The 144179-nt window shown below is 50.4% G+C and overlaps 2 protein-coding genes across 2 annotated transcripts; both read right to left on the bottom strand.

The window, feature by feature from the left end:
• Positions 1 to 968: 968 nt before the first annotated feature.
• Positions 969 to 2750, bottom strand: LOC149325409 (endothelin-converting enzyme 2-like). Its single transcript, XM_089564269.1, has one exon. It carries the CDS (start codon positions 2748 to 2750, stop codon positions 969 to 971), a length of 1782 nt encoding a protein of 593 aa, XP_089420395.1.
• Positions 2751 to 19249: 16499 nt separating this feature from the next.
• Positions 19250 to 91536, bottom strand: LOC149325410 (solute carrier family 41 member 3-like). The gene is made up of 10 exons (XM_089564270.1): positions 91532 to 91536; positions 83611 to 83869; positions 76355 to 76462; positions 74491 to 74562; positions 72651 to 72795; positions 70233 to 70379; positions 68161 to 68296; positions 52440 to 52513; positions 36574 to 36854; positions 19250 to 19999 (listed from the first exon to the last, which is right to left on the bottom strand). Exons 1-10 carry the CDS (start codon positions 91534 to 91536, stop codon positions 19688 to 19690), a joined length of 1539 nt encoding a protein of 512 aa, XP_089420396.1. The 3' UTR covers positions 19250 to 19687.
• Positions 91537 to 144179: the final 52643 nt, after the last annotated feature.

Genomic DNA, 144179 nt, shown 5'->3' on the forward strand with positions numbered 1-144179 from the left:
GAATGGTTAGCGTCCGCAAATTAAGAGTTAACCGAAAATAAAACAATGCGTTAAAAGAGAAAGCTTTTATATTTGAACCACAACGCTACCAGCTCTGACTTAAATATTTTATTTTGTTCAAGACAAAAGTAAAACTTAGAGGTCAAAATAACATAGCGTGGCGAAATAACCGACAGTGGCATCAGTGGAATCAACACTTGGATACACTGCAAATGCAAATGGATGACTTAACAGTGGCTAAGCAAATAACGTAATTTAAAAATGAAGCACCGCTTGTCCACTTAAATACACAAGAAAAAGCACAAAAGTCGCCAGGTTAAGCTAACAGGTCTACCATCGACGAAGTGTCATGGTGTGCAAACAGCGACTTGCAAAGGAGATCAGATATCACTTTGAACGTCTGCGCCCACGTTAACACAAGGGGCCATCAGTTTGTAACGACAGTGAAATCTCAGCGTAGGATTAAGGTCTTTTGCAAACTGGAAGTAGAATTTTAGTAAGAGTACGTCACTTATTGGCCTTGGCCACTATGACTTCAATAGTAAAATACAGAAGAACGTCTGCAAAACCTGCCACAGATCCATGACCAAATATAGCTAGGTACGAAGCTTGGCACCCACCTCGGTTTCCTTGCTTAAGAAGGATATTTCAATATTATGAGCCCAGCTTTCATTAGGGCAGTTCGAAAATTATCTCTGCCGCCATTTGATGCCCGAGAGCAAGGCTATCGTAAAAATGTGAAAACGCCTATGAGACAACGTCACATAAGGTGAATCAAAATACAAACAAAACAGATGAAAATCACTGCAGTTTTCCAAAGTTCTCACCACTTCCTTATAAATTGCACAAGATATTGCTTATAGATTACGCAACATTACACATGGTAGTCAATGCTAGTTGGTGTGCACAGAAACTCACAGTACCGTCGTAAAGCTTAAAAAATTCAAGCATCGCAAAAAATTTTCGTATCAGTCGAAAAAGGTGCACTTATTACTCGGGTTCATCCGTGATCCTTCCGGGCAGCGGAATGCCTTTGCGAAAGCCGCTGAGTGGCGCACAAGTTTGTTGCAGTCAATCGAGAAGGGGTTCTTCACGTCCTGCCGGGTGCATGTCATGTGGCAGATGGTCATAAAAAATACCTTCTCTTCGTTAAGCTCGCTGCTTATCTGCGTTGTGTTCCCGGCTTCGCTGGCTGCGTCGAGGAAGGCAGAGTGGGCTATCTGCAGCGCCGGTATTTCTGGAAACACACTCCTGCTGCCGGCCAGCTCGCTGTTGTTAAAGCACCTATTTTTGGCTTCGAAAACAGCCTGCGAGCTTGCGCTGAGGAACGAGTCGACCAGCCGTCCATCTGGGTGCCATTGGAGTCCCTCCTGGTCGAGAGCCTTGACCAATTCTAAGGCGAGCGAAAAGCCAAATCCGCCATAGAACATTGCCAGAGTGCCTTTGCTGTAAAATAGCGGGCTAGCCACCGCACCGATCGCGACACCTACGGTGTTTTCCACGTAATCGTACTCGAAATACGGCAGGCCATAGTTCTCCGGCATCTCAAGCACTGTGTCAAACTCCGGCGTTCTCTTGATTGTTCGAATGCTCCGGCGCGAGTTGATGAAGTATTCGCCAAACGACTCTTGTTTTTCAGGAAACCCTCGAAATAGCTCCTCCAGCTTTGAGTCGTTGAGAAATTTGGCCGGAGGCCACAGCCGCAAACTGGCAGCGCGCAGTTTGTCAGTGGCCAAGGATCTACTCTCTGAGTCCAACCAAATCGAATTGTTGAGCAAGTGCACTGCCGTCGATACAAGGCGGTCGAAGCCGGCGTCAACCAGTTCCTTGTCGTTGTGCGTTAGCCGCGACGCAAAGCGCAGGGATAGAAGGAGAACCCTATAGGGCACCTCGATGTGGAATCCGCAGAAGGCGGGTCGCAAGCTTCTGGCTGTCCTGTAGTCGCCGTAACGCGAAACCAGAAGGCTGCTGTCTGACACAGGGGCATAGTGCTGGGCAAATTGCCACCCTAGGAAATCCACGATCTCATCGTTGGTGTATCTCTTGAACAGGTTGCTCACGGTCTGCAGAAAAAGTACATTGGTCGTAACAACAATGTCCTGATAGGTGAGTTCAGGGTTCAAGGCGGTACCGCCCTGAATTTGTTGCAACCATCGGTGGGAACTTATGTGGTTTGTGTACAGTTCGAGATCTCCTATGAGGAACACGGCCGAATGTTTTGGCGATGCTTGTAGCGCCTCATTGATGGCCTCAATAATGTCGCCCTCCATTTCGGCTGTCTGAAGCGCCCGTTTCTTGTGAGCTGATTTGGCGTCACCAAAGAGGGCCACGTAGAAGTCCATCCAGTACTTGACGTAGGCGTCTTTTCCGTCTCTTATGACAGCGCGGTGCTGCTGGCGGTAGAGGGTAATCAGAGGAGACGGCGTCAAAATAATGCTGCGCCTGCCTTTCAATACACCTTTATACATCAAAGACACCCTCACCTTGAACCAGAACGGAGCCTGCCAATTGTAGGCCAGATTTACAAGCACGCCAAGCGCGTCGGTATCTTGTTTTGGTGGATTCGGCCAAGGCAGGCTGAGATCGTTCAAAAATTGGCGGAAATTCTTCAGGTTTGTTCCATACGTGGAGGAGTTGCTCATGCAAGACTGTAGCATAGCCAGTGCCTTGTTGGCCACGGGAAATGCCTTGGATCCTTCCTGCAGAGTGATGCTCAGGTCCAGGAGCCATGAGTAGACCATGTCTACCATAGCGGACGTGTCAAAATCTCTGATTTCTTCTCGTTGTCTGGGCGGTGACCAGTTTGAGCAGACGTGGGCACTGAAGTCGTGGCAGGGGTCAAACTTTGTGCTTCGAGTCTCTTCGAGAAGGCTTGCGTGTGAAAGGCAGTCGTCTGTAACGCAGAAGCCGCTTTTTAATCTCGGCGTCGTCGTGGGGATTAGGAAGAAGAGGGTGCCTAAGAAAAATAGCATGGTCGCTATAGCAACGAGGCTGATGAGAATCTCCCTTTTCAGGAGCACTCCTACGCTGCTGCCCAAGGTCTCGCGAGGACTTTTCACCTGAAGACGAAGAGGAGCTTTGTATTACTCGACCCGGAATTGCAGAGTTATGTCATTAAATATGAGAGTCTGTTAATGGGCCCTTTCTAGCATTCCAGTGTCCTGATAGTAAAGAAAATCTTGGAAAGGGTGAAACACAAATTCAAGACAGTGTTTTTGCAGGGCTAAAAATAATTTAGGTAGCTTCGGCCTAAGATATCAGTGGTATTTTGACTTTCACGGTGTTACAAATGAACGTATTACTTTTAAGTCTGAAATTTTCGGTGAAGGCAGACAGATTTGATGCCAAAATGAATGAAAGATGTAATAGTAAAGCGTTGCACAAGTGATAATAGTTATAAATGCGAAAGAGTTTAGTAAGCCCTCTCAGAAGAACATGCGTACTTTGAAACAAATTCTCTCATTGGTGGGAAGAGGTCACGTGATCTTGAGCTGTGGGCAGACCACGCACCGTTGCAACACTCGATGCAATTCCAACGAGCCCATCGTGGCGCTGCGCATGAGCCCTACGGGCGCTCCGAATGAGCAAACTGGGTCGCACAAGCCCAACCGGTGGCCGCGTTTGATGTAGCCACCATCCTCGACAGTGGCGCTTAACCGCTGCGCCACTGCGCCAAGACTCGTACGAGGCCTCCCCGCGATCATGAATGCCATTGAAAAGGTCGTGACGCCATGAACACATCGTGACCACCAATACATCTATGGTAGAGCACCGCCAAAGTTGAAGATGTGAGGACCCCAAAATTTTAGTCTCCCACCCTCAAGAATTCCTAAGGACACTAAAAACTTTGGCAGGGCCACTCCCATATTTAATTAAGGGGATTAGTGGGTGAAATCAACTCGATTAGCAAGTTGAGTTAGTCACACTTCACGTGATAATAAAATAGAAGGTACTCTATCATATTTGAAGGCTATAATTCTTGCATACCAAATACAGCCAATGCAGCAGTTTCCAAGCCAAGTTTGGGCCCGAAAATTGCAAGAACATTAGGCACTCCTTATAGAAACCATAGCTGGCAATCTAAACGATATAATATTTTTTTAACAATATGGCTGAGAAGGGCCCTAAGTTTCTCTGCTTGCGTTTCATTTCCTTTCCCGCCCTGAACCAAACGCTACATGGCGCATTGTCTCCTGCTGGAAGTAGCGCTCTCCTCCAAACGTTTATCCTAAAGCGCCCTGCTCAGAAGTGAAACAAAGTTATTGTTGGCGTCAGTGTGCGACACCATCTACTTGTCGTCCGTTGCATCAGAGCGCTGACCTTGTAAAATCAGATGCAGCTCAATTCTTACCATCCCCCGATATTAGAAGACACGGCCGCCTGAAGTGTTCAAATCGGCAACTTACCCTGTCGACCAAACTAAAGTTCTTCAGGTCCAGCCAATTGGGACTCAAAATGGTGCTCTTCCTTGGAATCGCCTTAGAACCCTTGGTGCGAGGGGCCGCGTCCTCGGCAGGTGCAATATCCGGCACTAGGCCGGCGGGAGCCGGGTCGCCTGGTGGGACATCTGCGCTCTCCGGGTAAGCCAGGCAAGTCTCGGCCGCGTCTTTTTTGGTAGACATCGTGGGATGAGCGCCAGGAGGTTGGGTGGAGGTCAGCGTGACGATTACGTCCCCCTGCTTTGTTTCACCACCCGAGGGACCCTCTTGCACGCCGAAGGCCACTTGGCTGGTTTTTTGCCGCGAGTGCTTGAGATATGAAGCTTTGTCCCGAGCTTGCTGCGATGGCTGATTCTCTGCGACACGTTCAGGATGCGGCGCTTTACGCCTCTCAGCATCGCTTGGCTTTGCAGGCTTCGAAGCGGGGTTATCTGAGGTTGGCTTTGCTGTTTCCACTTTGATGGTTGCACCCTTAAGGCGGCTGGTGGAGCTGCCAGTTAATACGCGTCGACTGCGGTTGTCATCAGTACTAGTTGACGGCCTGCGAGGCCTCTTAATGGAAGATCCCTTTTTGACTGCCTCCTCGGTACCTTGCGGAGGGTGAGATTGGTTCTTTTGCTCTGCGGCGGCTGTCGCGCTGGGCCTGCGTCTCTTACGAGTGGACATCTTAGACATCTCTCCGTCTGGCTTCGAAAGGCCACGTTCCTTGTCGAGAGCACCTGGTCCAGAAGACATAACGTCTCGGCGGCAGAGTATGGCACAGCCAGAGCCTACAACGAACACAATGGTGCGGAACTGTATGAGCCAGCCACATACCGTTTGTGTTTCCTAATAAAGACGGACAGAGATCTGTTACACAGCTCTGGAAAAAAAGTTAGAAAGTGGTTTACTTTATCCTTTCAGAATCAGCTATCAACAGCGCCCATCGCTACTTCAGTGGAAATGCATAATAGCCTGCAGAAAAGTACATCATACTGCACTCCATACTACTTCACGGCGACACGTTAGAAGCACGAAACATGGGATGCCAGAAATAAAGTACAGTAGAGCCAACGCCTGAAACCTTCTCTTTCTGAGGTTATATGCTTGGCGCTGCTTTTTCTTTTCCACGCTTGTCATATCCTGTTCCACTGAGCAGAACTAGACTGGCAGAGCGTTGAGTACGGAGCACCTGTAATGAAGTATTTACAAGCGCAGTCGTGGCCACTCCGCGTGTGCTCGCAGTTACTGATGCATAGATGGCTGCCTCTAGAGCTAAGGTGCGAGAGAATAGGTGCGTCGCTACAAATTAATATGTTGTTGTTGTGAGTATGCGGGGTCAGGACACCCAGGGTGTGCATCAAGATGTTTTCGCAGTTCTTTTCTGCTAAAAGAATGTTTTTTTTGGGAAAAGTATGGTTTATCAAAAAGTCCTTGAGTAAGAACATTTTCGGGGGGTAGTTGGTTAAGAATTCTGTATCGATCAGCGGCAACGCCAACCGGCACAAGTGACGAGGAATACAGGCGTGTGTTCGTATGTTTCCTCGTCTCTTGTGCCTGATTGTATTGATGGTGTTCGATACAGGGTCCTTAGGCAGCTCCCATTATGTTTACTCCGGAAGCAGGCACTGTTCTCGCCAGAGCAGCTGGTTTGGTTATCCAGAGGCACGCAGCGCGCATTGTAAATTCCTTTGGAGGACCTACTGAGTGAGAGTGGAAAACTTTATTAAGGTCTAGGTTTGCTTTTCGTCTGCGCCTTTCAGATGGCTTCGGCCATCTACGTGTACAAAGGTCGGTTGTCCCTAGTCCAGGGCTCCGCTGGTAGCTGGTGCCAGTTTTGCTAGAAGAAGAAGACCTTCTTTGTCGACTCGGCGAACGCTGCACAGCACTCCCTCCCATTGCTCCGCCCTCGGGTTTGTTATAACGGGTACCACACTGATCCTCTGGCATGCGCACATTACGTGGTACAGCGTGGGTGGTTTCTTGCATCAAGGGCACTTGTAAGTGTATTGTGTGGGATACAGTTTGTTGAGTACGTGCAGGCTCGGGTACGAGCCTACAGCTAAGGGAGTTGTGTGGTGGTGGATACCGCTTTCTGCAGCCCTTGTATTAGTATAGTATCGACGAATAATCTTGGGGCTTGAGGTCGCCTACTTTGGATGCTCGGTAATAAGTAAGTGTACCCTCGAGCTATCCTGTCCGCCTGTTGGTTCCCTGTTACTCCCGCGTGTCCCGGCGTCCTTATTATCGTATGCCTGATTGGTTCTTCGTTTGGTTGTCGTTGTGTTATGTGGCCCCAGAGCGGAGTATGCTGAGCACTCTGTGCCCTATTCTGCCGCGTAGGCAGTTGCGGCATGCTGTTTGTGAGTCTGTAAGGATGGTTAGAGATCGCTTAGATCGGTAGCCCTCCGCTGCCGCTAGATCGACAGCCGCTTCCTCAGCCTCGACTATCGTACAGTCTTGTAGTGATGCGCTGGTCATTTAGCGTAGGTTCGAGTCAATCACCGTTGTTACCGCATTGCTGTTGTGTTGCCCCGCTGTTCTGGTCTATGTGGCTGCGTCCACGTATACCGTCGTTGCTTGGGGTGCTAATGACTGATGTAGGTATTCAGCACTTGCCTCACTGCGTGCTTTGTGCAGGTTAGGATCCATGTTCTTGGGTATGGGCGTTCGTTTTAGTGTTTTGCGATATTCGACCTACTGACATATTTCAGCATACTCGGCCTCTGAATAAATTAAACGACGCTTGTGCTTTTACGTCGTTCCAGCGTATATTGACAAACTAAGACCTGTTCAGCCTGGCGCCATGTGTCAGTGATGGCTACCAAACCCTGCAAAATGAAGAGCGTACTACAAGGCCCATGCGCTTCATTCCTGTCGTGTAGGCGGCCCTTGGCCTCAACACAAAGGACCCATTATAGAAGGCACTCGTTGGCATAGGAAGATGCATCTGATCACCATTACCGGGAATGTTGCATTACCATACGCTACCGATTCACGGGTCAGAGTAAGTAAGTGCAAGAAAAAGGCTTATTGGTCAGTCGTGACCCATTGCAAGCATTGGCGCGTTGTTGTTTACCAGCTACGACTATAAAAATGAAAGAAAGTTGGCTTGATTAAGATGCGCGCTCACCAGTTAACGGCAAGTCTCAGAGAACACGGTAAAGTTTTTGGAGCGGCTATGAGAACACTTTAGTTGAAAGCTCGAGAGGGCAGACTAAGATTTAGAACTTCTTTGTGTCTCCGTCTTGTGGAGCATGGGTATAAGCGTCTGCGGCGAAGCCATTGCCGACCGAAGGGGTAGCACAGCGGGTTAAGCAAATTCATCGTATGGGTAATGCGCGGGGTTTCACTCCAGGTAGCCGTGGGTGCTCGCCAATTTTTTCGCGTGTGCAACCTTTACCCTGCCCTCGGACTCTAACCTGGCGTTGTGGCCGCGCGAACTGCTTAGAAACACGGATCTCTGACGCCGGCCTGCCTAGACTAAACGCAAGGCTAACGTGACGCGCATTCACCAAGCTGCCATTGGTGCAATGAAATGGCGATCATCATTAAGCGCCAGACGGCGGGACAGCACGAAATGGCGTAGCAAACAGCACTGATCGAAGTTGTCTTGTAAAGGCTGTTTGCTGGACGTTAGGGTTCATCGTAATTTACTGCTCCTGTATGATCGTTACCAAGGAGACCAGTAGGGGTCGCCGTTACGTTAGGTAACGTTTAAGCATGCTAGCCCGCACTTTTTTACACAGATGCGATAATGTTTCGCGCGCATAGAGAGACTTTCTTTCGTGTCAATGAACCACACGAAGCCGGTGACGTGGCACAGAAACAGCTGCTGGTCGACGTGACGCACGGCAAAGAGACGCACGATCCTGTAGGAGTGATCGCTACTGTTGCGCCATTTTCGGTCGAATGAGTAAGGAGCCGTATAGGCAGCAGAGTACCGGATTAGTCAGCTAGAACCAGAGATCTGTACCCATCGTTGATATGCGGTTGCATACACCTCAGTGCCTTTATTATTTCAGGGATAAAAGCTTCGAAAAAAGGAAATAATTTTCTGCAAAACAGTGCTCTGCAAGCCTCAAGTATATTAATAAAACACGTTGCGGGCCTAGCTGGTGATGCATTTTCTTTTCTTAAAATTTAGATAGCACTACATTTAAGACGAATACACAGAAAGACATGACTGGCGCTGACTCCAACAATGTTTACTGACACGTATTTTTGTTCCGTATGCAAGACAGCAGTTAGCAAAAGCCCATCTATAACTGGCCACAGAACAAACGGCCAGGAAAACTGGAAAGGAGGAAGAGGGGGGAGAGGAAAGTGAGGTCGCACTTTTTTTCTTTGTCTATTCTAATCAATATGAGAGCAAATACATCAAAGTATATTAAGTACATGATACTGCATTTCTTCCCCCATTCCTAAGCACTGTGAATTCGCTGGTACGCAGGCAGACAGAGGTGGTGCTGACACACATGGCCTCTTGCATTGATAAACAAAGGCTTCCGATATTTGCCGAGCTAATCTATCTTTCCTCCTCGTCAGCATTTTGATCTTATCAAGCTGTGGCTTATAGTTCTGATCGTTTTGACCCTTTCAAGAACGGCAGTGGGCGGGTCGATTCGTGCTTGAGTCTAATGCGTTTTCAAACGTTCTTTCATGTTTCCTGTCACGTTCATTAACAGAACGCTCAGTATGGCCAACGTACACTTTGCCACAAGAAAGGGGCATCTCAGAGACCACACCCCTGGCACACCGAACAAAAAAGGGCTTGGCGTGCTTCTTCTCTAGAGCCAGATGTTGTGGGGCCACTACTGCTGACCTTGGGGCACATCTGGGCCAAGTTACACGACACCGAGAGAAACCATCGGAAAGCCGTACTTGTTGTCTATCCTTTTTACCTTTTTAGGTTGTGGGACACCTTGTGGATGTATGGAATAGCAACTTCTTTGGCGTTCCCGAGTCTTCCTGCTCTCCGTGTTTTCTTTTCCCTTCCCTTGAATTTCTGCATGAGTTGTGGTTAATGTTTAAAAATATATTACTCGAGCTCACAGATATGTTTGTACCAAACACCAAATCATCAAGGCTTAAGAAAAGAAGGAAACAATGGGTGACAGGACAAATCATGTCGCTTATTAGGAGGAGAAAGCGTGCACTTCGCGCATACAAAAAAAACTAAATCAGTTCTTCACTTTACAAAACTTTCTAAACTAACCAGTGAATACAGAGTGAGTACAAAACAGGCAAAAGACGATTACTTTTCCAGACTCAGCGAAAACATGAAAGAAAACCCCAAATTATTTTGGAAGTATATTAGGGAATGCGGGTCTGAATCACTAGGAATCAGTGAATTAGTTTATAATGGTCAGGTCCTCTCCGACGATGAAGACAAGGCAACGTGTCTTAATGACTACTTTCAATCTGTATATTTACCGATACACGACTTAAACACTGTACCGCCTGTGAGCAATGTCCCTCCAATGCAGTCAGTAGAAATTAGTGTATGTGGTATTCAGAGGCTGTTAGAAAATGTGGACGAAAGTAAAGCTATTGGGCCTGATGGTATTTCACCACTTATTCTTAAAAGGTGCTCGGTATCGATTTCACGTTATCTCTATTTGATTTACAACAAATCGTTGGGAACAGGCAATTTACCGGATGACTGGAAAATTGCTCATGTGGTTCCTGTTCACAAGGGTGGTCCCAAAAAAGAAGTTGGTAATTATAGACCCATATCACTAACATCAATAGCATGTAAGATTCTTGAACATATCCTATATACAGAGGTAATGAGACACATAGCTCAAAACAAATTGTTAATTGAAGAACAGCATGGGTTTCGCAAGGGGTTTTCTTGCACGACCCAGTTGGTCGAGTTTTATCACGACTTAGCATCAGGTGCTGACGCGGGGGGACAAATTGACTGTGCTTTTTTAGATTTTCACAAGGCTTTTGATACAGTGTCACACTCACTCCTTGTTAACAAGCTTCATTTATTAAATATTCACTCTTCTGTACTTAAATGGATTCAAGATTATTTGTTTCAGCGGCGACAATGTGTTGTTTTAAATGGTAAACGTTCAGGCTACGTAAATGTTACATCGGGCGTTCCGCAAGGCTCGGTTTTGGGACCACTCTTGTTCTTGGTTTATGTAAACGACATTTCTGATGGAATTCCATCTTCTGTGCGGTTATTTGCTGATGACTGCGTTGTGTACAGAAAAATTGTTACTGACAACGATGTTTCATGCTTACAAACAGACTTAACAAGAATTGAATCATGGTGTTCCACTTGGAAAATGAATTTAAATGTCAAAAAGTGCATTCATGTTTGTTTTACTAGAAAGAAAAAACCAACTGATTCTCGATACATGATTAACAACGAACTAATACGTAAAGAGGCAGTGAATAAGTATTTAGGCATAACGCTGGCATCTGATTGTTCCTGGAACGCGCACATTGATGACTTGGTGCGCAGGGCAAGTAGAGCACTGAATTTTATACAACGCAATTTGCGATGTTCGCATGTCAATTTAAAAAACACAACTTATCTGAGCTGCGTCAGACCTATTTTGGAGTATGGCTGTGTGGTTTGGGACCCTTCGAACAAGACGCTCACTGAGCACATTGAACGAATCCAAAACCGTGCAGCCAGGTTTGTCTTAGGACGATTCCGAAGGCGGGATAGCGTAAGTGCCATGAAGAATGAGCTCAACTGGGAACTACTTGCCTCTCGCCGAAGGAAACTAAGACTTAAACTCTTATACACAATATTTCATAATAAAACCGGTATCAATAGAGAAACCTATCTGAAAGAGCCTCACTATGTTTCCAGGCGCACAGACCATAGTCTCAAAATCCGTGAGTATCACTCAAGGACTGGCACTTACGCAACCTCCTTTTTGTTTTAAAACAATTGGCGAATGGAATCGACTCAGTGAAATGCAGGTGTGCTGTACCCACGAGGATGTATTTTTTTCAATGCTGTAACCCCCCTGCTGTAACGCCTATGGGCGCTGCGGGGTAACCTCTGAATAAAGAATAAAGAATAAAGAGTGCCTCGGTCACACCTGTCAACACATAGGCAGGGAACCCTGCATTGCGCAGTCTGGCTACCTCGCCCCGAAAGCTCTCTTGCATCATGTGAGTGCATCACTTCACGAATGCGGATTCTAGAGAAGGGGCCGCAATAGGCTTCTTAACAGTTTGCCATTGGGCCGAAGCAAAAGGATAACATCTTTTTTGGCTCTAGCGCGGTAGCACCAGCGTACACACGTTTCTCTGAGCATGAGGTTGAGGTCTAGAAACTAGAGCCCCAAGTCACAGCCTATTTGCACTTTAAAGCACAAAGTAAGTTTTTATCCAGGTAAAAAACAGCGTGCAAAGAGTCCCAATGGCTGCAAATCGCCACAGCAAAACACCATAGTTAGACGAGTACGTGAGAGATAAGGGGTTCACATTTTTTTTAAGATGGTCTTCACGCTAGAAATTGCAGAAAAAAAATTAATTGACAGTGGTTTAGCTCTGGTTAAGCCTAGCAGATTGCGAAAGCAACGAAGAAAGAGGGGGGGGGGGGGGGGATTGAGTGCGCGCGGCAGCGGCGGCGGCCCCGACACGCTAGCTATGCGCCGCTACTGTGCATGCGCAACTGCCGAGCGCGTCGGAGGCACCTCTGAGTCACCCGCGCAGCGACGGCGGCGGCGCGCCAGCTGTGTGCCGTGTGACGTCACTGCTCCTCGCGCACGCGCAGTATCGCCTTTCCTCAGTTCCGCGAAATGGCTTGGCGACTTCTGTAGTGTTGCTTTCGCAACAAAAATGATTTTATCGGTGACAAAATCTCTCTAGAGTCCAAAGACGTGCTGCTCAGCTTAGTGTTCTGAGAAATATTCACTACAGTGGCTATCTCAATCGAAAAGGCACCCCAGTTGCAATAACATGTCTACGGAATTCGCTTTCAACAAAGGAATTGGTGCTAGCTGGAGCACACTCCAAGAAGCTGCGCATTTGTTGCATATTGCGGACAACGCTTCAAAAGGATAATCTATAGGCTAGAGCAGTTAATCTTGTGACGGACGACACTGAATTACCCCGCCAAAATCTGCCACTTAGACGCTTTGAACTCTTTTGGTAAGCACTGCAGTTATTTTCCTTACTCTTCTTTTACGGACTGGTGTGATTTGCTGGAAGCTTCCGATGTCCTTGAATGACCGGTGGTGTTTCGTTGAAACCCTCGCGGACGCACGGGATGGTGCTGCAGAGAATGGTGATGACCATTAAGAGTGATCGACTGCTTTGGTGCGATCAGGAGGAATGTGCTAATGCTTTAGTTTGGCTTATGGTTTAGTTCATGGGGATTAACATCCCAAAGAGACTCAGTCTATGAGAGACGCCTTAGTGAAGGGCTCCGGAAATTTCGGCCACCTGGGGTTCTTTAACGCGCACTGACATCGCACAGAACACGGGCCTCTAAAATTTCGCCTCCATAGAAATTAAACTGCCGCCGCCGGGATCGAACCTGAGTCTTTCGGGTCACCAGCCGAGCACCATAACCACTAAACCTCCGTGGAGGCTTGCTAACGCTTTGGTGACCAACCAGTGTCATCTTTTTTTTTATTTCGCTTGTTCTGAACAAAGAACAAGCTATTAAAAGATAAAAAGTGTGTTATAAAAATGTACCCGCTCACGCACTCAAAATGTTTATTAACCTGCCGCGACTCCGAAAAAGCAAACACGCCAAACAAACCTACAAAATTTAACCTCAAACCAAAAACTCGTCTCCGCTTCCTGGAACCAAACCCTCATGTCAAGATCTTGCTATTTCACTTCGTTAGGTCCTCTGGTAGCTCTTGTTCTGTCAACTTAATATAGTTTCACATGGGTTGATACTAAATGGATCATAAATAAAATTCGTTAATAAGGACCGGAAAATGAAACAAACCTATCCCACATATAGTTAGGTTCACAAAAGTGATGTCGCGGGCTAGGTTGTAATGCATATCTGTAGGAACAGCGCAGTAACAGCGCTATGTGTGTATGTGTCCCTCTTCGTTGTGTCCTGTTAACTACGCTGTTCGTACAGATATCTTGAAAAATAAGGCATGCTCAACTTTGCTCCATTTAGTCCCAGGCGCATTCTCATATCTCCATTTTAGACCTTCCCTTTCCCACAGTGAATGACTTCTACGAAGCAGGTACTGCTGTTTCTGTCGTATAAATCGATTACGCATTGTGCCTTCCTTTTTCTAGTCGTTCTTCACCAGCCTCTGCAGATACTAAACTTTAATGTTTCCATCTTAAACCCACTCGAAAGTTTGCGCTGCATTAGTCCACCCTCTGCCTCGTCGTAGCTGTTTGCATTGCCTAGTTAACACGGGTAACTGCTAGACCGCAATTTAGCCGTTGCGGAAAGGAATTATTGTCGCGCCTAAAGCGATTTAAGAGACGGTCCAGAAAGGCGTCTGCTAGCACCTGCTCTATCCGTATCGTGTGAGATCTCTGGCCATATCGAGGAGGGATAAGTCCGGCAACACTGAAAGCTAATGGTGCGCGAAGTATCTTGCAAAAACCTTGCATGACCGGCCAATCAGACACACCTAGGGGATGTGGCCGCTAGAAGACATATGAGAGCTGACGCTGGCACATTTGACAGCTTGCTGCTCCTAGAAATCCACGAAGAACGTTTTCGTTGACCGGTTGACGAAACCGAGAGTTATTGGTTACAACATGCCTGACTGGCGCGCACACAACAACTCTTATCGGACAAATTACTGTGCATTTACTATCAGAGTTGAACATGGCTGAACGCTAGCGGTAGGGTTATGGAGCATATAGATTGTCCTACGGACAAAACGTATGGGTTGACCGGACGTTGTTCGCAATACAAACGCCTCGCTCACAGTTCTGATCGCGAATGCTTACCTTTCAACACTTGGGAATCCGATGCCTGTAAGCAGCTCAGCAGGCCGCCGCGGTTCGAAGTTCTGGGAGATCGGACACCGAGGTTATCCAATATGTCGCCCGGAAGCAGGTGTGGTTCTCGCACTGATGATGATTTTTATCAAGAACAGTGCGCGCTCATGAATTGGTACGCATAGTGCCAAATTCAGGTAGATTCTTGAATTATAAACTGCATGACGAAGAACGCAAATTGAGAGGTCCAAGTATACCTAAAAAAGCGGAGTGATCTAAATATTTTCGAGACCCACTCTTTTATTACGCAAATGAGGCAATCAGGAGGTGGCGAGGTCAGTGGATGCATGCGATCCACGCTGCATGCGTAGACGAATACGAAGAGAAAGAGGCCTGCATTTTCAGCCTTTGGCGTAACCTCCATTAAGCCTGAGGGCATCATCATCATCATCAACCTCCTCCCTGTTCTTGGCCGATCCCCCGCCGTTGTTGGTATGTGCCATATTTTGAAATGCTTACAACGACAACTTCCGTTGGAGCATTCGTTTATGCAGTTAACGACAATGCCAGGTGTCCGTGACCGTTTTGCGCTGCGCAATAACAGGTTTAAATCTTGACGTGCGCAGATAATAGTTCTCTATGTCGAACCTTTGCGAGTCATGTGGTGAAGCTGAATCACTTGATAAATTTCTTCTCTTCCCTCTCACCCGCTTAAGGCTTCCTCTTTCTATTCCGGTTATCTGCTCACTTAAGGGAAGCGCCAAAGGATATGACCCAAACCAGTGTGCGATTCTTTTCGTGATTACATTATTTGGTCCGAGAAATTCCTTCGTTAATTGTAATTGTATTAACTGTTAACTCAAAATTTCACCACTGAATGTCGAACTTAAGTCTTATGCGTTCCTCCTGTGTGACTTTTCAACGCAACATATCGCGCGCTCTTGGTATGTGCACCTCTACCAGAGGATACCATGGACGACCGCCGGACGGGTAGATGAGAGAGACGTTCCTGGGCGTCACAACTGTTGTTACTGACAAGACAGGGATACGTGCTCACAGAAACTCGGCGGCCCTATCGGCGAACCGCAGGGGAAACAGGCGTCGGCAAAATAGAGGGAAAGTTCATATCATGTGATCTTTTCGGAACCTAAATACTCCGGGGGGGGGGGGGGGGGGTCGATCAGGAAGAAATGGGCAAATGAAAAAAAAAATATTCGACACCCCTCTCACAATTTGTAGGAAATAATAATAAAACATGGTGGCAGGTGAACAGCTGGTCGGTATTTAGCGGAATGTACTGCAGCTTAGAGGGTATGGCCTTTGTGTTGATTACTGAGAAACTTTAACAAGTCGCCTTTGTGTAGCTGTCGGGCGATATTCTTGTGCCCAGAAAAATGTTATAAGGTATTTCGGACAGCTGCTAGCGAGCACTGGAAAGCTTTCAGCCTACGCCACTTCGTTGCCAGAAGTGCCGTCTTTTGTATAAAAATCATACAGATAACGAACAGTTTTTTTTCTTCAGCATTTAGGCTCCAAGTAATCAGCCGCTTTGGTAGGGCACGCAATGAGAACTCAAGATAATCGCAACTGTGTTTCCAAGAGAAGGCGCGCGTAGCAGGGGCGGAAGAAAGTTAGGTGGGTGGATAGAATTAAGAACTCTGCCGAGATACGGCGGCCACACCTGGCGAAGGACAGGGTTAATTGAAGAGACGTAGGAGAGGCCGTTGCCCTGCAGTGGGCGTAGTCCGGCTACGACGATGATGATCATAAATCCGCCGCACTCTTGAAAACCAGGGTTGCTTATATACCTCGTCTAACGGTTCTTCTAATACCGTTCAAATTTTAAAGAATGAGTTAGCCAGAGAGAGCAGAACGGTGGGACTATCAAAGTTTTAAAGTTTAAGTTTGAAGTTTAAGTATCAAAGTTTAACAACTGAATAGTCATAATGGCGTCACCGTAATGATCGAAGCTTCCAATTTCTCACCCATTCCAAATTTAAACATACTACTTTGGTGATAACTACAAAGAAAACAGCTTCCGTTCGAAATTATTGGTTTAAGGATTCTTTAGGGTGAAAAACTTGGGGAAATTTTCCTTGCACCCACCTCAGGTTGACAAAAAGCACATCAATATTGGCGTTTTTTGGCTACGCTGCCTTTGCACCATTAGAATCCACTGCCTTGCCGTTTGTGCACGTCTGGCTTGAACGTTTGGATGACTCAATGCATGAAGTTTTCTAAAGCATGAAATGTTTTTGCTGCATTTCCTGGCAAGCTGAATCGAACGTCGTCCGGATACCATGGCCACCCTGAGGTCGAATTTTGAAGCTGTAGATTTAAGAAAAAAACTTTCTGAAACTTTCTCCTCCAAGAGTATGCGGCTTGGCGCACACAAAATGAACCAGTGTGCCATGAATGGAAGAACCAGCGCTCGTGTGTAAACTTTTCCTGAGTGTCATTTTTGGTGTATGTTGAGCTAGCCCGCATGCTTACCTTAGCGAATGGATGCGTGGGGTGCGCGCCTTCGAAGCCTCTAGGGCAACTAAAATGATCACATTGCCGGCGGCCTCGAGCACCACTGCGTGTGTTATGCTCATTTGCTCTCCGTATACCTCAAAAAAAACTCGGTGCCGAGACTAGTGCAAGTGGCTCAAATGTACAAAGTTTTGCATGTTCGCACTGGAGCTTAGCACTACTAAACGAACAGAGGTGGTGCGTCTGTAAATAAAAGGGTTCTTAGCGTCGCTAAACAGTACACATCATAGATTCATAGGCGTGCCTGTAAAACAAATATCTTTCCGACTACGCCTGCTGCAGGGCAAAAACCTCTCTAATGTCTCTCTAATTAACCCTTTCCTTTGCTAGCTGCAGCCACCGTACACCCGCAAGCTTCTTTATCTCATCCTCCCAGGTAACACTCTGCTGCTCCCTGCTAATCTTAAATTCTCTTGGAATCCACTCCGTTACCCTTAAGCAGCGGTTATCTTACCTTCGCAATAAATGACCTGCCAGAGGCCATTGTTTGGTCGTGCTTTCGATTAGGATGTCAATGACCAGGTCTTTTCACTCATCCACTCCGCCCGCTTTCAGTCTTTTAACGGTACACCTATAATATTTCTTTCCATATCTTTCTGCCTTGTCCTTAACTGTCCATCTCGTGAGTGACTTGGGAAGGAAATGTCGTCAGTGAATCGCAGATTACTTCGGTATTCTCCATTGATTACGGTGAATCCGCTCTCGTTTGACTCATCGAACAAATGAACGCATGTCATTCAAGAAGCCAACGTCTTGAAAATCTATTGGCTTTCGTAAAATGCATTTCATGCTCGCGCCTACTGCCGGAGGCGACGATAAACTTAATCCTGGGCACTTTATAGCTGGCTGCTGCTGGCGTCAGAGAATATTAGAAAACGAATAGGACGGCGATCAATAATGTTACTATGCGTTTTGGAAAGTACAGTCATGAAATTTATGAGCGTGAACACGGCAGCGCGTGGCAGATAGCCTCGAACCCTACTCGTGGCGATACGCGGCGCCTGCTTTCCGCAACGTGGTGGAAAGGGGTATGCCGCTTTGCCTGCTTCCGGCAAGCCGAAGGACAGACCTCCCTTTCCACTTTGTTTACGAAAGCGGCCGCCGCGTATCGCCATGAGTAGGGTTCGAGGCTATCTGCCACGCGCTGCCGTGTTCACGCTCATAAATTTCATGACTGTACATAGCGCTCTCCACCCAACGCTATGTCATGTGAACCACCCAAAACTGTTTAGTAAAATGTTTCGGTTTTAATCAACTTGATTCTGTTAAAAAAAGTCCCAATGAAATGGTCAGAAAAACTGCTCGTTGATGGCTGGAATCGCGCAAATTGACACTGAACGGCATAGGCTACACGTAGTCAGTTGGCATCCAAACCCCATTCCACACACTTAAGTAAACGTAAATCTTAAGCCAGTATGCTTGGAAAAAATTGGTCGTGTATTAAAGACGAAAGAACGGCAGATTTCGGTCACCACCCAATTAAGAAAAACCTTGAGGGCCGAAACGTTACGCTGCAATACTGGCCGCCGTCTGTCAAGTGAATGTTCGTCTTGAAATGAGATTCACTCATACTCTCAAATATATTGGGACAGTTGTGCGAGACGTTCGACCTTCTAAAGAGCTATTTATTGCGTTTATGCGTTTATAGTCTGGCATCTCGTGCCAAGGCTTCCTAGGTATATGATAATCAAGAAATTGCACTGCAAAAGGTGTGTTCCACCTTGTCAACATGATCGCCGACAACGAGGCTCGCCAGCATAGTTTTTTCTGAGGTAATTTAAGCAGTCAAGACCTTTGCAGTACCTTATTTTGGGGGTCGTCGGTAGACCCCATGCCCGATCTTACCAGAACAGCGCTGTTCAGTAGGAAAAAAGTGACTAACCTCTACTATAGCTTTTAGAGGACGAGGAGACATTTTTGGCAACGACGAGTCCGAAGCTAGTAATAGTATTAACAGGGTCGATGAATATAAGCGCTCCAAGACGACACAAAACTATAAAGACGGCAAGAGAAAGAGAGCAATCTGCTCTTTGTGTCACCTTTTGTCGCACTGAGCCGAACCACAGGGCTTGCTCTTGTTTGAGCTGCTTGGGCCGCAATACACAGGCGTGGAACGCAACTCGTGGAACGCAATACATATGCGACCCCAAAGGCACTGACTGAGTCACGTACTTGCACACACACGCAAAATTACGCAACACAATGCAAACAGATTGGCGTGCTCAAAGTAAGCAAGAACGTTAAAGACTGCAGAATAACGAAAACAAAAACGATAAATTAAGAACAAGAAGTAGGTTATAAAACTTATTTTTGTGTATTGTCATCTTCTTGAACAGTGAACGCAGATACTGGAACTAATCAACGAGATGTCACGAAGTTTCGATTTGCGGATTCTTGTAACATCCTTTCCATATAAAGGGTGATTAAAACCACCACTGTCCCTACTTAGCTGCGTGTATTTATAAGCGTTTGTCAAATTGTTCTGTTTAAACATTATAATACCGACAGCAAGCGTTGCCACTATCCATGAATTCACTTTGAAAAAAAAAAAAAAGCGGAATGCAACTGACGACTCCATGTGCACTGCTAATGTGTCCAACCAGTGTGCCTGCGAGGATGGCCAATAGCGACATCGTTACATTTTTGGCTCGTGAAGTTTTAGATCTGCCCTTAGGACTACGTCCATTGCGAAGACGCAGCTGAGGGCACCTTGAATCGGAAAATATCTTTGTGCGAATAAAAACATCGTCCACCATTCTTCTTCCTCCGCCAAAGCTGCCGCATTTCCGGGAGCCTTGCCGAAAGGCGTCTTTCGGCATTTGCTAAGGCGCAGCAGTAGTGGCATTGTCGAGGCGGAGAGCACCGTAGGAGACCAGGACGGGCCAAGGCACGTGCGGAGGAGAAGACGCTGTGGCTGGCGTGACGAAGTGCGCACTGTACCACTTGAGTTCTTCCTCCTCGATGGCCGAATTGTCGCCTGTGCGGGCGAGCACGAGATAGGCGAGAGTAAGGAATCCCGTGCCGAGGAAGTCGCCGCAGCCCGTGAGGCAGGGGATGGCGGCGTTGTCCGGATCGATGCTCCACTTCCACAGCATGTACACGATCAGCCGAGCCATGTACAGCAACACCACCACCTGCACCGGCACAAGGCCGTCAAGAAAGGAGAGTCTGCTTAACTGTGCTGCGAAGGCAGCAATTGTCATATGCAATAGGCAGCTTTCCATTCCTAAGGCATAATTTTTTTTACGTGGTAAAGAAGCAGTCCTGACGTAGTTATTTGGAACCCTGGAATGTCACCAAATGCCGGACAAACTACGGGAAACAAGTGTTGAAATACTCATTGTCGACGGCTTTAAATTATCTTTTTACTGAAACAAATAATGACGTTTCCGCGATTTCCTCACAGAAATTGCGTACCTTGTTTGTATAAGCTGTTTTTTCTTCCCTTCGTTTGATGCTGATGTGTACCGCCTTCGCGGCACGCTGCTGCGTTGCTGTGTATGCTAGGAGGTCAGGACTCCTCAAGATGTTTTTTTTTCAGCTTTTTACCTGCCCTCCTGGCAACATTCCTCTTGGTTACGGAATAAATTTCAATTGCAAGGATTACGTATTAATTTCGAACAGCTGGGGCGCTGTAATGAGTACCGGGGTTCTGTGCACGGACGCGTTTCCACGTGAAAGCGTTAAGGCTTGCGTTCTGCAGAAAATCCGCCGACGATGTTGTGAGGGGAATATCTCGAGAGAAGCATCCAAGATGGGTCACCTAGGTTACGCCATCTTATGGTGTCCTCCCAACCTGCCTGCCGGATTGTGGTCGAACTGACTACTGTGGGAGGTCGCAGTCAATGGCAGCACCTGGCATCGCAGGGCATTGACGAATTGCTTAAACCCTGCACCAATGCGCCAGGAGTGGCTGACGACTCCCAAGGATCAATGAACATAAACTCAAGCATGACCAATTCCGCACATATGGGCATTAATTTTAACGGGATAGCGGTAAAGGATCTGTTCCCCAGAAAACCTGGTGCCAGAGTTGTGAGCAAAAAATTACGGGTATGGAGCCAGGTGGTCCCAAGACAGCAACTAGCAAATGCCTTCACGGCATTTCATCGCAAACCGGAGTCCAGTGCGTCTCCCCTGCGCGCCTCAGCAGGTGTTACCGATGCCCTGCATCTTTATTAAATATAGGTTGTGGTAGAACCGTCTGAGGATGCCATAATTTCTCAATGCTAGCTTTCATGTCATCGCCTCATAACGTATGTAATTCTTGCTACGCACGGCTACCTAGCTCATCAATTCCTGACAAAATGCGTCCTTTAGCTCCCCATGCGGCCAGAGGAGGAGCGGCGCCGGCAATACATTTACGACTAAGCATTCAGAGGCAAACCACAGGCAAGTACAAGCGCGATAGTGGCACTGTACATCATCGTTTACATATTGCCACGTATCATTGTAATGTCCGTTCGTTCGCGCAAGGCCGCACGAAAGGGTGTTATCATTTCTGTTTGTGACGCGAGAAGCGGCCGGACTACTCTCGATTCATCACAGCCACGAAGAGCGGCAGCTACGTGTTTCCAGATTACTCTAGATGATCTTGACCTGTTATCTCGAAGTTTTCTTGCCTGCTTTAAATTGAACGATGCCGCGAGCAGCGGGCATTCGTAGTTCGACGATTGACGAGCACGCTTGTTGCTTATGCCGCCACCGAGTGATTCAGTTCTTTTGCGGGCGCAAGTCAGCCCAAATAAAGAGCTTCGTTTGCAAGTCTTTCTGGTGTCTTCCTGACCGCTGGACTGCCGTCACTACAACGTGACATCTGGTGGAGGTGCTGGGTAGCCTTTTATGTACCGGACACCCCCAGCAAGTCGTGACGCCAGCCCTCTTAGTCATTCACCGGAGGATCTGACTGCAGTCCACCGCGCAAGCCGACGTCTGCTAGGGGACGCACCTGAGTTCGGGACTCTGCCGGACCCTACCCGGAAGCGTAAACCAGCCGCAACGTCCACCATGAGCTTGCCCCAGACGACGACTCCAGTCATTCTGCAGCAGCCCCGGGTGCCACCAACCTTCGACGCTTCGGCTGGCGCCGACCCCGAAGAATGGCTGGAGCAGGTCGACCGTGTGGCTGTCTTTAACAACTGGGACGATGCCATGAAATTTAGGTACGTCTTCTTTGTCCTGGAGGGACCAGCAAGAGTCTGGTTTGAGAATGAGGAAGCCAGCCTCGCGAATTGGAAAACCTTCAAAGAGCAGCTTGTCAAGACCTTCACGAACGTCGTTAGAAAGGAAAGAGCCCAGCAGCTGCTACAGTCTCGCATACCACACCCAAACGAGACCGTCGTAGTGTACACTGCGGAGATGAAGCGTCTCTTCCGGCGTGCCGACTCGAGCATGAAGGAAAATGAAAAGGTCAAGCTACTTTTGCGAGGAGTTAAAGATCAATTCTTTGCGGGCCTCGTACGGAACCCACCCAAAACAGTCGCGGAATTCGTTGAAGAGGCATCCACCATGGAAAAAACTCTTGATGCCCGAGCACGCCAGTATGACCGCCAGCAGCGCATTTTCTCAGAAAACTGCCTGGGCACCGCTAACAACGATAATCTGCGGGATGTTATCCGTCAAGTTGTGCGAGGGGGGCTCCGCCGATTGCTGCCAACGGGAACGCAGTCGCAGCTTTCATCGCTTACAGACGCCATCCGGGATGAAGTTCAACAGGCCTTGGGTGTGACGCCGACACCCACGCAGCCTCTGCAGCCCCCAGCCATGACTTACGCCGCAGCAGTGCGCCGTCCTGCACCTCGACGACAAGACCCAAACCCCTATCGCCCTCAGCCAGCTGCGTTGGACCGCCGCCCCCTCGCCCCAACCCGCCCGTCCTACGAGCGTCGCACACAGCCGAGGAAATGCGACGAGTGGAGAACTCCCGACCAGCGCCGCCCACTATGCTTCCACTGCGGCGAAGCCGCTCACATACTCCGGCACTGCCCATACAGAGGACTGGGCATCCGAGGGTTCTCATACGACGCTCCACGACCCGGACCCGGCCAGCGACCAGCCGAAATCGAGGAATTTTTGTGTTGGGAAGGATGCTCATCGCCGAGCCGCCTATCACGTTCCCTGTCGCCATCTTCACCGCGCTTTGTATCTCCTAGCCGAGGTTACACGATGCGTGGACGCTCCCCCAGCCCCCGAAGGTTAAACTGAATAAAGCAGCCTCTGGAGGTGAGGTTGCTTCTAAGCGCAATGACAATGATCCTCCATAGACGAGTACTCAAGACCATGCCTCAACCACGACGACAACACAGACGACGACAACGACGACGGCGGCGCGGACAGACTTGAAACTTTTAACGCTGCCCAGTGAAGTAACGTCGGAGTATGCCCACAGCAGCCTCACTACTCGACGGAGCCGAGATCGGACACCGAAGACAACGTACAATACGAGAACGCGAACAAGTGATCTTGAAGTTACGGTCGACGGTCACGCGGTTACTGCCTTGGTCGACACGGGAGCTGACTACTCAGTCATGAGCGGGCCACTCGCTGCCCGACTAAGGAAAGTGACAACAATTTGGGATGGCCCGCTGATCCGCACCGCAGGTGGTAACCTTATTACGCCGTCAGGACGCTGCACCGCGAGAGTTACAGTAAATGGGCGAACCTATGCTACAACCTTCCTGGTCCTACAGAAATGCTCGCGAGACGTGATTTTAGGATTGGTCTTCCTGAATGATAATCGAGCGATAATCGGGCGATAATCGACCTTAGATCCAAGTCGATCGAGTTTTCCACGGACAAAGCCATATCTGCCGTGACGACCGCGACTCATCACATTGCCTTAAACGTCCTCGACGAAGCATTCGGCGTGCCGCTCCGATCAAGTGTCGTCGCCTGCATAGGTACTGGAGACATCGAAACTGCCGAAGGCGTCGTCGAGGGCAACATCCAGTTACTCTTTGATCGTGGACTGGGCGTCGCAAGGGGAGTCGCCCAAAACCGGAATGGCCAAGCCCAGGTGCTGCTAACTAACCTCACCTAAGAATACCGGCATCTAAACAAAGGTACGACGATTGCCTTTCTCGACGAGCTGCCAGACATCTGATATATTAGTCCTCCCCGACCAACCCGCAGAACCATCTGACCAAGACCACCAACCCACGTTCGGCATCAACCCCGCATTCCCCCGGAGAAGTCAAGACCAAATACGCAGTCTTCTTCAAAGGTACAGCGATTGCTTCTCATCAGCATCGAATGTGCGACGAACCCGGCTTGCCAAGCACCGCATTGTCACCGACGAACACGCCCGACCACTGTGGCAGAGCCCCTACCGCGTATCGCCGATAGAACGCCAAGCTATCCGCAAGCAAGTTCCCCTCAAGCTATCCGCAAGCGCCAAGACGGCAAGGACGTCTGCTACGGCGTCATCACCGTCCGTAACTCTGAAACTACGGACTCGCTCCGTACTAGGCTCCAATGGCGCTACGGCACCATCGTGGAAGTGCGTAAGTTTGGGACGCCCAACAAAGCGAGACTGACTTTCGCCGGAACAGAAAAGCCACGTTTCGTGCACTACGAGTCGGAGCTTGTACAAGTTAGGCCTTACCAGCGAACCATTCCAGCCTGCCGACATTACGGTGTGGTCGGCCACCGCGTGGACGCCTGCCCCGGCCAGAGGCTGTACCGGTGTGGCCTGTGCGGGCAGCAGGCTCTACTCGTTGAAGGGGTGCGGGCCCCTCACCAGTGCAACCCAAAGTGTTCAGTGTGCGGCGGGGCCCATGCCACGGGGGGCCCTGCGTGTACGGCTAAATATCGCGCTATCCAGCCCCCGCATGCCGAGCGCGGGCGCAAATCGAAGCGGAACCGACGCAGGCGTGGCAAGCGTCGCCCGGACAAGCTGAAGGCCAAGGCTGCCGACCAAGCCACGGACCAGCCTGTGAATTCTTCTACCGGGAGCCAGAGAAAACCTCAAGCTGCGCCACCGCCGCCTCAAGCCGGTGCAGCGAAGCCCCTCGGACCTCCTCAGAACGGCGGCTCCAAGACGTGGGCAAACGTTGTCAAGCAACACTCGCAGGTGATCGGCGCGGGCAGGGCAGCTTCTCCCTTCCCTCCCCCTTCCCAATCTTCCCAACCACGGGCAATCTCTGCCGAACAAAAAGAAATATCTGCTCTCCGCGAGCAGGTTGCAAATTTTCAAAAGCGCCTTGCAATAGCTGAGGCCCGCCAAAATTCCCCCAACTACACCTCTGCCCCACCCGCCGCAGAGGCAATGGAAAGCGACGCAACCCCTTCAGGACAGGCTGCGCATGCCCTCACGGCACTCGAGGCGAGAGTGAGAGCGCTCTAAACTCAAGTTAACAACAGAATATCCGCATTGGAGACGCCAATCAATGCCACACTTACGGCGGCACTCAACAAAATTAGCCACCTTGCGCATCTATCCCAAACCTCATAACCGCTCAGTTCGCTCAACTTACCCGCGCTCCAAAGCGCGCTGGCCCGCTCAAAACCTTCGCAGGCCGGCAGCTCAAAGCGTCTAGGCGTCGGATCGCCGGAGAAGAAGAAGAGGTCCCCTGTGCCATCCCCAGTATAGAGAACGCTCCTCTCTTTGGAGCCACTGGCTCTTAAGCCTCCTCTCTCCAAACTCACAACTCTACCCTTCATCATGGCGGGCGACCCTAGAAATAGGAAGCATCCGCGAAGCAATTCAATCCCTATTCAAATTGAACAGTGGAACTGCCGCGGATTCAAGGCACGCACAAAGCGAGCCGATCTACGCCTTTTCCTTACAACTTTCCCAGAATTACCTGCTGTGGTGGCCCTTCAGGAGCCAGGAAATGGCGCCACCCTTGCCAAATACACGGTGTACCAGCAGGATGCGCAGAGCTGCCTCTGCGTACATAAAAATTACACGGCCTCCCAGGTTGACCTGGATCTTAGCGCTAATTTCTCCTATGTAATGGTGACCATCCTTCCGCTACGCAAACAGGACCCCCCATTGCACATACTCAACATTTACTGTCCCCCAAAGCTACCAAATGTTACATTCGCAGATATCTTCAGCCGGGCTTTGACGGTCGCGAATCGGGATCCCCTCATAATCGTTGGGGACTTTAATGGTCCCAGCCCCTTATGGGGGTACACACGTGAAGAGAAACGCGGACGCAAGTTGGCGGAGCTTGTTTCCACACTAGGCCTTACTCTTCACACGGATCCCGCGCAACCCACTCGTATAGGTAACTCCGTTACACGCGATACGTGTCCGGACCTCACCTTTACGAAAAATATTCGCTATGCAGATTGGAGGAACACCGAGGAATCCCTCGGTAGCGACCACTGCATAATTACCACTACAATCCATACCAAGCCACTCACAAGACCACAGGCCAATGCAAAACTACCCGACTGGACCAAATTTAGGAGCAGCTACACCAATCCTCAATCGATAATGGACCAAGGATACTCAACGTGGTCCCAACACCTAGTATCCCACTTGAAATCAGTCGAGCAAAATGTTCAACTCTCAGAGCCGAGCCCGGCGGTGGATAACCACCTCCTCCACCTCTGGGAGGCACGACACAGCCTAGTCCGCCGCTGGCGTCGTCAAAAACACAATCGGAAACTCAAAATTCGCATCGCGGATATCACCCAACAGGCGGCACAATACGGGGCCCAACTCGCCGACTCCAATTGGGTGCACCGATGCAACACTGCAGCTCGGCAAATGTCGAGTCGGAGTACGTGGCGCCTCTTCCGCGCCCTTATTGATCCGGCACAAACACGTACTGAGCCACAATAACAGCTTCAAAGGGCTATACATAACTTCACTGGAGACACGGCCAAACTGGCCGATGCGCTCCCAGACAAATATTTGAGCATACACCAGGATCCCCGTGGTCAGGCGTACTCGTATGCAGGTTCCGAGAGCGCGGATTTGGATCAACCGTTCCAGCTCCATGACCTAAAAGCGGCCCTGGCTAAAATGAAGCGAGGTACAGCACCGGGCCGGGACAAGGTGACGGTAAAGCTTATTGCCAACCTCCCAGATCCCGCCTACGAAACTCTCCTCGATTACTTCAACACTATCTGGGTTGGAGGCACACCACTCCCCGTAGATTGGAAAACGGCACTAGTAACTTTCATTCCCAAGCCAGGTAAAGCCATTAACACCGACAACCTCCGGCCCATCTCGCTCACTTCGTGTGTGGGGAAGCTGATGGAGACTATGGTCCGCGACAGATTGTCGGCTTTCCTGGAACAGCAAAACATTTTCGCTGACACCATGTACGGTTTCCGCCCACACCGGTCCGCACAAGATGTCCTGTTGCAACTTCACAAGGAGATTCTCGACAGCGTAGAGCACCCCAGCAATGATAAAGTAGTCGTCGCACTTGACCTGCGCGGGGCTTTCGACCATGTGACCCACGTGATCACCCTATCCCACTTGTCGCAAACAGACTGTGGGCGGAATACTTTCAATTATATCAAACAATTCCTTGCAGATCGCCAATCCTATATCCGGCTGCAAGACACAGAATATGGCCCATATCAACTTGGCACACGAGGGACCCCACAGGAAGCTGTCCTCTCGCCATTACTACTTAATCTGGCCATGATGAAGCTCCCTACCCAGTTTGCAGAGGTCGCCGGTGTGCAGCACGCTCTGTATGCGGACGACATCATCCTCTGGGCAACACAACAATCGGTTGGAGACATCGAGATCAACCTGCAACAAGCGGCAGCTATTGTGGACGCATACGCTCGTCGCTGTGGTCTTGAATGCTCCCCGAGCAAATCGGAATTTGTGCACATACGCCCCAACTCAAAGTGCACAACCAAAATTGCCCTTTCCCTACTTAGCGGACCGATACCCGAACACGAGGAGATCCGGGTACTGGGGCTTTTCATTCTTAGGCGCAAGATAGACACTACCTTAAACAAGCTACGTAAGGTGGGGTACCAGGTGGGTCGGATGCTCCGCCGGGTATCCAATAAAAGGGGGGGACTACGATGCAAAGATGCCCTGCGGCTGGCCAATGCATTCGTAACCAGCCGGATTTTATATTCGGCTCCCTACCTCCACCTACGCAAATGCGATGAGAATGCCTTAGAAGTAGTTCTCCGCAATATTTATAAGAGAGCGCTCGACCTCCCAATAACGACGTCCAAAAAGCGTCTCCTCGGTCTGGGGATGACCAACACCTTTGGGGAGTTACGAGAAGCTCATCTTAACAATCATTACTTGCGCGTAAGCAAAACACCTGCGGGGAGCCGCCTTCTGACCCGCTTACACATATCCTACGCAACACATACAGAAGAACGGGCCCGCATCGCTGAAGCCTGGCGCTTTGCACGCCAGGCGCGATCCCTTCCGAAGAAGATGACTGCAGACACCCATGATGGTCGCCGTCTCGCGCGGGCGGAGGCTATTTCTCAACAATATGGCCATAAGCCAGGTTTCTTCTATGTGGATGCGGCCGGCCCACACCATGAGGGTTGGTACACGGCGGCCGTCATCCACCAAAACACTACAGTTCAGGACCTTACTTGCGGTGCCCCAAACATTACATTTGCGGAAGAGATCGCCATTGCACTGGCCGCCGCAGATCCAGAGTCCCGAGTCATTATTACGGACTCCAGGGGCGCCTGCCGCAATATTGAGCAAGGGTATATTCCAGACCGTGCTTTCAAAATTCTCCACGCATGCGAATACACAGGGTTTCCGACCCATCGTACCATCGTGTGGCCTCCGGCTCATGCGGGTCTTGAGGGGAACGAGGCAGCCGACGCTGCCGCCCGCGCGCTTACTCACCGGGCGTCGCCTCATCCGCAGCCTGATCCGGAATTTAATTTCAATCCGGCCATCACCTTTAAAAAGATCACCTCTCTTTATCAAAACTTTCATGGTCTCTATCCCCCTCCCTGTAAAGGCCTCACCAGGGTGGAGGAGCGCTGGCTTCTCCGCCTCTATACCAATACTGTACTGTGCCCGGCAGTACTTAAGCACTTCAATTCTTCTTTCTCGGGCGCGTGCCCACACTGTGAGGTGGAGTTTTCGGACACCTACCACATGGTGTGGGCATGCCCTTCCAATCCTGTCCACCCACCCCACCTCCACCCCACTCGAGAGGACTGGGAGGCTGCCCTGCGCGGCTGCTCCGAACTCCATGCCCAACAGGCATTGGTAGCTAGAGCCCGGGCCGCTGCGGAAGCTACAGGGATCCCAGACTAGGGATCCCTCCTAGTGTTTGTAAGGGGCGGGCCCTGGCTCGTCCCATCGACCTCTCACTATAAATAGGAATAAAAGTTTTCCTCCTCCTCCTCCCCAGTGACGTTCCAGCGAGTAATGGATACGGTGCTCGCAGGCTTGAAGTGGCAGATTTGCCTAGTCTACTTAGATGACGTTGTTGTCTTCTCCTCAAGCTTTGAAGACCACCTTAGAAGGCTTCAGATAGTGCTGGAAACGATCAAGTCTTCAGGCCTGACACTGAAACCAGAGAAGTGCCACTCTGCCTACAAGGAGCTGCTGTTCCTTGGTCTCGTCGTAAGGAAGGATGGAATACGCCCAGACCCCCAGAAGACGGCCGCGATCGCAGAATTTTCACAGCCTAATGACAAGAAAGCTATACGCAGGTTTCTTGGATTGTGCGCTCATTACCGGCGATTCGTCAAGAACTTTTCGCGCATCGCTGAACCTTTGACCCAACTTACCAAGGTGGACATGCCTTTTAAATGGGAAATGCCGCAAGAGGAAGCTTTCAAAGAGCTAAAGCGCCGCTTACAGTCCCCTCCTGTGCTCGGGCACTTTGATGAAAACGCCAAAACCGAAATCCATACCGATGCAAGCAGTGTGGGCTTAGGATCGGTGCTCGTCCAGAAAAAAATGGTGGAGAGGAAAAAGTTATCGCGTACGCTAGCCGTTCACTGTCGAAAGCCGAAGCCAACTATTCGACGACCGAGAAAAAAATGTCTCGCCATTATTTGGGCCACGTCGAAATTTCGCCCCTACCTGTACGGATGTCACAAAATTCGGCGCATTTTTGAAACAAACAAAGAAAAACGCCGCCGCGCGCACGGCGCCTAGCCGGCGCGGGCGGAACGGGGGAGAAGGAAAACCGCTGAGCGCGTGGCTCCCTCTCCCCTTCACCACCGCTCACCGTCACGGCGTGCGCCGAGGGAATGAGCCATCCATGTCGAAGATTTCTCTGGAGCATCCGAGTTGCTTCTACAGCTGACGGGGGGAAAAGGGCGTAGCCTTGCGTGCACTAAGACACGTCCCCCTCGCCCGTCGGCGACGGCGCCACGCCAGAACACGCTCGAATCTTCGAGATGCGACCCCCGACCTCTGACCAAGCGCGGCCGGTGAGAAGAGGGAAGGGAGACAGCACTGCCGATGCTGAGTGTATGTGCGCGCCTACTCTGGCGCGTAGAACAAACAGACGTCGAAGCAAGCCTATAAAAGAAGGCGTCGACCGCTGTCAAGTCAGTCCGGACCGCCGTTTAAGCTTCATCGAAGCGCGCCCGTTCGACTCCCGGGAAAACACCACTCGGCCAGCATCGCACCAACGAGGCAACGGTCGCCAGTCTGCGGGACGGCATCGTCGTGGAACTCTGGTCGTCGGACTGCCGCAGTGACCGGTGAACAAATTGTGTCTTGTTAATTTACCTCTCTCTCGTGTGTTAATGCACTTTAGGTGCAATATTGCCTCTGTATTGCATTTTATCTCTAATTTAACATTGCACGAGTTGAATTGGTTTATTAATCACTTTGTATGTGTACTAGTGATTGTGTAATCCTCTGTATCGTTTCTTGGCTTTATAAACTTTGTTTTGTTTGTGAACCTTTGGCTCCGACCCATTCTCTGGCTTGCGACCGGCGAAAGCTGGGCACCAAACGACCAAAAACCTCTTGTCACTTGGTAGCTGGTCTCCGCTGAGCTTGCCACGCTGAGTCGAGGGCATCTCCTTAGAGTCCGAGACCGCTACCCCCACACGCTCTAAGGGTGTCTGGGAGCTTCACGCTAAATGTGCGTTGAAGTTGGATGACAACGGACGACCATTCAAGGTTGTGAGCGATCACCATGCTCTGTGCTGGCTGGCCAATTTGAAGGATCCCTCCGGCCGCCTTGCTCGTCGGAGCCTGCGTCTTCAAGAATTCGACATAACTGCAGTCTACAAATCTGGCCGCAAGCATTCCGATGCAGACTGCTTATCGCGAGCCCCCGTAGACGCAGCACCGGAAGAGGAAGACGACGACGCTTTCTTAGGACCGGTAGGCGGCAGCAGTTTCGCGCAGCAGCAGCGCTCGGATCCTGAGTTGCAAAGCCTAGTTGATTATTTGAAAGGCAAGACCGCACCGCCTCCCCGAGGGTTCCAGCGCCAACTGTCGTCCTTCGTCCTTCACAATAATGTCCTCCTGAAGAAGAACTTCGCGCCCAACAGGACAGTGCATCTTCTTGTCGTGACCAAAAATCTCAGGCAAGACATTATGCAGGCATGTCATGATGAGCCGACTGCGGGGCATCTCAGGATTGCTCGCACGTTGCACCGCTTCCAGGAGAAGTACTATTGGCCGCGGCTAGCTACCGACGTTTCCCATTACGTGAAAACGTGCCGTGAGTGTCAGCGAGGCAAAAAGCCTCCGACTAGACCAGCCGGACTCCTGAACCCCATACCACCGCCAACTAAGCCCTTTCAGCAAATGGGGGTGGACCTCCTCGGCCCCTTTCCGACTTCATCATCAGGTGACAAGTGGATCAACGTGGCCACCGACTACATGACCCGCTACGCCGAATCAAAAGCGTTGCCTTGTGGTACCGCAACAGAAGTTGCAAAATTTTTGTCCAAAAAATTCTCCTGCGACACGGCGCCCCCGAAGTGCTCATCACAGACAGAGGAACGGCATTTACAGCGGAGCTGACGCAAGCCATTTTAATCTACAGCCAGAGAAGCCATCGGAGGACAACTGCCTATCATCCACAAACCAACGGACTCACAGAGCGTCTGAACAAGACCATCGCAGACATGCTCTCCATGTGCATCTACGCCGAACACAAGACGTGGGACTCCATTCTGCCCTACGTTATCTTCGCCTATAACACTGCCGTCCTGGAGACACCAGGTCTACCCCATTCGAGCTTGTATACGGCAGGAAGCCGACGACAATACTCGACGCAATGCTCCCGCATGTTTCAGACGAAGACAACCTCGACGTCGCCGCCTACCTTCATCGCGCCGAGGAAGCCCGAAGACTTGTACGGCTTCGCATCAAATACCAGCAGCACACCTACGCCCGACGCTACAATATGCGCCGACGAGAAAAGCAGTACAAGCCAGGTGATCGTGTTTGGATATGGGCACCATTTCGCCGCCGTGGATTGAGCGAAAAGTTGCCGCGACGCTACTTTGGCCCATATAGGGTTCTCCGCCGCAGCGGTAACCTGGACTATGAAGTCATCCCCGACGGAACGACAGCATCTCAGCGACGACGCACACGCCCAGAAGTCGCACATGTCCTACGTCTTAAACCGTATTAAGGCGAAAGCCTTTAATGTCTCATCGTTGTAAGCAGCAGTTGTCGACAGAAATGTTACGCTTTTCAGTTGGTCGAAACGGTCGTGCCGTCACAGTGCGCAAATTTCAAACGGGGCCAATTGTACTTTGGCTAGTAACCATGCAACCAATTGAAGGGATCATATAGTGATGCTCCAAGTAAGTGGGACTGAGCTTAGTTAATTGCTTAATTGCCCAGTTAGCCTAATGAAATTCTCTAGTCAAGCCATGTAAATGAATAAAACCGAGTAAGAAATTGGTCGAGCTCGGGAATCGAACCCCGGTCTTCGGAGTGCGAGACGAGCACGCTATCCACTCCGCCATGCCAGCTCGATGGTTTGGGATGAACAAAGGCGCGTCTAGTGAATACGGTGTCTTCGCTCACTGCCATCCTCCTACCTTCCTTTCCGGCGAGTTGTAGGTGTCGACCGAGGTATGAGAGACAGATACATTTTCTTTCCTCAAAAAACAATTTACCAACGAGCGAGGCGTAGAACCGAATGGGCGATAGGACTCCATGGCAGCGATGCAAGACGCTGTCGCGTTCCACTCTTAGAGGCGAAGCTTAACATCTTAACCACACATCAGTGACCGCACTTTAGGTAAAAAAAAGTGCCCCCCCCCCCCCCCCCCTCCTCCCTGAATTGTGACGAGTGTCCACCGAGATATGTGAGACGAAACAGTTACTGCGTAATTTCCTTTCCTCAAAAACCGTTCCGTTCAAACGACAACGCATCGCGCCGAACGGGTGGTGGCGTTCCGTGGACTCCCTGGCAGCGCTACAACACGCTGTCGCGTTCAACTCCTAAAAGCGAAGCGTAAGCGTCATTAATTAGCAGTTAATTAGTATGCAGGTATGAATCAGTAATTAAACAATAATTAGTGATTTGTCATCACTTAGTAATTAGTACTCAATTACATGTGACGCCACCAGTGCAACCGAAGCAGTCAAAGTGGTGCGGAAAACGCTTTCGCCTCTACGCACTTTAGATAGTCAAAGTGCCCCCTGAATTTTTACGAACGCTAAAGGACTCGAAGTTTGCATTATCCGTGTTTATTTTCATTTTAAAGCATCGCGACGATGCTTCTTTGGGAGGGGGGTAATGCCACGTATCATTGTAATGTCCGTTCGTTCGCGCAAGGCCGCACGAAAGGGTTGTTATCATTTTTGTTTGTGACGCGAGAAGCGACCGGACTACTCTCGATTGATCACAGCCACGAAGAGCGGCATCTACGTGTTTCCAGATTACTCTAGATGGTCTCGACCTGTTATCTCGAAGTTTTCTTGCCGGCTTTAAATTGAACGATGCCGCGAGCAGCGGGCATTCGTAGTTCGACGATTGACGAGCACGCTTGTTGCTTACGCCGCCACCGAGTGATTCAGTTCTTTTGCGGGCACAAGTCAGCCCAAATAAAGGGCTTCGTTTGCAAGTCTTTCTGGTGTCTTCCTGACCGCTGGACTGCCGTCACTACAACGTGACAATATAGATATTCAGGTGATGTGGATTTCCACCATAATAAAACAACTGACTAAATGGGTTATTCAAGTTCTCTTAACCTTACCAGGTATATCATCATATATTACCGTATGGGCTCATATAACCTGACACGGCAACTACACTTGCTTACTTATGCTTCATAAGAAGTTATACTCGTCTTACTGTGTGTCCCATATGGTTTCATATGTATATAATATACATTCATAAGTTCCCATACGATTTAAAATGTTTCCCAACAAAATCATATGAGACTTTTTCAATAGGGACTAGCAACTAGGAGACAGGTGAGCCAATTAGGTCACGTGACATTTTTTATTATTATTTTTATTTGGTACCTGCATCGCCTTTCAGCATTACAGCAGGGGGCACTTTCACATTCAAAAAAAAACAAAAAATCATGCACTTAACGCGTGAAAAAAGGCATCATTTGGTAGAACATTAACAATATGTGGCGGCAAAGCATTCCATTCGCGAACTGTTCGCAGAAAAAACGAATAACGGAGTACGTCACCTTTAAAAGGAAATTCATGAAGCTTTAAATTGTGGTCCCTTCGCTTCGAGACATAGAAAGGCGGCTTCAAATATTTTGATCCGTCTATGCCAGTCTTGGAATAGAAAATATTATGCAAAAATTTTAATCTCAGATTTCGTCTTCGAGTTTTAAGTTCTGGCCACTGAAGATTCCTTTTGCTTTCCGAGATAGTGAGTGTCCTGGAATAGTTTCAAGTACAAAGCGGACTGCCCTATTTTGAATTTTTTCCAATTTGTCAATAAGTTCTTGTGTGTGCGGGTCCCAGCACACTGATGCATATTCGAGTACTGTGCGGACTCGAGTAAAATATAGCTGTTCTTTAAGATGCTGTGGAAGGTGGCTGAAATTTCTTCTTAACAAACCTAATATACCAGCAGCTTTCTTTACGACGTAATTAACATGCTTTGACCACCTCAGGTCAGCAGTAAGATAAACGCCTAAGTATTTAAAATTCTGTTCTTTTTTCAAGGCCACATGGTTTATAGTGTAGATATAAGCAGGGTAGGAGCGCTTCCTCGAAAAGGTGACGTGTACACACTTTTTAGTATTCAAATTCATGTCCCAATTATTACACCACAAGGCTATCTTATCTAAGTCGTCTTGCGGGCTTTGCGCATCAAGTGAACAATCTATAATTCTATAAATCACGCAGTCGCCTGCGAACATTCTGAACGAAGAAGTAACATCAGCATTAATATCATTTATATGCAACAAAAAAAGAAGTGGCCCCAGAACAGAACAGCGGTGTCATCACAAACTGCCCACCGGATTGTGATCAAACTGCTTACCGTGACTGGTGGCAGTTAAATTATGGATTGGTCGCACGAGAAGAGCAATATGGGTCACACAAGGTCCCACTGGTTGGAGCATGAGGGCGCCCAACGATGTAAGAATGCAAATAAAAGAATGACCTTAGGCATACATGTTCAAACAACGCATTGCGCTGTCGCTTGAAACTCTAAAGGCGGAGCTTAAGCGCCCCCTGTATTTTTTTTTTATTTCACCGCCAGCACTAGCAGCCTGTGTATAATAGATGTTATCGTAATCGGCTTGAAGGTAAGACAGCTTATGCAGTTGAATTTTCTTGGCCCACCTTTAGCTTCAGCGCGAACGCCCCACATGCAGTGATCAGTGGAGTGCTTTATTTTACCCTGGACTAGTGGCTGTACCTCGTTTTTTTTTGTCGATCAGCTTCACATTTTTGGTTGTCCTGAAAATACTGCGCCTTCTTTGCCGCCTTGTGTTGCCTTGAAGCCATCCGTCATTGTTCAATGGCCGCCTTAATTTTCTTACCCCACCAGCTCCGTGGCTGTCTTTCATTTCTGTAGCGGTTTGTCACCTCTACTTTTATATATGTTCTGATGAATAGTATAATCAGAATATAATCTTATTTTTTCAAGTGGCGCTTATCTTCTGCAGCCTGAACGCCTGCTGCCATTAGCACTATGAGTTCCCAGGTTCATTTTCGTTCCCTTTTTGTTTGCTGTATTTCCTTTTTGTTCAGGGCTCCGTATGCAGACTAGCACGCTTATGATAACTGCCTCAACTATGCCCCCCTCTTAGATCAAAAGCGTCTCTGGAGATTACTAGCGGAGAAAGCGCAGGCTCGCCTGTGCCGGCGATAAAGCGAGCATCAAAACTGCAGGATGGGACCGCCGGACTCTCACAGTCTACATCCGCTTCCGCTACTAGAGCGCGCGGGGAGCTCACTATCTCCTTTCGCACCTTTACAATACAGCATAGTTGCATGGTCCTGCGCGACACGCAAAGAGTACAGGCCAGCCGCAAAGAGTAGGGATTTTCCCCTTTTTTCCGCTTTTCTGCTGCGTCATCATTACTTCATGGTGCTATCGGTATCTGCGGAAAGAAGGGAGGGTCATTGACCCTTGGAACATAACACAGCAGGGGAAGCCGAACGGCCGCGGGTAACGGCCACGGCCAAAGCCTTCGTGATGCTCCTGGAGAGGCAAGTGGAAGGAGGGCAGGGGATAAAATTTTTGTTGTAAACGAGAAACGCTTAGCATAGCACGTTTCCTTTCCTCAATGCGGCCGCTTGTTCAGGAAAGTAATTTTCGGGAAGATATTTCATGCGGCAGCTTCCACTGGCACTTCTTTTCGGAATACCTGCCTGCGCTATCGAGGCCGTGATGTAGGCGGCGAAGAAAGCGATGCTCATGGAGACGCGGCCGAAGCGCAGCACCTTGGAGAGCACAGCGAACAGCGTCTGGCCCGGCACCACGACACCCAGCAGGACAAAGGCGACGGCGGCCATGTCTCCACCCTGGTAGTACATCTGCAAAGGCCCCACGCACAGTCGCTCGCCCGAGGGAAGGAAGCCCCGGCTCGACCCGCGGTTCAGGTGGCTGGACAGGCTGCAGCAGAACACAGCGGCCAGGTTCCCTCCCAGAGCTGCGCCAAGGCGGGACGAAACGGCAGGGCAGCTCTTGTTCTGCATCAACACTACCGAGAGATTATTGTACCACCATACTCCACCTGATTGTTCCTCTGAGTAAAAGAAGACTGTTTTTTTTTCTAGCTATGGAGACCCTTCTAGCTATGCAGACTGAATGTTTCTGTTGGCATTGTAATGAAGTGAACATCGGGGCAACGTAGCCTCTAAGATTCGCGCCAAAAATAGGTGTTGACGCTCGAATTCTACTGCCGATGATGGCGAGACTTGTGCTTCACTTTTTTTTCTTTTCTAACCTCTAAAAGCTCCGCCTTTTTGCACTCTTTTTGTAATTACGAGGGACGCTCATAAAGTTCGTATTAACAGTAGCGTATATTTATAACACACTGATCCTATAGACATAAAAATGAATGTGCGTCTTTCTAGCTTTAGCTGAATGTAGAAATGGTCATCAGTTAGAAATGGTCAAACACAGCTACAGCATCAAAAGAATAATGGCACCACCAATAGCAAAAGCTGAAGCACATGGGGTATGTGCTTTTCTTATTTCAAAGGGCTCGACGTGAAGAAGATTCATGACGAGCTGGTGGCGGTGTGCGGTGACAATGCCGTATCTCATGATACTTCAAATGGCTCAGACAATTTCAACCCGGTCAGACAAGCTTCGACACCAAGAACAGAGTGGTCGACCGTCGCTCAGTTGGCAATTACATGCTGCTGATAGTGAAAACAGGGCGCGAAAAAAAAAATGGGACAGCGAAGTGAGGAAACAGACACTGTGTTTGTGTTTGCTTGTTCTCTTGGCTCTCCAATTTTTTGCGCGCTTTTTCACTAAAACCGTGTAACGACTAGCCCGGCTCCTTTCCGTAGCACAAATTGCTGCACATATGGAAGTTATGGGTCTTGCTGACCGGAGAATATCTGTGTAAGAAATGCTGCAAAAGGAAAATGGGTGTAGGCTCACTTCACGAACCCCGCAACAACATGCTCATAACGAAGGGTGCCGCGCTCTCACCAAGGCGTCCGCTGCTCCACGAAACCACGGCTGACTCAGAGCAGGTGACGGTTACACGCGCCGGATCATTTGGCTATGAAATTTTGCTCCAACTCCCCTGTTAACGTCTCATCTAGCGACTTATCCGCTTCCCTCGCATGAAGAGAACACTGCGCGGGGAAGGAAGACGTAATTGCTCAAGTGGAGCTCTTTCTGAACTCTCAGAATGGTTATGAAGAACACAGGACAGACTGCCGACGGCACGGCTTTTATTGATGGCAAAAGTGCGTAGACTCGGGAGGGGAATATGTCGAGGAAGATAAAACTCCCACTAAAGACTCGTTTCGTTACCTGTGTTCTTTCATGCCAACATTACGAACCTTATGAACGCCCCTCGTAGAACGCGGTAGCCCATCGGTACACGCCAACTTTCATTTCTACTCATTGAGCCTTCAACACCCATAATGTGCCATTATCTCTGTCATTACCTCACGCCACGTGACTGGTGGCGTAAATTAATGACAGATGGTAGGTAAGCTTGCCGCGGGGATGTGTGCAAACCGCCATCGCTGCGGCGGGGACGCAGGACAAAATATGGCCAGGAGCTTCCCCGTCCTTGAGATATTCAGGATGATCCATCTTATTTTGATTTAGTCTAGTAATTTGTGATTCCCTAGTGACATTGCCTTGCTAAGTCACTCAGGCGATGAACTGTAAAGCGTGACCAATGTGTTAGACAGGAAGAACAGAAAGGTGCGTCTAAAAGTTAATATGCAGAAAACCAAAGCAATGTTCAATAGTCCAGGAGGGGAACAGCAGTTTAAAATTGGTAGCCAGGTGCGGAAAGTGGTAAGGGATTAAATCTGTCTACTTCCGAATCTCGAAAGCAATTTAACTAGAAGGCGGTGGAGGGCATCTGGCAGGATCTATCATATTGTGAATGGTAGTATACCAATATCCCTCAGGAGACAGGTGTAGAGCAGATGCATCTCATCTGTGCTCACCTATGGGCAGAAAGGTGGCGGATAGTTAAAAGGACTCAACTAAAGGACAACACACCGAGCTACGAAAGGGAAATGATAGGCATTACGTTATAGACGGGAAGAGGGCAGAGTGGGCCAGTGAACAAACGAGGGCTAATGACATCCTAGTCGAAATCAAGAGGAAGAAATTGGCATGGTTAGGGCATGTAATGCAAAGGCAAGATAACCAATGGTCGTTAAGAAAAATAGAATGGATTACAAGAGAAAGCAAGTATCGCAGAGGGCTACAGAAAGTTAGATGGGCAGATGAAATTAAGAAGTTTTCGGAGTTAGGGTGGCTGCAGATATTGGAGAGGCATCTATCCAGCAGTGGGTGTAGTGAGGCTGCAGATGACGATGACGAATGTAAGTTCCGTAAGAACTGAGCCTGCGGCACCTCCTGGCTGTTTTTTTGCGCTGCAAAAGACGGATCTTCTTTTCTCAACTAACTGCATCCAAAAACTTTGCTGGCGTTCCATTCAAACCCGTACCGTGAAAACCTAGAACGACTCTGTGATTTGCATGTGCAAATAAATTGCATTTTGGCCGAACCTAGGGATAGACTACCAAGAAGCTGTTGTCTTATAAGGCGTTACTGGCGAAAACAACCGGTGGGGTCGATACCTTTATTTCATTTTTTGGACTATTGTAGCTTTAAAACCTCCGTTTTAAGCAAAATTGCTGTATTTTATTTATTTATTTTTTTACAAATACGAGGGGGTACCCAAAAGAAACCGGACATATTTTTGTTTGAACTTATTTGTTCACATTTTAAGCACAGACCTTCAATCTCCTTCAAAGTATTCCCCACTAGCAATGATACGCTTGTCGAATATTTCATTCCATTTTTTAAAACATTGTTTAAATTCATCTTTTGTGAAGCTTCACAGTGCCTCCGTCGTTTTTTTCTTCACCTCAGCAACATCAGCGAAACGCTTTCCATTCACCTATTTTTTTCATTCTAGGAAACAAAGAAAGTAGCACGGGGCAAGGTCGGGAGAGTATGAGGGTTGAGGAATAGGGGTCATGCCATTTTTGGCCCATAATTGTCGTAGAGACAGGGCTGTGTGAGCAGGGGCATTGCCATGGTGGACAAACCAGTCACCCGACCGCCACAAATCTGGCCGCTTCCACCGCACACTGTTGCCCAATCTTTTCAAAACATCCAAGTAGACAGCCTGACTAACTGTCTGACCCTGCGCAACAAATTCTTAATGGACGACTCCTCTCACGTCGAAAAAACGAATCAGCATTGTTTTGAGGTTTGCTTTCACCTGACGAGCTTTCTTGAGGGGAGGTGAATTTGAAGTTTTCCATTGGCATGATTGTTGCTTTGATTCAGGATTCGATTCAGGAACACTTGAGTTGTCCCCATAGCATCGTCCTTGTACGTCTTTCTTAATATTTCAAGAGTTTCCATTCAAATTTTTCCGAGCAAAAATCAGAATTTCCCCGGCGCACGCTGTTCACGAAAATCAGCCATTGCAAAAACGACGATCACACAAAACAGTCGTCACTCTAAAATTCTGCCTAAACTAGCCAGACCTCCTTCAACGACGGAACTCAGCTTACTCACTCTGGAATGTTCGTTCTATGCGCTCCTAGTGGCAAAATGCGGTACCGCAGATGCTTTGCCGACCAAAAAATTTAGTCCGGTTTCTTTTGGGTACCCCCTCGTACTGCTGTCGCAGAGGAGAGACATAGCAGGAGTGGGTACATATGTTAGTAAAAACAAGTAACATGGGTAGCATACAAATAGATAACACAGAAGTATTAAAAATAGATCAACAGGTCAAATTGTCAGGCAACTGAACAACAAACTCTTCAATTGGCAATAAGTGAAGTGAGCTGTCCAATCCATTCCAAATTTCAACAGTTAGAGGGAAAAAAGAATATTTAAATCAATCTATACGTGGTTTGAAAGGAAGAATGTTTAAGTGTTGGTCAAATGTTTAGGGGAATCCCCCAAGGTGGAGTAGATTTGTAATAATGGAGTAATTACTCATTGGCATCCACCCGAGCGCAGCCATGCGGCTACAAAGCTGAGAAAGGCTGAGGCTGAGAAAGCTGTATAGCTTTCTTTTGTAGCCGTATGGCTGCGCTCGGGTGGATGCCAATGAGTAATTACTCCATTATAACAATGTTTAATGGTGTGGGCGATTCCTCTGCGCGGGGACGCACAGACAGTCACTCGAGGCAGGACTTTGTACAAAGGGTTTATTCTCACATCAGGGGGGCCGGTCGTCGTCGTGGCAGCTGGGTCAGGTGGTCCTTTGGCAGGGCTGGTGCAAGAGCGAGAGAGCGCGAGCCTTCCCGGTCGCGCCTTATAAAGGTTTTCTCCCAGCCTCGCTCCCCCCGCCCCACCACTCGGGAAGAAGGGGTCCGAGGCTACCCGCGGTGAGCGGCGCGAGATTTGACCTGCCCGCGAGCAGACCCTACAATGGGTGGTTCCGTCGGGTTGCACGTGCGCTTGAGGACAAAAATGTGAAGGGTGCCTGAATGCCAGATGACGAGTGAACGACCTTCTGCAGCATAATGATGCGTTCACGTCGTCTGTCACGAGAACGCAGTATTCTGTGTATACAGACGAATATCACTTTGTCCTCTTTATTCCTTTAACCAACATGAATATGTAGCTCCACGATCTTCCATTTCAGCCAAGGATAATAGAGCCTTTTTTCCCCTTTCCTGTGCACGCATTATCGTTCTTTATCTGCGGACAGTATTTACGAAGAAAGGATTACAGCTTTCGACCAAATAATTAAGAAAAGCTTGAAACTCGCAGCATTCATGACCACGCATTATAAAACACACGTTAATTTCTTACGTGCATAGCAGTCAGCCACAGCGTTTTCAATTTGCATAGACAGCTCCATGAGGCAGTTTCTGTTCCTGGATATATGGCGTTTGTCGTCAGTGGGGTCTGAATCGTGCAGTGTTGCTGCTGTCGTTCAAGTCTGATGTTATCCAAATGGGTTTATTTGCGCAAGGAGGCGAACATCACCCAACCGTTTTTGTTAAACATATAATACGGTGGAAAATTTCCTAAACAGGAAGAGGGAAGAAGGGATGCCCTCAGCGCATATAGGACAGGGTAAAAGATGTTGCCCTCATTTCTTAGACAAGTGGTAGCACACGAAGGAAAGAGGAGTGCAAGGAGAGACGTTCTTGTATGTGGGTGATTCTTAAAATCCACAAGCTCTGGATGTCTTAGTTTCATAGGCGCTCGTAGAAAAATATAGCTTGTAAAGCCAATTTAACCCAGATCTTCAATGGTATGGTATGGTATGGTATGGTATGGTATGGTATGGTATGGTATGGTATGGTATGGTATGGTATGGTATGGTATGGTATGGTATGTGGGCTTAACGTTCCAAAGCCACACATCGGCACAGATGTTGTGGGGTGGGCTTCGATTGAATATCGAACGCTTGGGGATCTTAAAAGTGCTTTAGCATAGCGCAGCACACGCTCGTTTGATGACATCTCATCTATCAAAATGTGATCGCCGCTGCTAGGATTCCATCTTGTGACCTTGCGTGCAGCATTCTAAAGTTACAACTGAAGAGCCACCGCAGCACCTTCCTTCGTACCTACTCTCGGCACCTTTTCATCATTACGAATTTTTCTACCAAGATGAGCACGCTGCAGTCACACCCAGAAATTTCGGACAAGCTTACGTATTTACGGGAAGTTTCTTGTGAACGAAAAAATTAGACTATAACAATCAGCATAACCACAGATCTCCCCTCGGCAGGCTTGAAACTTTCTTGATACCGTCAGAAACGTTCTCTATGTAGTCTTTATTTATTTATTTATTTGAAATACTGCGGACCATGCATGGTCCTAGCAGGAGGGGCACCTACAAACCTTTTGGAATACAAGAAATGACAAGCATATGCATAGAGAAAAAAAATAATAAGTCAGACAATCATTCAGAATTGGAGATATAGACAAGCATCGCAACACAAAACAAACCAAACTCGTGAAATAAAAAGATGACGTTCCAACTCTGCTAAAAAATTTCTGGACAGAAAAGTATGAGAAGGTAACGCATTCCATTCGGATACAGTTCTAGGGAAGTAACTATCTTTAAATGTGTTTGTGCGGGCGAAAATTGGTGCCAGTGAGTGTTCCTGCGTATGTCTGGTTCTTCTCGTATAATGAGCTTTGACGCAACTAGGCAACTTCATTTTTATTTTTCTTTGCAGGCAGTGATGAAGCAAGATGAGGCGACTAACCTTCCTTCGGGATTCTAAGGTGTGAACGTTTTGTTATTTCATAAGCGTAGATGGGGAATCGTGTCCTCTATATTTACCAAATATAAATCGCACAGCTTTTCTTTGCACACGCTCGAGTTGTATGATATCTTTTTTATTATGGGGGTCTCATACAACCGCCGCATACTCAGGTTTAGCTCTTACGCAGCTGTTTTTTTAACGTCTTTATTTCTGCATTTCGTACGCCGATACCTTGCGGCAGAACTAAGGTGCTTCATGGAGGTTGGGGTGGGGGAGTGGTTAAGGGTTGGGGTGAGGATGGGGGTGGGGGTGAAGGTCGGAGCGCGGGTTGGGGACCGGTGTCCGCTTCTTCCTAGAGGTAGTGTCGTCCCGAGGTCGGCTCCGCGAAGTGATGGCCTGACCCTTCATCTTCCTTGCAGTAGGAAAGAAAAGTTCTCCAGAGCCGGAGTGCGTCTGATGGCCCGATGTGCGATGGCGGATCGACCCATTCCTGCAGGGTTCCAGGTCGAAGCCCGCCCAGGGATTTGAGTGCTCTCTCCCGTACTGCGTCAAAGGTAGGGCAGCTCCACAGGAGATGTTCGACCGTGCCTCTGGCAGGGCACGTCGGGCACTGAGGAGTCGGGTATGAGCGCGGGTTTATGAGGTGCAACTTCGCTGGTGATAGAAGCTGGCCGGTCTGGACTCGGCGAAGGAGCACTGCCTCCACTCTCCTTAATGCGCTATGTGGACGGCGATATAGTTGCTCAGGGTTGGCCAAGTGCTGGAGTATGCTACGACGATAGCGTTGTGCGCGATGCCATGTCTCCGCCCTATCCATATGGGGCGACGACGGGTGCGCAACGTCATCAGGGGGTCAAGAAGCGGAAACGATTGTGGATCCAGGCAAAGGTGCGGAAAGAGCTGCTGTGCGCGCTGCCTGGTGTGCCTCTTCGTTTCCAGTGATTCCTTCGTGTGCAAGAATCCATTTGATAATGACAGTGTAGCCCTCCTCTCGCAGGCGACGGGCTTCTGTTCTAATAGTGTTGAGAACGGCATAGTCAGCACCCATTGCGCGGCAGGCGGTGTACGCTGCTTGTGAATCTCTGTAAACATGGTAGGTGCAAGGAGCTGGATCTTGTCTTTCTACTATTCGAGTAATGGCAAGTCGTATGGCAATGAGTTCGAGATTAGTGACGGCGTGTTCCTCGTAAAGCCCTTGAACTACAGAGGTATCTGACACAGAATCGTGACAAGCTATAGCGGCGCAATGTTGAAACTGAGCGGCGTCTTTGTATAGTTGGATGGCTCCTTCCTGGGTTAACTTGTATGATGTCTTCTCGTGCCGTTTGGCGGCAGCTTTGCGCCTTTGAGGATCAGCCGAACTCATATTCTTTGGTAATGGCATACCATCTACTAAGTCGATCAGTTCCCTTGGCGGGGCAGCGGACGAAAGTGGCTCTAAGTTGTCAACGCTGTAGCCTAATGCCCGCAGGATCTGTCGGCCAGCCGCCGTTGTGGAGAGACGGACTCGCTGGGCTAGCGTTTGCTGCTCTGCCAGATCCTGTAGGGCATAGATTTTGCTGCATGCGTGTAGGTTCACTACTGGGCAGTACTGCGGCAGACCAGTAACCAGGCGCATCGCCTTGCGATTGATTCGCTCAAGCTGAAGGCGTTGGGTTGCGTTAAGCCGCATGTACGAATATGCGTACAGGATTTTTGATGTTATAAGTGCCAGGGTAATCTGACGGAGCCCCACCTCCTTGATTCCCCATCCACGCGCAGAGACGCGGCGCATAAGGTGTAAAGCCTGATGACAGCTATGCATCGTGTTATGAAGCCAGCTTTTGGCTCCTCCATCCTCGTCAATAAGCATGCCGAGTATACGGATTGTTTGTTTCCGGCAGATTACTGAGTGCCCTAAATGAAGAGAGTTAAGTTTGCGTTCGGCCTCGGCTCGTACCCGCGAACCATTTAAGACAACCACATACTCGGTTTTTTCGGGAAAGGCTTCCATTCCACACTCCTTGATGTATTCATGGACGGCATTAAGGTCTGTTTGTAGGGCTAGTTCTTGCTCTGCAACGTTATATCGTCCGCATACACGGCAAAATTAAGACCGGATATCGACGACAGCATTGGCGGGAGACCTGACATAGCAATGCTAAAAAGAGCCGGTGATATGACAGCGCGTTGGGGGACACCTGTTTTGTGATGTTGTCATTCACCCTGAGTATCTCCAACCATTACTGAGAAAGTTCTTTCTGCAAGAAAGACTTTCACGAAGCGGGAGAGGTTGCCGCCTATCCCCACTTCCTGTAGCCGGCGAAGTATGGTCGAGTGGGGCACGGAATCAAATGCCTTTTCGGCGTCTACCCCAGCAACCACTCGGAGCTGTACGCTGCTAGGGTATGCGAGAACGTCGTTATAAAGCCTTCTGAGAATGTCTTGGGCACAGAGCCCTCGACGAAAACCTACTTGCATAGGGGACAGGACGTTGTACTTGTCTAAGTACTATTCAAGTCTTCTTAGAGCCATACGTTCCATGACCTTACAAAGGTTGGACGTCAGCGATATTGGCCTCAGGTCTTGTAATGTTCGACTTGGCTTGCCAGGTTTTGGAATTGGTATTACCACTGACTTCTTCCAGGCAAGAGGAAGATCACCGTTGGCCCAGTACTTGTTCATCTCTTTCAAGAGGGCAACTTTATGTGACTTGGGAAGGTTCAGAAGTGTTGAGTAGCGTATATCATCCGGCGCTGGGGCGCTATTGTGATTGGAGTCATACAGAGCTGCCTCCAGTTCGTCTAATGTGAAGGAAACGTCGTAATCGTTTCATGTACCTGATACGGGGTCCGCAGGCAAGGCATCTACATTTTCAGGTTGGGGAAAAAATACCTTCCCTGCTTGTATAGCTAACTTCGCCGGGGAGACATTCAATTTCAAGGCCATGCATTGGGCAGGGGAAATTGGCTTCTTGCGTCCAAGGATAGCTCGAAATATGTGCCAGGCCTTCGATAAGTTAGCTGCTCCATTGAGTGAGTGGCGCAGCAGCTGCCAGTCTTGGAGAGCGAGCTGCAGAGTATACTTCTCAGCTTCTTGACTGATGCGAGTGAGAGCACGCCTCCGATGGGGTGTCCGGCCTGATCGGCGATACGCCTTGAGAGCCCGAAGCCTACGATTCCACAGATTCAAAAGGTGGGAGTCCGGCTTTGGGGCATCAAACTTGACTGAAAGCTTCGTTGTAGCTTTCTTCTTGGCATCGTTGATCTGAGTAATGAGCTCGTCGAACCCTGTGGGAGCGTTCACCGTACCGAGCATTCTACGAAAATCGTCCCATGAGACGAGCTCCTCTGTTCAACAGCGTTGTTGCCGCTGTAATGACTTTCGCCCTCGAGGAGCCCATGAGACCACCACGGGATAATGATCACTGCCCATGACATCATCAGCCCTCGACCATAGGATCTCACTGGGATGAGTCACTAGTGTCAAGTCTGGGGAAGTGTCTTGTTGACCTTTGTGCTGGCCAAGGCGAGTAGGTAGCGTGAGGTCGTTGGCTATGGTCAGTTTCGCTCTGACAATTTGCTGCCAAAGGTGCCTTCCCCTAGCATCTGAGTGATGATATCCCCAGCTGCTGTGCATGGCGTTGAAATCACCCCCAACTACAACGCGATCCTGGGGATATATCCTTAAGAAGTGTTCTACAAAAGACATATCTACTCGATATGTCGTAGTACCGAATGATCGCGCATAGATTGAAAAAACTAAGGCTTGTTGGTCGCCATCTAAGCTAAGGCGTACTCCCGCTACCTCCTGCGTCTGCGTGCACCACGCGGAAGTATCTAGTTCAGTGTGGGCCGTGCGCGACAGAACAAGAACGCATGCCTGCCCATTGGCTATTGGAGGCACAGATCGCGATCCTGGAACGGGACGCCGGTGCTCTATGGAAGGGGTGCAGTAAGGTTTGTACCCTATTAGATTGGGCTTATTAATGCCAGTCTCCTGAAGCAGGACAGCTAGAGGAGGCGTTGGCGTGATGGACACTCTCCTCTGAAGTTCCGCTTGTTTGCGACGGATTCCCCGGCAGTTCCATTGCAAGAACCGTATAGGAGAGTCCGACACAAAAATTTCAAGTGGTTTCGCGCTAATTCCTGCCATTATTAAACTGAAAGGTACGCGGAAGTGAAGGTGATGTGTGCCCAATTTCGGGCTCTTGATTCGGAGAAACCGGTGACATTCCCAAGAGTGGGAGCATACGCTTGATCACCTCGGCAGTGACCAGTTCGATAATGCGCGTGAGCTGGTCTTCATCTAAGTGTAGCGTACGCGAACTATCTTTTGCAAGATTCGTTTGCGCGCTGCGTTGCGTATCGCGGAGTGTTTCAGCGTAAACCCGATGAATGCGCGCTTGCTTTGGTGCCGTCGCGGTATGCTCAAAAACTGCGTTAGAGTTGAGGTGGCATTCCTTTGACTATTGCTCTCAGATTGTGTGGAGGGCTTGTGCGCGCCTTGCCGTTTAGTTTTATGTTCGCTGTCTCGTGTCTTCTGCATCGGCTGACTTTGTAGTGGAGGAAAGTCCTGATTAACAAGCACAATTGACTCCGAGGCTGATTGCTGTGTACTGACAGGGCTCTTGTGCGCCGTCGTCGACACCGTTTGGTTACCACGTAGAATCTCGGCTTGTTTGCGTTATTTTCGTCGCGATACTCGGATACGACGGAAAATGCCATTCCTCAAGGTTTTTGTGGCCTGCCGCCGAGCAGGGCATTTTGAGTCCGTGGCTACGTGGGGACCTCTGCAATTGCGGCATAGTGGTTCCGTCGGACAAACCTCGAGGTTTCCATGTGCAAGGCGACCGCAGTACGAGCATCGACGTTGGTCGACTAGTGGACACGAAATTGCCCTGTGTCCGATTTTGAGACAGGTCTCACATATGATAGACTTCGGGTGATAAGGTGTCACCGGAAGGAGTATGCTGTGCAGATGAATTTTTCGGGGAAGTCTGGAGCCCTGAAACGTGATTAGAGCTGCTCCGTTCTTGCCCATAGGCCTGGCGTTTATTATCCTGCACGAGTAACACGTGAGGTTGGCCATGAGCTGTTCGCTTGTTAACCCGTTGGCACGATAGATGACCCCGCGGATCTGGCCGGGGCGTATGGTTTCATAAGCTTGGATAGGTGTCTCCTTTCCAGAAATTAGGAGAGACTGCAGTCCAATCAGATGGTCTCTGGCATGCATATGCGATATGTCGACAGCAAACTGATTTGCTTCGTTCAAGAGGCCGTACTTGAAAGCCAGAGTGAAAATGAATTTTACGAAGCTCATTAGCAACAGCTTCGTGCAGCCAGTGTGCGGGGAGTGTCCCTAGTTGTCCGGATGAGGTTAGCTTAATTATCACAGTCTATTTAACACTGATTGGATCGGCGGCTGCGGCCTTGTTCTTTCGCCTAACAGGCTGCCAATCATCTTCTTCAGTATGTTCATTATCAGCCAAGTGATCGATTCTGCCCATAGGGGTGACTATGGACGCTGAGGCACAGCCTAGCGATCGATAATGCGCATCCGTGAAGCGAGCATTTATAGCTATATGCGAGTGGGCATGTTTTACGCCGTGTCGTTTGTTCTCAAAGCGAGTGCTTTCTTGAGTCATCCGCGAGTAGCCTGACCCCATCCTAGGTTGCTTGGAAAATTTCGAAAACGGAAAAGTGCAAGATCCTACCTCGGAAGGGGCGCTTCCCGGCTTGTTTTCCGTGGAAAGAACAGAGAATGGGTTGGAGACAGGTATCGTCGCAACCACTTGAATGGCTTCGTCATCTGCCATGCTTTCGTCGGCGCCGAGCACGGCGTCAGGTTTGGCCGCGTTATCTGTGCCGCTGCAAAGCGATGTTAGCGCGGCGTCTTGCCGAGGCTGCTGCGAAGCCATGTTGGCGGCTTCGGCGGTAGGCGTATCCGATGCATCCGGATGGTTTCCTGGGGTAGTCGTTGACGCGGAAGCGTTGAAACCGTCGTCCACAGGTGGCGAGGAACACGATGGGGGTGGCCCATTCATTTTTGGGAGTCTAGCCCAAAAACGTCCGGGCCAAAAACTTCAAAAAGTCGGAGCGATGCGAACGTGCGTCTCTTCGAGACGGCTGCTTGCAGCGCCACCTACGCAATTGTTATAGGCAAGACGCTTAGTACTGGCAGGAGAATTTCTAAGTTTTCGCTTAAGAAACCACATTTGGCGAAGTGCAGCAGCAGAAGTTTCTGATATGTGTTTTGACAAGTTAATTTATTTGTAAACGTAACCCTTAAGTATTTATATGACTCCACCTCTACGATATTATTGTTGTTAAGCTGATATGTAAAGGAACACCGGATATTTTCCTTGTTGCTCTTAAAAGTACCGTTTTATCAGTGTTTAACTGCATACACCAATTTGTACACCAGTGGGAAATAGCTTCTGAAGTATCCTGTAATATTTCTTGATCCTTTGTGCACGTAATTTCTTTAAACACCAAACAGCCGTCGGCAAATAATCGGGCAGAATCCTGCGCAGGAATAACATCTAACAGGTCACTGATGAAAACTAAAAAATGGATCGGGCCCAAGACACTTCCCTGAGGCACACCAGAAGTAACATCTAACATCCGAGACGAACAGTTCCTGATGGTGACGTATTCTTTCGTATCACTAACGTAGGCCTTCATCCAGGGGACAATACTTTGAGGAATACCAATACATTCCAGTTTAAACAACAGTTAGAAACTACACACCGAGTTGACCGTTCGCGTCTAACACACATCCCTGTTCATGCACAGTCGATAGCAGTTGTGTGACAGTTGATAGCCCTTTTTGAAAACCATGTTGAAATTCAGATAATACCTTGTTTCCTTCTAAGTGTTGCAGAATATATGATGCTACAATGTGTTCCAGCATTTTACAGCACGTACTCGTGATCGAGATTGGTCGATAATTCGCGACAGATAACGGTTCATCTTTTTTTTTAAACTGGGACAACACGTGCCGTGCGCCATAGTTTTTCGTATTTCACCTGAATCTAGCGATAACTAGAAAAGGTTAGTCAGAAATGCCGATATCTGTTCTGCGTAATGCTTTAGAAAAGCATTTGGTATTTCATCCGGTCCTGCTGATTTGTTGCTCGATGGGAGCGATTTACAAACTAAAAAAAAACGTCTTGCTATGAACCGGCAAAATGAAGTCAGACAGCCGGAAGTCAGACAGCCAAGTCAGACAGCCGGAAAAACCGGCATTTCTAGTCAGCTGTGATACTCTGAAGTTTTCTCTTCGAAACGAAGGATCGCTTACAGTGTTTGTCTTGAGACACGCTGGTTAGAGCGTACGAGTTTTGAGTCGGAACTCCTTACTTCGCAGTGAAACACGAACCACCTTTGCAGGCTGAGTGCTCGAAACTAGGTTGCCCCCGAAGGGGCGCAGCGGGGTTTACGGAGCTTCCTCCAAGCGCACACCCCTGAAGAGCCGGGCGCCGGGCCGGGGGTGGCTGGTACCCATTTTTACCGGTGGGTGTCCGGCGGTGGGTTTCGAACCAACCATCTCCCGCAGCCGAAGCGGACGCCCAGACCATCTTCAATATGGCTATAACGGTGCTTTACAATATTCTACGCTTCCCCCACAATGAAAATTGATGTCCATGAATCCTCCACTTGATTTATTCGAACGTAGGTCGGCCTGCTTTTACGGCTGCATCTGTAACTGTATGGCGTTCGGCCGGCATGCGTGACCTAAACGGGTCAACTATAATGCCAAAACTGCCACGCCTGCAGCGGTTACAAGTAGGATTTAGAAGCAGGCGCCGTTCTAATCCAAATTAAGACCTCTATAATTGCTGGGCTCTTGCACTTCTTTGCAAAAACTGCCCTCTTTCAGTTAATGCTTTAAGGGGTAGGCTCTCGCTCACCTCGCCGAAAGGCAATCCGCACAACAGATGTGGGCGTTCGCTCAGTGGCCGCCATTTGGGTACATTCAAAGTAACTAAAAGCGTCATGATTCTGCTGTCGTTGATTTCGCCAACCAGTTCGCTTAGGCGTGCCCAACTGGCCGGCGCGCTGGCTCTATGACGAGACTCGCCGACCTGGTTTGTCGCGCGAGCTGAAGCCGACTAGTTGGGAAGGCCATCCACGCAAAAATCTTGCAGCAGAATCTGTATTTTGTAACGCTGTGCCATCAGGTACGATGAGCGCAACCCGACATTGGAAAGCAACAACCTAATCAGAAGCACGGCCGTTCAGTAAGTGGCACCGCGGCTAGTCGGACAACTGCACTGCATAGGGACCATGCTTCGTCTATTTATTACGCAACCATCGCAGAGTTTCTTTTCCGGGACTGACGCAGCGCAGATTAAGGTCATCAGGGGTGTTAAGCACGTTGGCGGCCGGCCTCCAAAGTAGCATACGCGTGTGCCGCAATTTTACTAACGGCGTCATGGGCGTGTTTCTGCCACGACGAGCGTGACGTCATCCCATGCAGTCTATACACCAGAGCAGGGACCAATGGCAGAGGAACAATTGAATCGCCACATCAAAAATAGGGCTCATCTGAAGCAATAATAATTCGTCACATAAAAGCAAAGGCGCTGCTTTGGTCTGTCTCAAAAAAAAGATAAGCTAGATTCCTTCCAAACTTCGCTCCGCACAAATAAAGGTGGTCAGCTGTATAGAATGATATTTACGCCGATGGGTGAAACCGCATTCGGTTCTCATCTATTAGCCAAATATAGAGCGTAACTAAAAAAAGCTGCTTTTCCACATGCTGCCACCTCAGAGAAGTTTCCTTAGCCACAGCACAGCATAGAGTAAGGAAAAGTATTGCATAAAAGTTTGGACACTGTCAGCGCACACCACAGACAAGCCTCCTGTTCTAGATTTTCCTCAACAGCAAAAAACTTGGTTTCTCAACAATGTTGCAATATCTCGCAGTGAAATGCACCTGCCGGCGCCTAGACGTATGCGTTCAGTATCGTTCGCGAAAAAAAATCGAAGTAACAGCAGAGATACTGCAATCGTGAAAATTGGCTGTGGGCGCCTTCTGCAAAATAGGGCCAGTATTGGAGCTGCCATTCTCTGGCTGTATTCGATCGCAGCTCTGGAGTACGTGATGTGTTCATTTTGTTCTGCACCATACTCCCGCTAACTCCCTTCGCCTCTAATGGCCTGAACAGCTTTGAAGCAAAGCAGCATATTTAAGGATCTCTGAAGCGCATTTCATGGTCGCAAAAGCACAGCGGCCCATTAAACACATATGCCCGCTCCAGGAGTATTCTACTTGGACTGCCAGCCACGTTACAAACGCACCCACGAGCAATATGTCATCGGGTGAGGCATATTATCTCACCGTTGACAGAGGAGAGGTGCAAGGCGATTGGAGGAAATTTATCCACTGCATAGTCCAGGATGTATCCGCCGAAGCTGGAACGAGAAACGCGCGCTCATTTTTAGGAACATGGCTCTTTGTCGTGGCGTCGGTTACAAACTTCTTAAGCGAGACGCTTCTGCCTTTTCACTAGTAACCATTTCTTCTGGATGATTTCTTGCCCGTCCTAGTTATAGAGGAAGGGATATTCCTTCCTCCTTAACTCCAAGTTCGTGGAGCCGATGTGAACCTTCTCGCAGAAACTGCAGGCTCACGTTAGCCTGAACTGCCCATTCCTAAATTCAAAAACTATTCCCCGCTGCTCTACGAACTCATCATGATCAGTCTGATTACGCGCACTGCAGGGAAAAGACGTCTCCAATGTCTGTTCAAATAACCCTTGTCATTTGCCAGTTCACGGCCATCACATACCAGTAAACGTATTAGCCTCATCCACCCACCTAACTTTCTGCCGAGCCTGCTTCGCATGCCTACTTATGAAATCCCATGCGTTACCGTCAAGAACCGGCGGTTATCTTTCCTTTGCATTACATACCCTGCCCAAGCCTATGTCTTGCTGTTTATTTCGAATAGGAACTCATTAACCTGCGTTTGTTGCTTCACCCTCACGGTGCGCTTTCTGTCTCTTAACCTCTAACTTTTCTTTCCTCAGATTGGTGCGTTGTCTTGAACCCTTTTCGTAAGCCTCCACGCGTCTGCTTCATAGGTGAGTACCAGTAAGATACAGATGCATCACTTGTCTTGAGGGATATTGGTAAACTGAAATTCATGATAGGAGAGAACCTACCATGTGCGCCCTGGCCCATTCTTATTGTCTTAGTAATTTCCTTCTCATGACCCGGATCAGCGGCCACTGCCTGCCCTAAATAAACGTATGTTACAACTTCCTGCACATCGCTACATCGTTCTTCCCTTGCAACACTGTTGAACATTGCTTTGGTTTTCTGCATGCTAATTTTAGGCTCCCAGTTTAGCTGTGTGATAGCGTCAAGTGCATGACGCGTCACTTTGCCATGACGCGCACTGATAGCAGCAGCGGATAAGCAACCGCTGCGTATAAAAGAAGCGTCAGACAAATAAACGCGGATTCGTTGTCCTGCACCGGTCTTCGCTGGTTCTCTGCTGCGGCCGCTCGGCTGCCGCACGCTACTACATTACACTGGCGACGAGGATGGGATCGAGGCGGCTGGCTGCTTTCGTCGGTTGCTGCTGAAGAGTACTGCCTGGCGGATGCTGCAATGACGAAGGTGGGAAAAATTGATACTTTTGACGAAAGGAGCGAGAGCTTCGAGTCCTACTTGGAAAGATTTGAGCTTTACGTCTTGGCAAATGATGTGGCTGAAGGCAAGAAGCCAGCCGTATTCCTGACTGTAGTAGGACCTCGAGTGTATGAAGTATTGAAGAACCTGCTAGTTCCGAATTCCCCTGCCAGCAAAACGTATGACGAGGTCACGGCGCTACTGAAAACACACTACAGTCCCCGAAAGGCCGTGATTGCGGAAAGGTGCCGATTTAACCGAAGATTGCAACTTGAGCAAGAGACTGTAGCCGAATTCATTGTGCAGCTGAAGCACCTGGCCAGAACTTGCGAGTTTGGCAAATTTCTCGACGAAGCGCTTAGAGACAGGCTAGTCGCCGGGCTACGCTGCGTCGACACTCAGCGTGAGCTGTTTGCCGCTGAAAAGCTGACGTTCGAAGAGGCGTGCAAAATTGCGTTAAATCGTGAACTAGCCGCCACCCAGACTCAAGAAGTAAAGCTAGAAGAGCTGAAAAGTATACCACAAAGGCACTCAGGACTAGAAGTTGATGTTCTGAGTCAAGGCTACCGTGCTAAGGACAATTATCGAAGCAAGACTGAGCCCGTAGAGTGTTTCCGTTGCGGTAAACGCCATGCCGCCAATAATTGCCGATATCGTAAGTACAAGTGTCATAACTGCGGAGAGCAAGGTCACTTGAAATCGAAGTGCAGGCAGCGCACAGGCAAACCGAACGCGCTGAATGCAATCGATAGCTCGGCCGATGAGTCTGACGAAGAGCAAGAAATATTAGTATGACAACAAATAAGTCTGCATACTATGTCACAGTTCTGGTGGAAGGACAGGCCTTAAGGATGCAAATAGACACAGGGGCGTCCGTCACCGTCATGCCGAAGTCAGTTTTTCTTCGTAAGTTTCCCCATCTAACAGTAACGACGGCTACGGTTCCTTTACGAACGTACACAGGAGAACTAGTGCCGGTCGTAGGGTCGGCTGATGTGCGTGTTGAGCACGCTAATCAAACTGACGTTCTACCTGTTCTGATAGTAGATGACGGTGGGAAAGTGTTGCCGTGTCTGCTCGGCCGCAACTGGCTGAGGAAGCTGAAATTAAACTGGCAGGAAGTTAATGCTATACAGCAAGAAGACGCCGTGGAGGAACTTAAGAAGTTTCAGGCTTTGTTTTCGCCGCAGATGGGGCTGATAACGGGCTACAAAGCACAGGTCCTCTTGAAGCCAGACAGCAAGCCAGTATTTTGCAAGGCCCGTCCCGTGCCTTTTGCATTGAAGCAAGCTGTGTCCGAACAACTAGACGCCTTGGAACGGGCGGGGGTACTGAAAAGGGTCACCAGAAGCGATTGGGCGACTCCGCTGGTAGTGGTACCGAAAGACGGAGGAGCAAAAGTGCGGTTGTGCGGTGACTACAAGGTCACGGTGAACCCTGTGCTGCTGACTGAGCACTACCCTCTTCCCTTGCCAGAAGATTTGTTCACAACATTGGCAGGCTCAAAAGTATTCTGCGTCCTAGACCTTGCTGCCGCTTACCAGCAAGTAGAAGTTGCCGAAGATGCAAAGGCGATTTTAACTATAAACACCCACCAAGGCCTTTACCAGTACCAGCGGCTCCCTTACGGCATTGCCAGTGCTCCTGCCATATTCCAGTCGCTCATGGACGGGCTTCTTAAGGGTATCCCTGAAGTAGGGTGTTATATTGATGATGTCATCATTGGAGGTTCAAGTGAGAATGAATGTCGGAAAAGGCTGGAAGAAGTTTGCAGGAGCACAATGTGACGCTGCGCATGGAAAAATGCAAGCTCTTTTGCAGTGAAGTCCGCTATCTGGGCCACATAATTTCAGCGGATGGAATAAAGCCACTGGGATCGAAAACAAGGGCAATAGAGCGTGCACCGGAGCCTACAAATGGTACTGAACTGAAGTCTTTCCTGGGAATGGTAACATTCTACTCCAAGTTCCTGTCTAACTTGGCGACTGTGGCTGCGCCGCTCTACGAGCTCCTGAAGAAGGGCACGCGTTGGAAATGGACAAGCGAAGGTTCTCGCGCGTTTCGAAAAACAAAGAACTTGCTCACGACCAGTCCGGTACTTGCTTACTACAATCCGAAGCAACCCTTGGCTCTAAGCTGTGATGCGTCGCAGTATGGGCTCGGCGCGGTTCTTTTTCACATACTTCCCAGTGGGCGAGAAAAGCCTGTCGCTTTTGCTTCCAGGACGTTATCGCAAGCTGAGCGTGGCTATGCCCAGATCGAGCGAGAAGCGCTGGCAATAATCTTTGCTCTCAAGAAGTTTCATCGTTACCTATATGGCAGGGCATTCACGTTGTTCACGGATCATCAACCATTACTAGGCATCTTAGGGCCACGGAAGCAGGTCCCATCTTTGGCGGCTGCTCGAATGCAACGGTGGGCGTTAATCCTGGCTTCTTATCGCTACGACTTGAGATATCGGAAAGGATCTCAAATGGAAGTGGCGGACGCGCTGTCCAGACTGCCTGTTGCAACCGAAAACAGCGTTGATGAGACACATACGCTTGCTGTTTTTTAAACTAAGCCACTGACGGCTAAAGACGTTGCCAAAGCTAGCAAGTATGACGGCATTCTCAGCAAAGTCTAGATATACGCTTGAAGGATGGCCAGCACAAATCAGAGATGCTCAACTTGTACCGTACTATAACAGACGTGCGGAGCTGTCGCTGGAAGCGGGATGCGTCACATGGGGCAGTCGTGTTGTTGTGCCAACAAAGATGAGAAATGCAGTGTTGAGTCTGTTGCACACGGAACACCCCGGTGCTTCACGCATGAAGATGCTCGCACGTAGCTTGCTCTGGTGGCCAGGGCTAGACGCAGAGATCGAAAACGCGGTGTAGTGTGCCAAGTGTGACAGGTTCCGCTACCACCATGCGCCGACACTGCGCTGCGCCTGACGACGGCGAAGTTCCCCCGCTCTCTTCTCTCTTGGTGCTGGCTACGCCCGTCTACGCTGCCAGACCCTGCACAGCGGTTCGGTCTCTTGAGGACGCCTAATAAACGCACCCCTACAAAGTCCTCAGGAGAAGTACCGCCCAGGGCCAGTGTAGAGAGGGCCTCGTCGCAGACACCGGCACGCCGTGTGGAAGCGCGCTGCTTGCGGAGCTCGTCGTAGCTCTGGCAAAGCTTAATAACCTCACTGACGGTGGTAGGATTTTTCGCGAGGAGCATCTGAAATGCGTCGTCAGCGATGCCTTTGAGGATGTGGTGGATCTTGTCCGCTTCTGGCATGGCGGCGTTGACACGTTTGCAGAGGTCAACGATGTCTTCAATGTAACTTGTGAAGGTCTCGTCGGTGTGTTGAGCGCGGTCCCGTAAGCGCTGTTCGGCACGGAGCTTGCGCACCGCAGGGCGGCCGAATACTTCCGCAAAACTCTTCTTAAATACGGGCCAAGTGGGTAGATCCGCCTTATGGTTTCGAAACCAGAGGTTCGCCACGTCTGTGAGATAAAAGAGGACGTTACTCAGCTTGATAGTGTCATCCCATTTGTTGTAGCTGCTCACTCGCTCATACGATGACAACCAGTCGTCAACATCTTGGTCGGCAGTGCCACTGAAGAGGGCAGGGTCACGCTGCCGGATGGCGCCAGAACAAATGACGGTGGTTGAACTGGCCGCCGGTGTTGGGGCAGTCTCATTTGGCATGGTTGACACAGGCGGCAGCGTACGGCTCCGGAGTTCCAGGTTGGTAGGGGACGAACCCAGCACCTGCACCAATTGTAGGGGTGCGTTTATTAGGCGTCCTCAAGAGACCGAACTGCTGTGCAGGGTCTGGCAGCGTAGACGGGCGTAGCCAGCAGCAAGAGAGAAGAGAGCGGGGGAACTTCGTCGTCGTCAGGCGCAGCGCAGTGTCGGCGCATGGTGGTAGCGGAACCTGTCACACTTGGCACACTACAGCGGTAAAAACGTGTAGCATTTGCCAACAAATGCAAAATAGCGCTCCCCGTTCTCCGCTCGAGCCATGGCCGTTTCCCGCCCGCTGCTGGCAGCGCGTGCATGTGGACTTTTTTGACTTTGATAAAACGACATTTCTTTTGTGCGTGGACTTGTTTTCAAAGTGGATCGAAGTGTTTCCTATGCGCTCTACTACAGCCGCGAAGACTATCGAGCGCTTGCGGAGTCTGTTTTCTGCTTACGGATACCCTGAACAACTGGTTTCTGATAACGGCCCCCAGTTTTCAGCGCAGCAGTTCCAGGACTTCCTCGATGCCTGTGGCATCCGACGCACGTACAGCCCGCCATACCATCCGCAGTCCAACGGGGCTGCCGAAAGGTCGGTGCAAACTGTAAAAAGGAGTCTTCGTAAGCAGCTTCTGCACGACAACAAGAGAGGTAACAACAGATCGATACGGGAGAGACTGGACGACTTCCAGCTGGCGTATAGGACAACCCTTAACACGGCAACAGGCAAGTGTCCGGCTGAACTGTTTCTGAAACGAACACCACGCACGAAACTGTCATTACTAAGGCCATCATTTCGGGATGACATGCAGAGTAGGCAAGAAGGGCTAAAACAGCAGCATGACCACCGGAGATCAACTTTCCGTTCATTTAAGGAAGGAGACTGGGTGTACGTGAAGACTGTCCGGCAAGAGAAGGTGTCATGGACGGAAGGGCGTGTAGTGCGGCTAGTCAGCCCTGTGACCTATCTCGTAGAGACTCAGAACACAGTTCGACACGTTCATGTTGATCATTTGCGATCGCGCAGCTCTTTCCAGTATGCAGGACTGGACACCGGGGCGGAAGCCCCGAGACGACCGGACACCGACGACTTTGAGCGTCATCAGGAGACGCTCCCCTCCCCACTACAAGAGGCGCAGCATGACGCGGACGCGGCAGTACCCCCTATTCGCGATGATGCACCAACCCCGACCCCGCCACCACAAGACGGGCAAGAATTGCAGCTGCCAGCTGCTCACAATGCACATCCTGAGGCGCAAGCTGAAGCGCCTTCCGACTCTCCACCAACAACACTGCGCAGAAGCCAGCGCTCCCGGAAACCACCAGACCGATATACCTCCCACGATTTCCGCCACTGCAGCTAATGAGTGGAGGCGAAGATCTTGGAGGGAAGGAATGTGATCGCGTCAAGTGCATGACGCGTCACTTTGCCATGACGCGCACTGATAGCAGCAGCAGATAAGCAACCGCTGTGTATAAAAGAAGCGTCAGACAAATAAACACGGATTCCTTGTCCTGCACCGGTCTTCGCTGGTTCTCTGCTGCGGCCGCTCGGCTGCCGCACGCTACTACTTTACAGCTGTGCCTCTGTAACTCAAGTATCTTCTGGCGGGCTAGTTGGTTTGAATCATTCATAATTAAATTAATTACCCTGGGCTCTGTTTTATGTAACATGCCCAATGACAAAGCAGCAACCTTCTGCGCATCCCTCATTGCTGCCTCCAAGTGCAAGTCCCGTGTCTGCGCTTGTGTGTGTTGTCTGTTTTCTTGCTCGTGTCCTTGTTTCTGTTCGCGCAGTTTTAATTATGAATGACTCTGTAACTCATTCTTTGCAGTGTATCTCCTGCGTGATTTAGCAGGGCAATGTGATCAGTGAATGGAAAATTACTTGGATATTCTCAATTAACTCTTATCCATAATTGTTCGATATCACGGCATCGGAACAACTCCCGTAAGCACGCGTTGAAGAGAAATGGCGAGATCGTGCCTGCCTGGCTAACAGCCTTGCTTATTGGAATTTTCTTGCTGACTTTATGGAGGACTCTGATTACAAAGCCATCGTTATAGATGCCATCCAGTATTTTCACATAAGACTGTTTTACAGTGATTTCACAAGGCCTGTGACTGCTGGGGCTTCCGCTGAGTCGAATGCTTCGTTGTAATCAAGGAAATTCGGATTGGCTGTATTCTGCGCATTTCTTTGTCTCTTGAGTGGTAGTTTGAATATCGTCTATTTTCAATTGTACGCTACGAAAGCCTGACTATTGATTTCGTTGAATGAAGTCTAAGGCTGTGCTGATTCTATTAGCCTATACCTTAGTAAATATCTTACAGGTGTTCTTAACCTCGTACAATGGCGCATGCCGACACAGGGGGATCGGCCAAGGAGTGGGGTGCGTAGAGAGCTCTTGTGATGAATTTTCCTTGTAGGCAACAGAATGTGGGCTTACGGTAAGCAATTTTTCAGGTACTTGACGTCTCCTTATAAGTTAAAACAATGTTAGCGTTCATACAAGCTTTCAGGTTCACTCAGGGTCAAAAGACATTGCGTATACAGGGTGGATAGTTTTTCCAGCACAATCTCCCCTACATTCTTGAACAGATCTGCTGTTACCCGACCCTCTCCAAGTGCTTTATCCCTTTGAATTGCTTCTGGTGCTTTCTTTCCTCCTTCGTTACAGGCAGGGTGTCCCATTCCTGTGCTCTACTAACCATCTCATTAACATTCTGATTACACTAGGTAGTTTATAGATTTGCGTAGAACTCTGCAGCTACTTTAAGTATTGAGAATGGCATTACCTTCTTCGCCTGTTACATCAGGTTTTTACCTATGCTTTTTTTCCTCTTCGCTGATTTTAGGCTGCCTGTATTCCTTTGAGGATGCTCGATTATCTACTTATTGAACTTCCTTACGTCGGCTACCTTGCGCTTATTCATTAACGTTAAAAGCACAACCATATTTTACTGTGTGCAAGTTTAGGCACTTGTATGCTTTGGCATTTCTTGATCAGGTAATTCGTCTTCTGGGATTGCTTGCCTGTATCCTATCGAACCATCCTACCGCCTACCTGTACTGCGCACTCCGTAGTAATTGTAGTGAGCTCCTCTATTGAGGTGCCAGTTTGGGCTTGTTGGTAACACATGTCAAACAAAAATAGCCCAGGAGCAGAACAGGGACCAACAAGGACACACACGAGCGCAAACTTCCAACAGTGTATTGTGAGCCGCAGGGCGTTAGATATACACGAAGTGGCGCTACATTGCGCAGGCGCAGGAGGACAAACAATTTCAATAGTTCCTTAGATAATGCAGTCCCTTTCGAGATAGTCCAACCGACGGGTTCGCGATGCTCAAGTCACCTTTGATATCTATGGCTTCTGCTTCAATGATTTCACGGGTAAGTTAAGTTTGCTAGGGCTCTTGGTGATGACGTTGCATGCTTCATAGAGAGGTACACAATCTTGGGTCTTTCTGCCGGGTACATCAAGAAAACCACTTCTTTTTTCTTTTACATTGCAACGATGCTCGCGAAGGCGTTCGTTCGACCACCTTCCATTCTGACCTATGTATTTCTTTCCGCATGTCAATGGAATGCTGTACACATCATATTCCATGCATTCAACGAACTTGGTTACATGCTTCGTGGTACAACCACCCTTTTTCGCAGTGCCAGGTCTTGTCAGCTTGCGGAGTTTCCGCAGCTTTACAAGAACTGAAAAAAATGACTTTGACCTTGGCCCGTTGTCCAATCTTTTTCAAGCGATGGGACAGCCGTGAATGTCTGTAATAATAGCAACGTTTCGCTAATTTGTTGAAAGAGGAGATGAGACACCTAGAGGAGAACAGATCTGCTTCAGAAGGATTTCGGAAATATTTGCAAGGACATGCATAGGAAACACGGCGTCAGTTAGCCTCTGTACATGTTCACCAAAACTTGCGGCCATTAGCTGAGGGCACGACCTTTTTATGCAATTGGAGAGGCATAACTTTCAAATTCCCCTCTTGAAAAGTTTGGAGTGCGCAGAATCATATGAGAACAGTGGGTTGCTGGCGCGTGGCTGATATTTCCAGTAAATCTGATTGTTCTGGAATAAAAGGTTCATATCAAGGAACCAGATACTGTCCCCTGATGATAAATCATGAGAAATGACTAGATGCGAGAAGCCTGCGCCTACGAAATTTAGTGCGTTAGTGGCAAGTGATTCGAAGTAACCAGAATCAGAGTCAAGGAAGATGAAACAGTCGTCAACGTATCTAAAACCTTTTGTTACTTTTAAGTAAGCAAGTCGGCTGCAAAGCGGTCTGTCAAGTTCGGCTAAGTATAGATCGCTAAGCACGGGGGCAAAGAAATACCTACACATATCCACTTTTTCCACAGATATGACGACCCGCCCGAATGTATAAAGGTGGTCTGGAGATAAGGACTGAAATGCTCCAAAAGGCCACTGCTAGACGTACCCGACGCATTCTTGAAGGTAATTAGTTGAGACTTGTTAATGCAGGTTACAAGACAAGAAAGCAAATTAGTTTGCGACAACGAATAAAAGAAATCCTTACTATGTGTAGAGAAACTCTTAAACCCTGGAGCGTAGGAGACTTTGCTTAAGCTATGGCATCATTGGAGCCCTTAACTAGGAAAGGATCGTCAATTTGCAACAAGCTCAGCTTTTCTTGACGGAAAAGAGCTATACACTTTTGCCACGTGTCACTCTCAGAGACCATCGCCCTGAAAGGAGCGTCCATCTTGTACCTTTTAGCACTGAAGATGTCAAGGTGATCTAGTCTGGACGATTCTATGCCCTTTAATACTCTTTGTAGTTACAGCGTGTTAAAAAGCTCTTTTGCTTTAGTTTTCAGCTTAGAAATAGACAGCCATCAGGGGAGGTTCGAAAGCATTAGCGACTGCTTCCAGAGCTTTTGTATTGAAGAGCCCGTGGGACATGACAGCAAAAACGCCCTGCGCAGTTCCTGCGCAGTCCTGTTCTTGTCCACGGCAAACTCTTGGGCCCTGTGACAGCACCTGGTGCACGTCCTGCGGTAGGCTCACGCGTTCCAGAAGATGGACGGGGCGCTTGGAAGCCGGACACTTCTGAGGAAGAAGATCACGAAGCTGCTTGAGCTGAAGTTTTTCAAAGGAACGCTGTAGTGCAATCAGTCAGGCCTGACAGCTCACGAAGCTGCTTCCTGGCGGCAGGAGGGACCACGGCGGTGCTGACCTGTACTTCCAGGAGTCTCCTATATAGGCGAGCGAGCCGGAGCCATTCAGGCGTTTCAATCTTACAAATGCGGATTCCATGGCCAATACAAGGCAGGAAGCCTCCAAACTAGGCTAATACGTCGTCTGGTAGAATCTTGTGGCGCATACAGAACAGAAGACAAGGGACCTTGCTTTCCACATTGGACTGGCAATGAAGGCTACTGTCACCGTAGGATCATGTGAAACATGAAGGAAAGCGCTCCACGTACAAGAAATTAAATCTATTAAGGTGGCAGTTTCGGCTTGTTGGTAACACATGTCAAACAAAAATTGTGCAGGAGCAGAAGAGGGACAAGCAAGGACTCATATCAGTGCTAACTTCCAACAGTTTATTGTGAACCGCAGGGCAGAAAACAAAGCGCGAAACCAATTGTTGGATAATCTCTAAAGGATCTAGATTATCTGAGAAACTATTGAAATTGTTTGTCCTCCTGTGCGTACGCAATTTATCGCCTTGTCGTGCATATTTACTGCCATGCGGTTCACAACAAACGGTTGGAATTTATCGCTCGTTGTGAATCCTTGCTTTTCTCGGTTCTGCCGCTGCGCTATTTTGTTTGACATCTGTATCCAAAGAGCCCAAACTGCCACCTTAATAAATTTCATTTCAGGTACATCCGGCTCTTTCTTTTATGTTTTACGTGTTCCCAGGGCAAAACTTTCCTTCATTGCCAGTGCAGTCTGCAAAGCAAGGTCCCTTGCCTTCTGCATACGCCGCAAGATTCTACCAGATGGCCTCGGGGCCCTATTTGGAGGCTTCCTTTCTTCTATTGGCCATGGAACCCGCATTTAGAGGATTAAAAAATCTGAATGTTGCCGGCTCGCACGCCTGCATAGGAGACTCTTGGAATTACAGGTCAGCACCGCAGGGGTCCCTCATGCAGCAAAGAAGCAGCTTCGTGAGCTGTCAGCCCTGACTGATCGCACTACAGAGTTCCTTTGGCAGCTTCAGCTCAAACAGCTTCGGGATCGTTTCCCCAGATCTGTCGGGCTACCAAGAGCCCCGTCCATCTCCTGGAACGCGTGAGCCTACCGCAGGACGTGCACCAGGTGCTGTCACAGGGTCCAAAGTTTCCCGTAGACAAGAGCAGGACTGCGTCGGAACTCCTGCCGTGAGTACGACAGGTGTCTCACCGAGCCTCTGCAGAAGAATCCTCACGCTGTGTTTCGGAAGGTGTGGAAACCTTGATCTATGGAAAAGCCCCAGCTCCGAAGGTATCTGTACAAAACTTTGCTTCGGTTTTCAGGAACACGAACTTTGTGTGCTGCCTGCAGACAAAGAGGACGGTTTTGCTGTCATCTCCCACGGGCTGTTCGATGCGAAAGCACTGAGAGCAGTAGCTAATGCTTTCGAGCCTTACCTGAAGCTATGTATTTCTTAGCGTAAAACTAATCTTTGTAACAGGCTGCAGCTACAAAAAGTTTTAAAGGGCATTGAATTGTCCAATCGGGATCACCTTGGCATCTTCTGTGTTAAAACACACAAGGTGAACGTTCCTTTCAGGGCGATTGTCTTTGAAAGTGAAACCTGGCAAAAGTGTATTGCTCATTTCCTTTAAGAAAAACTCAGCCTGTTGCAAATCGAGGATCCCTTCCTATTTAACGACTCCAAGCTGTCATAACTTAAGACTCCTATTCTCCACGGTTTAAGAAATTTCTCTATAGATATTAAGGATTTCTGTTATTCGTTGTCGCAAGCTAATTTTCTTCCTTGTGTTCAAACCTGCATTGACAAGTTTGGAGCCATTCCCGTCCAGAATGCATCGGGTATGTCTAGCAGTGGCTCTTTGGAACTTTTAAACCTTTATCTCCAGTCCACTTCTATTCATTGGGAGCGGTCGCCATATCTGCAGAAAAAGTGAATGTATAGGGCCTTGCAACGCCCCCTGCTTGGCGATCTATACTTAACCGAACTTGAGAGCGCTTTGCCGCCCCCTTGTTACTTAAGAGTAACAAAGGATTTTAGATGCATTGACGATTAATCTGCCTTGGCTGCGGTTCTGGTTCTTCCGAATCAGTTGCTACCAACACACCAAATTTCGTACGCACAGGCTTCTCGCCTCTAGAATTTACTCATGAGTTGCCATGAGGGGACAGTATCCGGTTCCTTTAAATGAACCTTTTATTCCAGGACGACCAGATTTACTGGAAATATCAGCCACGCACCAACAACCCACTGCTCTCACATGATTATGCGCACTTCAAACTTGTCAAGAGGGGAACTGCAAAGTTATGCCTCTCTAATGTCATAAAGAAGTCTTGCTCTCAGCTAATGGCAGCAAGTTTTGCTGAACAAGTACAGAGGCTAACTCATGCCGGGTTTCCTATGTATGCCCTTGTAAGTGTTGCCAAATCCTTCTGAGGCAGATCTGTTCCCTTCTAGATGTTCCACCTCCTTTTTGAGCAAATAAGCAAAAAGTTGCTATTATTCCATACATTCACGGCTTGCTCCATCGCTTTAAAATCATTAGACAACGGTCAAACGCAAAGTTGTTTTTTTCAGGTTCTGAAAAGCTGCGGAAACTGCAAGTTGACAAGACCTGGCTATGCCAGAAAGGGTGGGTGTACCACGAAGCATGCAACCAAGTTCATTGAATATATGGAATCAATTTTGTACAGTATTGCATTCACATGCGGAAAGAATTATATACGTCAGAGTGGAAGGTGCCTTAACGAACTCCTTGTCGAGGATCATTACAATGTAATAGAAAAAAGAGGTGGTTTTCTTGTTGTACACAGCAGAAATGGTGAATATTTCGTACCTATCTATGAAGCGTGCAATGTCATCACCAACAACCTAGCAAATTTACCCGTGAAGTCATTGAAGCAGACGCTATAGATTGCTTAGGTGACTTGTGCATCGCGAAACCGTCTGTTGGGCTCGAAAGGAACTAGATTATCTTAGAAACTATTGAAATTGTTTGTCCTCCTGCGCCTGCGCAATGTATCACCACGTCGTGTATATTTACAGGCTCGTGGCTTCGAAAAAAAAAGTAGCGCTCGTGTGTATCCTTGCTTGTCGCTGTTCAGCCCTTGCGCTATTTTTGTTTGACGTAAGATTATCGTTGGTTGTTTGAAGATTAGTGTTGTCTTCCTTAGAAAGAGGCCAATATCTGTTGTGTTGCGATATCCTGAATTTCCCTACTATCTCTCTTACCACCAACTATTTGATAGTCTTATATTTTATGATGAAAAAATAGCGCAAAAGGAACACGAGAAACGGGACTCGTGATCGGGGTTTATTGCTTAAATACTCAATTTACACAAGTCACTTGGAACGTTATGAACCACATCCAACTTGCCCAACTTTCGCCTTAGCGTATAGTTCGCTAGTATCTTCCATTTCCTTTTAAAATCTAAGCTAATTCGAGACTTTACCATTCTGGGATCGCTACAACGCACCTTTCCTTTCCGCTGACCTCAAAACCATAGCACATAGCACGAAGTCTATTTCATGTTTAGTCTCACCATTGGGGCTCTCCTACGTCCACTCGCTGTTCTGTGGTTGCCGGAAGAAAGTACTTATGATCCGTAAATTATTTCTCTCTGTCTACTCTACTAATAACTCCCCTTCTAGTCCGGGAGCCTGTGCCATAGTTGCCCCCCGCTTGGTTTGGGGTGTGCTTCGTGCCTGCCTTCGCATTGAAGTCGCCAGTAAGGCCAGCGTACTGGGGTTTTACCTTGGTCATTCCACGCCTTCACAGCTTTCAACGATCTGGTCATCATGGCTGGATGAAGAGGCGTAGGCCTGCGCCACTTTCAGGTTCTACCTCATGTTAAGCGTAATTGCCATAGTTGGCACCTTCTCGTTTACGCTATAGAACTCCTGTATGCTGCCATACATATCCTGGTTGATGAGAAATGCAACACTTAGTTTTTGTGCGTACGCCAATATACGATATCACCGTTCGTGCGCACCCCTCATTTGTCCACTTATCCTCGCTTAGCCCTATAGGACATCCCATTTGAAGCCAGCTAGTTCTTCGGACCGTACTGCTAGGCTAGCGTCAGCGGATAAGGTTCTACCGTTCAATGTTTCCGGATTCAGCTTCCAAAGGAGGTTTGTCTGGAGACATGTTCTTAGCACCCTGCGCTGCTTTACAGGTCTGATGGCCGCCTTGGTCAGTTACTTTGCAGCTGCAGGGGACTGAAGGCCGAGGGCAAAGTGATTTGTTCATAGAAAGTTGTGGCCAAGTATTACACGAGGTGCTGGAAGGGCGAAGGAAACACGTCTACTTAGGGCAGGTAGTGACGGTGGATCCCGATCATGAGAAAGAAGGAACTAGAAGAATGAAGTGCAGCGCTTACGGCAGGCTTTCTCAGATCATGAATGGCAGTTTATCAATTTCCCTCACGAGAAAAGTATTGAACAGCTATGTCTTACCGGAACTTACCAATGGGTCAGAAACGTGGAGGGTAACAAAGAGGGTTCAGCTTAAGTTAAGGACAACGCACCGAGTTATGGAAAGAAAACTTTTAGGTGTAACGTTATCAGACGGGAAGAGGGCAGGCTTGGTTAGGGAATAAACGCGTGCTAAAAATATCCCGGTCGAAATCAAGAGAAAGAAGTGGGCTTGGACAGAGTATATAATGTGAAGATAACCTCAGCACCGTAAGGATTACGCGGTGGATTCCAAGAGAAGGCAAGTTTAGCAGTGGGTGGCTAAAATATAGGTTGGCGGATGAGATTAAGCCTGCGGGGATTCGGTGGCTGCAGCTGGCGAAAGACAGAGTGGAGAGACATGGGGGAGGCCTTTGCCCTGGGGTGGGCGTACTAAGGTTGATCATGATGATGATTATAAACATTATCCGCTCAAAGTGGGTAATGTAGCCTCCTTGTCAGTATAGGCGCTTCGCTCCGTCTCCTCCCATGTGCACGTAACTTGTTTGGTGTCGGCTTCGATTGTTGCTAGTGTCTAATCTGGCGCCAATAGCTGGCACTAATATCGGGAACCCTATGCGAAAAGTTGGGTAGAACCACCTCAAGCCCACATTTTAAATACACACGGAAAATTGTTTCAGGGATGGAGGCCTGGGTGTTTTATGGAAGCTCTGTACCGGCTACGGAAGGTTACCTCTTCTTTGTTTTGCTAGCATGAGCTCTTTAAAACGATTAAACAAAGTTTTATTTCCATAGTACCTTCCTGTGACTAGACTGAGCCAGTAGATGTTCAACTAAACCAGATAGAACAGCATTTTCTCAACACTACCTCGATATCATGCGCTTACCCGTTTCGAACGAGCTCTTGTAGTTCAGAAAAGTTCCTAACATTTTATTTATTTATTCATTGATACTCTAAGGGTGGGAGCATTACAGAGGGGTGTGGGTACACTTCTAGAGCAGCCGATCTGATTAAACATATTGTTACGGGGATGTTACGGTATTACCGTAACAATATCGTCAGTTGTTCTTCCTTTTCGCTTCCTCCGGTGTTACCGCGCGTACCTGGAGACGGTGAGGGCGACGATGATGGGGAGCCAGCCAACACGCAGCACCTCTCGGGAGACGCTGTTCCGGCTGGCCAGAGTAACCCACACCGGCAGCAGCACTACGCAGCTCAGGATCACCGCCGGCGTCAGGTCTGCGTTGCGCCGCCGTGAACACGACGCTTGACACAACGAAAGTACCGCGACAAAAGCTAACCGATCTTTTAAAACAAATACGTTACATCATTACTTTGAAACACTGTACCACAAAGTAGCATAGGATGCGCTGACTTCCACACAACTGGCACGGCTGGCGCACACAGCCGCCACACGCACATCTTACATCAGTTGTAATTCAAAATATGACCTATCGTTGAATGTTGATGATTGTGGTGGGCACTTTAGCGGAGCTATCTAACTATAAACGTTACTAGATGCGGCGGTGGGCGAAACAGCGCAGGAACACAATAACTGCCCGCTTAGGTCCTGATGCGCAGTGAGGACGAATTTGAATATAGAATTAAAGCCTGTCAGGAATATACGGACGAGTGAAATTTCGTATAATTTTCTATTGTTAAGGAGGGCTGTACGCTGCAATACAACTGTGGGGCTGAAATGCCATACAGGAGGGAAATTTTCGGAAGTTCTTATCCGAAATTAAAAGAGCGTGGGGTGCGCAGTCCAGCTAGGCCAGAAACCACTGTGGCAAAAGGTCTTTGAAACACTTCAGGTGGAATCTAGGCCCTTTATAAATATTGCAACCGAGAGAGGCCAAGAAGCAGGCCAAAAGAAAGCTTGCATCTAAAAGAAGCCGGTGGGTGCCCGGCGGCGATGGGTATCAAATCCCGCATCTCCCAAGCACGAGATTAAGGCTCAGGCCGCAGTGTCACACTGTAGTCAAGCGCGAAAAAGGAATACGTTACTCTGCCTTTTAGCAGACTGCAAGCAGGTCCACCTTCTTTCTTTGTAAAGATAACTTCAAGTAGGAAGTATAACTTTTCCTAAAGCTAAAAATATTTCCGTTGAGAAAATATAAAAATGGTTCACATGTCTAATACTTTCAGTGTACTACCACGTAGCACAATGTCTCCAGCTACGATAATAAAGCCGATATGCATGTGTATAGGAGCGTTTCTAAGCACAGACAGTATCAAATCCTGGCCTCAGCTTGAATTCCAAACCGTGGCGTAAAATCAGAACGCTAAAATCTATCTGGCTACTCAGAGAGTTCTTGCTTCATAAAATGGAACGATTTAGCTTCTGGGTTGCACCAGCCAAGTCTATGCATATATTTTGCTCAATTTTTCATTTTTATATCAATTAGCCAGTGTGCTCAGGCTACGAACGTTTATCTGCCTAGTTTTCAAGCGTTATATCCACGAATAAATGCCCTTTTTAAGTGTACTGTATGTCGCAAATGGAAGTGAAATTTTTAATTGATATTTGAAAGGCTTGCAATAACTGTATGCACCAGCCCTAGGGTAGGCGAAAAGTTTGGAAGCTTTGGAATTGCTTTTAGAGTGACAGGACCTTTAATTCGCATCATTCTCGCGCCAATACCTCCAAGGTAACGAGACCAGCGAGAGGTGCCGCGCGGACTGGCTCGACCTGTGGAGCTCGTCCTCTTCTCATCTAACGTGAATTACCTTTCCTAAGAAATCCACTCAAAACAGCCCACTCGGTACGTCAGTCACAACGCACAAATTTGCAAAAAAAAAGAATAACATTGGAGGATTTGATCTAAGGCGCTCGAAGTGCCAAAGCGGCTCAGGATGTCAGAGACACCGCATTGGAAGGCTCCGCTTATCTCGGCACAGTACACAGTACTCTCGCATTTCACCTTCATTGAAATGAGATCATCGCGACCAGGATCGACCCCACATGTTTCGAGTCAGGAGCCGAGCACCATAACCAGTGAGCCACTGCTGCGGCTCGGCGATACAGGGATCTCGTTTTCATTCACGTCATGCGGTCGCAGTGCACTGCAAGCAATTTCTTTTTCGGCATGATTCTGTGAACGCGCAGCAGCTGCAGGTGTTTTTCGCTCAAAGAAAAGCGCTGACACAGAGAATCGCACGAACTGAGGCGTACACGGGTGTCGCATCAGGAAGGAGGCGAACAAGGACAGCAGGAGCAGGGTGGTGAGGTCGCCGAACGAGGCGGCGATGGCCGGCGCTATGTGGCCGGGGTTCTTGCGGTATTTGGCTGTGAGAACCACCACGGAGGACATCAGCAGGCCTGCGCAACAGACGCGTCCGTGCACCGTGAGCGCCTAAACTTCCCTCTCCAGCAGCTTATGCACGGCGACAAAACCGCAGTCTCGTAAATTTACCAGGCTTCTAGATGAACGTAGCTCCACTATCGTCCAGTTATTCTTTCATTAACATCAAGCCCTAGAGAACGTTACAGCAACGATTTCCCTTAAAACAAGGTCAGAATTTCACGCTTGATATGGCGATATAACAGCTGATGTGCACCACCAAGCATACGTTACAGGTCATATGTGGCGTGCATTGCATTGCCCAAATTCTCGTCAACCGCAGCCAAACAATACTGCAACTACGACGTTCAGATCGGTCTCATGCGAAATGAAACTGAATCATTAGTAAAATAGAGATCTAAGCGATGTTTGGGAGAACCACACGCTTATTTCTTCAACCTTCACGCGAAAGTGTTAATTTTTACCGTTTATACAACCAAGAAAAAACACTTTTGAGTGGAAATCAAGTGACAAAAGTGGTTTAATCGTGCACCATAGCCCCTAAAAGCACCTCTTCTAAGGCAGCCTGACGACACTGCTTCAAAGTGCTGAGCGAGATAACACTTCGATAAAGTTGCACAATGGTGATAAGCGTAAGCCACCTGGTGAGCACACTCTCTTTGATGCCGACGGTGACTCAACGTGATTAAGACAAGTATTGCTAAAAAGGGACCCCTCGAAAGCTTATCTTTCCGAGAAACCTCGCCATTAATAGCAGCGAAGAATGAAATACACCGTAAATTTTAAGTCAAGGATCAGGAAAAGGAGAAACTCAACGCGCCGTTTGTCCGTTCTTGCCGTAAAGGTTTCGTTTTTTTCCGTTTTTCGCAGCCATGAATCACGAACTAGCCCGGTCACCTGCGCCCGAAACTCAGTGTATGGAGGTTTATTACTTTTAACCTTTAAGAATTTTCATTTCCAACGCCGCGAGAGATAAGTCGGTGCGATCTGGTGGATTTTACAGCAAGGCGTAAATAATGTACAACCCCCGTCAAAAGTATACAGCCCAAGCGGTTTGCTTCTGTGTTCAGCGGAGCTTCCTAGCATATCTAGCAGTCCACAGCTTGATAGGATTGATTACGCGATGCCATTCCTCTTTCGAGAGGCTACGGTTGCTGAGGATGCATAAAGAGGCATGCAGCAGCCCTCACAAGCAGACTTCTTGGGCCGTGCATTTTTTTACGGGGGAGTGTACCTCAATTGGACTTATAATTAGACGAATAATTAGGTTAAAATAAATATCCTTTTTATTCTTGATTTTGGAGGGAAAAGTTATACAGCAAAATTGATGGCATGGCCGTCACCATCGAAAGTTAGCACTGCTTCCAAATTTTCTTAATTGGCGATGTGGTTCTAACTATCGCATCTCAAAAACACACATTTAATGCCCGTTGAGTTGGTTTTCTCGCATTAGATAATTGCAAAATGGCGTCGCTACACGATACGTGGTACCGTCGCCTAAACGAAGCTAACTTGTACACTACCAAACACACCACCTTCGCCTGTATCGGTCGCATAAGAATTGCGAGAGACGCCAATCGATAATTTTGTATTCCAGGAATCCGACCACAACGGGCTTTCAAATGGGTATTTTTGACGTTCGATATTTTAAAACACACTGCCGGTTAAGAAAACTTAAAAACACAGCTCACCTTCACCAAGAACACTTCCTTGTTCACCATACACTTCACCAAGGATGTTATAGGTGCCAATACGTAAATCGAGAAGATTAGCTACCCGGCATCCCCGTCATTTGTGACGGGCCTACGATCATCACATTCCCTTTGGCTAGCAGAAATAGGTTTGGTTTGGTTTATGGGGTTTAACGTCCCAAAGCGACTGAGGCTATGAGAGACGCCGTAGTGGAAGGCTCCGGAAAATTCGACCACCTGGGGTTCTTTAACGTGCCCTGACATCGCACAGTACATGGGCCTCTAGAATTTCTCCTCCAAAGAAATTCTAGCCGCCGCCGCCGGGATCGAACCCGCGTCTTTTGGGTCAGCAGCCGAGCACCATAACCGCTGAGCCGCCGCGGCGGCAGCCAAAAAAGGTGGATGTTGGATGGCTGGATGGATGTTGCTGCACCTTTGATGTCGTCTACCGATGCAACATTTTTTCAGGCATCGCTCGATAGTTTTCAAAATTGAATAGTAAATGTGACTTTTGTCAGCCTCCGTGTGTGTCTACGCACTTTCGCATCTTCTTTGCGTTCGCATATCCTGAATCAAACAAACCGTGCGCCACCCAACTGAGAAGCAGGCTGGCGGTGTTCACAGCAGCCAGCGCACCGGCGAAGAGGATGCCGACGTTGGTCAGATCCATGTCGTGGTTCAGCGCCAATCCCTTCAACAGCGCCAGCGTACAGGCCGCCATGGTCGCCACCGTCGACTGGCACTGCGAGGCATCGCCCATACATCTGGGACCTCTAGGACTTCTAGGACCAACGTAACTGCATTTGTGCACTTTCCGTGCGTGTAAAGTGCATGTAAAGTACAGTCTGTCAAAAGTAACCATGCTGCACGTTTTTTTCTTCTAAGTCGTATATTAAGGCTATTATGCCAGCCCTCAAGCTCTAAATTACTGTATGGTAAGGAAAACCCTTGTCCTTACCTTCAAAGGACTTTTTTACCTTTAAGAAAGCCATAAGAGCTCTACTATACGAATGAGAATTAAACCATGCATCCTGGTTACTTTTGACAAATACTGTACGTGCAAAGGGCACGGAGAGCCCTGAAGCTCGAGCTCAGTGCACAGGCACTGTCAAAAGACCGGGCTGTTTTAAGAGGATGGTTATTTAATTGCCTCAAGTTAAATACGAAGGAGCAGGGAAATTGTTCGCTCTCTACAGTCAATGACGCGATGTGAAAAAAAAAAATTTGCGGTAGTACTCTAACAAAAATGGCTGAGGCTTAGCTAAGGTTAAGCCTAGTCAGATGCGAAGCATATTAATGGCTAGGCTTGGTAATACATGGCTTTCCTTGGTTGACGTTCATCCCGCTCTTCATCGGTCTCTGTGGCACGCTGAAGCTTTCGCTTCTCGTTCAAATCAGCCCTGCTTCTAGGCGGCATCCCAACACCTGGCCGCCTCGTAAGTGCCCGGAGAGCGAGGCAAGCTCAGCTTTATACCGCTGCTGTAGCGTCACGTGGTCAGCTGCAGCGCCTCTGATGTGGAGCCTCCACCGCCGCGGCCGACCGCGCAAGCCGGCAGGCCATCTCTCCTCTGCTGTGACGTCATGTTCTCACGAGGTGTCACGTGGTCACGCTAAAGGTCAATGGTAGCTCCACCGCCGCGCTCGACGGGCTGTAGTGTAGCTCTAGTAATATGCTTCGCATAAAAGAACAAATTTGAAAGAACTACTTTTGGGTCACTTTGTGCATGTCTGAGAGCAACTTTATGAATCATAATGAACACGTACATTAATGGCTCACTTTCGAACGATGACAAGGGACATAAACGATGCTCAGTGCCAAGATATACATTCAAACTGCGTTCTCTGGTGTTAGTCGCTGCATGCTGGACAAGAAGACGCCCACACAGAAGCAATGATGTGCTCAGAATGCAGGACAAAGGACGCTGGAAGTTCGTTCTCCTTTTGTTTCGAGTGCTTTCCTTTTGAGTCAGTACAGTGTTGCTAGAGGCATTACTGTTTTATAAAGAGTACATGTCACCGCTTGGAAAGAGTCGCGAATTAGCTTACTATGCACAGGCCGTCCTAGCTCCAGGTTCTGAGGTGTTTTGTACTATTTCTTGCTAGCTTCAGGCAGTTGGGTTATTTTTAAAGCAAAAGTATAAGCGTTACACAGCTGTTTGCACTTCTACAGGTTACAAGGTCCCTGTCCGCAATGAACCGCCGCATCGATATTATGGCCTGCGTAGTCAACCGGAGGTTGTGAGGAGAAAAAAATATAAAAACCTGTACACGTGCTGAGCACAATCCACTGAGGGTAGAAATGCAGCCTGCGTCGCTAGCTCCGAAATATATGAACAGTGAAGGTTCGCATCGAATCTACTGTATAGGCTCGGCAATGTTTTGTACCTCTCACTAGCGTTAGCACGTAAGCGAAGATAAGTGAAGTTGCAATCCTTACTTGCAGGAGGGCAATGTTTGCAGATATCATGGGTAGTTGGTCAGCGAGCCGGTTGAGATTGCCCAAATTCGCCTGGGAGGAAAACGAAACGTACTTTTTATTATCACTTTGAACAAGGGTCGGAGTTCTATCGTTGCTGTTAAAGCACTGCGCATCTGCCTGGCGCATTTTTCTTTGGTTTTCACTAAACAATTATCTCATTGGCTAAGAATTGTGAGCAGGCTGTGCTCTAAAGCCGGGCGGTCACTGAGCATGACAAGTACTGGAAGCAACCTTTTAATCCCTCGATTATAAAAAAACAGAGATGCTGTGCTCATAGTTGTGAGCTTAGTCGTATCAATGAACGAAAAAAGCGAATTGTAACCTCAGTTGGTTCTTTCAAAGCGTGGATGCTGGAGCGTCTTTCTCTCTCAACCGTTGTCACTCCCTAAAGCAAGCCGCTCTCAGCGAAGTAAGCGCCAACTGATGACCACAAAATTCTGGCTGGACATGTTGGGATCAAACGCTCATTCAGCGCATTTCACTCCCTTCTCGCCCGGCGTGGTTGAGGAGACCACCCAGACGCGAGACCATTGCTGCACATTTCCTTTCTACAAAACCAATCTTATGAAGCGCTAAAACTAGTACACATCAAGAGATGAGTTCAATATAGTGGAGTTTTCTTGTTTTGCAACGGTACAGCCAGTGCGTACAGTCGCCATGTTATGCCCAACTGAGCCTAGAGTATTCATAAAAAAATAATCGAAAGCGGTAGCAGCCCCCTGTCCCCACAATTTATGGCCCTTTAGAGAAGCCACACTACGGTCTTTAAGCGCCAGGCTGAACCACATGGAAACAAAAGAACTCTACCGACAACGTTTCTCTCCCCCTCCCCCTGCGTTTTTCTTTGCTTGACCGGGGGGTGTGTGCGGGAGTTTTTGCACCACTAATACTACGTCGATGCCGAAGCCATTTACCGTAAAAAATGTCGTCTCTGTAACATATCTCACTCAAGTTGTCGTTAAGTGGGTGTCTCATCAAGCGACCATAATTTAACAGCGTGTCTGCAGTAATTATAAATGAGCAGCCTGCTGCGCATTACACCCGTCTGCCGTCTTACACCATTACACCAGTTGCCGTCTGCGCCGCAGTATTTCCAGGCGAGTAAGTTTCAATTTCGGCATTCTTTTTCAGCAGAGTACTCGCAGACTCTGATGTACAAGGGAGTTAATAATACGCTGTTATCCAGGGTTTGACGAAATCCCGTCTGGTCAGTATTGGCACAGTAGATTGTAAACTTGAGTCACTGAAAACGTCAAAAAGGGGGGTTAGTTGACGTTTCGGAACCGCTACGGGTTCCTGGTTCACAATGAGTAACCGGCTGATTAAGATGCAGCTAATGTAGCTTTGACAAGTCGATGTAATGATTTTGCGTTATTTGGACGATTATTCATTGTGAACAAGGAACCCGTAGCGGTTCCGAAACGTCAACTAACCCCCCTTTTTGACGTGGTCAGTGACCGAAGTTTACATTTTAATAATATCCTCTAATGAATCCACCTGTTTCAATACTGCTCATCTATTTTTAATTTTTTTTTGCGATTCTCTCTAAGAAACTCCGAACAAAGCACTGCGATTCTTCCGGCACAGTCATGCCGGCAGGAAAACACGGCAGTGGATATCGTTGTCGTCACTCAGGTGCAGAATTCATTTCGGAACCTTTACTGCGGTGGCGGCCTAGAGTGAGCACGCAAGTTAAGCAGAAGAGATGCAAGCGCAATCCTCATATGCATCGATGTGGAGAACGATTTCAATGCTACTCCTGCCTCTGATGAACTCAGAATGAGGTCGGAAAGAAGGCTAAAAGAGGGGGAGGCGAGCTCACCTGCGTGCTCAGCCTGGCGACCAGCGTCTGCTCCAGGTTGCCGTTGAGTCCCAGCAGGGGCGGAATAAGGATGAACAGCCCTCGTACGTGCATGTACACTTCCCAGTCCTAGACCGCAGCAAGACGAAGGGTAGAGGCTGAATAAGTCTAGAATATCATCGCTACAGACAGCGGGAGTAAGAGAGGCGGAAGCGAGTAGAAGCAAAAATAGGTGCAAACAGAGCTGCTCTGGTTAATAGAGACATACTCGCGATTAGCACTGCGGCTTGAAACGGGAAAGGACACAAAACAGGACACCCAGCATTAGCACTCAGTAATGACCAAGAGATTTCATACGATGCTCTTTGAGTTATGACTTCGTTAACAACGATCCAACTCTGCGTTTTGCTTTGAAAATGAGAAAAACATCCATTTCGGTCATCAAAAGCTGGAACGAAGGAACGCCGTCTTTTTAGATTTTTCAAAGGCCTTCGACCGTGTTCCGCACTCACACCTGCTCACAAAACTTTCTTCCCTAGGCATTCCTGACAATCTTATCTCCTGGATTGAGACATTTTTTAACGGACGCATGCAGTTTACCTCTAGCAATGGTTACCACTCACCCCTCACTAATGTTACATCAGGCGTCCCCCAGGGCGCAGGCTTATCACCATTGCTATTCCTAATTTACATAAACGATCTTCCAGTTAACATAAACGCCAAGCTATGACTATTTGCAGACGACTGTGTCATATACAGCCCCATTCGTCATCCCACTGACAGTCACCTCCTGCAAAATGACATTGATGCAATAGCTACATGGTGCAACCGATGGCTCATGCCCTTAAACCTTGAAAAATGTCAACTCTTGTCATTCTCTCGCAAGCGCACTGTAATCCAGCACACTTACAGCATTAACACGGTTCCGATTGCTCCAACAACATCCTACAAGTACCTTGGTTTGCATCTGACATCGACACTAGCTTGGGTAACTCACGTCCAAACGATATGTTCCGATGCCTCTCGTGTCCTAGGTTATCTCCGGAGAAACCTGAAATCAGCATCTCCAGACGTTAAAAATCTGGCTTATCAAACATTCGTCCGCCCCAAACTTGAATTCGCATCATCTATCTGGCATCCATCCCAAGCATACCTTTCCGCCGAAATCGAGGCCATCCAAAATCGCGCCGTCAGGTTTATCACCTCTGAATATTCCAAAGAAGTTAGTATCACTGCACTCAAACGCTCTATTTCCCTCCCATCACTTGAATCACGCCGCATAATTTCACGTCTTTGCCTGCTTCATAACTTCTTCCATCCTCCAGCTTCAAGACACCCACTTCTAAAATCCCCGATAAGAACTTCAAGTCGCCTCAGCCATAGCCACCCCATAGCCGGTATCAAGACCCGTACATTAGCAATGAATAGTTCATTTTTTCCCAATGCAATAACACTCTGGAATGCCCTACCTAACGACATAGTTTTATGAAACGATTCAAAATCTTTTCGTACAGAACTGGCCCGTCATCTTCAGAATAAGTGAATTCCTTGTCATTTTTTTACCACGTGTTGATCAGTGACTTTCATCTGTGCTCGCTGCCGCAAGCGAATTTTTTTTTCTTTTGTATGCTTTTACTGCACATGTAAACCCTTTATCTTTTTTCTTTATTTATTTTTTCTCTTTAGCTTTTGAAGTTTGTTGCGTGTGTTCATTGTGCGTGTGTTTTTTATGCTTCTTTTATATGAATTGTAGCCCCCTCCTTATATAATGCCCGTGGGCCTTTAAGGATGAAATAAATGAAATGAAATGCAAAGGTCCACACACGGTACAAGCAATGCCGCTCTCAATTATGCATTAAAAGGTCGCACCAAAATTAATGTTTTCAATATTTTCCGCTCCAAATGGCTCAACACAGAAAATAAATGCAGTGGACACAGAATGACAATATTAAATTATACTAAAACAAAACTTTATAAAGATATATGCAATAAATTCAGTAAAACTTCGGTTGGGCCTAGGTGGTACATGTTGCTGTTTAGGTTAAGGTTGCGCAAACACAGGACGAACCACAATGAGACACGAACAGAAAGAAATGTACACAACCATCACACTTGTTATGTAAACAAAGTAACCACACACACACACACACACACACACACACACACACACACACACACACACACACACACACACACACACACACACACACACACACACACACACACACACACACACACACACACACACACACACACACACACACACACACACACACACACACACACACACACACACACACACACACACACACACACACACACACACACACACACACACACACACACACACACACACACACACACACACACACACACACACACACACACACACACACACACACACACACACACACACACACACACACACACACACACACACACACACACACACACACACACACACACACACACACACACACACACACACACACACACACACACACACACACACACACACACACACACACACACACACACACACACACACACACACACACACACACACACACACACACACACACACACACACACACACACACACACACACACACACACACACACACACACACACACACACACACACACACACACACACACACACACACACACACACACACACACACACACACACACACACACACACACACACACACACACACACACACACACACACACACACACACACACACACACACACACACACACACACACACACACACACACACACACACACACACACACACACACACACACACACACACACACACACACACACACACACACACACACACACACACACACACACACACACACACACACACACACACACACACACACACACACACACACACACACACACACACACACACACACACACACACACACACACACACACACACACACACACACACACACACACACACACACACACACACACACACACACACACACACACACACACACACACACACACACACACACACACACACACACACACACACACACACACACACACACACACACACACACACACACACACACACACACACACACACACACACACACACACACACACACACACACACACACACACACACACACACACACACACACACACACACACACACACACACACACACACACACACACACACACACACACACACACACACACACACACACACACACACACACACACACACACACACACACACACACACACACACACACACACACACACACACACACACACACACACACACACACACACACACACACACACACACACACACACACACACACACACACACACACACACACACACACACACACACACACACACACACACACACACACACACACACACACACACACACACACACACACACACACACACACACACACACACACACACACACACACACACACACACACACACACACACACACACACACACACACACACACACACACACACGGAGCGTGTTTCACCTAAGATTGTACACAATTTTTTTTAACAAATAGTCTTTTTTGAATTAGAAGAGCGCTTTCTACGGCAGAGCATTGTAACCGGTGTAGTGCATCATAAATCAGAATACAGTTAAGACATGCTAACTAGCAAGATGGTTCGTTAATACTGAATAGTTAGCTGTTTACGACTGCTCTTATGCTCCTTAATTATTGATAGTCGTGTAGGCCACGGTAGGTAACATCAATATCAGATTTTAAAATTTCGAAAGCTCGCTTACCCTCGCCGCGGTGGTCCCGAAAAAATTCGCTACATCGCACCAAAACAGATGCACTTTAGAGAATCTTGCAGGAAAAGCAACCTCTCCAGTGCACGTAACTCGTCAAAATAGCCAAAATCTATTGGTCCACAGCGCAAAGGGTAACCGCCTTTTCGAGATTCAAAACACTGATATGGTTACTACTTACGGCGGGCTATGCGCCCCTTAATAATAAATGAACCTCACGGTAATACTTAAAAGAGCCGTCGGCCATAGTAGTGCTCGCCATCTAGTGAATTCTACTTCAGTGCCTTTCCTTCGTTCTTATAGCTTTCATGCCAATCTGAAAAAATCGATTACTTGTCATCCTCCTGCGACGTTCTTGCCTGCTACGAGCGCAGTGCTTTTGCCAGACTAGCCACAGTTCCACTTTTTGGCTCTGGCATAACTGCCTTTGGACAGACATATTGAGGTAAACGGTGGCGTGAGGCACGCAAAGAACTGGCTCTCCGTAGGTAATGCGTGAGCTGCTCCGCTTACGTCACATGCCGACCGTAGAGAAATAGAGTCACTTGCACTGACGGTAAGGTATTACACGCCGATGACAGTGGGTGCCTAAGGCACCCAGAAATGTTTCTTAGGGCGCCTTGTGGGAGATGTCAGACGTCCGTTTCAAATAATCGTGTGGTAGTTGAAAAAAAAAACAATGTGTTCAATTCTGAATTCAGTTCTCTTCCTAGGATCTGCAACTGGACTGAATGATTGTGACTTGTTTGACTGCGTTGCGTCAAATAATTCATGAGAGATATTTGTGGTCCTGGGAACGAAATGACACGATCAGCGTGCTTTTTGCAGTGATTTGTTGTCTAAAACCTGATACAGAGGTGTTGCGGGCGTGCCATTTTGCATACTTGAAGTATATACCTTCTTTGCATCTGTCTACATATTGCAATCGCATCGGTATATAAAGAAATGTATAGCCCCATCTCTCGCAAGTGTGCGAGACGTCCCTAGAACATTTACGCTACATGTTACTGAGTTCTGTAAACTGTAAAATTGAACACAAAAAGTTAGAAGACAGTAGAAGAACACAACACAAAATAGCTTGGCGTAACATTAGTTGGAAGTATATTTGCTCGTGGTTGTCGCTTTCAAACAAGAAAATGTAAGAATTTTCACTAATTGCATGAACGAAACATGCACACGTCTGTGTGCTTTGGGTTTTGGTAATTCCTTACCCTAGCTTAACAATTCTGGAGAGCAGGAGGTTTGATGCGAAGATGAGAAAAAATTCCCGTCCTTCGTATCTGCCTCCCATATTTTCGAAGCGCTCACTGCTACCCTTGGCCCGCGTTCTTAGCAACATATATTTCATTGCCTTACACAAGTAATAAGTTGTCAGTGCTGATGGCTTCATGCTACTTGCTAATCATACATTTGCTTCGGGGTGAGAGTACGAAGCTTTCGGAGTAATTGCCGAAGGGAAAAGACACAGCTTTCGTGGATATGTCACGGCGCTCACAGCTACAAGGGTTTACTATTCGGCGACCACAGCAGCAAGGAGAAGTGACCAGGGCGTAGGGGCACCTCACTGAACCATCTTCCGCTTTTTGGTGGTTGAAAGGAAGCATCTCGTCACAAAAGCGCGATAATACGGCGGCATTTTCTGTCAAGGTGGAGCGCGTTGTGCCCATCGTAGACAAAGGTGGCCACTGTTATCAGTGTGTATTCTACTCAAATCATGATGAACTGCTCGGCTAGTTGGTTGTATATGCTTCAATTCGCCACAGCCCACACAAAACACACGAAAAGAAGAAACACACGACAAAGCGTTTAGTGCGCTGAGGGGAATTGAAAATTCTTTTGAGATCCCCAGTAAACCTCTCAGCAAGGGGAACAATAACTGGAGTCGCCTCACAAGCATTGGTTTTGATTTTCAAGATTTCATCATTTCCGGGGCCGACGAGCTCTGCCACGAGGTATATTAAGCAAGACGCTGGGTAAACAGGCGCACGGATACACTGTGGGTGGGTATACACGTGAAAATTCAAAGGTTCTTTCAATAACAACGTCGCCTGATAAAACTGTGCGCTCATCATGCATCAAGGATGTGTCGGTTCTTCTCACTGATGTCTTGAAATGGATGGTTCGGCAGTGCCTAATTCCAATTAAAGAGAACGCGGTGCCTCAGTATCTGTGCCAGGCATACTCCATCTGCTCCGCCCGCACTTATGGCCATGAGTTATTCATTAGCATCGATCAATTTCTTTTTTTTGAAGCCTGTGTGGTTTAGAGGTTACCTCCCCAGTGAATCGCGCGCGGTTCAAACATGCCGAAATTAGAGCCTGGTTACCTTAACCACGTGGCATGCTATGAGTGATTAGCAATTCCAAACGAAGTGCGGGACTCTGTAGTCATTGCAGCACGGGCATGGTCACACATGTGGTTTTTATCTTCTTCGTTTAAATGTGCGACCCAGGTGACGGCGAGCTTTTTCACTTCGGAAAATTCCACCTCCAGCCTTTTTTTGTTTGCGTTGCGCTTTATAAAGTGCATGTCTTCATAATCAAATTCTGTTCCTTCGCCAAGCCCGTTAACTATACGCCCGCAGCGACAGCCGCCCTTGACGCTGAGCAGCGGTTAGCTTGATAGTAGCAAGACGTTCAACAAGTTTTCAAAATCTCCCGTTTCACGACCAACAACGAGCTGAGCTCGATTAAGCACGAATAGCTTCCTGCAGTAAGAGCCTCCTCGTGCATCCAATGTCAATGGTTCTATGCCGAACCCCCTCAGCCACCTGCACGCCCAAAGCGTATCAAGTCCAGTAGGTTCTAAATTTTTTAGAGCACTAATTGCTCTCGTACCAAAGAGGAACAACACTGCGATGTCTATAACGCCTTCCGTCCTCATTCCAAAGGTCTACAGCATGGTATGCAAGCTGACACCCGTTTCTTGCGAGGGCACCCTTCCTTACAAAGGAGAAAATATGTGCGGGAATGCCAGCGTACGAATATATTGGAAGCTACCAACCGCTCGTCGTTTCGGGGTATGCCAACGAGAAACAAAAATAATATTCGGGAAAATTTTGTGCTTTAGTCTTCGTACGAACACTTTGCTGTAGCTAATGTCCTTCAGTCGCGACATAGACGAACATGCGGCCCAAGCTCCACTGCTTGGAGTCTTGGGCAGTTTTCATTAACAAGTAACATTGTACAATACCTGGTCTGATGTGGCTCATCATTTGAGCTGATTACTCGAAAGTGATTGATATAAAGCTACCATTTGCATCAAACCTTAGCTGCAAAAGGCGAAAGCAGGCGCTGTGGCTGATAGCGGCAACAATGGTGCCACACATTTGCTAAAGCTAGCCCAGCAGTGTGCCGCCAAAGCTACTTCTGTTTCTTATTCTGTTGCAGCGTAACGAAAAAGCGCCTCCACATCCCGTGCAGGTCATGCATGAGCCCTCCAGGGGGACGTCACTGAACGCGTACCTTGACCACGTCGAGCAGCAATCCTGCAAAGGTGGAGCCAACACCAGCCAGCAGGAACGGCACGAATACCTGCGCTGCGGTGGTGGTCAGGTGGGTGCCCAACGAAGGGTCGATACCGCTGTCCACGCCAGCGGTGCCAACGCAGGCGTCCGAGACCGGCGAAGGCACCTCGGCGACCGGCTGCGACGAGACTAGCGAGGACAGCGGAGTCGCCACCGCCCGCTCGTCGTCGCTCTTGGATATGCGGCTCCCCTCCGCACTTGTCGGGAGCCAAGATTGCGGATGGCTTCCTCAACCATGCGCACTTCAGCAAAAACGAAGTGAAATCAAGCGTTGAATAAGCGGGGAAGACATACGCGAAAGAGAAGTGCCCACCAGCGCGCAGTGAAGGAATTTTGAACCGCGGCACGAGTGGTGTTTACTGTAATGTTTACCGTTTACTGTTGTCCTATCTGTGCGCTCCTTCCGATGTGCTATGGTACCCACTATCTCACCTAAACATAACTGTGGCCGCTCCCACACCACTGCGGTATCGGTCGCAACAAGATAAATGGAAAAGAGGCACGTACAGCGAGCTATTTCACTTCTTTGCGCTTCTCTTTCTGTGACACTCAGGTGCACTAGTCATGCAAGCTCTAGTTTTATGTGGCTGTACGTTGCGCCAGCCAGGCTGATGGGCTCATTCCATGCCTTTAACACCGGTAAGGTGGTAGTAAAGACGGCGTGCACCTGGTGTACTCCAGGTCATGTTTCGCGGTCGCGTTGAAGGTTTTTTAGACAACTGCGTTAATACATGTCGTGCCTTGTTCTCGCCCTTGTCGCTGACCCTCCTTGCCGTCAAGTCCTCCCTACTAACAGTTGAAGGAGCATCATGCCTAATAAAAGGCGTGTTGAAGTGAAGCGACCTCCATCCATTTGAAGAACGCTTAACTCTCCCGTTGCTTTGTTATTCCCGTGCTGAAATCTCGTTGACCACACACCAATCTTCTCGGCACATTTCAGCCAGCCTCTACCGGCACCCTTAACCGGCTGCGGTAGCATAATGCACCGCCCTTCCTGTAGCCTCCAACTTCACGTTCAGCCCGGGCTTTGACCTGTTAAGCGTGGCCTGAAAAAAGCCTTAACAGTGACGTGCTGTTCAGAAGGCGGGCCGAAACAGAACTGGAGCCTAATGAACTTTTTACCGTCCCCAGCTGAGGAGAGTAGCAGCAACAGATCTACGGGGTGCCTTCTCCCCCTCAAACAGTGCTCTCTAATATGCTCAGCTCGGCCACGTATCAAGGTATAATGTCTGAGCACTAGCTCCCAAGCTCGTGCGGCCACCCTATAACTGCCACTCCCTGTTCTACGCGACTTCCGTCTGTGATCACGGCTGCCATGAAGGGGGCGACGCTTACTTTTTTCGGCGACAGATGCTCTAGCAGGCCTCTTGGCAGCAAGCGCTTCTATTCTTCTGCCTCTTCTTCTATCGCATTCTCACGTGCGCACCAGAATTGTCTATCTCCAGCGCACTCTAGGGTGCTGCTGCTGTTCACAGAAGAACAAACATCGTCAAATGAGGATCGAGAGAATATGCGACTGGGGCAATAAATACAGTAGAAAAGAATAAAAGGTAAACCAAGCAAGAAGCCAACAGATATAACACAACACATGAAAAGACCTAGCAACAAAGTTTAATACCGGATTACGACATTGTGGCCAGGTGAAGGAGGCGCCAGGCCGCCCTGATTGACAAGGTTTTCTTCTTCACGGAGCCGAATGTGCAGCGCACAGAGGATATTGCAGCGTAAATTTTATATTGAAAGTTAAACATTTTAAAAGAATTGCCTGTCATTTTTTTTGGTGCCTGTCAACAAACTGCTCCGCGAACTGCTGCCGCAAGGCATGTCGTAGTGACGAAGGGGTCGCTCTGCACCTAACCTGTTTATTCAAAAGCGAAGAATGAACATTAATTTTTTATGGCCCATAAGCCCATGCGGGGCGGAAATGTGTCGGTGAGTTGACTGTAACGAAGTAAACTAGGTAAGCGAGGTTAATAAACAAAACATTTATTTTCGTACAGACAACAACAAAGCAATGTAACAAAGAAAAAGAGAAAACGTGTCAACGCAGTCGAATGCATGAAAAAGCGAAAGGAACGAGTGTGAGCACTTACAACTTAAACTTACAACTTACACTTAAACTTACAACTATGAGATCAAACACAAACCGTACAAAACAGACCCACGGTTAGAATGGTAAAAAAAAGGAGAATGTACTGCCCGGAAGGCAATCGCCACATACGAGATCAACGCGATGGCTTCGGGGTGCATCGTCGTCGTGCGGAGAGAGCAGTCGCACGTCCGGTCGCGGAGTTCTGGCCCTACAGCCCACGCAGTCAATCACCCGATGCGAACGTCTTGCGGAGCCAGCTTTTTGCGGAGTGCGTCTCCGTAGCTCCACGCATCGCTCACAACAACTTGGTTCCTTTGTGCCCCCCTGGAGTTACTCCCGAATTTCCAGGAAGGAACCCGCTCTCTGTGTCCTTGCCAGGCCTGCAGCGGATATTAAAGGGACTCTGAAATGGTACCAACTGACGTTAGGAAAACCGCATGAGCCATCGGTATTCCGTCACTCGTCATAAAGGTGGCAAACCTTTTTAAGCTGGCTTCGTTACACCGAAGATATCGGTTATTAAAATCCTGCTCCTTCAAAAAAACATGCACCAGCCAGAAACAAAAATAAACAAACATTGGCTGTGGTTTAGTTCAGGTTAAACCGGGAGTATTGCGAAAGCAACATCTGCGCGCAGTCATATATTGTTGCGTGAGCTGCATTGCCCACAGTGTGTCCGCTTCGCGTGCGCTTGCACGACCATACTGCGCATGCGCGAGGAGCAAGTGACATCACTACGCACAGCTGGTGTGCCTCGCCGCGCGCGCTCGCCTTCCTTTCCTTAAAATGATCGGAGTGTAAAGCGTAGACATGCCAACACAAATGAATACAATGAACGCCGATGGCCTATGGCTTCAGCGCCGTGTTTCTGGCACAAATTTGTCAATGCCAAAGCATGCAGCGCCCACCTGTCACTAACGCCACTTAGCTTTAAACATGGTTGAGGTGTCCACTGTTCCAAGAGGGTATTTGTGAGCTTTCCCTCTGGTTCAGGTGTCCACCGAGATGTGGACACCTCGCGCTTACCTCACGATACCTATATCCTGGCATAGCAGAGCTATGCCTCTGCCAATTTTATATACACCACAAACCACGCTGATGCCGATGCGCAATCGCTACTACGCATCAGACAGGGAGAGACAGAGAGAGAGGGAGACTGTCGGCGAGGAGATGGAGAGCGTGCGGTGGCGGCGGCGGCTCCATGGCTAGGGTGCCTCGATGCTAGCGCCGCCGTTCAGGGTGGTGCCATCCTTTGACCGCTCCAATGCCGCCCCTCTCTCCCTGCGGCGCCATTTTGAATCACAGCGGTCGGTCGGGCTGGTCTCAGTTGCTTGGTGCAAGCAGCTGAGCTTCCGTTTTTCGAGGCCCAGTGGCTGCGGACGATCGCTGGTGGCTTACAAGAGAATTTTATTGGACCCCATGGTTACACGATAAGGGACCACTGTCCCTCAAAAAATACAAGAGTACAGTTCGCGACTAGTGTCGCTCGATTACGGAAAAGCGATTACTCAAGACACGACGGCGACTCCTGTCGCTCTGCAAACAAAAGTCGTTCACTGCACGTAATAATGTCCACAGTGTCCATAATGTCCGGATGCCGCGGGGGAAGCACGCTCCCTAACTAAATAAGAAACGCGCAACAACACCGCGCACTGCACACACTCAATAAGGCAGGAGCCGTACGGTCACGTGGCCCCTGTCGACGGCGATGAAGCGAGTGCTCCAACGCCGAAGGAACTGTTCCTCGGGGAGCATTTGTTTGACAGTGCTCTACCGCATGACTGAGGAGCTTCTCAAGTCCACCGAGGCAGCATGACGGTATGGTGGCTAGAAGGGGTAGGTGACGCGACCGGGAGGCGAGCGCCGCGCTTCCATTTCATGCCATGCGTAGGTGGCGCTGCTGTCCGTAGTGCGATGCGGCGAGCGCGCTGCGCGCTGGAAAGGCTGGCTGCGCCGGCTGCGCCGCGCGTGTTCAGAAAGCTGGATTTTTTTTTTGTTGCGTTCACGCTGGATGCACCCTCGCAGATTAGTCTGAAACTGAGGTGAAGACTTTACAGCCTACAGTGATCATCAGTCTGCGTACGCTTTTAGCTCGTGAAAGCGCTCACTATAGAGAGTAATCTTGCGAGTCTCACACGATCTCGCAACTCTCAACGAAACGAGCGCCACAGAAATAAGCAGTCATGTACCTGCGCAAGCAAACCAGCATGTGAATATAACTTTTATTGCGCACTACGTTCAGGAACTTATCACGGAGGCATACTGCACAAATGTGAAACTATAAAAGTGACTCGATCGTTAAAAAATAGAAAGCTTAGAGGGTAAGGAACACCATGTATCACATAGACTTACTGCACGTAACAGAAAACATAAAGTGACTCGTTGAAAAATAGCTTAGACCATCGACAGGAACATCATGTATCACAGAAACATACTGCACATGTACCTTATGACTGAAAGTATAAAAGTCGCTAATTAAAAAGTGGAAAGCTTAAGGCACACTTCAGAGCACTCGTCGAAGTTTTAACATCTTCATTCGCTCCCGCGTTTCGTCCCGTTTTGCGTTCTGAGATTTCACGTAGAAATGAAGCCTTGTGAGCACATAGAACTTGATGATTCTGTTTGTGAGTGCTGTTTTGTGTTCTGGGCAGCCTACAAGATTCAACTTTGTAAGCTGGAGAAAATATACCAAGTCCATTAGGCTGTCGCTTCTTACTTGCTTCACACTGAAGCAGTGGTCTTCTCTCGGTGCTTCGAGTTGGCTTCGAACTCTCCCTTTTTTCCAAAGCATTTGCATGGAATAAGGGAGTCTATAGCCTCTAGAAGAAGACCTTCAATCATTTTAGCATCGGTAACCTCGACGCTTCTGACTTGGGTTGCTTGCACGAACACCGTCGCTTGAATCGCTCTGCTGTCCGACATCACGCGGACTACCTTTTCAAAGTAGAGATTGTGGTCTTCTAACGCACACACAGTGAAAGCCGTGACGTTATCAGAACCAGCGATCTGGTGTCTGGACCAATACACGCTTGGTAGCTCGCATCTTTGAACGCAATATTCAGATGCAAGAGCCTGCTGATCTGAAACACTCCCTTCATCATTTGCGGTCTCTACGCCTTGGGAAGAGGCACCCATTTCGTAACGTTGGAGCTTCGAGGGGAGGCCGCATGTCGACGTTTTCGATTGCCTCTTCTGAGGGGCTTTCTTGGAAAGGTACGACGGAGCATTTGGGTAAATCGTTGGAACCGCGTCGCTTGTAAGCACGGGTCAATCACGGGGAATCTTGACTGTTGCTCCGTTGATCACGTGCGTGAAGTGCCGGACAATATACTGTTCATCAAAGTGAAGTTCACAGAGGGCTGAGTTCTCGTCGAGAGCTTTGTCAGCCCGGGGCACGGCTCGTCGCCATGCTTCAAAGCGTTCGGGGTCCTTTGGCACAGAAAACAAAGTGACACGCTCACCCGACTTCCTTGACGATACGTAGCCAGACGTACAGTTAGGCGCAAAGCAGTGCGTTTGTCTCGCTTTCTTTGCACGATGATCCATTTGCTGATCCAGGACACGGACCTGAAGCATGCATGCCAACAACTACCCCTTCACAAAAGAAACACAGCGAAAAACACGTGGGAGCACCGTCGAGAAGGCAGACGACAACCGCACGTGCGCACGCATGAGCAGGGAGCGCGGGAGGCATCGAAGTGCTGACCGCAGCGCCGCTGCGGCCACCGCGGTGGCGGCATGAATTGACGGCGCGCCCTTTCGCCGCGAACGCGCCGGCGTTGACGCCACCTACCCCTTCTAGCCACCATAATGACGGGTTGTTGCGTGCCAATGTGTGCCAGGTGAACGCGTAAAGGTCTACGCTGTTTTCGCTTCCCCCGAGACTCCGAGCGAAGGAAAAAAATGGGAAGCTCAAGTAAAACGGGATCAGCCCTAGAGTACATTGCTTCAAATGTTACACCTCACTGTGCTTTTTACCACTCCGTCTCGTTCTGCTATTTCGTGGTTTGCATCTTTTTTTTTCATACTTTGTTTTCATGTTTGCGGCGAAGGTTACACCGCACTGTGCACAACAACATTTTGCCCCTAAGTCTTGTTGACTTATTTCGTGGTTCGAACCTTTTTTCATGCTTTGCTTTTGTGTTTTTCTTTAAGGTTACACCCCACGGTGCATGCCCCACTTTTTTGTCGCAATGTCTAGCTTACTTATACTGTAGTTCGTGTTTTTTTCATGGCCTGCAATTACAGTTGGAATTAAATGAATAATTTGCATTGCCTTTTCTTTTCTTCTCTATACCCTCTGTTATAGAGTAGGCTGAAAAGCATGTTGCATATTTGTCTTCATCAGTAATAAAAATCAACTTTTAGGTAGGAGTTATTTTTCGAAAAGCCTAACCCATCAGCACACAATTTTGTAGACAGAATAGGAAATACACGTATAGCCAACGTTACAAACCGCGTTTTTTTAAACAAAATCCTCTATGGTCGATTTTTTTAAAAGCGTGACTTTTCAATGTCGATTAATTCGATTTCGAATTTAAAATTTTCATAATTACTGCAGTTTTTTAATGACTAAAATCCACCCTTTCTAGAGCAGGTTGACATGCATGGTTTATTAATGAATACTGATTTGGTTGAATAAAAAAATATGAAAAAATATGTGTAGAATGGTGTTTCACAAACTGAGGAATCGCGGGAGAGCAACCGGTGCGTATGTCTATGGCGCAAGCGAAGTGTGCATGCGATGAGAGCGCACGCAAGAACATTCGGTGGTTGTGCGCTCCTCATAAAAATGAAACGAGTGAGAAACTTCCAGTAATCTTTTATGCTATCGCCAACAAGGGGCGATTCGTTTTCTTTGGCCTCGAGAAAGAAAACGCAGGAGCAGTGGCAACGTCGGTATACGGCGGCATCATTTGTATATACCAGCGCCCACCCCATAAGCAGATGTAATTGCGCCCTTGTGAGCAATAAACGGGGGAGCAACTCGCAGTTACCTTTTGAAAGATTAGAAAGAAGACAGACACTAGTTTTTGCGAGCAAAAGGAACGGCAACAGCCCGCGCGACGATAGCGAAACCAGCCGCAGCACTCGGGCGGCTGACGACACGCGGGCGTTAACAGAACTTGGGAATTAAAATTCACAACATCCTCGAAAAAACAAAGGCAGCAATTTATTCTATCCGCATGGAGCAGCAGGACCTGCCCTGCAACAGATCTTTAAAATATTAGCGCGTTTTTCAAACCAACAGAGGGAACAAGTAAATGTTCAACGTCACCCACCTGGGGCTGTAAAATTAAGTCATGCAATTACGCCTTCCACCCTCGGATGTTGAAATGGCTATTATGAGTGAAAAGATACGCAGTGCGATGTTGATGAAAAAGACTGTTCTAGTCAAAAGCACTCTCACGCCCGCCGGGAGTAAGAGTGGCGCCGTTACACACGCTAGCGCAGCTGATCCCGTGTGATTCAATATGGCGGCGCCCGCGATGTTGTCTCCACCCTGAATGGCGGAGCTGGCATGAGGCACCCTATCCATGGCAGCTCCGGAGCGCCAGCTGTGCGCCGTGTGGCGTCACCCGCTCCTCACGCATGCGCAGCTTGGCCTTTCCAGAGTACCGCGAAATGGCTCGGCGACTGACATAGTCCTGCTTTCGCAACCAAACTGGCCTGGACTTCACCGCTCCGCGCCCCATCTCGCCCACTCGCCCACGCTCCATGAGCTGGCCTGATGACTTCAGTGGGCTCGCCCAGAGTGCCCACTGACCTCATCGGGGTAGGGGACGCGCGGTTAGATGTCGCCCTAATCGGTTGCGACGTACTCCGAGCAGCGATTTTAAAAATTATTTGTAAGCTATGGTGTACACGCAGAGATTTGAAATTTTACTCGAACACCCAAAAAGGCCGCCTCTAGAGATCTGTTGCACTGGAATATCAACATAGAAATCATTACATTGGTAACCTCCGCGGTGGCTAAGTGGTAAGGCGCTCGTATACCGCGCCGGAGTACTCGGGTTCGAACCCGACCGCGGCGGCCGCGTTTCGATGGAGGCGAAACCCAAGAGGCGCCCGTGTACTGTGCGATGTCAGTGCACGTTAAAGATCCCCAGCTGGTCGAAATTATTCCGGAGACCTCCATTACGGCACCTCTTTTTTCTTTCACTCCCACCTTCCTCTCTTCCCTTGCGGCGCGGTTCAGGTGTCCGCCGAGATATGTGAGACAGATACTGCGCCATTTCCTTTAATCAAAAACCAATTTACCAATTTACCCATTTACACTTTAAGCCCTACCGGACATTAATAAGGGGGAAGGGAAAGGTCAAAGTAAACGACAGTGGTCTCCTTGTGTTCGGTCTTGCCCCCACAAAACACGGTAGGGGAGAGTAACTCTTTGTAAACAGAAAGACCCATCAGTGTCATTAGGAAATGACTTATAATTAATTCTATGGCAACGCAGCTTACCATTTCATGCTGTGTATTCCTTTTCCAAATTTTGTGACTAAAGAGAAAAAGAGAATACTATTACTTGAGCGTCCGAGCAGCGGCCACAAAGGCAGCAATGTATAGTCGTCAATGGCTGCGCATCAGGGCACTCTTTCCTCATTTTCGGTTCTCCACAAGGTTCGAGCCTAGGACCGCTTTGATTCCTCGCTTTTACTGATTATTAGACATGAGATAATGATGATAGCTTCATACTGTTCATAGCAATTAAAAATCACCGTGACCTTTAAGCTTGAAACCATGACTTAGATGCGATATGACTGGCTGTTCCATTAGGCGTTCATAATACCGAAATGCAATTCCACTGTACCTCCACCACAAGAAAGCGCGTATACAAGCCTAGTAACAAGGCCCACAATAATGCAGCCTCTGGCCTGGGACCACTAGGCTTAAAGTTCACCAGCGTGGTAAATAGCTTATAGTTCTAAATTGAGTTCATGGCCTTCAAATACCCGTCACTGCTGTCAGCAACACTACAAAATGCGACAATATTTCACCCAGATAACATGAGTGGTACGCAGACGCTTGCAGACATGTAAACTACGATGACTCTGAAACGAAATCATTCTCTCCCCCCAATCACCCCTTCCCCTACCCGAGAGGACTGGGAGGCGGCCCTGCTCAGCTGCCAGGAACTCTGCCAGGCCCTGGTTCGGCAGACTTGTGTAGCGGTCTCGACCAACGGGATCCCGGAATGAGGGACTCCGCCTAGTATTGTAAGGGGTGAGACCCATTAGGGTCCTCTCCCCGAGTACCTCTCTGTAAATTACTAAATAAATGCTTTTCACCACCACCACCGACGCAGCTTAGCACACTTAGAAATGTTTCCGCAGGGACCTTTTTTCATGCGCTAAGCGGGTGGTCCCAACCAGGCCTCTTACCAAGGATATAAAAACGAGCAGGGGTAATTGCCGGAATGCTTTCTTTAAAGCCAAGACCCACAAGCCAGATATAAATAAATTGGTAAATTGGTTTTTGAGGAAAGCAAATGGCGCAGTATCTGTCTCACATATCTCGGCGGACACCTGAACCGCGCAATGAGAGAAGGGCGGAAGGAGATAGTGAAAGAAGAAAGAGAGACAAGCCAGATATCCCTTTGTGGACTATTGTAAGAGAACATGGATCTTGACAAAATAATGTCAGCAGTTTCTTGCAGAAGAATCTAAAATTACTTGTTTTAGACGACCCCTTCTTCACAAAAAATTCGACAGTTGTCGCGGAGTACCTACAGAGTACCAATGACATCGGCTTTGGTTTTTGGTAGATGTGCAAGATTTGTTTTACTCTGTTCCTCAAGATAAACTTTTTATGGCTTTAAAGGAATGCATAGAAGCAAATGGCGACGTGTCCTTTCAAAATTCTTCAGGACTCTCGGTTGATAATTTTATCGCTTTATTGCAATTTTCCTCAGTTCTACTTTTATACGCTTTGACAACCTGCCTTTTTTGCAGCGCAACGGAGTGCGCATAATGTCATACGTGGCGCCTACCGTTGGCGACTTTTTCTTACCAAAGGTCGATCAATCATTAAACTTTTTTGTAAGGGGGGTGGGGGTGGTTTTAAATATCTTTAGGTACATGCACGATTTGTAAGTGCTTTTAAAAACGGAGACGTCCTTCGCCTACCGCTCTAAAGTAGGCGAAGTTTTAAATGCTTTTACAATCATGGACTTGGGCTCAATTTTACCCATGAACTACCCGACACTAATGTCTTACAGTTTTTAGACTTAAAACTAACCTTCCTTGAAAGACACGTTTGCTGGGGTTATTACCCGCGTGCAAAAAAAGAACTTTTGCCGTACGATTCTATGCACTCTAAGACCGTAAAAAGAGCAATAACGTCGCGGTGCCTAGAGTCTTCTCCTTAGAAATTGTGCCCACACCAGTTGCAAGACAGCTTTCAAAATCAGATGAGCCGACTTTCGGCGGCTGGGTTTCCTTGCTATGTGTTGGTCGCTGTTTGCGAGACTCTCCTTCAATAACTGATGCACGGATCATGAAGAAATGCCGGAGAAGATCGTTTCACGACACAGAAGCCGCTAGTTGTGGCTTACGCACACAAAACCTTGCACAACTTGAGGAAAGTGGCCAACAGGTATAACTTGAGCGTTGTATTTTCGGATCCTAACAAGCTGGAAAAGTTGTGCCTCCGAATCTGCAACTCAAGAAAGCGGTGTTGACAGATGAATCACGAGACTCCGCTTACCGTGCCCGAAATTTATCACATTTCAAAGATAAGTACGCACATTTCGTTGCGCACGTAATGAGCTACGACGGGTGCGAGGCGCGGTTAAAAGAGACTAAGATTCTTTGCAAGAGTACAGATAAAACTGCACGTGTTAGTCTGGAGGCATTTTACATAAATATATTTGGCTCTAGGTGTGTCAGCACTCTATCTTTATCTCCTTTTGCCTCCGAGTTCAATTTTCTAGACTCTGCTATCAAGTAACTGCTGTTTTACTTGTGCGATTTTTGGCTGCCTGCCTGTTTCTGCGCTCCCAGATGGTTGACTTTGTTCACCTTCTCATCCATGTCACCCTTCCTTCCCCTCGAAACTTCACCCTATATAAGGTGCTTCCTGGCTTAGGTAAAATTTCAGTTGTGAGTTAGAGCTTGTGTCTCGTCCCCGCTCTTTTCTTGTGGTGTGCATGGTGTGGCGCTAGTTTTTTTCTAATTCAACTATCCAACTATCCAAAAGAGGTGTTAATCGATTACAAAAGCTGTGTGTTCATAATTTTAATTCTCACTTAAATATGCAAAGTGACCACACTATGCTTGGGAATAACTGTGACGCTATACGAGGTTGTGCTGAGCTACCTGAGTAATGTTGAGCATTCTCGGAAGGGAACAGCAGTTTACAACTGGTTGGAGGAGATCGAAGTGGTAATCGAATGCGTCTACTTAGGTCAGGTTTCGACCGCAGATCCGGATCACGGTGTGATATAATCAGAAGAATGCAGTGGAGCGCATTTGGCAGATTCTCTCAGATCAGTAAGGAAACTTTACAAAGATGCCTCAAAATTAAAGTATAAACAGCTGTATCTTACCGGCATTCACTTATGGGGCAGAAACGGAGAAGGAAACGAAAACGGTGCAACTTAAGTTAGAGACAACGCAGTGAGCATTGCAAAGAAAAATGACAAGTGTAACATTATGAGAAAGCCAGAGGGCAAGGGGGACGATGAACCAAACACGTAGTAAGGACATCCTAATCGAAATCAAGAGGAAAGAATGGCCTTGGGCAGCGCATGTAATGTAAGAACAAGATATCCAATGACCTTTAAGGGTAACGGACTGGATTACAATAAAAGGCAGGCATAGCAGGAAGCGCGAGAAAGTTATGTTGGCGGATGAGATTGACAAGTTTGTGGGGATAGAGTGGCCGCACCTGGCACTAGACAGGTTAATTGGAGAGGCAGCCGCGGCGTAGAGGTAGAGCATATTCTCCACGTGCAATGAGACCGCGATTGAAATCCAGGTGCCACGTAATTCTCCGTCGGATAAAAAAAATCAGCTTGTAGATTCAATTGCGTAACCAGGAACGGGGTTCGGCCTGAACATGGTGATCAGAACCGAAAGCGAACTCCCTCAACAGCGCAGGATTATGGCCCCCCTGGTGTAGCACTTTGCCACAACCCCCTATATGAATACACCAGTTGTGTACTGGAAACATGGATGGACGCTAGCATCATCTTAATCCATAAGAAAAGGGACGTCAAGGACTAGAAAGCTTGCAGAGCGACCAGCATACTCTTTGGTTCATAAAAAGCATTTACTAAGGAAATCGCTAATAGAGTCAGCACAGTGTTAGACTTCATTCAACCAAATAATCAAGCAGACTTTCGCAAAGACTACTCGACAATAGTCCATATTCACACTATCAATCGGATAATAGAGAAAATCGCAGAATATAAACAACCCCTATGTATAGCCTTCATGGAATAGAACAGAGCACTTGATACAGGAGAAACCTCAGCAGTTATAAAGAAATTGTCATAAAGCAGTTATAAAGCCAGGCTGCAGATGAACCTTATGTAAAAAATGCTGTATGATATATATAATGGCTCCACAGCAACCATAGCCATTCTTAAATCCAGCAATTTAAATAAGGAAGGGTGTCAGGCGGGGAGACAGGATCTCGTCAATGTAATTGACCGCCTGTTTAGAAGAGGTATTCAGATGCAAGAAGCGGGAAGAACTACGGATAAGAGTTAATGAAGAATAACGAAGTATTCTGTGATTCTTTAATGAGTGTACATTGCCAAGTCTCTCGGAAGATGAACTGCAAAGCATGATCAGTCAGTAAGACTGGCAGAGCAGAACGGTGGGTCAAAAATTAACGTGCAGAAAGCGAAAGTAATGTTCAAGTCTTGGAAGGGCGCAGCAGTTTACAATTGTTAGAGAGGGGCTGGAAATGTAAAGGAATACGCCTACTTAGGGCAGGTAGTGACTGCTGATCCGGTTCATGAGAGGGAAATAACTAGAAGAATAAGAATGGGGCGAAGTGCATATGGCAGGTTAAATAATATCATGAATGGCAGTAAACCAATATCCCTCAAGAGGAAAGTATACTACAGCTGTATCTTACTGGTACTCAGCTATGGGGGCCGAAAGGTGAGGCCTAACTAAATATTTCAACTTAAATTGAGGACAATGCAGAGAGCTATGAAAAGGAAAATGATAGGTGTAGATTTAAGGGACAGAAAGAGGGAAGAATGGGTCAGAGAACAAACTCGGCGCAATGACATCTAGTCAAAGCCCAGAGGAAATGGGATTGGGTAAGGCGTGTAATGCGAGGGCAAGATAGCCGATGGTGGTTAAGGGTAACGGACTGAATACGAAAGAAGGAAGTTTTTTATGGGGCGTCAGGAAGCTAGGCTGGCGGATGAGATCAAATTTGTGCCACTAAGAAGGCCCCAGCTGGCGTAGGACACGATTAATTGTACAGGTAGGAGAGAGGCCTTTGTCGCACAGAGGGCATAGCCGGGCTTATGATGATGATCATGGGAGAGGGGTTAGCCCTGCAACGAGCATAGGGAGAGGGGGTGATGATGATCATAGTGATTGGCGAGCTACCCATGGCGGTTCTAGTCTGGGATGTTGGGGCTGTCGTAAATTGCGGCAAGGACTCCTTGCCAATGGGGTATCTGTTGCTAAAGCTGTCGTCGCGATTCGGCACACGCGATTGATGCGACACGCGTCTCTTCTTTCAGTATTTCCTCGCACATCTCTTTCAACGCTCCTCTGACCAAACGCTGCAGCGATTGTTCCTGACCTCGTCTCAGTGGACAGGCCCGTGCAGTTTCCTCTTCATTCTTCTTTCACTCGCTACAACAACAATAACTTGAATATTCCAAAGCCTGCCTGCTCTAAGCCCAACGTGGAATAACTGCGCGCAGCTCATACTGTCCGCATGCCTTTGTACCTTGATGCGGGCTGCCTAGATCAGGCTGACGTGCAGAAATTTTTGTTTGATGCCGCGCCCTTGGGGTTCAATTGGAGGAACTTTGTCTAGGGCTGCCCCTAAAGTACCCACGCCGCTGCTGTGGCTCAGTGGCTATGGTGCTCGGCTGCTGACCCGAAAGACGCGGGTTCGATCCCGGCCGCGGCGGTTGAATTTCTTTGGAGGAGAAATTCTAGAGGGCCGTGTGCTGTGCGATGCCAGTGCACGTTAAAGAACCCCGGGTGGTCGAAATTTCCGGAGACCTCCACTACGGCGTCTCTCATAGCCTTAGTCGCTTTGGGACGTTAAACCCCATAAACCAAACCAAAGTACCCACACCGCGCACCTCAGGGGAATGTGTGAGTTAGCCAAAATTGCGCCTGCTGCGACAGAACTCGCATCAGCCCCATGTCGGTACTTGAGAGATAAACACGATGAAGAACATACTTTCTTCCTCAGGCGCTGTCCCCATCTGTCCAAACTGCAACCGATGGAGCAGACGGGTAGGCTGCTGGCATTTCGCAGTGCACGGTGAATGTGGGCAGGCTATGTGGGGCTGCCTAGTTTAACCCTTCACTGCGCATACCATACACATCCCTTTTTGTGCTACATGCGCAAGCAGACAGGGAGTTTCACTTGATACCATGAACAATTTTGAAAACTGAATTTTTCAGCGGGAAAAGCTCTTTTTGTGCACAAGCTCCCTGGAAATCCTGAAAACTTGATACCTGTCCTAAGCCTCTTAATTACCTGAAGGAAAAAATAAACATTGCCGCGACTGGGTGTTGAACCCACGGCGGCGAGAACAGACCAGCTTCGCTGACCACTGCACGAGAGCACATGCTATCTACTCAACACTTAAGGCTTTTCGTTAAACCGCCACACTTTCGCGCCGTGCGTTGCACGTAGTCGTCTTCATCAGCTTCCGTTCGTGCGCAAAAATAACTTTAGCCTCCTACCGCGCAAAATCCGCAGGTTGGCATGAAGCCTCTGAGACAGTCGCAAATAAATGAACGCGCACACCTGCTTCTTTGGGTCAATGGGCACCCCATTCAAGCTTTGAGCTACGTGGCGATAGTGACCAATGGTATCTACAGAGAGATGTGCGCTGCATGCGTTGGCAGAAATGGGACACCGTAGTAAAAGGTGTTGGTGTTGACAAATTTGTTGCAGAAACATGGCCTTTAAGGAATCGGCCGCAGGCGTCCTTTGGCTAAGCTGGCAACGACAATGAAAAAATAGTTAAATACACTTGATTTAGAAGAGACGACTACCGTGGTTGAGATTTTAAAACACCTTGACAGGGCCGGGGCGACTCGGTCTGTTCCGAGAAAGATACCGCGCCAGGGTCTTCGCAGCAACTCCCGGTGGCTGTGGGGTCCACCCGCAAAAACCTGCTTTTGCAAAATATTGCGCGCTTAGCAGTGCTAAATCGCCATCAATGTTTTCTGCATAACGTTACCAGCGGTCGACTGAGTCAGAACAAAGCTGCGATATGCTAACAACAGAACAAGCGAACGGCACATTTCGAAAATTTGATTCTGGAAGAAAAATGTACCCGAATTTACCTATAAAAATCCTGCAGGCTATATCTTACGACAATGCAAACGTCATGGTCGGCAAAAAAAAATGCGTTTGTACAGTGCTGGGGGAGGCTAAGCCAGGTTTTAATGTGCGCAGTTGCCCATGTTCCCAGTATTGCATTATGTCGAGGGAAGGAAGATCTTGAAGCATTCGCCAACATGCTGGCTGTCTTTGTAGAAGTGCTTGAATAGGGAGTATGCACTGACGCCACAGTGGCGGCCATTTTGTGGAGCATGTAACACGCCGAAAGGCTGCAAGCAATCTAATCGGCTTACCGCCACTTGCTAGGGTTTGCACTGCTGAGGCAGCGTGCTGTACCATTAAATGGCGCCATTGACGTCACAAGAATACCTAGGATAGGGGTCGCTACCAGTGGACGCCATTTAGCTTTTTCTGCCGGAGATGTCGACCTGCCAGAAGCAAAGCTTGTTTTGGAGGCAGTCCCCAAAATGTCATTGACTCCCAAGGCTGCTTGCTACACGCGTTGGAAAAACTGCTGCCGGCCTCGGACAAAAATGTACCATTGACGATGGACCCTCACTAGAGAGTAACTAAATTTGCACCTCCACCGAAAAGGCTGAAACTTCACTGAGGAATCTGCAGAACTAGCAATGCGTTCCGTGAGGAGCGCCTGTTCCGTTTATTATGATTACAGCTGTGCAGAGCACGCTGCCTTTTCCTGCAAACTGTGGTGCCTCTTTATGAAAAGCAAATTGTCTTCTATGGGTCCAGGCCCCTTAGACTAAAGTACTCAGGGGCCTCTTGAACGATCTTCTTGGAGAAATGGTTATTAGATTTATGTGCCTGGGTGTTCTCGAGGAATGTCACTCATTGCTGAAGGTTGTCTTTGGAGCTCCAAAGAACACAAACGTGGTAAAGCCAAATTATTTGGCAGCACATTTTACTGCGCTGTTGTAACGCGGATGGCAACTGACAGGCAGCACTTCTTTTCTACTGTACTTCTCTAATCCACAACGGTAACTGATTGTATTTCACACAAGTTTCCACTAGGAGGCATCATCTTCAAGATGGCTGAAGTCTCCAAAGTACAGTCGTTAGAAACGTATTCATTCAGGAGTGCGTAGGTAATATCACTACAGCGCTATATGCAAGTCAGCCCCAACAGAGCGGTTAATCAAAAGAAGCAATAAATGCCCTCAAAGTTCAGTTTGGCTACTTACAAGAATGTAAACTTCCATCAGAAATATTCAGTAAACCTAGGTGTGACACGCAATGGGCAGAAATCTGAAACATACAAGACGCCGTCGGAAAGCTAAGGTGCCATAGAATTTCAGTGGTCGTTCTGGGGCGCCACTTATTCTACGCAGTATTGTTTATTGCAAGCGTCTATGCAGTACTGTTAACGAAAGTCGAACCGAGTTTCGCTCAACATTCTGTGACAACGCCCTTGAAAGTCTGCTGATGGTAAAATGATACCAGAATTGAAATTGCTTTGGACAAGCTTGTATGGAGAAGCAGCAAGGTGGGCAAGGGCAAAAACGTGAAAAAATTTTGAGACAATAGTATGGCCTTCATGATTATTTAACACGGCTGTTTAATTTTCATTGTGGTTCGGCATGGCGAGCAACTTTCTTGTAAACATAACTCACCTGAAACTTCGGAAGAAAAAATTATGTGCTTGCTACCCTGCCCCCTCGGCAACAAGGACATTTCAAGGCACTCATTGCGGCTTGCATGCGTTTAGAAACCTTGTCATTGTCGTTAGATGCAATAAGAAAAAATATTGAAGATCTAACTGTTTGAAAATACGCTATATGTGCCATAGCAGTTCGCCGCCCCTGCGAAGCCCTGTCAGGCTACGAAGAACTCGATTTTACACGGGATAGCCTTGAGCACAGTCTCTTTCTCTAGAGCAACATTAATATTGCCACGTATCATTGTAGTGTTTATTCGGTCACGCTCAAGGCTGCAGGAAAGGGCTGTTATCATTTTGTTCGTGACGCGAGAAGCGACCAGTCTAATCTCGATTGATCGCAGCCATGAAAGGCTGCATCTAGGTTTTTCCAGATTACTGTAGATGATCTTGTCCTGCTATCTGGAAGCTTCCTTGTCGGCTTTAAATTGAGCGATGCCGCGAGCGGCGGGAATTTTCATAGCTCGACGACTGACGAGCACGTTTGTTGCTTACGCCGCCGCCGAGTGATTCAGTTCTTTTGCGGGCGCAAGTCAGCCCAAATAAAGAGCTTTGTTTTCAAGACTTTTTGGTGTCTTCCTGACCGCTGGACTGCCGTCACTACAACGTGACAATATTCGGCCGCCTGAACCCGTACTGACCACACTTCCACATGTCGGAGAACCCATATGAAAGGTATTCGGCGCGAGATCAACCATTCCGCATCCGTATTTAGCAGAAGGAAACTGGTAAGATGTAGTACTAATGCGTAAGTACTGCATCTGCTATGTTATCGCCGAAGGAGTTGCGATATCTAAACACTGGATTGACACGTGTGCCTTGGTGAACCTTCTGGGTAGGTAAACTTGTTAACGCGGATGCGCATGTGCGGGGCATGCGCTTGTGAGTCGGGGTATCAAACCTTGCTTCGTATATATTTTTATTCGTGCCAATAATCAATTTCTCTCAACGTTCTCTCTCGACTTTCTCTCGACTTTCTCGAATTTCTCTCTCGATTAGCCCAGTTTAGCTTACTTGTGCAGTTTCTCTCAACGTTGGTCCTGCGTGTATCTCCATTCTTCTTTGCTTTTTGCGCTGAAAACATGCAATCTACCTACCAATACCAAGGAGCTCGTCTTTCCACTTGTATAAAAAAAATTGTTCGTTACATCCCAAACCTCGAAATATCAAGAAAAAAAGCAACCGCCTTCCAAGCACAATCCATCAACCACATAGATAGCCGACATGAATTTTTTTGCAACTAATGTATATTTGATTCACCCGTAATAAAAATTATAAACTTCGCCATGTTTAGAATTACGCCACGCTTCGACTGAAACCTGCAGTCATGATGTATAGACCATAAATTTTTTTCGTTGTAGTTATAAATTATGCTTTAGCTCTAAACCTTATCCGTACATAAACTGCATGGCTGTAAAACTAATGGCTGTAAAAGTATGGAGCTACGGCGCTGCTTTTTAGGGTTGTGAATACTGATGTACTGTTAATACCATTTTATTACTTTTAATTTCTTCGTTCTTTACCTCGGCGTCTTAATTGTCTGCGTTCTCTCTTGTTGTATGGATCCAGTGATAATATTAGTTTTCCATCAAACTAGCGATTTCATGACTTTTATTTCTCATCACTGGCTGTTTTTCCGTGCTTTTGTATTTTACCATTTATTATTTTTAACATCTACTGCAGTCACTCATGGCTTCTAATGAGCTATCACATTCTGTACGCTATGCCTTGTACTTGGTTTGGAGGGCATAGCCAAGCTGCGTTAGCAGCTTTTCTCCAGTCATGACGGGTGAAGAAATTGGAGACTGAGGTGGTACTATGCCAGCTTATACGTAACGGCCTTCGAGTGTTAGCTTCGAATATAACGAAGCTTGTTATAATACCTCGGGCATAGAAAACTTTACACTGCAGATCAGGCATATGCCTAACCTAACTATGCCACATCCGATTAGACTATATTGTGTTACGCGGATATGAAGAATCAAAATAAACAACCTATGATATTACTAACTTTAGGGTTTGGGCCACGGATGCAACGAACTCAGTGTTTCTTTTTCCAAGCGACATGTTGATGATTACATAGCGACTTGCTGCATAAGTGAAAATACAGGAGGTCCCTTAGGTCATAAGTGCACGGAGACCTCCTGGTACTAAAAACGTGGAAAAAATAAATTCAAACAGTCCTACAGCAGCAGTTTAATGCATCCGTAGTAAATTAGTGCGTCGAATGATGTTCCTAAAATGCTTGCTGTCATGCACACAAACAGTAATTGATGCTTGAAGAAGTTATACAATACTATATGTTGATAATGCAGATATAAAAGCAATAAAGAATATTAAAAATACACTCGATAAATACAACACCAGTTGTATCACTGACCAGATCTTGTGCAAAACAAGGAAAAATTATTAAACACAGCAAGTGTAACTGTAAGATCAAAGCTAGTAGAGATTTTTTAAGCTTCGGTTAATGTACTTGTTAGCTGTTTTTTGAATATGTGCAAAGATGAAGATTGTTCAGTGGCAGGTAGTGAACTGTTCTACAGCGACAGAGCAGAATATACCAAACCTCTTTAAAGAACTCTTTAGAGTGCCAGTCCCATGTATATATATATATATATACCACTTGACGCAAACTCATTCAAGCGATCAACCCAGGAACGCCTACGATTTTTTATATCAATGTCAGTGCCCTCAATGACTTTTAAAAGAAGGCGGAGGAAGTCTCCTTCCTATATATTCGATTTCCTCGCGGGTAAATAATGTCCTGAAGAAAGTCGTTTGGACTCCGACGATCCCGTGGCACCTCTCCGCACTATGCTCTTGGCAGCACATAAGACAATGATGTGCATCCCCGCGCCCACCGCAGCGCAGCGGCGACGTTCAGCCGGTGACAGCGGTGACAGGTTGAACCGGAAAAGAGTTTACCTTTCACAGGGGCCGCTCAACGAAAACGATTTCAGCCTTGTACAGGAAACGACCCAGCTCGAGTGGACGGACCAGGCAGCATTCAAAAATGAAATATGGAACGCTTCTCAGCTAGCTCTGCTTACCTTGCCTACGAAGCCATCGATGAAAATTTAGAAATGGCGCTCCAATTCTCTTTCAAAATGTTCGAGTTGCAACATGTGAGTTTACGCAAAAATAGTAGGCAGCTCAGTGTGATCGAGAGGTATACTCAAAGTACAGCTAGACTCAAATAACCGACGTTTGTTTACCGCAGCATGAGTCTCCGAAGGTTAAGGACGACTTTGTAGAAAAGCTCGTCCGATCACAATCTCTCCAAGGTGATCACATGGCATCAGTAATCTTTGTGAAGTCAAAAGGTTTACAGTTTTCGATATACATTGGTAAGAACTCGATTATTCGTAGCCGTATCGGGTTCTCCAAGAGCCCTCCTAAGGCTCTTTGGGTGCAAAGCTTCCAGCCAGTCGTACTCTGGATTCGCAGCAGAGAATTAAAGGTAGTTTGTACATTATGTGGCTAAACTCGAGGCCATCGTCGAGTCCCACCATCCAGCGAGGATGAATTCTGTATCTCTCAAGTGCAGTTCTGTAGATCACATTGAAGGAAAATTGAGTCCACTGCTCGCCACGTCCGGAGACAAGCGTCAAGAACAACGCTAATCGTCAAGAACAACGCCAGCATAGTATGGGACCCACACACCACAGCCAACATAGAAAAATTAAAGAAAATCCAGACATTAGCAGTAAGGTTCATATATAACCGGTATAAGCGAAGGGACTCTCCATCCATCATGTTACATCAGGCAGCCCTTGAGCCATTAGCCGGAAGAAGAAAGGCTGCGCGGCTGCGTTTTTTTCACTCTTTGTATCTTCAGAAGCTAGGCATTCAGCCACAGGACTACTTCGAAAGGGACACAACCAGACCTTCGAGACATAAACATAGTCATAGCATCAGGCCAATATTTGCCCGCACGAATCTCTACAAATATTCATTTTTTTTCGAAAACAATCTCCGAATGGAATTCTTTGCCTCATGATTCACCTCTCCTGCCTTCAACCATTTGAGAGCCTACATATCTGAGTGTATGGTTGGAAATGATGATTATTCATTAGCAGTACATAGTGTGCTTCGTTGTCTATGTGCGTGTGTTTGGGGCATGTACATTCATAGTGTATTTGCTTTGTAACCTTGTCTATCTTTTTTATTATATTTTCTTCTCGTGATTTCTAACTTCACCATTGTTGCTGATCCTAAGGCATAGTATTTACTAACAAATGTATGTACCCTCTCCTGCTTGGGCCGATTCGGTCTGCAGTATTCTGTAAATAAATAAATAAATGCGTATACAATACAAAGACTAACGATTGACGGAGCTACCAACATCTGTCTGTAACCGAGCATATAGGCTTCCTATGCTGGACTTTCTCGCTGATATTGTGAATCCCACACCGCGAAAGTAATATTGTACCTAAATAAGGGCCTCATGAGATATCAAGGCTAGTAGCCGCTAGTGTTGGTAGCCGGTCAGCCAAGTAAAAATGTCAGCTGTATATAATGCCTGTTCTTCAAGGCCTCAGGAATACCCGCCATTGTAGCATTTAGAGCGTGGGGGAAAGAAAATGTAGCTTACCATGACGGTCCGGCCGCGGAGGACTGACGCGCCCTAGCACGCTTGGAAAGCGCCATAAGATTGTATTTTCGCAGGTGCACAACGGAATGGCGGCAGCGTGCTATCCCGCTCCCATCTGACCGAGGCTGTCCTGTAAAATAAATTTGTGGAGTTTCGACAACGACTTATGTAGGTTCTTCGCCACAAATGTAGCCACTCCAGACTTCGCTTCTTCGCTCTCTCCTCATGACCTGCGCTTACCACAGCTACTTCCCAAGATCTACCACCGCCGGAGCTCGAGATCCCGGCTGCCTTCTCTTGTGTAATCCATGGCCATGGACTCCTCCCTCATGTATCCACTTCGTCGCCTCTTTTGCCACCAACTCGTCCGCCCGCCATCTCCGCCCTGAAGCTCCCCGACTTCTGGTCATCAGAAACGGAACGTTGGTTAATGCCCATTGAGGCCTTGTTCCGTCGGCACCGTATCACTTCGCTGATGACCGTGTTCTACCATGTCATTGGTGCGCTGCGGTTGTTCGCGACGTCCAACGTTTTCGGCCTGCTGATCACCGTTATGATCATTTTAAGGTGACACTAACCCTGCGCACTTCTGAAACGAAGCCCCGCCACCTGCAGCAGCGTCTTACTCCGGAGGAGCTTGGAGGTCGCAAGCCTACCGACCTGTTGCGTCGAATGAACGCTCTGGCTGGAAATCTGCTACTTCACTCCAGACCACACTCTTTCTGGAGCTTTTCCTGCAGCGCCTGCTTCAGATGGTGCGCGAGATCCTGAGCGCGTCTTCGACTTTCGTCCTCGAAATTCTGGCTCAGCTAGCCGATAAGGCTATGGACATCGGTTTTCATTCCGTGGCCACAATTGCTCTCCTGCCCCTCAGTTCCCATGGGCACCTGCAGACGATTACTATGGGCGGCTCATGGCGGCTAACGAGGAACTCACCCGACAAATTGCATGACTTACAACTGATGCTGCCGCCACTCGGGCGCGCCGGCCGCGTTTCTCGTGTTGACCTCGCCGTACAGCCCCCCGTTTTCCTAACAACCGTTCACCTTCTCCAGAGAACCTTTGCTTAGTACCACAGTCGCTACGGCTCTCGCGCAGTTCTATGTCGCCAGCCCTGCGCCTACGTGGAAAGCGGCCGGGCCGACCACTGAAGGCGACCGGTGTTCTCGGCCCAAGATAGAGTCGCCGCTTCCACATTACCGATTGTTTTAGCAAAATTCGCTAGCTCATTGACACTGGCGCCGAGCTCTGTGTCCTTCCTGCTACGTTGGCCCAGCGACGCCGTCCTTCAGACTCGCGCCCTTGGACCGCAGTCAAGGGTCGCCCATACGGACATATAGTCAGAATTCGGGAACTCTGGCATCTGCCGCCGACGTACTTTTCGCTTGGTCTTTGTCATCGCAGGCGTGCGCTCGCCAATCATCAGCGTCTACTTTTATGGCACTAGAGCCTCCTAGATGACATGCAGCAAAGCGCATCCTGGGTTCTGTGATCAGCTATCCAGTCCAAGGCGTTTCATGCCGCGCTCCACTCCCCCCCCCCTCGCCTCCTTCAGGCACACAGCACTATTCTCCCCTTGGTCCGGCGTCCTTGCCGAGTATCTGGATGTCTTCCGAGCACCGTCACTTAAAGCACTTGTCCCTAACGGCGTGACCCATCGTATTGTGACCACTGGGGTCCCATGTTTCCTTGCGCTTGTCGCCTCGCTGTTGCCAGGCAAGACTGAGCGCATGGTAGACCTTGAATTAATCCATTCCTCCTCCGCTCCTTGGGCATCACCCCTCCATATGGTGCCCAACAATAATGGTGACTAGAGGCCATGCGGCAATTAAAGCGCGCTTAACAAGGGCACAGTCGATGACCGCTGCCCGATTCCCCACATACAAGGATTTTACATCGGCACTTCATGGCTGTAGCATCTTCGGAAAGGTCGACCTTGTCAAGGCATTTCGCCAGATCCCTTTTGAGGCGTCGGATATACGGAAGAACACCTTCATTACGCCTTTTTGCAAGTATGAGGATCTGGGGATGCCTTCTGGACTTCGCTATACGGCCCATACTTTTCAGCGCTTTATTTACCCAGGTTTACGCGATTTGACATACTGCTTCGTCTATCTTGACGACATCCTCGTCTTCAGCCCCAAGCAAGGGCCACAAGCTCAACCTGCGTCAAGTGCTCGCCAGACTTAGCCGCTTTGGCCTCGGGGTCAACAGCCCCAAAAGCGAGTTCTGGGTCACAGAGATGGATTTTCTCGGTCACCGCGTCAACGCCCATGGCATTCGCCCGCTGCCGGCCTGTGTTACCGCCATTGCACCATTTCCTTGATGCACCACCACACGGCAAGTGCGCGAATTTCTTTTCCTTGCCAGCTATTACCGATGAGTGATGCATGGGAAACTGCTGTCGGCGCTGTCCTGCAACAGTTCGTTGCAGGTGCTTGGCAGCCGACTGCCTTCTTTTCCAAAAGCTTGCTCCCTCTGAGTGCCGCTACAGCACATTTGAAAGAGTACTGCTAGCAAAATATTGGGCCATGAAACACTTCCACCATTTCCTCGAGGGATGCGCCTTTGACATCCTTACTGGCCACAAGCCTCTGACTCCGCACGTGCGTAAAGTAGTTGCTCCTCTATGCTCCTCGCGAAATCAGACAGCTCGCCTACATTTCCGAATTATCAGCGACATTCGTCACATGAGCAGGATGTTTAAAGCAGTCGCCGACGTTCTTTCTCCTGCTGAGGTGAATCTGGTGGACCATGGTCGACCAATCATCGACTTCACGCCTGTGGCTGCAGCTCAGAGATGCGATGACCAGCTGCAATGGCTTCGCACGCGGGAGACGTCTCTGGTGCAGGAGTTAGTACCTCTTACTCCCTGACTCTGCCGTTCTTCTCGCTTGCGATACAACAACCGGTCGACTATGCCCCTACGCGCCTCGAACACACCGGCGATCTGTCTTTGACGCCCTCCATTCTTTGGAGCATCCTGGCATTCACGCAAACCAACACTTTGTCATATCTTGTTACGTCTGGGCTCGCGCCAACGTTGACGTTCGCCACTAGTCGTGCGCGTGCGTACGCTGTCGGCATTTGAAAGTGCATCGACGCACTGCGAATACCCTTGACACCTCCTCGTCCTAGGACACCCGCTTGAGCCATCTGTAGATCGATATTGTCTGTCCCCTTACTCCCTGTCAGAACCAACACTACTTACTTACCGTCATTGACAGGTTCACCGGATGTCCTGAAGCAGTGGCCCTTATGTACTTCAACAGAACCTCTAATTCTCTGGATAAGCCGCTGCAGTGTCTGTCCCACCATTGCCACTGACGGTGGTTGTCAATTGGACTTTACATTATTCACCGACCTATATTGGCTTGGTGAATCACATCAAGACGACCTCATACCATGCGATTTCCAACGGTCTCATCGAACCTTTTATCGACAAAGAAAACCTTACCTTATGGCGCCGGTTTTTCCTTCACCCTGGATTGAGGTACACTTTGCCCTGCGTGTGCTCCGCAGTGCACTTCGCACTGTCCACTCTTCCACCTGTCCCGCACGGCTAACATTTGGTACTACTCTTAGCGTGCCTGGCCAATTCTTCGAGCATTCGCCGCACGCACCTGTCGACGGTTCCAACTACGCGTGCTGTCTACGTAGCGCTATGAGCACTTTCGTTCCCCAACGTCAACGACAATATTCTCGTCGTGTTCACGAAAGCCCCCAACCATGAGCACTGCGCGCACGTCTTCGTTCGAAACGAAGCTGTGCGCCCATCCTCATGGTCACCATAGGATGGTCCGTTCCAGGCGCTCCAGCGTGTTCCTAAGCACTTCTCCCCATCACTGGCAGGGAAGATACCGTCTCCGTAGACCGTGCGAAACCTTCGCACTTTGACTCCGATATCATAGCCACCTGTGCAGCTCTCCCCTCCCTATTGTGCCAGCCCATTCACGCAACACCATCCGCTCATCGCCATTCATCCCTCACTCATAGCTTCGTCGCCAGAGGGGGGCCCTGTAGCTTGCCATAGTAGCACGGCTGGCCGCGGAGGATGATTACGCGTCTCAGCACACCTGCCAAGCGCGAGCAGATAGGATTTTCGGAGCTGCCTAACGGAATGTCGGCGGCGCACTGTACCGCTCGCGTCTGACTGAGTGCATCCTAACAAATATATTTGAGGTGACGGGACATCGATTTATGTCGGTTCTTCTCCGGAAACACTTCGCTGAGGCGCGCCTCGCTCTAAACGCTTTTCAAGGCTTTAAGTGCTGCCTTACCGAAGTCATATCGAACCATCACAGATGAACGAGTGAATAAATTGTAGACGATAGCTCTATGTACCCGTGAATTGCAAACTATTTTGTATAGAGCCTTGAAGAACACTATCGTAAGCTTTAATAACGTGAAGAAAAATTACCAGCGCTCAAAGATCAAAAGCTCTCTGAGTTCAATGTGGACTACCACGTATAAAATGCTATCTTGAGCACTCATACCTGCATGATTAAATAAAGTCATGGACGGTGCAGTGACTTGATTTCCTCTAACGAATATGTCAATTTGGCACTCGCCGGATTTTCCATTAAAATACATGCGAAGCCGAGCTGTTTTTCATTGCAGAAGTGAAAAACCTGTGTTGTCAGACCCTGCAGCCCTTTCCCACGTATTGGGCAGCCCTTTCCGACGGAGTGGGCATGGAACAGCAGCAGCAATGCAGCAGCGACCAATGTTCTTCTGTTTCTTGGTGCAGATACTATCTTGGAGCGGCCTTAGTCATGACTCGAGCGACCGGCGGAACGTTCCCTGCCTGACACCGACTGAGCGCCCCGTATCGCCTCTTCGGCTGCCTGTACAGTTCAAGCCCGACTCGCTACGAATGAGCGAATGTTGCCCGACGCCACCGGAAGAAGCCATCGCCTTCAAGTGGTCTGCACCTTTGGCCGCGCAAGCCCCATCGTCACAGTCATCAAGTGTATCGCGCCCATTTAAGCACTGGCAATCACCGAGCGCCTTCAGTGGGCATGGAACAGCAGCAGCAATGCAGCAGCGACCAATGTTCTTCTGTTTCTTGGTGCAGATACTATCTTGGAGCGGCCTTAGTCATGACTCGAGCGACCGGCGGAACGTTCCCTGCTTGACACCGACTGAGCGCCCCGTATCGCCTCTTCGACTCCCTGTACAGTTCAAGCCCGACTCGCTACGAATGAGCGAATGTTGCCCGACGCCACCGGAAGAAGCCATCGCCTTGAAGTGGTCTGCACCTTTGGCCGCGCAAGCCCCATCGTCACAGTCATCAAGTGTATCGCGCCCATTTAAGCACTGGCAATCACCGAGCGCCTTCAGTGGGCATGGAACAGCAGCAGAAATGCAGCAGCGACCAATGTTCTTCTGTTTCTTGGTGCAGATACTATCTTGGAGCGGCCTTAGTTATGACTCGAGCGACCGGCGGAACGTTCCCTGCCTGACACCGACTGAGCGCCCCGTATAGCCTCTTCGGCTCTCTGTACAGTTCAAGCCCGACTCGCTACGAATGAGCGAATGTTGCCCGACGCCACCGGAAGAAGCCATCGCCTTCAAGTGGTCTGCACCTTTGGCCGCGCAAGCCCCATCGTCACAGTCATCAAGTGTATCGCGCCCATTTAAGCACTGGCAATCACCGAGCGCCTTCAGTGGGCATGGATCAGCAGCAGCAATGCAGCAGCGACCAATGTTCTTCTGTTTCTTGGTGCAGATACTATCTTGGAGCGGCCTTAGTCATGACTCGAGCGACCGGCGGAACGTTCCCTGCCTGACACCGACTGAGCGCCCCGTATCGCCTCTTTGGCTCCCTGTACAGTTCAAGCCCGACTCGCTACGAATGAGCGAATGTTGCCCGACGCCACCGGAAGAAGCCATCGCCTTCAAGTGGTCTGCACCTTTGGCCGCGCAAGCCCCATCGTCACAGTCATCAAGTGTATCGCGCCCATTTAAGCACTGGCAATCACCGAGTGCCTTCAGTGGGCACGGAACAGCAGCAGCAATGCAGCAGCGACCAATGTTCTTCTGTTTCTTGGTGCAGATACTATCTTGGAGCGGCCTTAGTCATGACTCGAGCGACCGGCGGAACGTTCCCTGCCTGACACCGACTGAGCGCCCCGTATCGCCTCTTCGGCTCCCTGTACAGTTCAAGCCCGACTCGCTACGAATGAGCGAATGTTGCCCGACGCCACCGGAAGAAGCCATCGCCTTCAAGTGGTCTGCACCTTTGGCCGCGCAAGCCCCATCGTCACAGTCATCAAGTGTATCGCGCCCAATTAAGCACTTGCAATCACCGAGCGCTTTCAGTGGGCATGGAACAGCAGCAGCAATGCAGCAGCGACCAATGTTCTTCTGTTTCTTGGTGCAGATACTATCTTGGAGCGGCCTTAGTCATGACTCGAGCGACCGGCGTAACGTTCCCTGCCTGACACCGACTGAGCGCCCCGTATCGCCTCTTCGGCTCCCTGTACAGTTCAAGCCCGACTCGCTACGAATGAGCGAATGTTGCCCGACGCCACCGGAAGAAGCCATCGCCTTCAAGTGGTCTGCACCTTTGGCCGCGCAAGCCCCATCGTCACAGTCATCAAGTGTATCGCGCCCATTTAAGCACTGGCAATCACCGAGCGCCTTCAGTGGGCATAGAACAGCAGCAGCAATGCAGCAGCGACCAATGTTCTTCTGTTTCTTGGTGCAGATACTATCTTGGAGCGGCCTTAGTCATGACTCGAGCGACCGGCGGAACGTTCCCTGCCTGACACCGACTGAGCGCCCCGTATCGCCTCTTCGGCTCCCTGTACAGTTCAAGCCCGACTCGCTACGAATGAGCGAATGTTGCGCGACGCCACCGGAAGAAGCCATCGCCTTCAAGTGGTCTGCACCTTTGGCCGCGCAAGCCCCATCGTCACAGTCATCAAGTGTATCGCGCCCATTTAAGCACTGGCAATCACCGAGCGCCTTCAGTGGGCATGGAACAGCAGCAGCAATGCAGCAGCGACCAATGTTCTTCTGTTTCTTGGTGCAGATACTATCTTGGAGCGGCCTTAGTCATGACTCGAGCGACCGGCGGAACGTTCCCTGCCTGACACCGACTGAGCGCCCCGTATCGCCTCTTCGGCTCCCTGTACAGTTCAAGCCCGACTCGCTACGAATGAGCGAATGTTGCCCGACGCCACCGGAAGAAGCCATCGCCTTCAAGTGGTCTGCACATTTGGCCGCGCAAGCCCCATCGTCGCAGTCATCAAGTGTATCGCGCCCATTTAAGCACTGGCAATCACCGAGCGCCTTCAGTGGGCATGGAACAGCAGTAGCAATGCAGCAGCGACCAATGTTCTTCTGTTTCTTGGTGCAGATACTATCTTGGAGCGGCCTTAGTCATGACTCGAGCGACCGGCGGAACGTTCCCTGCCTGACACCGACTGAGCGCCCCGTATCGCCTCTTCGGCTCCCTGTACAGTTCAATCCGACTCGCTACGAATGAGCGAATGTTGCCCGACGCCACCGGAAGAAGCCATCGCCTTCAAGTGGTCTGCACCTTTGGCCGCGCAAGCCCCATCGTCACAGTCATCAAGTGTATCGCGCCCATTTAAGCACTGGCATTCACCGAGCGCCTTCAGTGGGCATGGAACAGCAGCAGCAATGCAGCAGCGACCAATGTTCTTCTGTTTCTTGGTGCAGATACTATCTTGGAGCGTCCTTAGTCATGACTCGAGCGACCGGCGGAACGTTCCCTGCCTGACACCGACTGAGCGCCCCATATCGCCTCTTCGGCTCCCTGTACAGTTCAAGCCCGACTCGCTACGAATGAGCGAATGTTGCCCGACGCCACCGGAAGAAGCCATCGCCTTCAAGTGGTCTGCACCTTTGGCCGCGCAAGCCCCATCGTCACAGTCATCAAGTGTATCGCGCCCATTTAAGCACTGGCAATCACCGAGCGCCTTCAGTGGGCATGGAACAGCAGCAGCAATGCAGCAGCGACCAATGTTCTTCTGTTTCTTGGTGCAGATACCATCTTGGAGCGGCTTTAGTCATGACTCGAGCGACCGGCGGAACGTTCCCTGCCTGACACCGACTGAGCGCCCCGTATCGCCTCTTCGACTCCCTGTACAGTTCAAGCCCGACTCGCTACGAATGAGCGAATGTTGCCCGACGCCACCGGAAGAAGCCATCGCCTTGAAGTGGTCTGCACCTTTGGCCGCGCAAGCCCCATCGTCACAGTCATCAAGTGTATCGCGCCCATTTAAGCACTGGCAATCACCGAGCGCCTTCAGTGGGCATGGAACAGCAGCAGAAATGCAGCAGCGACCAATGTTCTTCTGTTTCTTGGTGCAGATACTATCTTGGAGCGGCCTTAGTCATGACTCGAGCGACCGGCGGAACGTTCCCTGCCTGACACCGACTGAGCGCACCGTATCGCCTCTTCGGCTCCCTGTGCATTTCAATCCGACTCGCTACGAATGAGCGAATGTTGCCCGACGCCACCGGAAGAAGCCATCGCCTTCAAGTGGTCTGCACCTTTGGCCGCGCAAGCCCCATCGTCCCAGTCATCAAGTGTATCGCGCCCATTTAAGCACTGGCAATCACCGAGCGCCTTCAGTGGGCATGGAACAGCAGCAGCAATGCAGCAGCGACCAATGTTCTTCTGTTTCTTGGTGCAGATACTATCTTGGAGCGGCCTTAGTCATGACTCGAGCGACCGGCGGAACGTTCCCTGCCTGACACCGATTGAGCGCCCCGTATCGCCTCTTCGGCTCACTGTACAGTTCAAGCCCGACTCGCTACTAATGAGCGAATGTTGCCCGACGCCACCGGAAGAAGCCATCGCCTTCAAGTGGTCTGCACCTTTGGCCGCGCAAGCCCCATCGTCACAGTCATCAAGTGTATCGCGCCCATTTAAGCACTGGCAATCACCGAGCGCCTTCAGTGGGCATGGAACAGCAGCAGCAATGCAGCAGCGACCAATGTTCTTCTGTTTCTTGGTGCAGATACTATCTTGGAGCGGCCTTAGTTATGACTCGAGCGACCGGCGGAACGTTCCCTGCCTGACACCGACTGAGCGCCCCGTATAGCCTCTTCGGCTCTCTGTACAGTTCAAGCCCGACTCGCTACGAATGAGCGAATGTTGCCCGACGCCACCGGAAAAAGCCATCGCCTTCAAGTGGTCTGCACCTTTGGCCGCGCAAGCCCCATCGTCACAGTCATCAAGTGTATCGCGCCCATTTAAGCACTGGCAATCACCGAGCGCCTTCGGTGGGCATGGAACAGCAGCAGCAATGCAGCAGCGACCAATGTTCTTCTGTTTCTTGGTGCAGATACTATCTTGGAGCGGCCTTAGTCATGACTCGAGCGACCGGCGGAACGTTCCCTGCCTGACACCGACTGAGCGCCCCGTATCGCCTCTTTGGCTCCCTGTACAGTTCAAGCCCGACTCGCTACGAATGAGCGAATGTTTCCCGACGCCACCGGAAGAAGCCATCGCCTTCAAGTGGTCTGCACCTTTGGCCGCGCAAGCCCCATCGTCACAGTCATCAAGTGTATCGCGCCCATTTAAGCACTGGCAATCACCGAGTGCCTTCAGTGGGCACGGAACAGCAGCAGCAATGCAGCAGCGACCAATGTTCTTCTGTTTCTTGGTGCAGATACTATCTTGGAGCGGCCTTAGTCATGACTCGAGCGACCGGCGGAACGTTCCCTGCCTGACACCGACTGAGCGCCCCGTATCGCCTCTTCGGCTCCCTGTACAGTTCAAGCCCGACTCGCTACGAATGAGCGAATGTTGCCCGACGCCACCGGAAGAAGCCATCGCCTTCAAGTGGTCTGCACCTTTGGCCGCGCAAGCCCCATCGTCACAGTCATCAAGTGTATCGCGCCCAATTAAGCACTTGCAATCACCGAGCGCTTTCAGTGGGCATGGAACAGCAGCAGCAATGCAGCAGCGACCAATGTTCTTCTGTTTCTTGGTGCAGATACTATCTTGGAGCGGCCTTAGTCATGACTCGAGCGACCGGCGGAACGTTCCCTGCCTGACACCGACTGAGCGCCCCGTATCGCCTCTTCGGCTCCCTGTACAGTTCAAGCCCGACTCGCTACGAATGAGCGAATGTTGCCCGACGCCACCGGAAGAAGCCATCGCCTTCAAGTGGTCTGCACCTTTGGCCGCGCAAGCCCCATCGTCACAGTCATCAAGTGTATCGCGCCCATTTAAGCACTGGCAATCACCGAGCGCCTTCAGTGGGCATAGAACAGCAGCAGCAATGCAGCAGCGACCAATGTTCTTCTGTTTCTTGGTGCAGATACTATCTTGGAGCGGCCTTAGTCATGACTCGAGCGACCGGCGGAACGTTCCCTGCCTGACACCGACTGAGCGCCCCGTATCGCCTCTTCGGCTCCCTGTACAGTTCAAGCCCGACTCGCTACGAATGAGCGAATGTTGCGCGACGCCACCGGAAGAAGCCATCGCCTTCAAGTGGTCTGCACCTTTGGCCGCGCAAGCCCCATCGTCACAGTCATCAAGTGTATCGCGCCCATTTAAGCACTGGCAATCACCGAGCGCCTTCAGTGGGCATGGAACAGCAGCAGCAATGCAGCAGCGACCAATGTTCTTCTGTTTCTTGGTGCAGATACTATCTTGGAGCGGCCTTAGTCATGACTCGAGCGACCGGCGGAACGTTCCCTGCCTGACACCGACTGAGCGCCCCGTATCGCCTCTTCGGCTCCCTGTACAGTTCAAGCCCGACTCGCTACGAATGAGCGAATGTTGCCCGACGCCACCGGAAGAAGCCATCGCCTTCAAGTGGTCTGCACATTTGGCCGCGCAAGCCCCATCGTCGCAGTCATCAAGTGTATCGCGCCCATTTAAGCACTGGCAATCACCGAGCGCCTTCAGTGGGCATGGAACAGCAGCAGCAATGCAGCAGCGACCAATGTTCTTCTGTTTCTTGGTGCAGATACTATCTTGGAGCGGCCTTAGTCATGACTCGAGCGACCGGCGGAACGTTCCCTGCCTGACACCGACTGAGCGCCCCGTATCGCCTCTTCGGCTCCCTGTACAGTTCAAGCCCGACTCGCTACGAATGAGCGAATGTTGCCCGACGCCACCGGAAGAAGCCATCGCCTTCAAGTGGTCTGCACCTTTGGCCGCGCAAGCCCCATCGTCACAGTCATCAAGTGTATCGCGCCCATTTAAGCACTGGCAATCACCGAGCGCCTTCAGTGGGCATAGAACAGCAGCAGCAATGCAGCAGCGACCAATGTTCTTCTGTTTCTTGGTGCAGATACTATCTTGGAGCGGCCTTAGTCATGACTCGAGCGACCGGCGGAACGTTCCCTGCCTGACACCGACTGAGCGCCCCATATCGCCTCTTCGGCTCCCTGTACAGTTCAAGCCCGACTCGCTACGAATGAGCGAATGTTGCCCGACGCCACCGGAAGAAGCCATCGCCTTCAAGTGGTCTGCACCTTTGGCCGCGCAAGCCCCATCGTCACAGTCATCAAGTGTATCGCGCCCATTTAAGCACTGGCAATCACCGAGCGCCTTCAGTGGGCATGGAACAGCAGCAGCAATGCAGCAGCGACCAATGTTCTTCTGTTTCTTGGTTCAGATACCATCTTGGAGCGGCTTTAGTCATGACTCGAGCGACCGGCGGAACGTTCCCTGCCTGACACCGACTGAGCGCCCCGTATCGCCTCTTCGACTCCCTGTACAGTTCAAGCCCGACTCGCTACGAATGAGCGAATGTTGCCCGACTCCACCGGAAGAAGCCATCGCCTTGAAGTGGTCTGCACCTTTGGCCGCGCAAGCCCCATCGTCACAGTCATCAAGTGTATCGCGCCCATTTAAGCACTGGCAATCACCGAGCGCCTTCAGTGGGCATGGAACAGCAGCAGAAATGCAGCAGCGACCAATGTTCTTCTGTTTCTTGGTGCAGATACTATCTTGGAGCGGCCTTAGTTATGACTCGAGCGACCGGCGGAACGTTCCCTGCCTGACACCGACTGAGCGCCCCGTATAGCCTCTTCGGCTCTCTGTACAGTTCAAGCCCGACTCGCTACGAATGAGCGAATGTTGCCCGACGCCACCGGAAAAAGCCATCGCCTTCAAGTGGTCTGCACCTTTGGCCGCGCAAGCCCCATCGTCACAGTCATCAAGTGTATCGCGCCCATTTAAGCACTGGCAATCACCGAGCGCCTTCGGTGGGCATGGAACAGCAGCAGCAATGCAGCAGCGACCAATGTTCTTCTGTTTCTTGGTGCAGATACTATCTTGGAGCGGCCTTAGTCATGACTCGAGCGACCGGCGGAACGTTCCCTGCCTGACACCGACTGAGCGCCCCGTATCGCCTCTTTGGCTCCCTGTACAGTTCAAGCCCGACTCGCTACGAATGAGCGAATGTTTCCCGACGCCACCGGAAGAAGCCATCGCCTTCAAGTGGTCTGCACCTTTGGCCGCGCAAGCCCCATCGTCACAGTCATCAAGTGTATCGCGCCCATTTAAGCACTGGCAATCACCGAGTGCCTTCAGTGGGCACGGAACAGCAGCAGCAATGCAGCAGCGACCAATGTTCTTCTCTTTCTTGGTGCAGATACTATCTTGGAGCGGCCTTAGTCATGACTCGAGCGACCGGCGGAACGTTCCCTGCCTGACACCGACTGAGCGCCCCGTATCGCCTCTTCGGCTCCCTGTACAGTTCAAGCCCGACTCGCTACGAATGAGCGAATGTTGCCCGACGCCACCGGAAGAAGCCATCGCCTTCAAGTGGTCTGCACCTTTGGCCGCGCAAGCCCCATCGTCACAGTCATCAAGTGTATCGCGCCCAATTAAGCACTTGCAATCACCGAGCGCTTTCAGTGGGCATGGAACAGCAGCAGCAATGCAGCAGCGACCAATGTTCTTCTGTTTCTTGGTGCAGATACTATCTTGGAGCGGCCTTAGTCATGACTCGAGCGACCGGCGGAACGTTCCCTGCCTGACACCGACTGAGCGCCCCGTATCGCCTCTTCGGCTCCCTGTACAGTTCAAGCCCGACTCGCTACGAATGAGCGAATGTTGCCCGACGCCACCGGAAGAAGCCATCGCCTTCAAGTGGTCTGCACCTTTGGCCGCGCAAGCCCCATCGTCACAGTCATCAAGTGTATCGCGCCCATTTAAGCACTGGCAATCACCGAGCGCCTTCAGTGGGCATAGAACAGCAGCAGCAATGCAGCAGCGACCAATGTTCTTCTGTTTCTTGGTGCAGATACTATCTTGGAGCGGCCTTAGTCATGACTCGAGCGACCGGCGGAACATTCCCTGCCTGACACCGACTGAGCGCCCCGTATCGCCTCTTCGGCTCCCTGTACAGTTCAAGCCCGACTCGCTACGAATGAGCGAATGTTGCGCGACGCCACCGGAAGAAGCCATCGCCTTCAAGTGGTCTGCACCTTTCGCCGCGCAAGCCCCATCGTCACAGTCATCAAGTGTATCGCGCCCATTTAAGCACTGGCAATCACCGAGCGCCTTCAGTGGGCATGGAACAGCAGCAGCAATGCAGCAGCGACCAATGTTCTTCTGTTTCTTGGTGCAGATACTATCTTGGAGCGGCCTTAGTCATGACTCGAGCGACCGGCGGAACGTTCCCTGCCTGACACCGACTGAGCGCCCCGTATCGCCTCTTCGGCTCCCTGTACAGTTCAAGCCCGACTCGCTACGAATGAGCGAATGTTGCCCGACGCCACCGGAAGAAGCCATCGCCTTCAAGTGGTCTGCACATTTGGCCGCGCAAGCCCCATCGTCGCAGTCATCAAGTGTATCGCGCCCATTTAAGCACTGGCAATCACCGAGCGCCTTCAGTGGGCATGGAACAGCAGCAGCAATGCAGCAGCGACCAATGTTCTTCTGTTTCTTGGTGCAGATACTATCTTGGAGCGGCCTTAGTCATGACTCGAGCGACCGGCGGAACGTTCCCTGCCTGACACCGACTGAGCGCCCCGTATCGCCTCTTCGGCTCCCTGTACAGTTCAAGCCCGACTCGCTACGAATGAGCGAATGTTGCCCGACGCCACCGGAAGAAGCCATCGCCTTCAAGTGGTCTGCACCTTTGGCCGCGCAAGCCCCATCGTCACAGTCATCAAGTGTATCGCGCCCATTTAAGCACTGGCAATCACCGAGCGCCTTCAGTGGGCATAGAACAGCAGCAGCAATGCAGCAGCGACCAATGTTCTTCTGTTTCTTGGTGCAGATACTATCTTGGAGCGGCCTTAGTCATGACTCGAGCGACCGGCGGAACGTTCCCTGCCTGACACCGACTGAGCGCCCCATATCGCCTCTTCGGCTCCCTGTACAGTTCAAGCCCGACTCGCTACGAATGAGCGAATGTTGCCCGACGCCACCGGAAGAAGCCATCGCCTTCAAGTGGTCTGCACCTTTGGCCGCGCAAGCCCCATCGTCACAGTCATCAAGTGTATCGCGCCCATTTAAGCACTGGCAATCACCGAGCGCCTTCAGTGGGCATGGAACAGCAGCAGCAATGCAGCAGCGACCAATGTTCTTCTGTTTCTTGGTGCAGATACCATCTTGGAGCGGCTTTAGTCATGACTCGAGCGACCGGCGGAACGTTCCCTGCCTGACACCGACTGAGCGCCCCGTATCGCCTCTTCGACTCCCTGTACAGTTCAAGCCCGACTCGCTACGAATGAGCGAATGTTGCCCGACGCCACCGGAAGAAGCCATCGCCTTGAAGTGGTCTGCACCTTTGGCCGCGCAAGCCCCATCGTCACAGTCATCAAGTGTATCGCGCCCATTTAAGCACTGGCAATCACCGAGCGCCTTCAGTGGGCATGGAACAGCAGCAGCAATGCAGCAGCGACCAATGTTCTTCTGTTTCTTGGTGCAGATACTATCTTGGAGCGGCCTTAGTCATGACTCGAGCGACCGGCGGAACGTTCCCTGCCTGACACCGATTGAGCGCCCCGTATCGCCTCTTCGGCTCACTGTACAGTTCAAGCCCGACTCGCTACGAATGAGCGAATGTTGCCCGACGCCACCGGAAGAAGCCATCGCCTTCAAGTGGTCTGCACCTTTGGCCGCGCAAGCCCCATCGTCACAGTCATCAAGTGTATCGCGCCCATTTAAGCACTGGCAATCACCGAGCGCCTTCAGTGGGCATGGAACAGCAGCAGCAATGCAGCAGCGACCAATGTTCTTCTGTTTCTTGGTGCAGATACTATCTTGGAGTGGCCTTAGTCATGACTCGAGCGACCGGCGGAACATTCCCTGCCTGACACCGACTGAGCGCCCCGTATCGCCTCTTCGGCTCCCTGTACAGTTCAAGCCCGACTCGCTACGAATGAGCGAATGTTGCCCGACGCCACCGGAAGAAGCCATCGCCTTCAAGTGGTCTGCACCTTTGGCCGCGCAAGCCCCATCGTCACAGTCATCAAGTGTATCGCGCCCATTTAAGCACTGGCAATCACCGAGCGCCTTCAGTGGGCATGGAACAGCAGCAGCAATGCAGCAGCGACCAATGTTCTTCTGTTTCTTGGTGCAGATACTATCTTGGAGCGGCCTTAGTCATGACTCGAGCGACCGGCGGAACGTTCCCTGCCTGACACCGACTGAGCGCACCGTATCGCCTCTTCGGCTCCCTGTACAGTTCAATCCGACTCGCTACGAATGAGCGAATGTTGCCCGACGCCACCGGAAGAAGCCATCGCCTTCAAGTGGTCTGCACCTTTGGCCGCGCAAGCCCCATCGTCCCAGTCATCAAGTGTATCGCGCCCATTTAAGCACTGGCAATCACCGAGCGCCTTCAGTGGGCATGGAACAGCAGCAGCAATGCAGCAGCGACCAATGTTCTTCTGTTTCTTGGTGCAGATACTATCTTGGAGCGGCCTTAGTCATGACTCGAGCGACCGGCGGAACGTTCCCTGCCTGACACCGATTGAGCGCCCCGTATCGCCTCTTCGGCTCACTGTACAGTTCAAGCCCGACTCGCTACGAATGAGCGAATGTTGCCCGACGCCACCGGAAGAAGCCATCGCCTTCAAGTGGTCTGCACCTTTGGCCGCGCAAGCCCCATCGTCACAGTCATCAAGTGTATCGCGCCCATTTAAGCACTGGCAATCACCGAGCGCCTTCAGTGGGCATGGAACAGCAGCAGCAATGCAGCAGCGACCAATGTTCTTCTGTTTCTTGGTGCAGATACTATCTTGGAGCGGCCTTAGTCATGACTCGAGCGACCGGCGGAACGTTCCCTGCCTGACACCGACTGAGCGCCCCGTATCGCCTCTTCGGCTCCCTGTACAGTTCAAGCCCGACTCGCTACGAATGAGCGAATGTTGCCCGACGCCACCGGAAGAAGCCATCGCCTTCAAGTGGTCTGCACCTTTGGCCGCGCAAGCCCCATCGTCACAGTCATCAAGTGTATCGCGCCCATTTAAGCACTGGCAATCACCGAGCGCCTTCAGTGGGCATGGAACAGCAGCAGCAATGCAGCAGCGACCAATGTTCTTCTGTTTCTTGGTGCAGATACTATCTTGGAGCGGCCTTAGTCATGACTCGAGCGACCGGCGGAACGTTCCCTGCCTGACACCGACTGAGCGCCCCGTATCGCCTCTTCGGCTCCCTGTACAGTTCAAGCCCGACTCGCTACGAATGAGCGAATATTGCCCGACGCCACCGGAAGAAGCCATCGCCTTCAAGTGGTCTGCACCTTTGGCCGCGCAAGCCCCATCGTCACAGTCATCAAGTGTATCGCGCCCATTTAAGCACTGGCAATCACCGAGCGCCTTCAGTGGGCATGGAACAGCAGCAGCAATGCAGCAGCGACCAATGTTCTTCTGTTTCTTGGTGCAGATACTATCTTGGAGCGGCCTTAGTCATGACTCGAGCGACCGGCGGAACGTTCCCTGCCTGACACCGACTGAGCGCCCCGTATCGCCTCTTCGGCTCCCTGTACAGTTCAAGCCCGACTCGCTACGAATGAGCGAATGTTGCCCGACGCCACCGGAAGAAGCCATCGCCTTCAAGTGGTCTGCACCTTTGGCCGCGCAAGCCCCATCGTCGCAGTCATCAAGTGTATCGCGCCCATTTAAGCACTGGCAATCACCGAGCGCCTTCAGTGGGCATGGAACAGCAGCAGCAATGCAGCAGCGACCAATGTTCTTCTGTTTCTTGGTGCAGATACTATCTTGGAGCGGCCTTAGTCATGACTCGAGCGACCGGCGGAACGTTCCCTGCCTGACACCGACTGAGCGCCCCGTATCGCCTCTTCGGCTCCCTGTACAGTTCAATCCGACTCGCTACGAATGAGCGAATGTTGCCCGACGCCACCGGAAGAAGCCATCGCCTTCAAGTGGTCTGCACCTTTGGCCGCGCAAGCCCCATCGTCCCAGTCATCAAGTGTATCGCGCCCATTTAAGCACTGGCAATCACCGAGCGCCTTCAGTGGGCATGGAACAGCAGCAGCAATGCAGCAGCGACCAATGTTCTTCTGTTTCTTGGTGCAGATACTATCTTGGAGCGGCCTTAGTCATGACTCGAGCGACCGGCGGAACGTTCCCTGCCTGACACCGATTGAGCGCCCCGTATCGCCTCTTCGGCTCACTGTACAGTTCAAGCCCGACTCGCTACGAATGAGCAAATGTTGCCCGACGCCACCGGAAGAAGCCATCGCCTTCAAGTGGTCTGCACCTTTGGCCGCGCAAGCCCCATCGTCACAGTCATCAAGTGTATCGCGCCCATTTAAGCACTGGCAATCACCGAGCGCCTTCAGTGGGCATGGAACAGCAGCAGCAATGCAGCAGCGACCAATGTTCTTCTGTTTCTTGGTGCAGATACTATCTTGCAGCGGCCTTAGTCATGACTCGAGCGACCGGCGGAACATTCCCTGCCTGACACCGACTGAGCGCCCCGTATCGCCTCTTCGGCTCCCTGTACAGTTCAAGCCCGACTCGCTACGAATGAGCGAATGTTGCCCGACGCCACCGGAAGAAGCCATCGCCTTCAAGTGGTCTGCACCTTTGGCCGCGGAAGCCCCATCGTCACAGTCATCAAGTGTATCGCGCCCATTTAAGCACTGGCAATCACCGAGCGCCTTCAGTGGGCATGGAACAGCAGCAGCAATGCAGCAGCGACCAATGTTCTTCTGTTTCTTGGTGCAGATACTATCTTGGAGCGGCCTTAGTCATGACTCGAGCGACCGGCGGAACGTTCCCTGCCTGACACCGACTGAGCGCACCGTATCGCCTCTTCGGCTCCCTGTACAGTTCAATCCGACTCGCTACGAATGAGCGAATGTTGCCCGACGCCACCGGAAGAAGCCATCGCCTTCAAGTGGTCTGCACCTTTGGCCGCGCAAGCCCCATCGTCCCAGTCATCAAGTGTATCGCGCCCATTTAAGCACTGGCAATCACCGAGCGCCTTCAGTGGGCATGGAACAGCAGCAGCAATGCAGCAGCGACCAATGTTCTTCTGTTTCTTGGTGCAGATACTATCTTGGAGCGGCCTTAGTCATGACTCGAGCGACCGGCGGAACGTTCCCTGCCTGACACCGATTGAGCGCCCCGTATCGCCTCTTCGGCTCACTGTACAGTTCAAGCCCGACTCGCTACGAATGAGCGAATGTTGCCCGACGCCACCGGAAGAAGCCATCGCCTTCAAGTGGTCTGCACCTTTGGCCGCGCAAGCCCCATCGTCACAGTCATCAAGTGTATCGCGCCCATTTAAGCACTGGCAATCACCGGGCGCCTTCAGTGGGCATGGAACAGCAGCAGCAATGCAGCAGCGACCAATGTTCTTCTGTTTCTTGGTGCAGATACTATCTTGGAGCGGCCTTAGTCATGACTCGAGCGACCGGCGGAACGTTCCCTGCCTGACACCGACTGAGCGCCCCGTATCGCCTCTTCGGCTCCCTGTACAGTTCAAGCCCGACTCGCTACGAATGAGCGAATGTTGCCCGACGCCACCGGAAGAAGCCATCGCCTTCAAGTGGTCTGCACCTTTGGCCGCGCAAGCCCCATCGTCACAGTCATCAAGTGTATCGCGCCCATTTAAGCACTTGCAATCACCGAGCGCTTTCAGTGGGCATGGAACAGCAGCAGCAATGCAGCAGCGACCAATGTTCTTCTGTTTCTTGGTGCAGATACTATCTTGGAGCGGCCTTAGTCATGACTCGAGCGACCGGCGGAACGTTCCCTGCCTGACACCGACTGAGCGCCCCGTATCGCCTCTTCGGCTCCCTGTACAGTTCAAGCCCGACTCGCTACGAATGAGCGAATGTTGCCCGACGCCACCGGAAGAAGCCATCGCCTTCAAGTGGTCTGCACCTTTGGCCGCGCAAGCCCCATCGTCACAGTCATCAAGTGTATCGCGCCCATTTAAGCACTGGCAATCACCGAGCGCCTTCAGTGGGCATGGAACAGCAGCAGCAATGCAGCAGCGACCAATGTTCTTCTGTTTCTTGGTGCAGATACTATCTTGGAGCGGCCTTAGTCATGACTCGAGCGACCGGCGGAACGTTCCCTGCCTGACACCGACTGAGCGCCCCGTATCGCCTCTTCGGCTCCCTGTACAGTTCAAGCCCGACTCGCTACGAATGAGCGAATATTGCCCGATGCCACCGGAAGAAGCCATCGCCTTCAAGTGGTCTGCACCTTTGGCCGCGCAAGCCCCATCGTCACAGTCATCAAGTGTATCGCGCCCATTTAAGCACTGGCAATCACCGAGCGCCTTCAGTGGGCATGGAACAGCAGCAGCAATGCAGCAGCGACCAATGTTCTTCTGTTTCTTGGCGCAGATACTATCTTGGAGCGGCCTTAGTCATGACTCGAGTGACCGGCGGAACGTTCCCTGCCTGACACCGACTGAGCGCCCCGTATCGCCTCTTCGGCTCCCTGTACAGTTCAATCCGACTCGATACGAATGAGCGAATGTTGCCCGACGCCACCGGAAAAAGCCATCGCCTTCAAGTGGTCTGCACCTTTGGCCGCGCAAGCCCCATCGTCACAGTCATCAAGTGTATCGCGCCCATTTAAGCACTGGCAATCACCGAGCGCCTTCAGTGGGCATGGAACAGCAGCAGCAATGCAGCAGCGACCAATGTTCTTCTGTTTCTTGGTGCAGATACTATCTTGGAGCGTCCTTAGTCATGACTCGAGCGACCGGCGGAACGTTCCCTGCCTGACACCGACTGAGCGCCCCGTATCGCCTCTTCGGTTCCCTGTACAGTTCAAGCCCGACTCGCTACGAATGAGCGAATGTTGCCCGACGCCACCGGAAGAAGCCATCGCCTTCAAGTGGTCTGCACCTTTCGCCGCGCAAGCCCCATCGTCACAGTCATCAAGTGTATCGCGCCCATTTAAGCACTGGCAATCACCGAGCGCCTTCAGTGGGCATGGAACAGCAGCAGCAATGCAGCAGCGACCAATGTTCTTCTGTTTCTTGGTGCTGATACCATCTTGGAGCGGCCTTAGTCATGACTCGAGCGACCGGCGGAACGTTCCCTGCCTGACACCGACTGAGCGCCCCGTATCGCCTCTTCGACTCCCTGTACAGTTCAAGCCCGACTCGCTACGAATGAGCGAATGTTGCCCGACGCCACCGGAAGAAGCAATCGCCTTCAAGTGGTCTGCACCTTTGGCCGCGCAAGCCCCATCGTCACAGTCATCAAGTGTATCGCGCCCATTTAAGCACTGGCAATCACCGAGCGCCTTCAGTGGGCATGGAACAGCAGTAGCAATGCAGCAGCGACCAATGTTCTTTTGTTTCTTGGTGCAGATACTATCTTGGAGCGGCCTTAGTCATGACTCGAGCGACCGGCGGAACGTTCCCTGCCTGACACCGACTGAGCGCCCCGTATCGCCTCTTCGGCTCCCTGTACAGTTCAAGCCCGACTCGCTACGAATGAGCGAATGTTGCCCGACGCCACCGGAAGAAGCCATCGCCTTCAAGTGGTCTGCACCTTTGGCCGCGCAAGCCCCATCCTCACAGTCATCAAGTGTATCGCGCCCATTTAAGCACTGGCAATCACCGAGTGCCTTCAGTGGGCACGGAACAGCAGCAGCAATGCAGCAGCGACCAATGTTCTTCAGTTTCTTGGTGCAGATACTATCTTGGAGCGGCCTTAGTCATGACTCGAGCGACCGGCGGAACGTTCCCTGCCTGACACCGACTGAGCGCCCCGTATCGCCTCTTCGGCTCCCTGTACAGTTCAAGCCCGACTCGCTACGAATGAGCGAATGTTGCCCGACGCCACCGGAAGAAGCCATCGCCTTCAAGTGGTCTGCACCTTTGGCCGCGCAAGCCCCATCGTCACAGTCATCAAGTGTATCGCGCCCATTTAAGCACTTGCAATCACCGAGCGCTTTGAGTGGGCATGGAACAGCAGCAGCAATGCAGCAGCGACCAATGTTCTTCTGTTTCTTGGTGCAGATACTATCTTGGAGCGGCCTTAGTCATGACTCGAGCGACCGGCGGAACGTTCCCTGCCTGACACCGACTGAGCGCCCCGTATCGCCTCTTCGGCTCCCTGTACAGTTCAAGCCCGACTCGCTACGAATGAGCGAATGTTGCCCGACGCCACCGGAAGAAGCCATCGCCTTCAAGTGGTCTGCACCTTTGGCCGCGCAAGCCCCATCGTCACAGTCATCAAGTCTATCGCGCCCATTTAAGCACTGGCAATCACCGAGCGCCTTCAGTGGGCATGGAACAGCAGCAGCAATGCAGCAGCGACCAATGTTCTTCTGTTTCTTGGTGCAGATACTATCTTGGAGCGGCCTTAGTAATGACTCGAGCGACCGGCGGAACGTTCCCTGCCTGACACCGACTGAGCGCCCCGTATCGCCTCTTCGGCTCCCTGTACAGTTCAAGCCCGACTCGCTACGAATGAGCGAATGTTGCCCGACGCCACCAGAAGAAGCCATCGCCTTCAAGTGGTCTGCACCTTTGGCCGCGCAAGCCCCATCGTCGCAGTCATCAAGTGTATCGCGCCCATTTAAGCACTGGCAATCACCGAGCGCCTTCAGTGGGCATGGAACAGCAGCAGCAATGCAGCAGCGACCAATGTTCTTCTGTTTCTTGGTGCAGATACTATCTTGGAGCGGCCTTAGTCATGACTCGAGCGACCGGCGGAACGTTCCCTGCCTGACACCGACTGAGCGCCCCGTATCGCCTCTTCGGCTCCCTGTACAGTTCAATCCGACTCGCTACGAATGAGCGAATGTTGCCCGACGCCACCGGAAGAAGCCATCGCCTTCAAGTGGTCTGCACCTTTGGCCGCGCAAGCCCCATCGTCACAGTCATCAAGTGTATCGCGCCCATTTAAGCACTGGCAATCACCGAGCGCCTTCAGTGGGCATGGAACAGCAGCAGCAATGCAGCAGCGACCAATGTTCTTCTGTTTCTTGGTGCAGATACTATCTTGGAGCGTCCTTAGTCATGACTCGAGCGACCGGCGGAACGTTCCCTGCCTGACACCGACCTAGCGCCCCGTATCGCCTCTTCGGCTCCCTGTACAGTTCAAGCCCGACTCGCTACGAATGAGCGAATGTTGCCCGACGCCACCGGAAGAAGCCATCGCCTTCAAGTGGTCTGCACCTTTGGCCGCGCAAGCCCCATCGTCACAGTCATCAAGTGTATCGCGCCCATTTAAGCACTGGCAATCACCGAGCGCCTTCAGTGGGCATGGAACAGCAGCAGCAATGCAGCAGCGACCAATGTTCTTCTGTTTCTTGGTGCAGATACTATCTTGGAGCGGCCTTAGTCATGACTCGAGCGACCGGCGGAACGTTCCCTGCCTGACACCGACTGAGCGCCCCGTATCGCCTCTTCGGCTCCCTGTACAGTTCAAGCCCGACTCGCTACGAATGAGCGAATGTTGCCCGACGCCACCGGAAGAAGCCATCGCCTTCAAGTGGTCTGCACCTTTGGCCGCGCAAGCCCCATCGTCACAGTCATCAAGTGTATCGCGCCCATTTAAGCACTGGCAATCACCGAGTGCCTTCAGTGGGCACGGAACAGCAGCAGCAATGCAGCAGCGACCAATGTTCTTCTGTTTCTTGGTGCAGATACTATCTTGGAGCGGCCTTAGTCATGACTCGAGCGACCGGCGGAACGTTCCCTGCCTGACACCGATTGAGCGCCCCGTATCGCCTCTTCGGCTCCCTGTACAGTTCAAGCCCGACTCGCTACGAATGAGCGAATGTTGCCCGACGCCACCGGAAGAAGCCATCGCCTTCAAGTGGTCTGCACCTTTGGCCGCGCAAGCCCCATCGTCACAGTCATCAAGTGTATCGCGCCCATTTAAGCACTTGCAATCACCGAGCGCTTTCAGTGGGCATGGAACAGCAGCAGCAATGCAGCAGCGACCAATGTTCTTCTGTTTCTTGGTGCAGATACTATCTTGGAGCGGCCTTAGTCATGACTCGAGCGACCGGCGGAACGTTCCCTGCCTGACACCGACTGAGCGCCCCGTATCGCCTCTTCGGCTCCCTGTACAGTTCAAGCCCGACTCGCTACGAATGAGCGAATGTTGCCCGACGCCACCGGAAGAAGCCATCGCCTTCAAGTGGTCTGCACCTTTGGCCGCGCAAGCCCCATCGTCACAGTCATCAAGTGTATCGCGCCCATTTAAGCACTGGCAATCACCGAGCGCCTTCAGTGGGCATGGAACAGCAGCAGCAATGCAGCAGCGACCAATGTTCTTCTGTTTCTTGGTGCAGATACTATCTTGGAGCGGCCTTAGTCATGACTCGAGCGACCGGCGGAACGTTCCCTGCCTGACACCGACTGAGCGCCCCGTATCGCCTCTTCGGCTCCCTGTACAGTTCAAGCCCGACTCGCTACGAATGAGCGAATGTTGCCCGACGCCACCGGAAGAAGCCATCGCCTTCAAGTGGTCTGCACCTTTGGCCGCGCAAGCCCCATCGTCACAGTCATCAAGTGTATCGCGCCCATTTAAGCACTGGCAATCGCCGAGCGCCTTCAGTGGGCATGGAACAGCAGCAGCAATGCAGCAGCGACCAATGTTCTTCTGTTTCTTGGTGCAGATACTATCTTGGAGCGTCCTTAGTCATGACTCGAGCGACCGGCGGAACGTTCCCTGCCTGACACCGACTGAGCGCCCCGTATCGCCTCTTCGGCTCCCTGTACAGTTCAAGCCCGACTCGCTACGAATGAGCGAATGTTGCCCGACGCCACCGGAAGAAGCCATCGCCTTCAAGTGGTCTGCACCTTTGGCCGCGCAAGTCCCATCGTCACAGTCATCAAGTGTATCGCGCCCATTTAAGCACTGGCAATCACCGAGCGCCTTCAGTGGGCATGGAACAGCAGCAGCAATGCAGCAGCGACCAATGTTCTTCTGTTTCTTGGTGCAGATACTATCTTGGAGCGGCCTTAGTCATGACTCGAGCGACCGGCGGAACGTTCCCTGCCTGACACCGACTGAGCGCACCGTATCGCCTCTTCGGCTCCCTGTACAGTTCAATCCGACTCGCTACGAATGAGCGAATGTTGCCCGACGCCACCGGAAGAAGCCATCGCCTTCAAGTGGTCTGCACCTTTGGCCGCGCAAGCCCCATCGTCACAGTCATCAAGTGTATCGCGCCCATTTAAGCACTGGCAATCACCGAGCGCCTTCAGTGGGCATGGAACAGCAGCAGCAATGCAGCAGCGACCAATGTTCTTCTGTTTCTTGGTGCAGATACTATCTTGGAGCGGCCTTAGTCATGACTCGAGCGACCGGCGGAACGTTCCCTGCCTGACACCGACTGAGCGCCCCGTATCGCCTCTTCGGCTCCCTGTACAGTTCAAGCCCGACTCGCTACGAATGAGCGAATGTTGCCCGACGCCACCGGAAGAAGCCATCGCCTTCAAGTGGTCTGCACCTTTGGCCGCGCAAGCGCCATCGTCACAGTCATCAAGTGTATCGCGCCCATTTAAGCACTGGTAATCACCGAGCGCCTTCAGTGGGCATGGAACAGCAGCAGCAATGCAGCAGCGACCAATGTTCTTCTGTTTCTTGGTGCAGATACTATCTTGGAGCGGCCTTAGTCATGACTCGAGCGACCGGCGGAACATTCCCTGCCTGACACCGACTGAGCGCCCCGTATCGCCTCTTCGGCTCCCTGTACAGTTCAAGCCCGACTCGCTACGAATGAGCGAATGTTGCCCGACGCCTCCGGAAGAAGCCATCGCCTTCAAGTGGTCTGCACCTTTGGCCGCGCAAGCCCCATCGTCACAGTCATCAAGTGTATCGCGCCCATTTAAGCACTGGCAATCACCGAGCGCCTTCAGTGGGCATGGAACAGCAGCAGCAATGCAGCAGCGACCAATGTTCTTCTGTTTCTTGGTGCAGATACTATCTTGGAGCGGCCTTAGTCATGACTCGAGCGACCGGCGGAACGTTCCCTGCCTGACACCGACTGAGCGCCCCGTATCGCCTCTTCGGCTCCCTGTACAGTTCAAGCCCGACTCGCTACGAATGAGCGAATGTTGCCCGACGCCACCGGAAGAAGCCATCGCCTTCAAGTGGTCTGCACCTTTGGCCGCGCAAGCCCCATCGTCACAGTCATCAAGTGTATCGCGCCCATTTAAGCACTGGCAATCACCGAGTGCCTTCAGTGGGCACGGAACAGCAGCAGCAATGCAGCAGCGACCAATGTTCTTCTGTTTCTTGGTGCAGATACTATCTTGGAGCGGCCTTAGTCATGACTCGAGCGACCGGCGGAACGTTCCCTGCCTGACACCGACTGAGCGCCCCGTATCGCCTCTTCGGCTCCCTGTACAGTTCAAGCCCGACTCGCTACGAATGAGCGAATGTTGCCCGACGCCACCGGAAGAAGCCATTGCCTTCAAGTGGTCTGCACCTTTGGCCGCGCAAGCCCCATCGTCACAGTCATCAAGTGTATCGCGCCCATTTAAGCACTTGCAATCACCGAGCGCTTTCAGTGGGCATGGAACAGCAGCAGCAATGCAGCAGCGACCAATGTTCTTCTGTTTCTTGGTGCAGATACTATCTTGGAGTGGCCTTAGTCATGACTCGAGCGACCGGCGGAACGTTCCCTGCCTGACACCGACTGAGCGCCCCGTATCGCCTCTTCGGCTCCCTGTACAGTTCAAGCCCGACTCGCTACGAATGAGCGAATGTTGCCCGACGCCACCGGAAGAAGCCATCGCCTTCAAGTGGTCTGCACCTTTGGCCGCGCAAGCCCCATCGTCACAGTCATCAAGTGTATCGCGCCCATTTAAGCACTGGCAATCACCGAGCGCCTTCAGTGGGCATGGAACAGCAGCTACAATGCAGCAGCGACCAATGTTCTTCTGTTTCTTGGTGCAGATACTATCTTGGAGCGGCCTTAGTCATGACTCGAGCGACCGGCGGAACGTTCCCTGCCTGACACCGACTGAGCGCCCCGTATCGCCTCTTCGGCTCCCTGTACAGTTCAATCCCGACTCGCTACGAATGAGCGAATGTTGCGCGACGCCACCGGAAGAAGCCATCGCCTTCAAGTGGTCTGCACCTTTGGCCGCGCAAGCCCCATCGTCACAGTCATCAAGTGTATCGCGCCCATTTAAGCACTGGCAATCACCGAGCGCCTTCAGTGGGCATGGAACAGCAGCAGCAATGCAGCAGCGACCAATGTTCTTCTGTTTCTTGGTGCAGATACTATCTTGGAGCGGCCTTAGTCATGACTCGAGCGACCGGCGGAACGTTCCCTGCCTGACACCGACTGAGCGCCCCGTATCGCCTCTTCGGCTCCCTGTACAGTTCAAGCCCGACTCGCTACGAATGAGCGAATGTTGCCCGACGCCACCGGAAGAAGCCATCGCCTTCAAGTGGTCTGCACCTTTGGCCGCGCAAGCCCCATCGTCGCAGTCTTCAAGTGTATCGCGCCCATTTAAGCACTGGCAATCACCGAGCGCCTTCAGTGGGCATGGAACCGCAGCAGCAATGCAGCAGCGACCAATGTTCTTCTCTTTCTTGGTGCAGATACTATCTTGGAGCGGCCTTAGTCATGACTCGAGCGACCGGCGGAACGTTCCCTGCCTGACACCGACTGAGCGCCCCGTATCGCCTCTTCGGCTCCCTGTACAGTTCAATCCGACTCGCTACGAATGAGCGAATGTTGCCCGACGCCACCGGAAGAAGCCATCGCCTTCAAGTGGTCTGCACCTTTGGCCGCGCAAGCCCCATCGTCACAGTCATCAAGTGTATCGCGCCCATTTAAGCACTGGCAATCACCGAGCGCCTTCAGTGGGCATGGAACAGCAGCAGCAATGCAGCAGCGACCAATGTTCTTCTGTTTCTTGCTGCAGATACTATCTTGGAGCGTCCTTAGTCATGACTCGAGCGACCGGCGGAACGTTCCCTGCCTGACACCGACTGAGCGCCCCGTATCGCCTCTTCGGCTCCCTGTACAGTTCAAGCCCGACTCGCTACGAATGAGCGAATGTTGCCCGACGCCACCGGAAGAAGCCATCGCCTTCAAGTGGTCTGCACCTTTGGCCGCGCAAGCCCCATCGTCACAGTCATCAAGTGTATCGCGCCCATTTAAGCACTGGCAATCACCGAGCGCCTTCAGTGGGCATGGAACAGCAGCAGCAATGCAGCAGCGACCAATGTTCTTCTGTTTCTTGGTGCAGATACCATCTTGGAGCGGCCTTAGTCATGACTCGAGCGACCGGCGGAACGTTCCCTGCCTGACACCGACTGAGCGCCCCGTATCGCCTCTTCGACTCCCTGTACAGTTCAAGCCCGACTCGCTACGAATGAGCGAATGTTGCCCGACGCCACCGGAAGAAGCCATCGCCTTGAAGTGGTCTGCACCTTTGGCCGCGCAAGCCCCATCGTCACAGTCATCAAGTGTATCGCGCCCATTTAAGCACTGGCAATCACCGAGCGCCTTCAGTGGGCATGGAACAGCAGCAGAAATGCAGCAGCGACCAATGTTCTTCTGTTTCTTGGTGCAGATACTATCTTGGAGCGGCCTTAGTTATGACTCGAGCGACCGGCGGAACGTTCCCTGCCTGACACCGACTGAGCGCCCCGTATAGCCTCTTCGGCTCCCTGTACAGTTCAAGCCCGACTCGCTACGAATGAGCGAATGTTGCCCGACGCCACCGGAAGAAGCCATCGCCTTCAAGTGGTCTGCATCTTTGGCCGCGCAAGCCCCATCGTCACAGTCATCAAGTGTATCGCGCCCATTTAAGCACTGGCAATCACCGAGCGCCTTCAGTGGGCATGGAACAGCAGCAGCAATGCAGCAGCGACCAATGTTCTTCTGTTTCTTGGTGCAGATACTATCTTGGAGCGGCCTTAGTCATGACTCGAGCGACCGGCGGAACGTTCCCTGCCTGACACCGACTGAGCGCACCGTATCGCCTCTTCGGCTCCCTGTACAGTTCAATCCGACTCGCTACGAATGAGCGAATATTGCCCGACGCCACCGGAAGAAGCCATCGCCTTCAAGTGGTCTGCACCTTTGGCCGCGCAAGCCCCATCGTCACAGTCATCAAGTGTATCGCGCCCATTTAAGCACTGGCAATCACCGAGCGCCTTCAGTAGGCATGGAACAGCAGCAGCAATGCAGCAGCGACCAATGTTCTTCTGTTTCTTGGTGCAGATACTATCTTGGAGCGTCCTTAGTCATGACTCGAGCGACCGGCGGAACGTTCCCTGCCTGACACCGACTGAGCGCCCCGTATCGCCTCTTCGGCTCCCTGTACAGTTCAAGCCCGACTCGCTACGAATGAGCGAATGTTGACCGACGCCACCGGAAGAAGCCATCGCCTTCAAGTGGTCTGCACCTTTGGCCGCGCAAGCCCCATCGTCACAGTCATCAAGTGTATCGCGCCCATTTAAGCACTGGCAATCACCGAGCGCCTTCAGTGGGCATGGAACAGCAGCAGCAATGCAGGAGCGACCAATGTTCTTCTGTTTCTTGGTGCAGATACCATCTTGGAGCGGCCTTAGTCATGACTCGAGCGACCGGCGGAACGTTCCCTGCCTGACACCGACTGAGCGCCCCGTATCGCCTCTTCGACTCCCTGTACAGTTCAAGCCCGACTCGCTACGAATGAGCGAATGTTGCCCGACGCCACCGGAAGAAGCCATCGCCTTGAAGTGGCCTGCACCTTTGGCCGCGCAAGCCCCATCGTCACAGTCATCAAGTGTATCGCACCCATTTAAGCACTGGCAATCACCGAGCGCCTTCAGTGGGCATGGAACAGCAGCAGAAATGCAGCAGCGACCAATGTTCTTCTGTTTCTTGGTGCAGATACTATCTTGGAGCGGCCTTAGTTATGACTCGAGCGACCGGCGGAACGTTCCCTGCCTGACACCGACTGAGCGCCCCGTATAGCCTCTTCGGCTCCCTGTACAGTTCAAGCCCGACTCGCTACGAATGAGCGAATGTTGCCCGACGCCACCGGAAGAAGCCATCGCCTTCAAGTGGTCTGCACCTTTGGCCGCGCAAGCCCCATCGTCACAGTCATCAAGTGTATCGCGCCCATTTAAGCACTGGCAATCACCGAGCGCCTTCAGTGGGCATGGAACAGCAGCAGCAATGCAGCAGCGACCAATGTTCTTCTGTTTCTTGGTGCAGATACTATCTTGGAGCGGCCTTAGTCATGACTCGAGCGACCGGCGGAACGTTCCCTGCCTGACACCGACTGAGCGCACCGTATCGCCTCTTCGGCTCCCTGTACAGTTCAATCCGACTCGCTACGAATGAGCGAATGTTGCCCGACGCCACCGGAAGAAGCCATCGCCTTCAAGTGGTCTGCACCTTTGGCCGCGCAAGCCCCATCGTCACAGTCATCAAGTGTATCGCGCCCATTTAAGCACTGGCAATCACCGAGCGCCTTCAGTGGGCATGGAACAGCAGCAGCAATGCAGCAGCGACCAATGTTCTTCTGTTTCTTGGTGCAGATACTATCTTGGAGCGGCCTTAGTCATGACTCGAGCGACCGGCGGAACGTTCCCTGCCTGACACCGACTGAGCGCCCCGTATGGCCTCTTCGGCTCCCTGTACAGTTCAAGCCCGACTCGCTACGAATGAGCGAATGTTGCCCGACGCCACCGGAAGAAGCCATCGCCTTCAAGTGGTCTGCACCTTTGGCCGCGCAAGCCCCATCGTCACAGTCATCAAGTGTATCGCGCCCATTTAAGCACTGGTAATCACCGAGCGCCTTCAGTGGGCATGGAACAGCAGCAGCAATGCAGCAGCGACCAATGTTCTTCTGTTTCTTGGTGCAGATACTATCTTGGAGCGGCCTTAGTCATGACTCGAGCGACCGGCGGAACATTCCCTGCCTGACACCGACTGAGCGCCCCGTATCGCCTCTTCGGCTCCCTGTACAGTTCAAGCCCGACTCGCTACGAATGAGCGAATGTTGCCCGACGCCACCGGAAGAAGCCATCGCCTTCAAGTGGTCTGCACCTTTGGCCGCGCAAGCCCCATCGTCACAGTCATCAAGTGTATCGCGCCCATTTAAGCACTGGCAATCACCGAGCGCCTTCAGTGGGCATGGAACAGCAGCAGCAATGCAGCAGCGACCAATGTTCTTCTGTTTCGTGGTGCAGATACTATCTTGGAGCGGCCTTAGTCATGACTCGAGCGACCGGCGGAACGTTCCCTGCCTGACACCGACTGAGCGCCCCGTATCGCCTCTTCGGCTCCCTGTACAGTTCAAGCCCGACTCGCTACGAATGAGCGAATGTTGCCCGACGCCACCGGAAGAAGCCATCGCCTTCAAGTGGTCTGCACCTTTGGCCGCGCAAGCCCCATCGTCACAGTCATCAAGTGTATCGCGCCCATTTAAGCACTGGCAATCACCGAGTGCCTTCAGTGGGCACGGAACAGCAGCAGCAATGCAGCAGCGAGCAATGTTCTTGTGTTTCTTGGTGCAGATACTATCTTGGAGCGGCCTTAGTCATGACTCGAGCGACCGGCGGAACGTTCCCTGCCTGACACCGACTGAGCGCCCCGTATCGCCTCTTCGGCTCCCTGTACAGTTCAAGCCCGACTCGCTACGAATGAGCGAATGTTGCCCGACGCCACCGGAAGAAGCCATCGCCTTCAAGTGGTCTGCACCTTTGGCCGCGCAAGCCCCATCGTCACAGTCATCAAGTGTATCGCGCCCATTTAAGCACTTGCAATCACCGAGCGCTTTCAGTGGGCATGGAACCGCAGCAGCAATGCAGCAGCGACCAATGTTCTTCTGTTTCTTGGTGCAGATACTATCTTGGAGCGGCCTTAGTCATGACTCGAGCGACCGGCGGAACGTTCCCTGCCTGACACCGACTGAGCGCCCCGTATCGCCTCTTCGGCTCCCTGTACAGTTCAAGCCCGACTCGCTACGAATGAGCGAATGTTGCCCAACGCCACCGGAAGAAGCCATCGCCTTCAAGTGGTCTGCACCTTTGGCCGCGCAAGCCCCATCGTCACAGTCATCAAGTGTATCGCGCCCATTTAAGCACTGGCAATCACCGAGCGCCTTCAGTGGGCATGGAACAGCAGCAGCAATGCAGCAGCGACCAATGTTCTTCTGTTTCTTGGTGCAGATACTATCTTGGAGCGGCCTTAGTCATGACTCGAGCGACCGGCGGAACGTTCCCTGCCTGACACCGACTGAGCGCCCCGTATCGCCTCTTCGGCTCCCTGTACAGTTCAAGCCCGACTCGCTACGAATGAGCGAATGTTGCCCGACGCCACCGGAAGAAGCCATCGCCTTCAAGTGGTCTGCACCTTTGGCCGCGCAAGCCCCATCGTCACAGTCATCAAGTGTATCGCGCCCATTTAAGCACTGGCAATCACCGAGCGCCTTCAGTGGGCATGGAACAGCAGCAGCAATGCAGCAGCGACCAATGTTCTTCTGTTTCTTGGTGCAGATACTATCTTGGAGCGGCCTTAGTCATGACTCGAGCGACCGGCGGAACGTTCCCTGCCTGACACCGACTGAGCGCCCCGTATCGCCTCTTCGGCTCCCTGTACAGTTCAAGCCCGACTCGCTACGAATGAGCGAATGTTGCCCGACGCCACCGGAAGCAGCCATCGCCTTCAAGTGGTCTGCACCTTTGGCCGCGCAAGCCCCATCGTCGCAGTCATCAAGTGTATCGCGCCCATTTAAGCACTGGCAATCACCGAGCGCCTTCAGTGGGCATGGAACAGCAGCAGCAATGCAGCAGCGACCAATGTTCTTCTGTTTCTTGGTGCAGATACTATCTTGGAGCGGCCTTAGTCATGACTCGAGCGACCGGCGGAACGTTCCCTGCCTGACACCGACTGAGCGCCCCGTATCGCCTCTTCGGCTCCCTGTACAGTTCAATCCGACTCGCTACGAATGAGCGAATGTTGCCCGACGCCACCGGAAGAAGCCATCGCCTTCAAGTGGTCTGCACCTTTGGCCGCGCAAGCCCCATCGTCACAGTCATCAAGTGTATCGCGCCCATTTAAGCACTGGCAATCACCGAGCGCCTTCAGTGGGCATGGAACAGCAGCAGCAATGCAGCAGCGACCAATGTTCTTCTGTTTCTTGGTGCAGATACTATCTTGGAGCGTCCTTAGTCATGACTCGAGCGACCGGCGGAATGTTCCCTGCCTGACACCGACTGAGCGCCCCGTATCGCCTCTTCGGCTCCCTGTACAGTTCAAGCCCGACTCGCTACGAATGAGCGAATGTTGCCCGACGCCACCGGAAGAAGCCATCGCCTTCAAGTGGTCTGCACCTTTGGCCGCGCAAGCCCCATCGTCACAGTCATCAAGTGTATCGCGCCCATTTAAGCACTGGCAATCACCGAGCGCCTTCAGTGGGCATGGAACAGCAGCAGCAATGCAGCAGCGACCAATGTTCTTCTGTTTCTTGGTGCAGATACTATCTTGGAGCGGCCTTAGTCATGACTCGAGCGACCGGCGGAACGTTCCCTGCCTGACACCGACTGAGCGCCCCGTATCGCCTCTTCGACTCCCTGTACAGTTCAAGCCCGACTCGCTACGAATGAGCGAATGTTGCCCGACGCCACCGGAAGAAGCCATCGCCTTGAAGTGGTCTGCACCTTTGGCCGCGCAAGCCCCATCGTCACAGTCATCAAGTGTATCGCGCCCATTTAAGCACTGGCAATCACCGAGCGCCTTCAGTGGGCATGGAACAGCAGCAGAAATGCAGCAGCGACCAATGTTCTTCTGTTTCTTGGTGCAGATACTATCTTGGAGCGGCCTTAGTCATGACTCGAGCGACCGGCGGAACGTTCCCTGCCTGACACCGACTGAGCGCACCGTATCGCCTCTTCGGCTCCCTGTACAGTTCAATCCGACTCGCTACGAATGAGCGAATGTTGCCCGACGCCACCGGAAGAAGCCATCGCCTTCAAGTGGTCTGCATCTTTGGCCGCGCAAGCCCCATCGTCACAGTCATCAAGTGTATCGCGCCCATTTAAGCACTGGCAATCACCGAGCGCCTTCAGTGGGCATGGAACAGCAGCAGCAATGCAGCAGCGACCAATGTTCTTCTGTTTCTTGGTGCAGATACTATCTTGGAGCGGCCTTAGTCATGACTCGAGCGACCGGCGGAACGTTCCCTGCCTGACACCGACTGAGCGCACCGTATCGCCTCTTCGGCTCCCTGTACAGTTCAATCCGACTCGCTACGAATGAGCGAATATTGCCCGACGCCACCGGAAGAAGCCATCGCCTTCAAGTGGTCTGCACCTTTGGCCGCGCAAGCCCCATCGTCACAGTCATCAAGTGTATCGCGCCCATTTAAGCACTGGCAATCACCGAGCGCCTTGAGTAGGCATGGAACAGCAGCAGCAATGCAGCAGCGACCAATGTTCTTCTGTTTCTTGGTGCAGATACTATCTTGGAGCGTCCTTAGTCATGACTCGAGCGACCGGCGGAACGTTCCCTGCCTGACACCGACTGAGCGCCCCGTATCGCCTCTTCGGCTCCCTGTACAGTTCAAGCCCGACTCGCTACGAATGAGCGAATGTTGACCGACGCCACCGGAAGAAGCCATCGCCTTCAAGTGGTCTGCACCTTTGGCCGCGCAAGCCCCATCGTCACAGTCATCAAGTGTATCGCGCCCATTTAAGCACTGGCAATCACCGAGCGCCTTCAGTGGGCATGGAACAGCAGCAGCAATGCAGGAGCGACCAATGTTCTTCTGTTTCTTGGTGCAGATACCATCTTGGAGCGGCCTTAGTCATGACTCGAGCGACCGGCGGAACGTTCCCTGCCTGACACCGACTGAGCGCCCCGTATCGCCTCTTCGACTCCCTGTACAGTTCAAGCCCGACTCGCTACGAATGAGCGAATGTTGCCCGACGCCACCGGAAGAAGCCATCGCCTTGAAGTGGCCTGCACCTTTGGCCGCGCAAGCCCCATCGTCACAGTCATCAAGTGTATCGCACCCATTTAAGCACTGGCAATCACCGAGCGCCTTCAGTGGGCATGGAACAGCAGCAGAAATGCAGCAGCGACCAATGTTCTTCTGTTTCTTGGTGCAGATACTATCTTGGAGCGGCCTTAGTTATGACTCGAGCGACCGGCGGAACGTTCCCTGCCTGACACCGACTGAGCGCCCCGTATAGCCTCTTCGGCTCCCTGTACAGTTCAAGCCCGACTCGCTACGAATGAGCGAATGTTGCCCGACGCCACCGGAAGAAGCCATCGCCTTCAAGTGGTCTGCACCTTTGGCCGCGCAAGCCCCATCGTCACAGTCATCAAGTGTATCGCGCCCATTTAAGCACTGGCAATCACCGAGCGCCTTCAGTGGGCATGGAACAGCAGCAGCAATGCAGCAGCGACCAATGTTCTTCTGTTTCTTGGTGCAGATACTATCTTGGAGCGGCCTTAGTCATGACTCGAGCGACCGGCGGAACGTTCCCTGCCTGACACCGACTGAGCGCACCGTATCGCCTCTTCGGCTCCCTGTACAGTTCAATCCGACTCGCTACGAATGAGCGAATGTTGCCCGACGCCACCGGAAGAAGCCATCGCCTTCAAGTGGTCTGCACCTTTGGCCGCGCAAGCCCCATCGTCACAGTCATCAAGTGTATCGCGCCCATTTAAGCACTGGCAATCACCGAGCGCCTTCAGTGGGCATGGAACAGCAGCAGCAATGCAGCAGCGACCAATGTTCTTCTGTTTCTTGGTGCAGATACTATCTTGGAGCGGCCTTAGTCATGACTCGAGCGACCGGCGGAACGTTCCCTGCCTGACACCGACTGAGCGCCCCGTATGGCCTCTTCGGCTCCCTGTACAGTTCAAGCCCGACTCGCTACGAATGAGCGAATGTTGCCCGACGCCACCGGAAGAAGCCATCGCCTTCAAGTGGTCTGCACCTTTGGCCGCGCAAGCCCCATCGTCACAGTCATCAAGTGTATCGCGCCCATTTAAGCACTGGTAATCACCGAGCGCCTTCAGTGGGCATGGAACAGCAGCAGCAATGCAGCAGCGACCAATGTTCTTCTGTTTCTTGGTGCAGATACTATCTTGGAGCGGCCTTAGTCATGACTCGAGCGACCGGCGGAACATTCCCTGCCTGACACCGACTGAGCGCCCCGTATCGCCTCTTCGGCTCCCTGTACAGTTCAAGCCCGACTCGCTACGAATGAGCGAATGTTGCCCGACGCCACCGGAAGAAGCCATCGCCTTCAAGTGGTCTGCACCTTTGGCCGCGCAAGCCCCATCGTCACAGTCATCAAGTGTATCGCGCCCATTTAAGCACTGGCAATCACCGAGCGCCTTCAGTGGGCATGGAACAGCAGCAGCAATGCAGCAGCGACCAATGTTCTTCTGTTTCGTGGTGCAGATACTATCTTGGAGCGGCCTTAGTCATGACTCGAGCGACCGGCGGAACGTTCCCTGCCTGACACCGACTGAGCGCCCCGTATCGCCTCTTCGGCTCCCTGTACAGTTCAAGCCCGACTCGCTACGAATGAGCGAATGTTGCCCGACGCCACCGGAAGAAGCCATCGCCTTCAAGTGGTCTGCACCTTTGGCCGCGCAAGCCCCATCGTCACAGTCATCAAGTGTATCGCGCCCATTTAAGCACTGGCAATCACCGAGTGCCTTCAGTGGGCACGGAACAGCAGCAGCAATGCAGCAGCGAGCAATGTTCTTGTGTTTCTTGGTGCAGATACTATCTTGGAGCGGCCTTAGTCATGACTCGAGCGACCGGCGGAACGTTCCCTGCCTGACACCGACTGAGCGCCCCGTATCGCCTCTTCGGCTCCCTGTACAGTTCAAGCCCGACTCGCTACGAATGAGCGAATGTTGCCCGACGCCACCGGAAGAAGCCATCGCCTTCAAGTGGTCTGCACCTTTGGCCGCGCAAGCCCCATCGTCACAGTCATCAAGTGTATCGCGCCCATTTAAGCACTTGCAATCACCGAGCGCTTTCAGTGGGCATGGAACCGCAGCAGCAATGCAGCAGCGACCAATGTTCTTCTGTTTCTTGGTGCAGATACTATCTTGGAGCGGCCTTAGTCATGACTCGAGCGACCGGCGGAACGTTCCCTGCCTGACACCGACTGAGCGCCCCGTATCGCCTCTTCGGCTCCCTGTACAGTTCAAGCCCGACTCGCTACGAATGAGCGAATGTTGCCCAACGCCACCGGAAGAAGCCATCGCCTTCAAGTGGTCTGCACCTTTGGCCGCGCAAGCCCCATCGTCACAGTCATCAAGTGTATCGCGCCCATTTAAGCACTGGCAATCACCGAGCGCCTTCAGTGGGCATGGAACAGCAGCAGCAATGCAGCAGCGACCAATGTTCTTCTGTTTCTTGGTGCAGATACTATCTTGGAGCGGCCTTAGTCATGACTCGAGCGACCGGCGGAACGTTCCCTGCCTGACACCGACTGAGCGCCCCGTATCGCCTCTTCGGCTCCCTGTACAGTTCAAGCCCGACTCGCTACGAATGAGCGAATGTTGCCCGACGCCACCGGAAGAAGCCATCGCCTTCAAGTGGTCTGCACCTTTGGCCGCGCAAGCCCCATCGTCACAGTCATCAAGTGTATCGCGCCCATTTAAGCACTGGCAATCACCGAGCGCCTTCAGTGGGCATGGAACAGCAGCAGCAATGCAGCAGCGACCAATGTTCTTCTGTTTCTTGGTGCAGATACTATCTTGGAGCGGCCTTAGTCATGACTCGAGCGACCGGCGGAACGTTCCCTGCCTGACACCGACTGAGCGCCCCGTATCGCCTCTTCGGCTCCCTGTACAGTTCAAGCCCGACTCGCTACGAATGAGCGAATGTTGCCCGACGCCACCGGAAGCAGCCATCGCCTTCAAGTGGTCTGCACCTTTGGCCGCGCAAGCCCCATCGTCGCAGTCATCAAGTGTATCGCGCCCATTTAAGCACTGGCAATCACCGAGCGCCTTCAGTGGGCATGGAACAGCAGCAGCAATGCAGCAGCGACCAATGTTCTTCTGTTTCTTGGTGCAGATACTATCTTGGAGCGGCCTTAGTCATGACTCGAGCGACCGGCGGAACGTTCCCTGCCTGACACCGACTGAGCGCCCCGTATCGCCTCTTCGGCTCCCTGTACAGTTCAATCCGACTCGCTACGAATGAGCGAATGTTGCCCGACGCCACCGGAAGAAGCCATCGCCTTCAAGTGGTCTGCACCTTTGGCCGCGCAAGCCCCATCGTCACAGTCATCAAGTGTATCGCGCCCATTTAAGCACTGGCAATCACCGAGCGCCTTCAGTGGGCATGGAACAGCAGCAGCAATGCAGCAGCGACCAATGTTCTTCTGTTTCTTGGTGCAGATACTATCTTGGAGCGTCCTTAGTCATGACTCGAGCGACCGGCGGAATGTTCCCTGCCTGACACCGACTGAGCGCCCCGTATCGCCTCTTCGGCTCCCTGTACAGTTCAAGCCCGACTCGCTACGAATGAGCGAATGTTGCCCGACGCCACCGGAAGAAGCCATCGCCTTCAAGTGGTCTGCACCTTTGGCCGCGCAAGCCCCATCGTCACAGTCATCAAGTGTATCGCGCCCATTTAAGCACTGGCAATCACCGAGCGCCTTCAGTGGGCATGGAACAGCAGCAGCAATGCAGCAGCGACCAATGTTCTTCTGTTTCTTGGTGCAGATACTATCTTGGAGCGGCCTTAGTCATGACTCGAGCGACCGGCGGAACGTTCCCTGCCTGACACCGACTGAGCGCCCCGTATCGCCTCTTCGACTCCCTGTACAGTTCAAGCCCGACTCGCTACGAATGAGCGAATGTTGCCCGACGCCACCGGAAGAAGCCATCGCCTTGAAGTGGTCTGCACCTTTGGCCGCGCAAGCCCCATCGTCACAGTCATCAAGTGTATCGCGCCCATTTAAGCACTGGCAATCACCGAGCGCCTTCAGTGGGCATGGAACAGCAGCAGAAATGCAGCAGCGACCAATGTTCTTCTGTTTCTTGGTGCAGATACTATCTTGGAGCGGCCTTAGTCATGACTCGAGCGACCGGCGGAACGTTCCCTGCCTGACACCGACTGAGCGCACCGTATCGCCTCTTCGGCTCCCTGTACAGTTCAATCCGACTCGCTACGAATGAGCGAATGTTGCCCGACGCCACCGGAAGAAGCCATCGCCTTCAAGTGGTCTGCACCTTTGGCCGCGCAAGCCCCATCGTCACAGTCATCAAGTG

The sequence above is a fragment of the Amblyomma mixtum genome, chromosome 10 (assembly GCF_055824585.1).
Source record: "Amblyomma mixtum isolate Tamu chromosome 10, ASM5582458v1, whole genome shotgun sequence".
Taxonomy (NCBI): Eukaryota; Metazoa; Arthropoda; class Arachnida; order Ixodida; family Ixodidae; genus Amblyomma; species Amblyomma mixtum.

What these genes read in the sequence shown, in the direction of transcription:
- LOC149325409 (XM_089564269.1), bottom strand. Translation starts at nt 2,750, where the DNA reads ATGGTAGACATGGTCTACTCATGGCTCCTGGACCTGAGCATCACTCTG.
- LOC149325410 (XM_089564270.1), bottom strand. An exon ending in CAAACATTGCCCTCCTGCAA is followed by an intron (nt 72,796 to 74,490) that starts GTAAGGATTGCA and finishes GATGCCTCGCAG; the next exon opens with TGCCAGTCGACGGTGGCGAC. An exon ending in TCACGGCCTCGATAGCGCAG is followed by an intron (nt 20,000 to 36,573) that starts GCAGGTATTCCG and finishes GTGCCGGTGCAG; the next exon opens with GTGGTGGTGTTGCTGTACAT.